We start from the raw sequence: 136,428 nt of genomic DNA on the forward strand, positions 1-136,428 counted from the left end.
GATAAAGGATTCTCTTGGACGACCTCTGAGTCTCGCACTCTCTGGTGCCGCAAATAGTCATGAAAATATTAGTGGAGAGACCCTGAGATTGGGAGTCAAAAGAGCCGAGTTCTAATCCGGGGTGTCGCTTGCATGCTCCCACAAACCTCTGGGCCTCAGTTTACTCATCTGTAGAATAGGCTAAGATAGCTGCTCTCACTAAAATGGCAAGGTCCATGAGAAACCAGGACTGCCTCTGATCTGGTTATATTTTTATTATTATTATTTTTTTTATGGCATGGTATAGTGGATAAAGCCCTGGCCCGGTAGTCGGAAGGTCACGGGGTCTAATCCCGCACCTGATACTTGTCTGGTATGTGGCCTTGGGAAGTCACAACTTCCTTGGGCCTCGGTTTCCTCATCTGTAAAATGGGGATTAAGACTGTGAGCCCCGTGTGGGAGAGGAATTGTGTCCAACCTGATGTGCTTGCACTTAGTTCAGTGTCTGGCACATAGTAAGCACTTAACCAATGCCATTATTATTATTATTGATGGATTGATTGATCTGGGGAGCCAGTCCTTTGCCTGAACTCACAGCTCCTCTCACGAGAGCCAGTGGGCCCAGCGTTTCAGGACTCTCTGTACAGTACAGTGCATCCTTTATCCTGTCCAACGCAAGCTCGCCGAGAAGAAAAAAAATCTTTTGTTCACATTTCCCAGAGTTAACACGGGCTGGGACCCCCAGGGACCTTATTTCTGAAACTTCTTTGTTATGGGTCAGAAAAGCCCTCTTTGGCCACAGATCTGGAATGAAAGTAGTTTTCTTGAGAAGCTCATTCTGATTTAGCTCAGGAAGAAGATATTGGATCTCCTTATTTATTCATATTAATGTCTGTCCCCCCCCTCAAGACTGTAAACTCATTATGGGCAGGGAACGGGTCTGCCGATTCTCTGTATTGTAATGCTATTACTACTACTACTAATGATGCTATTTGTTTAGCGCTTACTGTGTGCAAAGCACTGTTCTAAGCGCTGGGGGGCTCCAAGGTGATCAGGTGGTCCCACGTGGGGCTCACAGTCTTAATCCCCATTTGACAGATGAGGGAACTGAGGACCAGGGAAGTTAAGTGACTCGCCCAAAGTCACACAGCTGACAAGTGGTGGAGCTGGGGTTCGAACCCGTGACCTCTGACTCCCAAGCCCGGGCTCTTTCCACTGAGCCACGCTGCTTCTCTTATACCCTCTTATACCCTCCCAAGCATTTAGAAGAGTGCTCAATAAATACCACTGAATGATTGATTGATTGATTAATTGATCACAAGACTGTAAGAACATCATCACCTGCATTTAGGTCCTCATTCCACTCCCTCTCCCGTAACCCTGCTGCTTCTCCCCCCGTAATTTATTTTGATGTCTGTCTCCCCTCTGGACTGTAAGTTCCTTAAATAATAATGGTATCTGTTAAGTGCTTACTACGCGCCAAGCACTGTTCTGAGCGCTGGGGAGAGTACAAAGTAATCAGGTTGTCCCACGTGGGACTCACAGTCTTAATCCCCATTTTACAGAGGAGGTCACTGAGGCACAGAGAAGCGAAGCGACTTGTCCAAAGTCACACGGCTGCCAAGTAGGCGGAGCCGGGATTGGAACCCACGACCTGGGCCTCCCAAACCCGGGCTCTTTCCATGAAGCTAGACTGCCTCATAAAGACAGGGATCCAGGCTACTCGTCCTTCTCCAGATGTTTAGTACGGTGCTTTGCACCCAGTAAGTGCTCAATAAATACTGTTGATTGAACGATGTCAGTTTTGGAACCACCCCTGTCGCAGCGTGACTGCTTCAGTTCCTTATTTTCCAGCCAGACGGAAACATGGTGGTGGTGATGGTGGTGGAGGGCCCGTCTTTTTCTGCCTCACTTAGCAACTCTTCTCCTTTTAGAGAAGCGGCGTGGCTCAGTGGCAACAGCCCGGGCTGGGGAGTCAGAGGTCTTGGGTTCTAATCCCGGCTCCGCCACTGGCTTGCCGTGTGACCTTGGGGAAGCCACTTCACCTCTCTGGGTCTCAGTTCCCTCGTCTGGAAAATGGGGATTAAGACTGCGAGCGCCACGTGGGACAACCTTGAATCACCCCATGAGCTTAGAACAGTGTTTGGCACAGAGTAAGCGCTTAACAAATACCATCCTGAATATTATTATTATCGGCCGGAGAGACCCCCCCCCCCCACCCCGGATCCCCCTTCCTCCCCAGCCCCTGCGGGTCCGAGAGGTTTTGGGGGGTGAAGTCGGTCTGGGGAGCGGTCAGGGGGTGGGGACGCATCTGCTAACCTTGTATCCACCCCAGCGCTTGGAACGTAGTAAGCGCTTCCCAAATGCCACCCTTATTATTATTATGTATTCCGGCTGGGAAAGATGATGACGATGCTGAGCCCCTCCGGGGGCAGGGATCGTCTCTATCTGTGGCCGAATCGTACTTTCCGGGCGCTCGGTCCCGGGCTCTGCACCCCGTGAGCGCTCAGTAAATAGGGTCGAAGGGATGAGGGGACGTGCGAAGCGCTCGAGAGGAGAAGGAAGAGGCACCTAGGCCCGGGAGGTGTGTGGAGCCGGGAGAGGGAGGAGGAAGAGCAGGAAAAGGAGGAGGAGGAGGAGAAGGAGGAGGAGGAGGAGCCGGAGCGGCCTCCAGCCCCCTCCCCTGCTCCCGCCCTCCGCCCTCCAGCACCGCAGCATGTAGCCGCCCCGCGCCCCCTCTCCCGCCACCTCCGTGCGGCCCTCCGGCCTTCCCGGACCTCCCTCCCTCCCCCCCCCCCCCGGGCCCCAGGCCGGCCGGGCTCCCAGCCGACCGGGGGGACCCCGGCCGCCCCAGGATGGCCGAAGAGGGGGCGACCCTGCCCCGCGAGTTGCTAGGTGAGGTCCGCGGGGGTCGAGGGGGGAGGGGATGCAGGAGACCCCCGCCTTGGCGCCTGCGTCCGTTGCCCTGGCGCCCACAGGTCCCGGGAGGGGGCGGGGAGGGGGGTCTCTGACGTCAGCCCCCGGCTGGAAACCCCCCCCTTCCCCATCCCCCCCCTCCCGGACACCCCCTTCCCCCCAAGGAGGGGGTCCTCCCCGCCCTTGACATCCCCCGGCCAGGCGGGGGAGCCGGGATGGGGCTGATTTGGGGGGGGGGGGAAGGGGATGGTGGGGGGTCTCGGAAGGGGGGTTTCTTGTAACAGAGATCGTAACCCACCCCTCCATAGCTGGGGGAGGGTCTGTGCCTCCCCCGACCCCAGACAGCAGGCCAAAGCCTTTGCCTGTCAATCCTACCAATCAATCAGAGGAGGGCAATTGGGGAGCGCTCCCTGGGTGCGCAGCACTCCACGAAGCACTTGGGACAGTCCCCTGTAGGGAGTTGGTAGGCAGGATCTCTGCCCACGGGCCTCCAGGGGGGCCCCTCCAGGGGCATCCCCCAGTTGGGCATCGTTGGGGTAATCCCAGCACCCCCTCTTTGCCCCCCACTCCCTTTCAGACCACCCATTGGCACCGATGGGGGGGGAGGAAGCTGGCCCGGGTGGTGTGATTCGGGCAGGGAAGTTTTGTGGCAGGGAGAACTGGGGGGCACCGGGCCGTCTGGGGGGGGGGGGCATGGGGCACTTGGTTTGGCTCCCACCCTGGGGGTCCCAGTGAAAATGACGGTGGTAGTTATTCACTCCTACTCTGTGCTGAGCACTGGGGCGGATCATCAGATCGGACCCAACCCTGGCCCCACCTGGGATTCCCAGTCTGAGGGAGGGTTGGAAGAGAGAGTTCTCTGTCGGGGAGCGGGGTTGGTTTCCTTAATCTTGGGGCGTTCACTGGGGGAAAACCCCCTTTCCTTCTTTAGAAGCGTGGGAGACGGGAGAGGTGTAAACTCGCTGGTGGGCGGGGGAATGTGTCTTGCCGACTCTGTCGTATTTAGCACAGTGCTCTGCGCGTAGTTGGTGCCCAATAAGAAGCGCTGATTGATCGATTCCCTCTCTTGGAATAATGATGGTATTCGTTAAGCGCTTACTATGTGCCAAGACCGTTCTAAGCGCTGGGCTTCGTGGAAAAAGCACTAGCTTGGGAGTCAGAGGTCGTGGGTTCTAATCCCAGCTCTGCCACTCATCAGCTGTGTGACCCTGGGCGAGCCACTTCGCTTCTCCGTGCCTCAGTTACTTCCTCTGTAAAATGGGGATTGAGACTGTGAGCCCCACGTGAGACAACCCGATTACCTTGTATCTACCACTTAGAACAGTGCTTGGTACCATAATAATAATAATAATAATAATAACTATTATTATGGTTAATAATAGATACGATTGATTGTCTTGGGAACTTCTGTGTGGGGCTCTCTCCTTTTTTCATGGTGCTCGTAAAGTGTTTACTCTGTGCCGGGCACTGTACGTAGCCGTGGGATCCATATAAAGTTGTCGGGTTGGACTCAAGCCCTGTCCCTCATGGGGCTCAAAGTCTCAAATTCATTTTGTGGATGAGGTAACTGAGACACAGAGATGTAAAGTGACTTGCCCAAGGTCACACGCCGTCTCCCCCTCTAGACCGTCAACTCACTGTGGGCAGGAAATGTGTCAGTTATTGCACTGCTGTACCGTACTCTGTACTGCACTCTGTTATATATTGTTATAAACTGTATACTATACTCTCCCAAGTGCTTGGTGTAGTGCTCTGCACAGAGTAACAGCTCGATAAATACGATTGTCTGGCTGACGTCAGAGAAGTGGCCTCATCCTGCTTCCACTTCCCCATTCTCGATCGTGCCTGTGGTCGGAGGGGAAATGGGCGTTTCTAATAGACTGATTTTAGAGTGCCGTGTGGTGTCCACTCCTATTGTCCGCCTCCTCCTCTTCCTCTTTCTCTCCTCCTCCTGAACGTCATTAGTCTTTGCTGGCACCTGGCGGGGGCCAATAAAGAGAAACAGCATGGCCAAGTGGATAGAGCACGGGGCAGGGCGTCAGAAGGACCTGGGTTCTAATCCCAGCTCCGCCACTTGTCCGCCGTGTGACTTTTTGGGCGAGTCACTTGACTTCTCTGTGTCTCCGTTCCCTCATCTGTAAAATGGGATTAAGACCGTGAGCCCCATGTGGGGCAGGGACTGCGTCCAACCTGACTGCCTTCTACAGACCCCCGTGCCGAGCACGGTGCCCGGCACATAGTAAGCATTAGAAAACACCACGGTTAGTATTATTATTATTAAGGGCTGAGTACTGGCCTGAGCTTTTGGGATCATACGATAAAAGATGGTAGAGAGGAGACATAGCAGCATCTGGCGTTGGCCTGACTCTACCTCCTCCACCTCACTCCGCAGTGCTGTATGACTCCCTGAAACTGGAGTCTAGATCCCAGGCCCCCTCCCCTAACCAGATAAAGGTTCCCCCACACCCCAAAATCTGACCAGATGCTTTACGCCTTGTCCCTGGAAGGACAGGAGTTGATAAGGCCAGAACTACTCTAGATGGAAGTGCTTTGTTGGAAAATAAATCTGAAAGCGTGAGTCCCGGTGAGCGGGGGGGGGGGAAGGAGGGGCTAGGTGTGTTTCAATGGAAAGAAAACAGGGTGAGTGTCTGGACTGGAAAGCTGACACCCTGAAAGGGTAGAGGGGACGAGAAGAGAAACCCAAACAGATTCAGCCGGCCTGACAGGGGTCAGATATGGCAGTGGAACGGAGGGGCCATCTTGGTCGGTGCAAATTTTCCCTCTCACGACCGGAGGGAAAAAGAATTAAGTCTCTCCCTGCCATTCTCTTCCGCCTTCCCTGTTTATGATAGGGGGTGATGAGTCTGTTCTTTTATTTCAGAAAGCATAAAGGATGTCATTGGCCGGAAGATTAAAATTGCGGTGAAGAAGAAAGTGAAACTAGAAATCAAGGGAGACAAAGTGGAAAACAAAGTCCTGGTAAGGGATTATACTTTCAAGTGTAAATGTGATGCCCTGGAAAAGTTCCCCTCCTCCTGGGTGTAATATGACAAACGTTTTCTTCCTTTTGTAGACTGTAAACTCCTCCTCTAGACTGTAAGCTTCTTGAAGGCAGGGAATGTGTCTGCCATCTGTTCTATTGTCCTCTCCCAAGTGCTTAGTACGGTTTCTGCACACAGTAAGCGCTCAATAAATACCACTGATTGATTAATAGCTGCAGAGTAACTTAAAACTTGAGCAGCAGCGTGGCTTAGTGGCAAGAGCACGGGCTTGGGAGTCAGAGGTTGTGGGTTCTAATCCCGGCTCCGCCACTTCTCAGCTGTGTGACTTTAGGCAAGTCACTTCACTTCCCTGTGCCTCAGTTCCCTCATCTGTAAAATGGGGATTAAGACAGTGAGTCCCACACGGGACAACCTGATTACCTTCTATCTACCCCAGTGCTTAGAACAGTGCTTGGCACATAGTAAGCGCTTAGCCAATACCTTTATTATTATTAATAATTGTTAATAATAGTCAATAATGATAGTTAATAATAATAAAGTATTCAATGGTCTAATGACACAATGGTTCCATTTTCTGGACTGTAATTTGGATGCAAATTAAGGAGGCGGCACGGCCCGATGGAGAGAGGAGAGGCCTGGGAGTCAGAAGCCCCGGGTTCTAATCCAGACTCTGCCACCGGTCCACTGTGTGGCCTCGGACAAGTCACTTCACCTCTCTGGGCTCCCTTTCCTCCCCTGTAAAATGTGGGTAATGATACGGTGAAGATAAAAGGAGATCAAGCAGTCCATGAGTGGTATTTATCGCACCTACTGTGGGAGAGTTCACTGTGTCAGAGTTGATAGACACTTCCCCTGCCCTCAAGGAGTTTACAGTCTCCACTGTGGGACTTGTCACCAGGTTTTATGGTTGCCAGTCCTCACAGGAAAGGTGGCTGGAGCCCAATGTCAAGTCTGGGTTGCCGCCTATCTTGTGGGCCCCCGTGGTGATCGCCTTCCTGGGGAAAAAGACTGCTTCCTGGGAGAATTTATGTAGCTCCCTTGTGGAGTCGGAATTTCCTTCCTGGTAAGAGAGTCTGCCTTCAGAATCAGCCTCGCCCGGTGGAAAGAGCACAGGTCCCCACTGTCCTACTTACAGGGCGTCAGGAGATCTGGGCCTAATCCCAGCCTTCCCACCTGCTTGCTGCGTGACCTTGGGCAAGTCACTTAACTTCTCTGGACCTCAGCTTCCTCATCTGTAGATCAATCGGTGGCATTTATTGAGCGCTCCCTGTGTGCCGAACACTGAACTAAGCACTTGGGAGAGTAGACTTCAACAGAATTGGTAGGTACGATCCCCGCCCACAAGGAGATTACAGTTTAGAGGGGGGAAACAGACATTAATAGGAATCAATAAATTACAGATTTGAGAAACAGCCTGGCCCAGTGGAAAGAGCGCGGGCCGGGGAGTCAGAGGACCCGGATTCTAATGCCTGCTCTGCCAGCTGCCTGCTGTGTGACCCGTGGCAAGTCACTTAACCTCTCTGTGCCTCAGTTTCTGTATTTGCAAAATGGCATTCAAAGCCTGTTCTTCCTCCTACTTAACGAGAGCCCCATGTTGACAGGGACTATGTCTGACCTAATTAACTCTACCCCAGTGCTTAGAACAAGGCTTGAAACAGAGTAAGTGCTTAACAAGTACCATAATAATAAGTATTGTGGAGCTGAGGCTGGGGTGAATAGAAGGTATATGGGGGATAAGATATCGGTTCCCCTTCTCTTCTTTCCCCTGCTTCTCCTTAGAGATCTGGCTTCTAATCCCGGCTCCGCCACATGTCTGTTGTGTAACCCTGGGCAAGTCACTTCACTTCTCAGCGACTATTAAGTGGGGATTAAGACTGTGAGCCCCTTGTGAGACAGGGACTGTCCAACCGGATTTCCTTGTATCCACCCCAGTGGTTAGTACAGTGCCTGGCTCAGTAAGTAAGAGTAAAAAATACCACAGTTATTATTATTATTCCTCCCCCTTAGTCTGTGAATTGGTAGACTAACTATTTTATCTATCCAAGAGCTTAATACAGTGCTTGGCAAATAGTCAGCGCTTAGCCACTTTTTATTATTGTTATTGCTCTAATTTTAATTATGGCAGTGGAAAGATGAAAGGCCAGCGCCTGCAGAAGGGGTCAGAGGGAGTTGCGTGCACGGCCCGAGAGGAGGCTGTGACTTCGAAAGCCCCAGACCTGGGGTAGGACGATGGAGTCGTTGGAGCGGTAAAACGCCATTGACTTTTGGCTTACGACAAAACGCTCTCGTTATCTCCCCAGTCATCGGCGCGGGGACCGATTAGCTGCCGTTCGGCCGGACTGGGTTTCCGCGTCATGACAGCGGATTTCCCTGGTTGGGTGAGGCCTCCTGGAATTTCAGGCTCAGGCTTGGCCGGTGGGATCTTGGCTCGATTGCTTGAGCACTTAGTACAGAGCCGTGCACACGGCAGCGTTGTTGCTGGTTTAGGGTGGGTGTGTGTAATGGAAAGCCACAAGTTGGAACAGTGTTGGAAGTCGAGGTTGAGATTTGCACGACAAGCTCCCTGAGGCCCGGGTCTCGGTCTGTTTGAATTTATATGGCCCGTTAAGAGACCCTGATGGGGAGAGGATGCGTCTTGGGCTTCTGTCGTACTTTTCCAAGTGCTCACTGCAACTTGCAACCTGTGTCCTAAAACCAGCTCCACCCCTTGCAGGCTGTGTGACCTTGGGCAAGACACTTCCCTTCCCCGTGCCTGAGTTTCCTCATCTGGAAAGTGGGGATTCGATGCCTGTTCTCCCTCCTTCTTAGACTCTAAGCCTCATCAACCAGTGGTCTTTACTGAGTACGTACTGTGTGCCGAGCATTTTACTAAGCGTTTGGGAGAGTACAATACAGTCCCTGCCCATAACCGGCTTGCAGTCTAGAGGGGGAGATCGACATGAAAATAAATTATGCTATCTACAAAAGTGCTGTAGGGCTGATGGTGGGATCAATATCAAGCGCTTAAAAGGTACTGATCCAAGTGAAAAGGGGATGCAGAAGGGAGAGGGTGTAGGAGAAATGTTATGTGGCATATCGTGGGTCCTGTGCTCTACCCAAGTAAGCTGCTTCTCTATGCGTTCATTCATTCAGTCGTATTTATCGAGCAGTTACTTCACGCAGAGCACTGTACTAAGAGCTTGGGAAAGTACAATATCGCAATAAGCCGACACATTCCCCGCCTACAACGAGTTTACAGTCTAGAGGTGGAGACAGACATTAATAGAAATAAATAAAATTACAGATATGTGCATAAGTGCTATGGGGCTGGGCGGGGGGATGAATAAAGGGAGCAAGTCAGGGCATCGCAGAAGGAAGTAGAAGAGGAAAGGAGGGCTTAGGGAGGCCTCTTGGAGGAAAGGCCAGCAACCTTAGCCTATGCTGTAAAGTTGAAAAGAAATCCCTCTTTTGGGGATGAAGGTCATAAATTATTGTGGCTGTCGGCGATTTTAATAAAGGCAACCACCAGCCCTTTGGTGTCTCCTTATTAAGTGGTGGGGGAGGATCGCAGGGGAGGGCTTGAGGAGCATTTTGAACCTTGTGAGCCGTAGCTGTTCCCAACCATAGACACGTTAATGACCGGGAGGTAAGCACACCGGCAGGGCTTATTCACCGGCCACACTCCTTGATGTTCTTCTCCTCTCTGGGCCACAGGCATTCAACCCTCTTAGTCACCTGGCTGAGCTGCCCCGGGCTGCCTCTCATTTAGAAATTCCAGTCTGTCTCCTAATAATAAGAATAATTATAGTACTTGTTAACCACTTACTCTCTGCCAAACACTGTTCTAAACGCTGGGGTAGATACAAGTTGATCAGGTTGGACACAGTCCCTGTCCCACATGGAGCTCACACTCTTAATCCTCGTTTTACAGGTGAGGCCCAGAAAAGTGAAGTGACTTGCCCAAGGTCACCCAACAGACAAGTGGCAGAGCTGGACTTAGAACCCAGGTCCTTCTGACTCCCAGGCCGGTGCTCTGCCCACTAAGCCAAACTTCTCCTCCTGGTGTCTTGGGGATTTTGGGGTGGCACAGCTTTCTCCAGGCTGGGCAGTCCCGTCGGGGTTTGCCCGTGTGGGCACTGGGAGCGCCTTCCATCAATCAGTGGTATTTATTCATCCATTCAGTGGTATTTACTGGCAGAGCACTGTACTAAGCGCTTGGTAGAGTACAATGTAACAGTATAACAGACAGATTCCCTGCCCATGGGTGAGCTTACAGCCTAGAGGAGAAGACAGACATTAATATAAAAAGATAAATTAAGGGGATGTACAAAAGTGCTGTACGGCTGAGGGAGGGCTGAATAAAACGTGCAAATCCAAGCGCACGGGCAAATCCTGGGCAACTCCCAGCGTCCTAGGCGAGTCACCCCTTAGCCACAATGTCCATGGCACTTGCATTCTCACACACCTTCAGCTCTCTGGTCCGAGTATTGATTTAGCTCTTTCGTCGGGTTGGATTTGCACCTCCTTGTTCTTCCTGCTCTCACTGTTGTGACATTTTTACCTGTCCGCCGCCCCCCCCCCGTGAGGTTATGGAAGAACTTGAGGGTAAGGAACACATCCTTTCCCAAGCGCTCAGCTCAGGGTCCCGCGCTCAGTTGAACAGCATTGGTCGACGTACAAAGGATCGTCACATCCTTCGAGGAACTTCCATGTCGTTACTAGGGAAGGAGTGATCTGAATGAGCATGAGACTCTAGTCTTGACTCGACCTTCGGTTGAGATTCTTGTCCACTCCGCACCTCAGTTTCCCCATTTGTGGGGCGGCTAAGGCCTGCCCCTCCCAGCTCCCCGGACACGCTCGGACAACAGAGAACTCAAAAGCGTTTTCGAGTCTGTGGCGTGCTGCCATGAATGGAGCCCTGGAAGGAAGCCCGGGGGTTGTAGAGGAAGTCTAAAAGGCCTAAGTGGGGGGGGGGAAGAAAAAAGCGAGCGGCCTCGGACGTGGCGTGGTCTGAGGAAATGAGGAAGTGGATGGCTGATTCATAGGCCCAGATTGCACCTTCCCTACCTCCCTAGCAGCCCGCGAGGGGCCTGCTCTCCCTGGACAGAGAGAGAGGGCCTGGGGTCTGGGCCGTGAAGGCTGGGGCAAGAGAAAGCCACGTGGGGGGTCACGTGGGGCTTTCCCCAGAGGTGAGGGCCTAAGGGCCAGCAGGTTACCGCCATCTTCCTTGTAAGTATTTATTGGACACTAGATGTGTGCAGGCTCCAAACTGGGGGCTCGGGACCCGACCCTCGAAGTAACAAATGACATTGTCCTTGTCCTTGAGGGGCTTCCGATCGGGTGGCGGAGAGAAAGAGCGTTGTCAGTCAGCCATATTTATCGAGCGCTTCCGTGTGCGGGGCACTGTACTAAGCTCTGGGGAGAGTGCAATATAACAATAAACAGACATTCCCTGCCCACAACGAGTTTACAGTCCGCGGGGGGGGGGGCGGGGAACAGTCTAAAGAGGGCATTGACTGAGAGGAGGGCGAGTGTCCTACTGGGTTGGTGGCGGGGGGTAGGTGGTCCACCCAGGGTGGACAGCGAGCCTGATCTCAGCTGGGGCTGGAGTGGGGAGAATCGGACCGTCCCGCAGAGGTGATAATGCGGAAGGGCGGAAAGGAAGGAGACTCTCAAATTCTTAGACTTTGAACCTGACCGCTAGAAAAATGACACGTCATTAGGCAGGACCACGATTAGCTCTGCCATATAACCTGGGTGGTTGCTGATTTGAGCCTTAGCCACGGGAGATCTCCCCTGACCCCTGTCTCATTCATTCACTCATTCAATCGTATTTATTGAATGCTTACTGTGTGCAGAGCACCGCACTAAGCGCTTGGGAGAGTAAAATACAAGAAACAGACACATTCCCTGACCACAACGAACTTACAGTCTAGAGGCGGGGAGACAGGCGTTAATATAAATAAATGACAGATAGGCACATAAGTGCTGTGGGGCTGGGAGGGGGGATGAACACAGGGAGCAGTCAGGGAGAAGAGGAAAAGGGGAGCTTAATCAGGGAAGGCCTCTTGAAGGAGATGTGCCGCCCATAAAGCTTTGAAGGTGGGGAGAGTCAGTCAAATCCGTCGGATTTGAGGGAGGGTGTCCCAGGCCAGAGGCGGGACATGGACGAGGGGTGGGTGGCGAGATGGGCGAGGTGTTGGCGGCAAGATAGATGATGGAGGCAAAGTGAGAAGGATGGCGCAGGGAAAGGGACCCCCGATGCCACTGTAACTGGGGAAGTCTCGAGCTGGAGTGCCAGACAGCTGTCCAGGTGGGTGTTTACTGAGCAGAGCCCAGGAATTCCCGGAGAAGGAGTTATATCAAAGTTATCGCGAGTGAGAAGTAGGAGACCAGAAAGAAGGGGAGTCTGTGCTCAGTCACTTCTCTCAGACCGGGAGTCCGTTGTGGGATAAGAAATGTGCCCGATTCGATTATCTTAAATCTGCCCCAGCACTTAGCCCAGTGCTTGGCACAGAGTAAGCACTTAACGGATAGCACAATTATTGTTAAGTGACTGGTGTTTCCTGGCTTGCCAGACCGGCAGGGGCTGCCTGGTTCAGGGTTGGGACGGCATCTGCAGTAGGGTGGAATGGGGTTAGAATCAGCAGCAACCGGCACTGCTCAGAAGCAGCTTTCGGCGCCGATCCCAGCTTGATTTGTCTCAGGATGTGGCTGGCCTAGGAGCGTCCATGGTGGCCAGCTCAGTGACCCTAACTCCCTCTGGTTCCCCCAAACTGTTTGGGGGAAATGGTGTCATCGCAGTCCAGATCCTCCCAAATGGGCCTAGGAGTTGCCCACCATCTCAATCAATCGATCAACGGTATTCATTGAGTGCTTACCACGTGCAGAGCACTGTATTAAAGGGCTTGGGAGAGTTCAATACAATAGAGTTGGGAGACATGTTCCCTGCCCACGAGGAGCTTCCAGTCTAGAGGGCAGAGCCCAGCACCAGGTTTGGGAGTGGGGACAGATAGGCATGCTAGAAGACGTCTTCCTGCCCTTCAAGGAGCTTTCAGTCTACTGGGGAACGCGGAAGCAGCATGGCCTAGTGGATAGAGCATGGGCCTTGGAGTCAGAAGGACATGGGTACTAATCCTGGCTGTACCACTTGTCTGCTCCGTGACTTTGGGCAAATCACTTCACTTCTCTGTGCCTCGGTTACCTCATCTGTAAAACGGGAATTAAGACTGCGAGCCCCATGTGGGACGGTCGGTGTCCAACCCGATTAGCTTGTATCTACCCCAGCTCTCAGAACAGAGCTCGACACACGATAAGCACTCAACAAACTTATTATTATAAATAAGTGAATGTGATGTGACCCGGTGAAAAGAGCACAGGACTGGGAGTCAGAAGACCTGGGTTCTAATGCCACTTGCCTGCTGTGTGACCTCAGGCATGTCACTGTACATGAGAGTACAATATAATGGATAAATTCCCTGCCCACCACAAGCTTACAGTCTAGAGACCCCCCAAGTCGAGGGTTCAGAGTGGGCGGGGGCTGACCGCGGACCTGCCCATGCCTGCTCTCAAGTCATTCGACTTCTGTGCCTCAGTTCCTTCATCTGTAAAATGAGGATTAAGACTGTGAGCCCCATGTGGGACATGGACCTGATTAACTTGCATCTACCCCAGCACTTATTACAATGCCTACCACTTTACAAGCGATTAACAAATTCCATTAAAAAAAAAAAGAAGCAGAAAAGATGAGTGCAACTGTGATAAGGGATTGGGGGGTGAGAGGAAAGTACCCGCGTGCTCATATGGCCGATCGGGGAGGAACAGGAAAGGAGAGGAAAGATTAATCAGCAAAGGCCTAAACCCTGTTACAAGGCCGGGGCTCCTCTCTCCTGGGAAATAGCCAGCGCGCTGTACTGCCAGACAGAGGCTAGCCAAAACCCCCAACGCTGGAGGAAGAGAAATATTTCAGGGTCAGCCACGCCCCTGGAATCTGGAATTTTAATCCATAGCACATTGCTCCGGGCACAGTTTCACTGGGAGCTGGCCGCCGGATGCTAATTGTTATCAAGGACTTCTCCCATCTGACCGTGGGCCTTTACCCTTTGTCCTCCCAGGCCCAGGAAGTCTCCCTCTGTCATCCTGTCCTCCCCTTCCTGTTCCCCAAATCCCTTGCCTGAGAAGCCTTTGAAACAGTACCAGGCCTTAAGGAGATGGGCACTATCGAATCCTGTTGGCTACTTCCCACTATCACGTTCAGCTTAACTATCCCTCTTTCCACTGCATGACTCAGTGGAAAAGAGGAACCTCCCCCCCTCTTGGGGATTTCTAAGGATCCACCTTAATAACTGTGGTATTTATTAAGTGTTTACCCAGGCTGAGGACTGGGGTAGAACAAGCTAATCGAATTAGACACGGTTCCCGTGGCTTTCGGTCCAAGAGATAGAGAGAGGGGGTATCTTATCCCCAATAGGCAGAGGAAGCAGGAAAACAGCGTGGCCCAGTGGAAAGAACCCGGGCCCGGGAGCCAGAAGGACCTAAATTCTAATCCCGGTTCCTCCACTTGTCTGCCGTGTGGTTCTGGGCAAGCCACTTCACTTCTCTGCGCCTCAGTTACCTCATCTGTAAAATGGGGATCGAGACTGGGAGTTCCACATGGACGGTATTCAACCTGACCTGCTTGTATCTACCCAAGTGCTTAGTACAGTTCCTGGTACATATAGTAAGCACTTAAATTCCATTAAAAAAATTAAAAAACTGAGGTTCGGAAAAGTGAAATGACCAGTTCCAGGTGTCAGAGCTGGGACACAAACCCAAGTCTCCTGTCTGGCCTGTCCCGTGCACACTTTGAAAAGGAAAAGGGTATGGGAGTTTAGGGGATTTTAATCCCCTAAGGGTTTCCTCAACCGGAATTAGCCTCAATCTTCCACCCACTGAGGGTGAGATCATTTTTCTACAAAAATGTTCAGTCCATGTTTCCCCACTCCTCTAGAACCTTGAGTGGTTTCCCTTCCAACCTGCACATCAAGCAGAGACTTCCTACCATCAGCTTAAAAGCAGTGAATCCCCTTGCCCCCTCCGACCTCAGCTCGTGGCTCTCCTTCTACAACCAGCCCGCGCACTTCACTCCTCTGATGCCAACCTATTCACTGTGCCTCAATCTCGTCTATCTCGCCACCAACCTCTTGCCCACCTCCTGCCGCTGGCCTGGAGCCCACTCCCTCTTCATATCCGATAGACGATGACTCTCCCCACCTTCAAAGCCTTACTGAAGGCCCATCTCCTCCAAGAGGCCTTCCCTGACTAAGTCCTCTTTTCCTCTTCTCCCACCCCCTTCTGCGTCACCCTGATTTGCTCCCTTTATTCACCATCACCCCAGCCCCACGGCACTTCTGTACATATATCTGTAATTCGTTTCTATCAATGTCTGTCTCCCCCACTAAGACGGCAAACTCCATCTAGACGGAGAATGCCTACCAACTCCGTTATAGCGTACTCTCTCAAGTGCTTAGTAAAGTGCTCTGCCCACGGTAGATGCTCGATAAATATGATTGATTGATGATCGATTGAGAAGGGAGCAGAACTGGACCAAGTGAGGCAGTCTCACTTTTTGTTGGAAGATGGGTTGTGAGGCTCAGGCCCGGGTTGCGTTTTGGGGTTGTGGTACAGGCCCTGTTATTATGTTGGTATTTGTTAAGCGCTTACTCTGTGCAGAGCACTGTTCTCAGCGCTGGGGTAGATACAGGGTAATCAGGTCGTCCCACGTGAGGCTCACAGTCAATCCCCATTTTAGAGATGAGGGAACTGAGGCACAGAGAAGGGAAGTGTCTTGCCCACAGTCACACAGCTGACAAGTGGCGGAGTCGGGATTCGAACCCATGACCTCGGCCTCCCAAGCCCGGGCTCTTTGCACTGAGCCACGCTGCCCTGTTGTCGTGAGCGGCTGAACCGGGGAGGGCGAGAGCGGCAGGTGGATGGGGGGATGTGGGGAGGGGGTCTATTTATAATCTTATCTCCATCTCTCCCCCTCCCCCCAAGTCCGTTCTGTTCCCCCTGCCCCTGTGAAGGGTCACCCTGTGAGATGACTTGTCCTACTGCATAAACAGGAAGGGCTGGTTCGGCCACAAACCTGGCAGGCCTCCGGGAAGCTGCTTAGTAAAGGTTTCTTTCATAGCGATGTTTGTCTCTTTTAAGAGGAGGAAAAACGAAAGCCCCTCCCTCTCCTTCAAAGGGTCGGTTTGCCTTTAAGAGAGCTGGGCATGCCATCCGCTGGTCAGCGGGGAGGGGGAGGGTGTCTGTCTGGGACAAGGTCAGTCTATCACGAAGGGAGACGTTGTCCAGCCGAGCGGCTGGGTTCGGGTGTGACTGGATCATGACCGAGGTTTTTCCGTTTTCCCGGTTCTCGGAAGACTGCTCCGCTTTTGGATGGGAGGACTGGGGAGAAACCAGAGGTTTTGTTTGTTGTTTTTGAAAAGCCCTCGTGCTGCTGAACGTAAATTAGTCACAGACCAGAGAGGGAGAGTCCGCCCTCAATTTTGCAGGGAAACCCTGTCTCCGTTCCAGGCTCGTTAGCCGGTTGGGCAAAAGGCTCGCAGAGGAGGCTGACTCTCAATCGGTGCAATCTATTGAGCATCCACTGGGCACTAGGCACTGTACTAAGCCCTGGGGAGAGAATCCAACAGACCCAAGATGCACATCCTCTGCCCTCAAGGAGCTTGAAGTTTAATGGGGAAATCTCTCGGTGACACATCTGTTGGATTATCGGTAAATTTCGGTAATCTGCGGACCCTCCGCTTCCACCCTGTGATCAATTGTTAGCCGGCTGGTTTAAGAAATGATAGGGTCTGAGGAGATACTAAAATGATGGGACGACGGGGCCTTTTAGGGGTTAGGCTGAACGCAGAAAATCCTCTTAACTGTCTGCCCTGCAAGTTCGGATCAGAACGCCGAGTGGAAAGGTTCGTCATGAAAGTCTCGCCGGGTGTCGATAAAGGAGGGACTTGACGGTCTAAAGGAACGACAGATGGTACCGTGTGATGCACATATCATCTGATGCAGATGATACATGTCTCACCAACCTAAGGAATCAATCAGGAGTATTTACCGAGTGCCTACTGTATACAGAACGCTCTGCACCAAGTGCTTGGGAGAATACAAGAGTTGGTGGACACGATCTCTGCCCTCGAGGAGTTGAACTGAAACCCTGTCTTAAAATTATCTGTGCTCCCAGGCCTGAATTTTTTTCCTCCACTCGGTAGAGACTGGCAAAAGGTCCAGGACCCTTATACCCAGGAGTGAATTCCATAATTGGCCAAGTGGTGTCTCCTGAAATTTCTTTTCAACGTGCATTTTTACTCTGTGACTCTACAACTGTTAAGTGTTGTTCTCCTCCACCTTCTCTCCGCCTCCTCCCCCTCCTCCGCCGTGTCGGATGCCTAGTTTCGTGAGATGGTATGGAAAGAACGAGGGGCTGGGAGTCAGAAGACCTGGGTTCTAGTCCTGCTATCGAACTGTCAGTCATAATAGACTGACCTTGATCACTTTACCTTAATGGGCTGTCACTCACCCATCGGTAAAAAAGAGGAGGAAACTGAGGCACACAGAGAAGTGAAGCCACTTGTCCAAGTTAACACAGCAGGTGAGCTGGAGAGATGGAACTAGAAACCCAGATCTCCTGATTCCCAGCCCTAGTCTCTCTCTCTCTCCCCCCACTGGACCACACTACCATCTCCGAGAGACCGACCTGCTTCTAAGGCTAAGGCACTGGAAGTTGCCAAGTGTCAACTTATTGAAGTCAATTGCATTTCGCCGTTTGGAGAAGAGGAGCAGTCTAGGAAGTAAGTTTTTGATGTGAGAAGCCGGGTGGCCTAGTGGAAAGAGCACGATCTTCCGTCCTGGTGGTGGCCTCCATGACTGTGAAGGCACCTCAGAGGAAGGTGGCGTTGAGGCTTGGGCAGGGATAGACTGGGAAGCTGCTGGTCAGAAGCGACATGGAAGCCCGCCACATTTATTGGCAAGTATAGGCACCGCCACGGCTCTCCTCTCTCTCTGGGAGACTCCGGTCGCGGCCTAGTGGAAAGAGCACGGACCCGGGAGTCAGAAGAACGTGGTTTCTAATCCCAGTTCTGCCACTCGTCTGCTGTGTCACGTTGGGCAAATCACTGTTCTGTCCCTCAGTCGCCTCATCTGTAAAATGGGGAGTAAGACCGTGAGCCCCATGCGGGACAGGAACTGTGTCCAACCTGATTAACTTGTATCTACCCAGCACTTAGTACACTGCCTGGCACATAGTAAGCACTTAATGAGTACCATGAGGAAAAAAAATGCTGGTGGGCTCAGGTCTGTTGTCCCCCCAGTTTAAGATGGGAGTCCCTCCAAGGCAGCAATTTCCCCACGCCAGGTCTGCCCATGCCTGGTGACCTGCTTTGTCATCTGGTGACCTGTTTCCAGAACCTGGAAGCCCTAAATTGACTTAATCACAAACTGCCGGCCTCCAGGGGACAGCATGTTTTGGACCCACTGGACTCGGCCGGTGTCCAAGATGGTCCGGTGTGACAGCTGGCTTAGGGGATGGTGTCCCAGGTAGGGCTGTCCCCAACCCGGTGACCGTGGACCTGTCAGTGTGTGTGTGTGAAAGAGAGAGTGAGCGTCTGTGCACCACGATCCCACAGTGAAGGAAAGGGATGCTGAGGCAGCATTCAGGAGCTGGGAGCAGCAGTCCGGGGGTCCTCTCTTTCCGGGGTCCGAAGGCCGGAGCAGAGAGGGTGAAGCGGACAGGAACCGGCCATGGAGGAGGGGAGAGGGTCTGCCCAGCAGGGGAGGGTCAGGGAAGAGGGTTTTATGATTTGCCTGGAGTTTCCTCAGCCTGCTTGCAGAGCAGTTTCCTGAGGAAGGAGATTATGAAGCTCCCCGTGGCCGTCAGCCCCCTCCCTCCCCGGGCCCTCATTTCTCTGCTGGCCAGCAGCCGGGGACCAGGCTGGGAGGAGCAGCCTGGCCTAGAGGATAGAGCACGAGCCTGGGAGTCAGAAGGTTCTGTGTTGTAATCCCGGCTCCTTCACTTGCCAGCTTTGTGATCTTGGGCAAGTCACGTCACTTCTCTGGGCCTCAGTTCCCTCATCTGTAAAATGGGGATTGAGACTGTGAGTCCTGCATGAGACAATTAACGGGTCCAACTCGATTTGTCTGTATCCACCCCAGCACTTAGTACAGTGCCTGGCACGGAGTAAGAGCTTAACAGATGCCACAATTATTATTATTATCGTCTGCTGAGTGACCTTGGGCAAGTCGGTTCACTTCTCTGTGTGCCTCAGTTACCTCATCTGTAAAATGGGGAGTAAGACTGTGAGCCCCATGCGGGACAGGGACTGTGTCCGACCTGATTAACTTGTATTTACCCCAGCTCTAAGTTAAAGGGTACAGAGAAGGGAGTGATTTGCTCAAGGTTGCACAGCAGACGAGAGGCAGAGCCAGGATTGGGCAAGTCACTTCACTTCTGCGCCTCTGTGTGACTTTTGTGCAATCACACGAGCCTGGATGGACACTTCCTTGGTGTCGAAAGGAGCAGTTTAATGATGGTATTTGTTCAGCGCTCATTATGTTCCGGACACTATCCTAAGTACTAGGGGAGAAAGTCTGAGCAGATCGATTTATGCACCTCGATGTGCAGAGCTCCGGTCTAATCACTTGGGAGAACTCTTTCCCTGCCTTCACTGGGCTTACAATCAAAATAGAAAGAGAAATGTAAACCACTGAGTATTCAGTAGTTGCATTCTCTTGAGAATTTGAGAATGGATGAAAAATAACGAGCAGAAGTTTTTTTGGTTTTATTTTGTCTTTTAAATGGCATTTATTAAGCCCTTACTATGTGCCAGGCATTGATGCTAAGCACCGGGGTAGATACATGTTAGTCAGGTTGGACACGGTCCCTGTCCCACATGGGGCTGACAGTCTTAATCCCCATTTTACAGACGACAGCACTGAGGTACAGAGAAGCTAAGTGACTTGGCCAAGGTCACACAGCAGACAAGTGGCAGAGCGGGGATTAGAACCCAGGTCCTTCTGACTGCCAGGCCCGGCCTCTTTCCACTAGGCCATGCTGCTTCTCACCTGGATCTCAAGGTATTTTGGGCTTGAAGATGGTGCTAGCCTTAGGGAGATGTTATCAATGAGCCTGAGGGGCAGCTGATAAACTAGCGGGAAACTCTCTGTCCCTTCTGTGTTGTAAACGGATTCAGTGGATTCAGCGACTAACCCATGCAGCACCGTGGTAAAAATACCAACAGATTCACGGAGCTTTCCAAAGCAGGAAGTTGTTTTCTGGAAGGGTAAATAAGGAAGTCTCAGAGGTTGGGTGGGCACGCGGTGATGTTCCCCTCAAGTGTCATCTACACTGAACGGTTAGGTGAATTTTCAGAAAGAATGGCTGCTTTGTCCTGTAGTGAATCAAATATGGATATGGCCTGTCCTCCTTCACACACACACACACAGACACACACACACACGAGATGAAAAACACTCTTGATTTAGAGTGTGTGAACGGCAGATTGGGAGGAAAATTGCTGATTACCTTCTGCTAAGAAGCTGATGACTTGATTCAATAAATTCACCAGAAACAGGGTGCCCTATGATGAGGGAGAGGAACCCGTATTGACGTTCTAATTACGCAGAGCCAGGTAATGGGGCCGAGAACAAATCTTTACTAATTGTGACGTTAAGTTGCCGAATGGAGTCCTGCAAATTTCTTCTTCTGGTCAAACGTCGTCGTCTGGGGGCGGGGGTTGTCATCAGCCTCATTCTCCGTGTTATTTATGAAAATTTGAATTAGATGTAGAATTATGAAGCCGCTCTCGTCACCACCACCAGCAGAAATGATTGGGTGCTGGCTGGCTTCCTGCGGGAGAAGAAGAAGATGTACAAAAGCAGTGTGGCCTAGTGGAAAGAACACAGGCGTGGTTTCGGGATCTGAGTTTTAATCCCAGCTCTTCCACATTTTAAAATGGTATTTAAGTGCTTACTACGTGCCAGGCACTGTACCGAGCACTGGGGCAGATATACATTAATCAGGTCAGACAAAGCCCCGTCCCACCTTGAGCTCACAGTCTAAATGGAGAGAGTAGAATTTAATACCCAGTTTACAGGTGAGGAAACTGAGGCACAAAGAATTTAAATGACTTGCCCAAGGCCACACAGCCCCCAAGTGACAGAGCTGGGATTAGACCGTAGTCCAGACGAGGTATCAGATAGCACTTGACTGCTGTGTGTCATTACAACAGTGCTTGGCACATAGTGAAGTGTTTAACAAATACAATTATTATTATCAAAAATCGTGATTATTTTTGCTAGCCAGAGGCTCTACTTGTGCAATTCTTGATTTCAGCTTTCACATTTCTAAGCCACGACTACGCACAGGCATTTGCCTGGACTATGCTCTTTTTTTTTTTTTATGGTATTTATAAGCACTTACTTTGTGCCAGGCCACTGTACTAAGCACTGGGGTAGATACAAATTAATCAGTTTGGACACAGTCCATGTCCCACGTGGGGCTTACAGTCTTTATCTCCATTTTACAGATGAGATAACTAAGGCCTGGGCTCTCTAGTTGATTATACAGACATGGCATGTAGGTGGGAGGGATGTAAATCTATCCTTTGGGTAATATTCCTTTAAGGGAGGTTTGTTCCAGGAAATCAGGAAGTCCTACAGAAAAGGCAGAGCAAGGTTATTATGTTTTAAGCATTTGTTTCAAACACTATATTCTGTTCCTGGATTGTTGAGGGGCAGTATGTCAGGCTCTGTCCTGAGCGAGGCCCCTCTCCCCGCCAGGGTCAGCACGATGACCTGTCCATCCTAGGCCTCTGACAGTCACCCCAGCCTTCTTGGAGGAACTGGGTACTGGTTGCCCTCTTGGATACCCACCTGCGTGGTTAGAAATGGTCCATCTAACAACGCTGCCCTCTTCTTCCCCTCCAGTGACCCAGCATAGACCATCCAACACCCCTCACTCTCCCCTCTCCATCCTCCAATGACCCAGAATGGACCATCCAACACTCCTTTCCCTCCCCTTTACTTCCCTAACTGTCCCCCAGTGACCCAGCACAGACCAACCAACATCCCTGACTCTCCCCTCTCCATCCCTGACTCTCCCCTCTCCATCCCTGACTCTCCCCCATCAGTGACCCAGTAAAGACCATCCAACCACCCTTGACTCGCCCCCTACAAGTCCAGTATGAACTTTCTGACCATAAACTAAAGCAAACTCTTCTTGGACCTACTGGTAATTTTGTCCTGAAGAGTTTCCTGTGGCAACTGACTCTTCCGAGCATGTCTTCTTCCAAATCACTCTTGACACAATACAAAGCCACAACACTGCCAAATCTCGTTTCGGTTTGCACTCTCCATTAATATATATTCTCTCTATATGTCGAATTGATTTAGGACTACAATAGCCGCAGCAACAGATCCCAAACAAACAGACTACTTTATACAGCTCTACGGCTCTTCACGCTGCTTCTGTTCAATTGAGTCCCAGGAACCGCAAGCCCCTCACCCCTCACTCCTCACAAACAGGCACATGCACACACACTCTGGTTGGAAAGAAAGCATTGTGTGATGGGGGTGACTGTGGAGCTTCATTTAAGTGGATTGTTTATTATTTATGTTCGAGAGGTGGTGAGATCTTATCTCGGAGGGTATTTAAAGCCCCTTGTATTCCTGACCACAGCAGGGCCTTTCTTGTTTAGATTGGACATTGTTTGCCTTTCAAAAGCTTTGTCTTCTTGGAATGAGCTTAATGGTTATGCTATCTTTTGGTCTGACTCCACTCTGCCTCCATTCTAATGGAACTTCCTGGTACCTATAGGGATCCTTCTCGGTACAGGAGTCTTCCTGTAAGCCCACTGTGGGCAGGGATTGTCTCTCTTCATTGCCCAATTGTACTTTCCAAGCGCTCAGTACAAAGCTCTGCACACAGGCTGTCGGCTCCTTGAGGGAAGGAATCCTGTCTACTAACACCTTCGTACTCTCCCCAGTGCTTAGTACCGTGCTCTGCACACAGACGGTTGGCTCCTTGAGGGTAGGGATCGTGGGTACTAACACTCTTGAATTCTCCCAAGTGCTTAATATAAATGATCAACGCACAACGTCTATGCTAGGAGGCCTTCCCTGACTAAGCCCTCTTTTCCTTTTCTTCAAACTCCCTTCTGTATTGCCCTGACTTGCTCCCATTATTCATCCCCCTTCCCAACCCCACAGCACTCTCTGTACACATCTGTAATTTATTTCTCTTAATGTCTGTCCCCCCCCCCCAGACTGCAAGTTTGTTGTGGGCAAAGAATGTGTCTGTTATATTGTTATATTGTACTCTCCCAAGCACTTGGTACAGAGCTCTATTCACAGGAACTGCTCAGTAAATGCGACCGAGTGACTGACTGTCTGCTCCTCTCTTAAGTTCCGAGTGGAGTGCAGTGTTCTGCACAGAGTCTGTGCCCTGTGAATACCACTGGTTGGGTATTTCGGGCGGTGTATTCACTAAATATAATTGAATGAATGACTCCTCGAGATTGGCCAGGATGTGTCCCTGGGACCGCCCGAGACCAGTCGAGACTCTCCCTCAGGAGCGTCACACGATGGAGACCTGCAGCCTGAGCGGGCGGCCTTAGCAATCGGTTCTGGGGTCAGTGGTTTCACAGCTCATTCATTCATTCATATTTATCACTCGCTTACTGTGTGCAGGGCATTCAGTAAGCGCTTGGGAGAGGACAACACAACAATAAACAGACACATTCCCTGCCCAAAACGAGTTTACTGTCTAGGGGGGCAGGCAGACATCAGTACAGATAAATAAATGACAGATATGGACATAAATGCTGTGAGGGGGGGAAGAACAAAGGAAGCAAGTCAGGGTGATGAAGAAGGGAGTGGGAGAAGAGGAAACAGTGTGCCCTAGTCTGGGAAGGCCTCTTGGAGGAGATGGGCCTTCAATAAAGCTTTGAAGAGAGTAATTGTCTGTGGGATCTGAGGAGGGAGGGCGTTCTAGGCCAAAGGCAGGACTACCCTCCCCGGTTCCTGCCCAGCAAGACCCCGCTTGCACATGGAACTGAAGCATCACATGGCTTCTCGCTTGTCCCCGGAGCGGCTCTGAGCAGGTGCTTCCCTGAGGATCCAGGAGCGGAGGCAGCAGCCCACACACCTGGTGCTCTGAACATCAAATACAGCAGCACAACAGGAGTATTCATTCAGTCAGTCGTATTTAATGAGGGTTGACTATGTGCAGAGCCCTGTACTAAGCGCTCGGGAAAGTAGAGTATAACAATAAACAGGCAATTTCCCTGCCCACAATAAGCTTACAGTCTAAAGGGGGAAGCAGACATTAATAGAAATAAATAAATTACGGATACGGACATAAGTGCTGCGCGGGGAGGAATAAAGGGAGCAAGGCAGAGTGACGCAGAAGGGAGTGGGAGAAGAGGAAAGGGGGGCTTAGTCAGGGAAGGCCTCTTGGAGGAGGTGGCCCTCCAATAAGACTTTGAAGAAGGGCAACTAACCAGGTAAACTTGTGTCTACCCCAGCATAGAAAAGTGCTTGACAGACGGTGTGCGCTTAACAAATACCATTTAAAAAGTACAATTATTAGTATTATTATTATTATTCAGACTCACGCACGCCCCCACGGGTGAATTTCGCAGTCAGTGATGTCCTGTTCAGGCACGGACAACATTTCTGAACAGCGAGCCGAATGTTCAGAACAATTAGGAAGGCAGCCAGGCTGGGATAGGAAATGGAGAAAAGTCTGGGAAGGTTTAAGCTAAGTTTCCAGCCAGGGACTTTTTCCTTCCTCCCTTGGAGTGACCACGTGAGCTACGGCTGTGCTTTTGGCCGGTTTTCTCTCCGCGGGGCTCGAGGGACGGGACAGAGGGTCAGTGTTGAGCTTTTCTGCGTCAGCTCCAGGAAGTTTAAGGCATCAACAGGCCGGAGGAGAGCTGTCCTTGTGTCGGGAGGTGGATTTGGGGAGGCATTTTGGACTCGCTATCGCTTTGCTTTCCCTGCCACCGTTCTATCCCCATCAGTCAGTCAATCATATTATTGAGTGTTTACTGTGCGCAGAGCTGTACTAAGCGCTTAGGACAATACAATATAACAATAAACAGACACATTCCCCTGCTCACATTGAACCTACAGTCTTCTCCTCAGAAGAACCTGGGCTCTGGTCCCGGCTCTGCCACTTGTCCGCTCTGCGGCTTTGGTCAAGTCGCTTCTGAGCCTCAGTTTCCTCATCAATAAAATGGGGATTAAGACTGTGAGCCCCAGGTGGGTCAGGGACTGTGTCTAACCTGATCAGCTTGTATCGACCCCAGCACTTAGAACAGTGCTTGACACATATGAAGCGCTTAACAATTACCATCGTTATTCTTCTAGACTGTAAACTCCTTGTGGGCGGGGAAGTGAAGTGACTCACCCAAGGTCACAGAGGAGACCAATGGTGAAGCTCGATTTAGAATCCAGGTCCTTCTGACTGTCAGGCCCGTGCTCTATCCACTAGGCCGTGCTGCTTCTCATTTTGTATATAATGGTGATAAGATCCCTGCTCCCCCTCCCTCTTAGACCCGGAGCCCCCTGGGTGGAATGGGGATTGTGTCCGACTTGGAATGTGACGAGGGGCTTGGAACCTGGCCAATGGTTAACTGAGGCCATGATTATTGTTCACTGTGGGCGGTGGGTAGGCTTTCTCATGATGAAGGCCTCTCTTAGCTTCCCTGGTCAGGCTCGCCTCCCTGAGGGGAGATGGGAGTGGGGAGGGAGGCAGGGGTTCTCCTCAGCGTGGAGGAGGGTGATTTTTGTGGTTCGCTTGCGGGCTGCCATCCTTACCCGTGGGGAGAGAGTGAACCGGAAGCCTTCTGGAAGCTAGCAGGAATAATCTGTTGATTATGCCACCTGATGAGCTGCTGTTTCTTCTCCCTTGGGGCCAGGAGAGCTGGGGCAAGGTGGGGTGTGCGGGTCTGGTTTTACCTCGAGTGGAGTCTCTGGAGTGAGTCAGGGACCGAGGCCTTCAGGGCCAGCAACCTGAGGTCAAGGAGTCCCTGAGCCGACCGAGCATCTTTGCCCCCGGTGGCCTCCTCAGACCCTTCTCTCCTTGAGCAAGTGTAGGCCAGTCAGCAAATCCAGTAAATCTTCCCCAAAATTCAAACCTCTCCCTTCCAAAAATTCAAATTCAACCCACCTCCCATCTCGCTCTTAAAGGAGTAGGGCGACATCCTCCGTTATCAAGCACCCTAAAGATCGGGGCTCTTCAGTCTGGAGAGACACGACATGGGGGTTTAATAATAATAACGGTCATTGTGATATTTGTCAAGCGCTTACCGTGTAGGAAACACTCACCTAAGTGCTGGGGTAGATAAATACACGATAATCAGGTCAGACACAGTCCCTCATGGGGTTTATAGTCTAAATTAGAGATATAGAACAGGTAATTAATCCTGATTTTACAGATGTGGAAGCTTAGAGGAGTTGAGTGACTTACCCACGGTAACACAATAGTCAAGAGACAGAACAGAGATTAGAACCCGGGTCCTCAGACTTCCAGGCCCATGCACTTTTCACTAAACCACGCTGCTTTCCGTAAAGGAATGGGCAGAGTGTTCCCCAAATCCCACCGCATTGGGACGGTGAAACTTGGGAGCTTCAAATTCATTCATTCAGTTGTATTTATTGAGTGCTTACTGTGTGCAGAGCACCGTCCTGAGTACTTAGGAAAGTGTGATACAACAATAAACAGTCACATTCCCTGACCGCAAAACAGACCCAGTAAATGGTAAATATAGTCATAGCACTTACTAATTACTCACTGTGCATTAAACGCTGGGGTACGTACAACGTCTGTTTGTTGTTATATATAATAATTGTATATGTAAGGTGTGTCTGTTTATTGTTGTCTTGTACTCTCCCAAGCGCATAGCACATAGCAAACGCATAATAAATACGAATGACGGACTGCCAGACAAAGTTATGAGATGAAACACGGTCCCTATCCTATATGGGGCTCATAATCTATCATCCCTATTTACAGAGGAAACTGAGGCCCAGAGAGGTGAAATGACTTGTCCAAGGCCTCCCAGCCGTGGCAGAACTGAGATTTGAATTCATGTCTCCCGACTCCCAGTCCTGTGCTCTTTCCACCAGGCCGGGGTGCCTCTAGGAAGACCTGTAGAATTTGTTCCCACAGTCAATCAGTCCGTAGTATTTGTAGTCGAGGGAGTTTACAGTCCCTCTAAGCTTGTCGTGGGTAGGGAGAGTTCATTTATTTTTTTCATTCAGTCGTATTTATTGAGCACTTACCGTGCGCAGAGAATAAACAGGCACATTCCCTACCCACGTGAGATGTGATAGAACATATCTACCAACTCCATTGGATTGTACTCTCTCAAGTGGTCTCCACAGAGTAAGTGCTCAATAAATACCACTGATTGATTGATTGATTGATTGATTGATAGAGGGGTTGGTTAGGGAGGCTGCTCTCTGTCAGCTCGATCTCCCCCAACCCTGGGAGGGGCAGTGTCCGTCTCCTGGGCTGATTCCTGGGACTCTTCCCCCAGACTCATCCAGGACACCGAGAGGAGTAAGAGCCCATCCAGGCCCGTCAAAGTTGTGGCAGCCATTGTAGCCTTTTTAAAAATAACATTTCAACCCTGGAAAATCCACAAGGCCCAGCTTCTCCGTAAAGCGATGCGTGGGAGGTGGTTTTTAGCAAGGATATGACAGAGCCATCAAAAATGTAACCTTTTTCTTTTTTTGCAAATGAGGATTTCAAACCCTCTCCATTAAGAGCTGGGAGGAATGAAAGAGATTCATCACCTCTTAAAATACCTGTGGCTCCTGCGCCTTGGCTATAACATGCCTCTCAAGTCTGATGTCGAGGAGCAGTGTGGCCCGATAGATAGAGCACGGCTCGGGAGACGGAAGAATCTGGGTTCTAATCCCACCTTTGCCATTTGTCTGCTGTGTGGCCTCAGTTATCTTATCTGTAAAATAGGGATTAAGACTGTGACTTGGATTCTAATCCCGGCTCCACCACTCGTCCGCTGTGTGGCCTCAGTTATCTCATCTATAAAATGAAGATTAAGACTGTGAACCCTTTGTGGTACAACCTGACTAGTTTCATATCTACCCCAGTGCATAGTACAGTGCCCGCACGCTCCGCTCCTCTGCCGCCCACCTCCTCGCCGTCCCTCGGTCTCGCCTATCCCGCCGTCGACCCCCGGGTCACGTCCTCCCGCGGTCCCGGAACGCCCTCCCTCCTCACCTCCGCCAAACTGATTCTCTTTCCCTCTTCAAAACCTTACTTAAAAATCACCTCCTCCAAGAGGCCTTCCCAGACTGAGCTCCTCTTCCCCCTCTACTCCCTCTGCCATCCCCCCTTTACCTCTCCGCAGCTAAAGCCTCATTTTCCCCTTTTCCCTCTGCTCCTCCACCTCTCCCTTCCCATCCCCACAGCACTGTACCCGTCCGCTCAACTGTATATATTTTCATTACCCTATTTATTTTGTTAATGAATTGTACATCGCCTTGATTCTATTTAGTTGCCATTGTTTTTACGAGATGTTCTTCCCCTTGACGCTGTTTAGTGCCATTGTTCTTGTCTGTCCGTCTCCCCCGATTAGACCGTAAGCCCGTCAAACGGCAGGGACTGTCTCTATCTGTTGCCGACTTGTTCATCCCAAGCGCTTAGTACAGTGCTCTGCACATAGTAAGCGCTCAATAAATACTATTGAATGAATGAATGAATGAATGCCTGGAACATAGTAAAGCGCTTAACAAATACCAGGAAAAAAATACATCTGACCTGATTTAGTCTGTATCTTCCACAGTTTTTTATTACGGTGCCTGGCACATGGTAAACGTTTAACAAGTACCATTAAAAAAAAAAATTTCCTCAATCTTTCGAGTTCAGGTGAACAGATCGAGTTGGAATTCTTGGCCCCATTAGAGCGTGAATGACCATTTGGGGCCTGTCTGGTTGCTGAGAGACTGAATCATGAGATCTAGGTAATTGGGCTCCACAAAATAGCGTAGGAATGTTTATTCTTCTGCCAGATTGAGGCAGGGGCGAGGGGGGCTGGCCCATCCGTGGGTATAATTAGCCCATTATCACTGCTCCATTACCGCCTCTGCCTGCGCCGTGTTGATTTCCAGGTTGCCACCTAAACGTGTTTGCCCGTAGGCTGTTTCTGGGGGCAGTTCCCTCCGGGTTTGGCTTCACTGAGTTTTTAAAGGGTTTCTGCCATCCTCCCTTTCTACATCTATCTCTTTTCTGCTCACTCCAGAACAGCAGTGATGTCTGCGTTTGATCTTGGTCTACCGAGGAGGTAGTCTTTTCTTTTTTTTAAAAAAAAAGGTATCTGTGAAGCGCTTACTATGTGCCAGGCAGCATTCTAAGCGCCGAGATAGAAAGTCGATGTCTGTGCCCCACACGGGGCTCAGAGTCTTCATCCTCATTTTGCAGATGAGATAACTGAGGCATAGAGAAGTGAAGTGACTTGCCCAAGATCACCCAGCAGACAAGTGGTGGAGCTGGGAGTTGAAGCCAGGTCCTTCTGACTCCCAGGCCCATCACCTATACACTAGGCTACACCGCTTCTCTAACGGTAGCCCACAGTAGCCTGGCCACCCTCTTGGGATACTGCTCTGCCGGCCCCCCCGCACGTTCAGTCCTGCTCTTTCATTCACTCAGTCGTATTTATTGAATGTTTACTGTGTGCAGTACACTGTACTAAACGCCTGGGTGAGTACAATATAACAATAAACAGACACATTCCCTGCCCTAACCTTTGTGGGTTGCTACTCTGGCCCCCCACACTCAGTCTTCAACCCCCACATCTGTCCCCGTGCCATCCGGCTATGGCTATGCCAGGGACCACAGGCAAGGCCCCGCATCACCGGCGTGGACGTTCGCGTCCCGGTTTACCGGCTGCGGCCTGACATGTGACCTGGGGACCTCCTACCTGGCTGTCCGCCCGCCCTGCTCCTGGTGCTTGACTCGGTTCACGCTGGTTTACGGGGTGTCTTCCCCCCCACCCCCATCCTGCCGTTCGCTCAGATGCTGGGTGGTTTTCAGGCCTGGGCGTGTGAGTAGCCTTGGCAGAGGGCCGTCTCTATTTTTAGTGCCATTTTCAGAGCACTCTCTTTGCCTAACCCGCATGGCTGCCTCCTTGTCCGTCTGTTTCAAAGCTGGGGCGGCGGAGGGTGCGGAGTTGTGTGGGGATTATGGTGGATTTGTGCCTGGTCTTGTGGGCAGGGAATTGTTTCCGTTATGGTGTTATACTGTACTCTCCCAACATTTAGGTCAGTGCTCCGCACAGAGTAAGCGCTCAATAAATACTACCGACTGACGGACTTGGGGAAGGAGCCCGGGACTGGGTGTCACAAGGCTCAGGCTTTTTTCCTTTTTTTTTTTAAATGATATTTAAGCGCTTACTGTGTGATTTGCACTGTACTCAGTGCAGATACAAGTTAATCGGGTCGGATAAAGTCCCGGTCCCACAAAGGGCTCACGGTTTTAATCCCCAGTTTACAGATGAAAGAACCGAGGCCCAGAGAAATAAAGTGACTTGCCCAAGGCGAGTGACAGAACGGGGATTAAAAGTCCTTCTGACTCCCAGGCCCGTGTCCTATCCACTAGGCCACGCTGCTCCTCTCTAATCCCAGCTCGGCCCCGTATCTGCTGTGTGACCTTCAGCGAGTCTCTTGGACTCTCTGGGACTTAGTTCCCCATCCATCAAATGGGGATGAATTACCTTCCGTCCCTTCCCCCCTGGATTGGAAGCTGATCTGGGCAGGGCGGGGTATGATCCGATTGTCCTGTCATCTCCCCAGCGCCGAGCTGGGATAATAAATACCGTAATTACTCTTCACGGCTCCCTGGGGCGGCAGCCGGTGCTCTCGCTTCAAGAACGCTCTTCGGAGAAGTTCAGAGCGGTGGGTATTGGAGAGTCCGTGGACTGTAGGGACTATAAGCTACAGGCGTTGGCTTCTCTCATGCGATGCTGGGAATTGCAAGAACTTTGATCTTGGCTTATCAAAGTCACTGAGCAAAATGCCACTTTCTGGTGATAAATAGATAAGCTTTCTGATGAGTAGTGTGGCCTAGTAGATGGAGCACAGGCCTGGGAGTCAGAAGGACCCGGGTTCTTATCCTGGCTCCATCACTGGTCTGCAGTGTGATCTTGGGCAAGTCACTCACTTCTGTTCCTCATTACTTCTGTAAAATCAAGATAAAGACTGTGAGCCCCATGTGGGACGGGGACTGTGTCCAACCTGATTAGATTGGATCTACCCCAGGGCCTAGTACAGTGCCTGCACATAGTAAGCACCTAACAAATACCATAAAATAAATAAACCCACCTTAACTTTTTTTTTTTTTTTTTAATGGCTTTGGCTTTCCACCTTCAGTCCCAGGCACTATGCCGAGCACTGCTGGGTACAGAGCCCTGTCTAGCCATCCCACTAGAACACGGCTTTCCATTCCGGGATTTGTACGTCAAGAAACGATTGAGCGAGGGAGCGCTCTCCGCACAATCCCGACCCGCGTCGGTGGAACGCAGTCCACCCCTCGGCACCGGTGGTCGGGGTGGGAGGGAACGGTCAGGGACCCGTGAGGGACGTCGAGCGAACCCTGACCCTCCTCCGCTTCCCGTCCTCCGCCCCAGCATGACTGTGCTGGACCCTACAGGACCGTGTGTGTGTTTGTGTGTGTGGGTGTGAGGTTGTGTACCCACACGCCCTCTCATTTAGCCGCTGATGAGTTCAGGAGGGCAGGACCCCAGTCAGTGCCAAGCCCTCGGGCACAGCTCTTCACTCACCATCCGGGAATGGTGGACCCAGGGCCAGGGGCTGTGGGAAAGACCGGTGGCGGGAGGAGGAGGGAGTCCAGCTCTACGTAGGGGCCCAAGGGACCCAGCCCTCCCCAGCCCAGGATGGGATTCTAGATTGGAAGCTCGTCATGGGCAGGAAATATAATAATAATAATTACGGTATTTAAGTGCTTACTATAAGCCAGCCACTACTATACTCAGTGGTGGGGTGAATACAAGCAACTTAACAATAATAATAATAATGGTATTTGTCAAGCGCTTACTATGTGCCAAGCACTGGACACAGTCCCTGTCTCACATGGGACTCACCCTCTCAATCCCCATGTTACAGATAAGGTAACTGAGGCCCAGAGAGGTGACTTGCCCTAGGTCACGCAGCAGACAAGTGGCATAGCTGGGATTAGACCTCATGGCCTTCTGCCTCTATCCACTATGCCATGCTGCGCCTCAATATGTCTCAATATGTCTATTATTATATTGTACTCTCCCAAGTGCTTAGTACAGTGCTCTGCGCACTGTAAACGCTCAAAAAATACGATTGACTGACTGCATGCTGTGGTGTCTGGCGATGCCCGGGAGGGCAGGGGCAGGGGCAGGAAGCGGGCTCCACAGCCTCATTAGGACCAGAGGAGGGGGCGGCGCTAGGGACGACTTCTCGCTCCGCTCGCAGTGGGGCAGAGGCAGGTTCTGGCAGGCCTGGTTCCTGCCTGTGGCAGTCTTTTTCTGAGGAAGGAAGGAAGGAGTGCTGAGCTAGAAGGAGGGGGAACTAAGGGAGAGAGAGGCGGGAGGAGGTCCTGGAAAAGTGGGGTGATCTCTGTGGGCAAGGAGAGGGGAGCAGCTGGCGCAGCAGCCTGGTGGGCTTGGCCATATCGTGGGGCAGAGCGGGACCCCTCAAAAATAAGGAGACTGGTTCCTGTTTTCTGACCCCAGAACAGGGTTCAGGGGCTCGATTTTCACGTCTCCCCCACCTTCCCGAAAAGGACACAGGCTTCCTCCACCCCTGCCGTGCAGTCCTCTAGACTGGAAGCTCACTGTGGGCAGGGGATGTGTCTATCCAGTCTGTCGTATCGCACTCTCCCAAGCGCTTAGTACTGTCCTCTGCTCACATTAAGCGCTCAATAAATACCATTGATGATGCAGCCCCAAATCCTGCAGGAATCGAGCTAAAAATACCCCTTGCTGATCAGAGAGGGTCGACGACTTGCCTGGATCACAGCAGGCCGGTGGGGAAGCTGGGACTAGAACCCAGGTCTCCAAACTGCCAGGCTTGGGCTTTTGACTCTAGCCAGTCTTTTTAAAAGGAGAACCCAGTGTCAGTTCTCTATCACTTCTGACTTCACCTTGGCCAAGCGGGGATCACGTTTATAGCCAGATCATACGAGAACGGGATTTTCCAAAGTCACGGAGAAGACCATTTCGACTCTGTTGCTGGTAGTGTTTAAACCTCTGGTGAGGCCAACGAGATCCAGCTTCTTTCTCATAGTGCCTTTCTCCCCCTGCTGTCCCTAAACTAGAGGTGAAGTCCATTCCCAGTCCACTTCCTGATCCTGGTTATCACTCCATCAATGCTATTTTTTGAGCAGTTACTGTTTATAGAGTGCAGGGCTAGGAATTCACCTCCTCCAGAAGGCCCCAGCATGCACTTTCCACGCTTGGAAAGGAAAAATTCCCAGTGGAGGGAAATGAGGGGGAATTTGCAGAGTCGGTTATCGGCAGCGTCTAGGGAAATCCTCCGATGGCAACTCTGGTGAGAGGCTTTTCCGGCCGACTGTGTCCACCAGAACGGACAGTAGGGAGATGGGGTTTTAGGGTGGGTCACTAAGAAAATGTTCGCTGCAGAATCTGGCTGGGGGCTCTTTCGCGGGCTGATGGGCGATGAGCAGTGAAGACGGTCTTGTTCCATTCCAGCAAAACTGGCAGATAGGTGGCTACCCAAGCCCCTCAGGCACTGCACTGGCCTCTTCTTTACTCCCTGCCATATCAACTGCCACAACCTTCCGACGTATGTATATTACGCTGACTCGTCTTTCTCCTCTTTTTTGACTGAATTTTGACGGAAATTTACTACTTCCAAATGACCCCTCTGCCTCCTTTAGGATGAGTAACTTCTGGGCCCAGTTTCCTCATCTGGAAAAGGGTGGTGAAATAGCCGTTCTCCCTCCCACTTTAGACTGTGAGCTCCACGTGGGACGGGGCCTGGGTCTGATCTACGTATTGCGTTGTTTCGCTTGGCACAAAGTAAGCGCTTCACAAATGTTACAAGTGCCATCGCTATTATACTAGTGTGAGAGGAATCGGACACAGATGTGGCTTCTCTGACCTCATGTTGGTTTTTCTTCTCTTCCCATTCGCAGGTGCTCACATCATGCCGGGCCTTCCTCGTCGCCGCTCGAATCCCCACCAAGGTGAGCCAGCGGGAGGTGGGGGGCAGGGGCAGGTGGTCAACCTCACTCTGAAGGTGGTGGCGCCCTTGGTGGCTCTGGGTCCTGAGGGGAGGTACTGAAGTTGGGGGGCTTCCAAGGAAAACCCGGTCGGTAGTTTGGGGAAGGGAAGGATGGGCTGGGCAGCAGGGAACATGCCAACCTCTCACCTGTCTGCCCCAGCTCCTCGAGCTAGGGGAGGTCTGGCAAGGAAAAGGGCAGGGGGGTTTCCTGCAGGTGGCCAGACGTCAGCCTTGTGCCTCTGCTCTCCGATGCCTGCCCTTCGTCTCCATCCCCCACAGTCCACTAGACTGGAGCCCCTCGAGGGCAGGGAGTGTGTCTACCCACTCTATCGGACTCTCCCGTGACCTTAGCACAGTGCTCTGCACACGGGAGACTGTCAGCTCCTTGAGTGCAGAGATCATGTCTCCTAACTCGATTGGACTCTCCCACGCGCTCAGGACAGTACTTTGCCTCCAGGAGATTGTCAGTTCCTTGAGGACAGGGATCATGTCTATTAAATCTGTTGGACTGTCCCAAGTGCTCAGTACAGTGCTCTGCTCACTGGAGATTGTAAGCTCCTCGAAGGCAGGGTTCATATCTACTAAATGTCGTACTCTCCCAAGCTCTCAGTACAGTGCTCGGCCCCTGAGATTGTAACCTCCTTGAATGCAGGGATCGTGGCTGCTAACTCCACTGTACTCTCCCAAGCGCTTAGTACAGTGCTTTGCCACACATTAAGTGCTCAATAAATACCACTGATTGATATCCTCATTGGGTTTGGTCTCATCTTCCCTGGCTCCCCAAGTCCCAGGATGTAGTTCCGGGGGAGGTCTCGGCTCAACCCCAAGCCAGGTCGGCCGAGGAGGTCAGCGGTCCTCGACCCTCTTCTCCACGACTCACTCAGTCGTGAGTCCTGCTCTCCAGGAAGGGCCAAACATAGGTGAGGAGGGGGATTCTTTGACCGAAGCCCAACACGTGTGTCTTTATAAAGCTGTATTCCCCAAGCTTTCTGGTGAACAAACTTGATTTTCTGGATTTTCTTCCTCTGGTGAAAATGCTTTTCGGTTCTTTTCCTTTTGCAGCTGGAGCTGACCTTCAGCTACCTGGAAATCCAGGGGGTGACCTGCACAAAGCCCGGTCAGGTGAGTTAGTCTCCCGGAGATCACGATGGATCGGCTTCCCGCAGCCATCGGTAATCCCTGAAATGGCCCATTTCCTCCCGTTGGATTTTTTTCCTATTTAAAACCTGGCAAAGACAACCAAAGAAAGATGAGGGGAGGGAGAGCGATGCCAAAGTGGAATCTACCAAAACACCAGAGAATGGATTAGCTGTGCCGGTGAGCCAGCACTGGGGCTTGCCTCCGGCTCCGATTGTTATAATAATAATATCTGTGGTATTTAAGTGCTTATTCTGTTTGAGGCACTGTACTGAGCACTGGGGTGGATACAGGCAAATCGGGTTGAACAGTCTCTTTCCCACATGGGGCTCACAGCCTTAATCCCCATTTTACAGATGACATATCTGAGGCACAGAGAAGTGTAGTGACTTGCTCAAGGTCACCCAGCAGACAAGCGGCAGAGCTAGGATTAGAACTCGGGTCCTTCTGACTCCCAGGCCTGTACTCTATCCACTGGGCCTAGCTATTTCTCTGCTAGGCTAAGGTTTTGAGTCCCACGGTATTGTGGAGATTCTAACGTCTCTTCGGGAGAACGTGGACAGAGAGCTTTCCGCTGAGGAGTGAAATGTAGAATTTTCTAGTCCCCCTTTCTCCCACCCCTCTGCCAGTCTCCGGGTAGGTGGCCAGAGATGAAAGATCTGCCCAAAGGAGGCCCCGGCCTGTCACTTGCAGGCCCTGGGATTCCCATGTTTCTAACCCACCACGACCTCCCTCTGACTCACACCTGACTCATTTTCATACCTTCTGTCTCAGTTTCCTTTTTGTGAGGAAGTGAGTGTGGTGACCGCTTCCCCACCTCGAATTGCACTGTCCATTGCTGCATCCATCTGTGGCACTAATTGAATAAGAGCCAAAGCAATGCTGACCTGGGTTCATTCAACGGTATTTATCCAACGCTTACCGTGTGCAAAGCACTGCCGGGATCTCGGCCCATCCAGTCTCCTCCAGGGGCTCCCAGATGTCCGAGGAAACCCTGTAGTCGTTGTCTTCTTGGACACCCAGCTTCATGGTTAGGGAAGGATCAGCTAAGCCCCCTCCCTGTTCCCCAGTGACCCAGCACAGATCATCCAACACCCCTGACTCTTCCCTCTCCTTCCTTGACTTTCCCTCCAGTGACCCAGCCCAGATCACCCAACATCCCTGATTCTCCTCCAGTGACCCAGCATGGGCCATCCAACATCCCTGACTCTCCCCTCTCCACGTCTGACTCTTTCCCCTCACCACAGATGACCCAACACTTGTCCATTGTCAGAAATCTCAGTAAGGGAACTCAGTCTGCAGGGGGAAAGCAAAGAATTTGATTGTTTTCAGCATCCACTGCCCCACCCTTTGGGAGGTCTCGTGCCTGGCTGTGGGGTCAACCCTCTCTCCCTCCCCGCCCTGACTTGGAATCTCGTCAGACTAAAGGGTCTATGGGGGAGGCTAATCTTCCATCCGTCGGGCTTTCCCTCGACCTCGGTGCTTCCAGCCTGAAGGCCCCATGGAGATTGAGCTTCCCCAACCTGAAAATAAACACCGGGCTGGACCCAGACCCTCGAACCGTCGGGGGTGACGTGGGTCGGTGCCATCTTGGGCTCCTTCTGGGGCTTGACCCCCCCGTCCCCCTGGGCGAGAACTCTGATGTGGCTCCTGAGCGGCTTCTCCGACTGAGTTCACCTACCGTATCGCACGCAGCTGGCTGTGGAGACGGAAAAGGGCAACATCTCCATGAAGATGGCTTCCTGCGAGGACGTGAACGAAGCGGTGGGCTACATCGGCAGCTGCCTGAGGAAGATATTCCCCGGCCACTCTCCCCTGTAAGTACCTGGAGCTCTCCCCGTCCCTCCAGAATGCTCGGTGGCCCCTAACCCTCTGTCTTTTGTCTTGCAGCTTGTGCTGGGGGTGGTGGGGGCAAGGTGAGAGCCTCCAGCCAGTGGCCTTTTGTATTGTTCTGCCTGGAACTTTTGAGAACAAACTTCTCTGCCCTCTCGATTACTTTTCCCAACTCCTGCCCGGATAGCCGGGTTTCCTGGTTGGCATGACCCCCTGGGGGTGGGGGTGGAGGATGAATCTGGGGAAGGCCCTTGGAAATGAGCTCAGCGAAGGAACCGCCTCTCCAGGCAGCAAGGAAGCCTTCTCGGCTCTGTTTCAAGGGAGGAGCGAACCTCCATTTCCTCTTCTGATGAATCGCGGCTCTTCCTCTTTCCTAGACCGGGAGTCCCGTACGAGACGGACTGTGTCCAATCTGATTGTCTCGTATCTATCCCAACATTTAGCACAGCGCTCGGTACATAGTAAGCACTCTGGAGTAGGGTAGACGGAGCCACTTGAGATTTTTCAACATGGAGTTGCTGCCCAGTCTTTTTCCCCCTCATCACATCCCAAAGTACCAGAAGGCTGGCCCGGGGGGCAGGGGAAGTGAACACACAGAAGTCATTCCCACAGTACACTCTGCAGGGATAATAATTTGGGTATTTAACTGCTTACTATATGCCACTATGTATTATGTACTAACTGCTGAGGTTGATACAAAATGATCAGGTCGGATCCCTAGCCCTTTTGGGGTTCGTAATCTAAGGAGGAGGGAGCAGGGGTATTTAAACCCCATTTTACAAATGAAGAAACTGAGACGCAGAGAAATGAGGTGACTTGCCCAAAGTCAATCATGAGGATTAGAACCCAGGTCCTCTGACTCCCAGGCTCGTGCTCTTTCCATTAGGCCACACTGCTTCTCCATTACTTGCTCTTGTGCCCCCCTGAGAGGGTGAAACCGGTTTTCTGTGGGTGTGTGGTTGCCATAGGCTAAATCTATATCGTGTTCCTTTTTCTGCCCTCACCCAAACCTGGGTATTGTAGGAAAATCCTGAAAAAGGTTTCCATGGAGCCAGCTGACCGACTGGCCGGTCTCCAGAGCCTGTGGGATAGCCAGACCGTGGCCGAGCTGAGCCCCTGCGGTAAGGCTGCCCCCTCCCTCCGGGCGGAAGTGGCCCGGGGGTCTGCCGGGATCAGGAAGCTGGATTCTATTCATAGCCTCGTATCCTCGTAGCCCTTCCCCGGGAAGGCGCAATTAGGATCGTGGTCTAATTGGCCCGGACGAAGCCTCTCGGTGGGTGGAGGAAGATGTTATATTTGACCCTCTCTGGAGGACGGGCCGGGGTTTGGTTCTGCTGGCCGAGGGAAGAGTTTCTTCATTCAATTCTTTCGATCATATTTATTGAGCGCTTACTGTGTGCCAAGCACTGTACTAAGTGCTTGGGAGTGTACAGTGCAGCAATACGCAGACACATTCCCTGCTCACAGCAAACTTACAGACTAGAGGACTGCTCGGGCGGCCCGGCCTGGGTGGTCATCGGGGCTGGAACTTCTGAGGCGGGAGGACGAGTTGACGCTCCGACAGCAGCGACTCTGACTGTAATTTTTCCCGGTGTGTCGGCGTCCAGGAGGGTTCTCCCAGATGTACGCCTGTGTCTGCGACTGGCTCGGATTTCCCTACAGGGAAGAAGTGCAGTGGGTGAGTGTCCCCCGCCCGGCGGAGGGGGTGGAATGGCCTCCTCTCGTCCCCACCACCCCCCTCCCACCAGACCCTTTCCCGGTCAAGAGCATCTCCGTGGCCTGGCCACCGTCCTTCATGGCCTCGCTGTCCACCGCTGGCCTTTGGCTGGAGGGAAGAGAAATACCCCGTGTCTTCCCGATGCTGGGGGCTAATAATAATAATAATTGTGGTATTTGTAAAGCACTTACTATATGCCAGGCACTGTACTAAGCACTGGGGTAGACACAGGTTAGACATGGGGGCCGGGGGCTCACGGCCGAGTGCTGGCTTTGAGCGGGATGTGTGTCTTTCCCAGGATGTAGACACGATCTACCTGACACAGGACACCCGTGAGTTGAACCTTCAGGACTTTAGCCATCTTGACCTCAGGTGAGTGACCTCTACGCCGGCCCCAAGACCTCCATCTCTTCCTGGAAGGGGGCGGGTGGGGTGAGAGTGTTGGTCCGGAACAGGGATGCCCTCGGACTGTTCGACTCTCCCCCGTTTCTCCCCTCCAGGGACTTGATCCCCATAGTCGCGGCCCTGGAGTATAACCAGTGGTTCACCAAGCTGTCTTCCAAGGACCTGAAGCTGGTGAGTAGGAGGCCCCCGTCGGTCCCGCTCGGTCTCCGGGAACTGGCTCGTTCTTCTGGGCCCTGAGAGCGCTCCGGCCGCCACCCCAGGAAGGTGGAGCGGGTGCTCTGTGCATGGGAGACACGTGGTCTGAGCTTCCCTCAGCCTTGTCGGGGGGAGGGGGTCACGTGGTTTACTTCCGTGTACTCCCCAAGCCTCGAGTACAGTGCTCTGCACACGGGCGCTCGATCAAAACTGCCGCCGGAAGGCGGATTAACCTTTTCCAGGCATCTTTGGTAATTGCATGTTGGCGGGGTCTGTGGGAGGGGTGAATAATCTCGGGAGCCAAGGGGTCTGTTGTCAGAGAGTCGTATAATGGGCAGTTAGGTCCGCCTCGGAGTAATCTCGTCTCCATCAGAGCGGCCCGGCGTGGACCAGCTCCATCACTCTGCTCTCTCGGGAACAGGCAAGGCTCGGGGTGGGTGGCCGTTTTGCAAATCGCCTCAGTCAGCAGAATGTAAATCGTAACCACGAGGTCGATTGCGATGACCTTTTTTCCCCCCCTCTTCACTCATGTTTCTCTGGTATGGAAGAGCTCAGATCTGTGTTTGAGTGTGGCTGAGAGGGTGGACTACCGCCAGGGAGAGGAGTTGCCAGGAGAGCTATGAGAAGCAGCGTGGCTTAGTGAAAAGAGCACGGTCCTGGGAGTCGGAGGACCTGAATTTTAATCCTAACTCTGCCGGTTGCTTGCTGTGTGATCTTGGGCAAGTCACTTCACTTCTCTGTGCCTCAGTTCTCCTGTTCCTACTTTGACTCTGAGCCCCATGCGGGAGAGGGACTCTGTCCGACTTGATCAAGTCGTTCCTACCCCTCAGCGCTTAGACGAGTGTTTGACACATAATAAGTGCTTAACAAGTACATAGAAAAAGAAAAAAGAGCTACACTGGAGCACTGGTGACAGACTTATGGCCGCCCCAATGAATCCTTGCCCTCTTTTCGCCCCTGCACTCCCAGTAAAGAGTGACATCTAATGATATGAACAAAATTAATGATGGCATCTGTTAAGCACTTTCCATGGGCCAAGCACTGAACTTCGTGCTGGAATAGGTACAAGGTCATCCCATTGGAAACTTGTCCCACGTGAAGCTCACAGTCGCAGGAGGAAGGAAAACAAGTACTGCACCCCCATTTTATAGATGCAACGTTATCTAGTGACTAGAGCTCAGGCCTGGGAGTCAGAATATAATAATAATAATTATGGTATTTATTATATTCTTACTACAGGCCGAGCACTGTTCTAAGCTGTGGGGTAGATATAAGGTAATCAGGTTGTACCGCGTGGGGCTCACAGTCTTAATCCCCATTTTCCAGATGAGGTAACTGAAGTGAAGTGAAGTGGCTTGCCCAAAACCACACAGCAGACAGGTGGCGGAACCGGGATTAGAACCCATGTCCTCTGACTCCCGAGCCCGTGCTCTTTCCACTGAGCCACGGCTCTGCCCTGTATGCTGTGTGGCCTGGGTAAGTCACTTCCCTTCTCTGGCCTCAGTTACCTCATATGTAAAATGGGGATTAAAACTGCGAGCCCCTCGTGTGACAGGGACTGTGTCCAACCCGTTTGGCTTGTATCCACCCCAGCGCTTAGAACAGTGCTTGGAACATAGTGCTTAACAAATGTCACAATCATCTTCATCATCATTTTCATCAATAATCACCTGTTTCTCTTGCAGTCTACCGACGTGTGCGAACAGATCCTGAGAGTGGTGAGCAGGTCGAATCGCCTGGAAGAACTGGTGCTGGAAAATGCCGGGCTGCGAATGTAAGTGTTCCCGGGAACAGCCTCTGCAGGCCTTCCCAGTGTTCCCGAGGTGGCGCGGCATCCGTCGGGAAGTCGATTCGCCCTCCGCTCTGACCTTCCGACAGGGCAGAGTGCGGCACTGAGGACTTTCATGTCTTCCCCATGGGAGAGTTTTCCGTCCTTATTCGCCCTAAGATCGGAAACTTTATGGCTCGGTGAGCTTTTGTGATGATTCAGTCTTTCCTGAATCCTGCAAGTTCATCCAGCACCTTCGTGGCATCAACTCTGTGGTCCACCTAGCCCGGAACTCTGACTCCGGGAGGCTTGGAAGATCCTTGTTCTTGTTGCCTTCCTGGACACCCACCCTCACGGTTGGGGACGGACCATCCTACACCCCTAAAGTTCTTCTTAAATAACACCCCGGTGACCTTTGTCCATTTATCTAGCCAAAGACTTGCATTTTCATCAGTTTAGCCGGCCATTCCCACTTATCGATTCTGTTTCCGTCGACTTGTCCAAGCCCTACTTGGGATCTATTTCCATGATATTCGGGTAGTTTGACACTGTCAGGGTCAACATGGAGAAAGATTATTACTAAGGTCCCCGTTGGCCCTTTTTAATCAATCAATCAATCAGTGGTATTTATTAATAATGATGGTATTTAAGTGCTTACTATGTTCCAAGCACTGTATTTATTGAGCGCTTACTGTGTGCAGAGCACTTTTAAGTGCTTGGGAGAGTACAGTGTAAATTTAATCAACTAAAGTGTTTAATGCCAACCGGAACAAGACTAGCCATCCGGATTGGGCTGGCTCAGAAGCACGATCGCTTTCGCGCTGGTAACCAGAACGATCAGCTCTGCATCTGTCAGAATCTCACGATCCACAACGGACTTACAGTCCAGAGGGCAGGGAATATGTCTGTGACATTGTTATGGTGTCCTCTCCCAAGCATCTAATCCAGTGCTCTGCACCCAGTAAGCGCTCAATAAATGCGATTGATTGATTGATCGGAGAAAGAAACCGAATGGCCCATGAAGCTCTAATTTTCCGAACCGGGAAAACGAGGGCAAAACCTGGACTTTGTCTTCCACCCGAACCCGTGGTGAGCAGAGGCACTAGCTGGACTGTGGTGGGTGCTGTTTGAAGGCCTACAGAACCGGTAATTTCCCAGTTTGGATTTGCGGGGTTAAAGGTGTCTCCTTCTGGATGGCACTCACGCCCCTTTCTTAAGCCTCAGGTCTTAATAATATTACTAATAATAATAGTGGTATTTATTAAGTGCTTACTCTGTGCCAGGTACCATATTAAGAGCTGGGGTAGATGCAAGGTAATTGGGTGGGTCTTTCCAGCTCAGGCCCCTGAACCCTCCTGTGTCATGTCGGGGAAAGTTTCAGGAGGGAACGTTGGGTTGGATTTCCCCATTGGCTGGGAAGGGTGGAAGATCTCCTTTTTGATGTTATGAGAGACCAATGTGACTCCTGAAGGTATCTGCTGTGTGCACCCTTCGGTGTATATAGTCCCTCGGGCACTGTAAACATCGACTGTAAGCTCCTGGAGGGATTGGAACATGGCTCTCGCTTCTCTTGTACTCTCCCAAGCTCGTAGCACAGTTCTCTGCGTTCAGTCAGCCCTCTTTGCGCCTCGTCGATTGGCTGAGCATCGTTAATAATAATGTTGGTATTTGTTAAGCGCTTACTATGTGCCGAGCACTGTTCTAAGCGCTGGGGTAGACATAGGGGAATCAGGTTGTCCCACGTGGGGCTCACAGTCTTAATCCCCATTTTACAGATGAGGGAACTGAGGCACAGAGAAGTTAAGTGACTTGCCCACAGTCACACAGCCGACAAGTGGCAGAGCTGGGATTCGAACTCATGAGCCCTGACTCCAAAGCCCGTGCTCTTTCCACTGAGCCACGCTGCTTCTCTTCGTTGATCGCTGTTTTCACTGGCCCACAAGGCCCGGGCCAGCAGACGAAGTGAGACCTCAAAAGCCAAAGGTGATATGTCCTTTATCATTACTCTAATCATTCCTTGTTTTGCTTGCAGAGATTTTGCCCAGAAACTGGCCAGCGCGCTCTCCCACAATCCGAACTCGGGACTTCATACAATTAACCTTGCTAGCAACCCACTGGAGGACAGAGGTAGGGGAAAAAAAAAAACCCAAAACTTGCTTTTTCCTTGGTGCCTGAGCAATGAGGCTCAGTGCGGTCTCTTCCAGCTGGCCTGCTGAGCTGTGTTTAGCCCTGTTGGCACTGTATTAAACACTGCACACCGCATAGGGTAAGTAGCATGTGTTCATTCATTCGTATTTATTGAATACTTACTGTGTGCAGAGCACTGTACTGAGCGCTTGGGAGAGTAAGATAGAACAATAAACAGACACGTTCCCTGCCCACCACGAGCTTACAGTCTACAGGGGGAGACGGCATTAATATAAAGCTCACATCGGGAAAGGATTGTCTTGTCCCACTTCCCCCCTGCCCCTCGGGCCTCCCCTGTGGACCACCACCTGCTTGGTTGGTGTCTGGACAGTCATTTCACCACCACCCATCTCCCTCTGGCCACTTCCATCACGGGGTCGCCATCTAATATCACGGGCCAAGGTTTTTCGAGGCTGTTACTTTTCACCCTGTTCCCTGAGGTCACGCCTAATAACATTCCCTCGGCCAATATTCTTCCCCTAATGTAAATGTTTCCTAAAAATAAAATTTCCAAACAACCATTCTGGGCCCTCCTCAGAGGAAAAAAGGCTTTAGGAATTGATTTGGGGAAAAAAAAAAAAACAAAAAACCTGAGGCGAATCTTTGCAAAACCATCTGGCTTGGCACGGAAACTTGAGACCGGCAAATTTTAGCTCTAGACCAGAGGGTTCCTGAAGGGTTATTTTTGATTCCGGTTCTGATTCGGTCTCCTCTTACCCAACTGGGTCGGGCTTGGCTTTTTTCACCTGGGCAGCAGTCGTGCTTCTGGTCAAGCCTAGAGAAGAGCCTCCACGGGGTCGAAGTAGCGGAGGAATACCAACTGCAGAGAGCAGTGGCCGTGGGGACATTTCAGCCAAGGGTGGTGGGTTTGTGATGGAGAATTTAATACAGTATAATTCCATCGGTTAGATGGCGAAATGCAATGCTCCGTACATAAGAACGCTTAGTACAGTTCTTTGCGCACAGTAAGTACTCAGTAAATACCATGGATTAATTTGCGCATAGCCTGCCGCGTTGCTCGAGATTGCACTTGGGAATTCCTTTGTGCTAAAAGAGTGACAAATCGTAAACGTGGCTTGTGCAAAACCAGTCTCCCCAATTCTATGCCCAGCCTCCCTGCCCTATGGACAACGGGGAAATAGCAGGCTTCACGAGCACTTAGATACCCACAGACGTTTCTCTTTCACTCTGGGCTGGATTCCGCCGGAAAACCAAAGGAAGCCACTGTCCTAAGTTTAGATTTCTGGTCTCCAAGGTGTCTGCTGAGACTTCCAACCTCCCCATGACTCTGGGATGCGGAGGGTACCAGTTGTGTTTGGGAGAGCTAAACAGGTAATGTGGGTTACCTGTGGGTTTTAATTACCTCACCCTTCCTGGTCCCCTCCCAGAAGGATAATGTACAGTGGCCTGGAGAACAGATCCAGAGATGAGGATAATTAAAACCCACAGGCTCCACGCCCGCCACTGCCCAGGACAGCTTCGACTCGAGCTCCAACCAACTGATAGACAGATGACAGGTGATCGGAGGCTGTCCGGGGCCTGGGCCATCCCCCATCCCAGACAGTGAGCCTCCAAATAATCGAGAGTGGTGGATAATGCCGCTTCTCAATACAACAGGGTTCGTAGACGTGTTTCCTGCTCACAACGGGCTGATAGTCTAGTGTAAGCAGGCAAGATCTCTGGCCTCGAGGAACTTACGGGTTTTAACCGTCTCCGAATGTGGCCAGAGGAGAGCGGCTAAGTTCCTCATTGGGAATGATGTTTCTTAAGTTTTCTTTCTCCCGAGACTCCTACTTTAGTCTGTCTTCCAGTGAGCTGTCAGCTTTCTCCTTGATTGACACATGAAGTGTTAGGCACCAATGTGTATCGTAATACCATGGACATCTTTAGACACGATGATCTTGCCATCTCTCAGAATAAACTCGTAAATGAAAAAATGTCAAGAGGCATCTGAAGGAAATTTTGCAATTGAAGAGAGCTTCAAGCCTATCTATTTCTTCCATCTTCAGGCCCAAGAAATCTTTGTCCCTTTGAAGTATTCCCTTTTTTTTTTTCAAGTGCTTGTTCTTATTTTAGCTTGACGACTGGTAGAGAAATTATTTCATAAGTCAATTTGGTTCTTTTTTTTAAAAAAAAAAATGGAATTTAAGTGCTTCATAGGTGTCAAGCACTGTCTAAGCTCCGGGGGAGATACAAGGTAATCACATCAGACACAGTCCCTGTCCCAGTGGGGCTCACAATCCAAGTAGGAGGGAGAGCAGGTATTGACTCCCTGTTTTTACAGTTAAGGAAACTGAGGCACAGAGAAGTTAAGTGACTTGCCCCGGATCATGCAGCAGGCAAGTGGGGGAGCCAGGAGTAGAATGCTGGTCCTCTGATTCCCTGGCCTGGGTTCTTTCCACTAGGCCATGTTTTTTCAAAACTGGCCCCTCATTAGATTGAATTTCAGCATCCGGAACCCCCTCAGCATTAAGCCAGATGGTTTTCTTCTGCCTCGGAGTAGGAAATTTTACATTTTTTGGAGTGCAGAAACCCAGAAAATGTGAAGAGAACATTTCATCGAGGACATTTTACTTTTGATCCTCATCGATCCCGTGATGGGTTTAGCTGATTCCAGCGCTTTAACACGTGAGTCGGAAAATACATTTCGTCTGATTAGTCTGACGATTATGTCGGGGCCAGGAGGCCCCAGCGGCCTATCTTTTGATCCGACGACGCTGGCAAATGGCGACATCAAATGTGAGGTAAAGATGCCAACGGGAGCACGCCCCTCAGCGTGCGAGCTTTCAGAGCTCTTTCCCACGGCTTAGTCTGATGTCTGACATTGATTTCAGGAAGCTCATCATTCCTTTGTTAGGACTTTCCTCCCTGGGAGGCGAACGAGGGGACTCACTTCCTATTTCAGAAGCTTCCCCCGGAGTGACTTTATTCCGGGCCTCTCCGTTAACACAGTCATTAAGTTTCCAGAGGCGCTTGCGAATGCTGAAATTAGAGTCCGGGGAGATCTACCCACCTCCTGAAGCATAAAGGTTTGATGACCGTACGGTCAGAATAGGTGGTCAGAGGGATTTTGGAGTCAGCGAGCCACAGAGCCCAGGACCGCTGATTTTGTAGACGGTCTGAGTCTTCATGGCCAAAGCCAGAGCTGGTGAAATTAGAAAGAAGCTCCCTGTTTAAAAATACTGATGCGTTATATTTATAAGTTGAACCAGAAGTGGAAGTTCTAACCTCCGTTCTGGGAGGTTAGAATAATACTCTGCAGTTCGAAGATCCTGGGGTGTCTGTTAGGCACACACTAGACAGAAGGCAAGATTGTTCTCTCCGAAGCACTTTGTACAGTGCTTCGCACAAAGGTGCGTACCAAATACCTCTGACTAATTTGGTCTAAAGAATTTCCCTCAGACTTTAGTCCAAATCCAGAAAACATGAGGGCAGAGGGGTTTTTTTTTAATGTTATTTGTTAAGTGTTTACTGTGTCGAGCACTGTAATAAACCCCGGGGTGGATACGGGTTAATCAGGTTGGACACAGCCCCTGTCCCACATGGGGGCTCACAGACTAAATAGGAGGGAGTAGGATTCAATCTCCATTTTACAGTTGAGGAAACTGAGGCCCAGAGAAGTTAAGTGGCTTGCCCGAGGTCACATAGCCAGCAGTTGGTAGAGCCGGTTTTAGAATCCAGGTTCTCTGACTCCCAGGCCTGTGTTCTTTCCACTGGGCCACACAACGTCTTTTGGAACAAAAGAAATCCGTTTGGATTTGAGGTGCATTTCGAAGGACTAGAGGAAGCAGATTTTGTGAACTATTAATAGTTCACAACAAGGGACAACGTTTTCGTGTGCCTTGGGAAGCCAGCACTTGGATCACACATTGGCCTACTCAGTCGCTCACACATTTTTTTCATAGCTAAGCTTCACTGTCAGGAGAGTCTTCTTTGAATATATAAAATCTTTGTGTGGGTGTGTGTGTGGGGATGTGTGTGTGTATTACACTCAGTGAGTACTCAAATGCCGTCACACACATACACACGGGATGATAGTATTTACTGAGGACCCACTGAATGTGATAATAATGACCGTGGTATTTAAGTGCTTACTTTGTGCCAAGCACTGTACTTAGCTCTGGAGTGGATGCAAGATCATCAGGTCTCAAGGCTCACAGTCTAAGTAGGAGGGAGAACAGAAACTGAATCCCCATTTTGCAGGCGAGGGAACCGAGGCACAGAAACACGAAGCGATTTGTTTGAGGTCCCTCAGCAGGCAAGTGGCGGAGCTGAAATTCGAACTCAGGTCCTCTCACTTCTGGACTCGGGCCTTTTTTCACTAGGCCACTTGCCCAAGGTCCCTCAGCAGGCAAATGGCGGAGCCGGGATTAGAACTCAGGTCCTCTGACTCCTGAACTCGTGCTTTTTTCACTAGGCCACGCTGCTTCTACAGTGTAATGCACTGTGTTGAACGCTTGAGAGAGTTCGGCGGAAGCACAGGACTTGTTCCCTGACTTTGAAGAACTTCCACTCCAATGGGTTACTGGGATGTGATTGTGATCTACGCTGTGTTTGGGGGAAATTCTGGAAATGCTGAGGTCAGAGAGAAATGGGGAAGTGTTGGTGAAAGTGAACCAAGCATTTAATACAGTCTCTGCACATAGGTAGTGCTCAATAAGTACCACTGATGATGAGGAAGAGGAAATAAAATAGTAAAAGAGGGAGGAAACGGCCAGATGAAGGGAGAAGTGGATCTTACACAGAGTTGCAGTTCTGGGAAAGAGGAAACATTTAACTGCATCTGTCTTTTTCCCTTTTAGGTGTTTCCTATCTAAGTATCCATTTCGCCAAGCTCCCCAAGGGTCTGAAACACTTGAATTTATCGAAAACCTCATTGTCACCTAAAGGTACAGTAAACTTGAATTGGCTTGTTTTCTTCTATCTCCTCTGCCTCAAAATACCTTATTCAGGAAACGTGTGTTTGTGAACGTTACGTGGTGAGCCCCACGCGGGACAACCTGATTACCCCGTATCTACCCCAGCCGTTAGAACAGTGCTTAGCACACAGTAAGCGCTTAACAAATACCATAATTAGAGAAGCGGCATGGCTCAGTGGAAAGAGCCCGGGCTTGGGAGTCAGAGGTCATGGGTTCTAATCCCAGCTCCGCCGCTTGCCAGCTGTTTGACTTTGGGCAAGTCAGTTAACTTCTCTGTGCCTCATCTGTAAAATGGGGATTAAAAACTGTGAGCCCCACGTGGGACAACCAGATCACCTTGTATCGCCGCCCCCCCCCCCACGCTTTGAACAGTGCTTAGCACATAGTAACCCTTAACGAATACCATAATAATAATTATTAGTAGTATTACAAGCCCCCTGGATCTCGATCTGAATTTGGAGACGTATCCAGTTTGCTTTATCGAGCGACCAGTTCCTTTTCCCAACGAAGAGGCCTTCCCAGAGGTCTTTCCGAGAGACCGCAGCTTTTTCCCACTTTGGTTTTTCTCAAGGCTTAATGAACGTTAAAGGGCTTTTAACAGAATCGAAGGGAAAGTGGTTTCCTGCAGCAGCTTCCCCACCTGGAATTTCTCCTGTGGCTGCTTGAGCAAAAGTGGCACTCTGCCACATGGTGGGGCCCCTTGGCAGGAAATAAATGGATTATCGGTGAAGGGGCCGGGAATAATCAAATCAGCTGGCCGGAATAACTTTGGCCATTTCATCGCCTTCACTCAGAACGGCAAGCTATATTCCCCCCCATCTGAAAGTCGCGAAGCGACGGCTTCCTGAGTTGGTAAATTTCCAAGCCCATCGTCAGAGATTTTTTTCCCTATCGAGCCACCCCTGGTGAGAAAACCCTTGAGAATTCACTTCAGACTTAAAGGTGTGAAACTGCCCCTCCTCTCTCGGGGCTCTTCCCTTCCATCCCTGCCCACCCCCTCCCCTCCCTGCCCACCCCCTCCCCTGCCCTTCAGTGAGAGAGATTCTGTCAGATACCGAGAGATTCCAAATTGGGAATTTGGATTCCGGCCCTTACCTGTCACCCACACCCAAGCCAGATCGCTTTCTTCTTCCTTCCCGTCTCCTTCCCTCTCTCCCTCTTCTGAGCTCCCCCCCCCCGCACTCTTTTCCAAGAAGAGGACCGGGCTGTGTCCTGGCTGTATTCCCCATCCTGTCCCTTGTGTAAGTCCATGCATCCAGCTAGGCTCATCTGCTCCCCTAGACCTTGAGGTCATTCATTCCTTCACTTGTATTTATTGAATGCTTACTTTTTGCAAAACACCATGGTAAGCGCTTGGGAGAGAACAACAACAAACAGAATTCCCTGCCCACAGTGAGCTCACGGTCTAGAGGGGGAGACAGATATTAGTATTAAATAAACAAATTTCAGCTATATACGCATGTGCGGTGGGGATGGGAGGGAAGTTGAATGAAGGGAGCAAGTGAAGATGATGCAGAAGGGAGTGGGAGAAGAGGAGAAGAGGGAAGGCTTCTTGGAGGAGATGTGCCTTCAGTAAGGCTTTGAAGTGGGGGAGAACGATTATCTGTCTGATATGAGGAGGGAGGGCATTCCAGGCCGGAGGTGGGATGTGGGCGAGAGGTCGATGGCGAAAGAGACGAGATCAAAGTCCAGTCAGGGAGACAATCGGCTTGGTGGTCCCCCCAGTGTTAATTCCTAACCACACCTCCCCACACCATAAATACATACTGTGCTCCTAGATGGTGCCCCAAACCTTGTACCAAATGAATGATTGTGTGATTAGATAATGCCATAATTGGTGGCTTTGCAAGGTAAGACCAGGTGAGCAGAGCCTAAGGACAAAAGCTGTAAAATCAGAAATATGACACGAGACATAAATGTAACCCATTCTGGCAACGCTGGGGCTGTCTGGACCTTGGAACGCGGTATATTGAATGAGAGACTTCGAAGAGCTTTGGAGACCTATATGGGAGGTTGCATTGGGCAGAAGGTTAGGCTGGAGCGTTGACCAAGGAGTTAAATGAGCGAGTCCAGTCATTTAGTGTCAAGGAGGAAATACCTCAGGACATCACCATGGGCATGCATTCAAGGTCGTGATTCCACAGAGCGGATAATGCAAGCATTTCTGACTGATCACACATTAGCCAGAGCCAGAAGGCCCGAATATCCCTTGGGAAGCCATTAGATCGTGCGCAGTGGAACATGGATCCAGGCTCCAGACTAAACTAAAGGCCTCCAGAACTGCAGGGCTGTCCGACCTTCCCTACAGCTGGGAGACCTGAGAGACGTGGGCGGTTGCTATATCTGGGGCAGTTCCACTGGTGTCCCTTCCGGGCCACCCTCCACCGCAAGGGACGAGACGGGATGGTGGACAAAGTCAGTTCAGCTTGGGGGACACGGGGGAGAGCGGACGAGGCAGGGTAGGCAGAATAGCGCTGGATGGGGAGCTGAAATCGGTCGGTCGGAAAGAAGGTAGAGCACGGCCCTCCAGCTGGAAGCTGACACCGGAAGCAGCTTCACGGACAGGCCGGTGTGTGATCGGGGAAAGGAATGGCTCTCCCTCTGAGCGGAAGCCGGGAGAGAGGGGCGAAAATGAAAACAGCACCAGGCGCGGCAACAGTAGGCAAAGCAGGGCCCCAAGGGACAGTCTTTGCGCGTGCCCCGTTTAATAGTAATAATGATGGTGTTTGTTAAGCGCCTGCTGCGTGTCAAGCACTGTTCTCAGTACTGAGGTAGATACAAGCGTGTCGGGTCGGCCCAGCCTCACCCCTTCTCCCAGAATCTCCCGTCCGTGACATGGTCCAGGGCAGACCTCACACCAGCTCAACAAAAGCCATGAATTAAAGCTGACAGAGTATCGTTTCCAAAGAGGGGATCGGAGGCCAGGACTCGGGAATATCCGGCCGACGCCGGGACCCTCTCGCTGGTCTCAGGGACAGTAGCCGTGGGGCCGGGGGCCGGCACGATGACCAAAAGCATACGACGACCCAGACATCTCTGTGTTACAGGAGTGAATAATCTCTCCCAGTCCCTCGGTGCCAACCAGCTAATTGCCACCACCCTCACCCACCTGGACCTCTCCGGAAATGCCCTTCGGGGGGATGACTTCTCGGTAGGTTCTTCTCGTTGCGGCCTTGGCCCGGGCGGGGACTGGCTTGCGGCCCGGGGTTGGGGACGGGAGGAGAATCGAGGAGGTTCAGAGAGATTTGAATTGGTTGACCCGTCCAGAAGGAACCAGATCTTGAAGACCACGTCCCCCCCGCTTTGGGTGGAAGGTTCTCATCTAATAATTGTGGTATTTGTTAAGAGCTTACTATGTGTCAAGCACCGTACTAAGCACTACAAAGCTCAACAGGTCCTACCTAGTGTTCAGAGTCCACATAGGAGGGAGAACTGGTATTGAATCCCTGTTTTGCTGATGAGGGAACTGAGGCACAGAGAATAATGATAATTATGGTATTTATTAAGCGCTTACTATGAGCCAGGCACTGTACTAAGGAAGTGAAGTGACTCCTCCAAGGTGACATAGCAGGCAAATGGTGAAGTCAGGATTAGAACCCAGTTTCTCTGATTCCCATATCTGTGCTCTTTCCACTAGACCAGGCTGCTGAGCACGACTGCGGCTGTCGGGGGTCCTGGCTTTGAGTGCCGGTTCTGCCCCGGCCTCCTACTAGGTGACCTCAGGAAAGTTGCTGAATTTTCCCGGGTCTCCACTTCTCATAATTTTAAGGATAAAATGCAAGTCCCAGTGGAAAAGAACAGATGATAGGAAATTGTAAAAGCGCCAGGAAAATTATTTCATTATTACAAAGTGAATCGGCGTGGCCTAATAGAAAGAGCACAGACCTGGGAGTCAGAGGACCTGGGTTCCAGCCCTCTGTGACCCTGGACAAGTCACTTAACTTCTCTGCGCCTAAGCCTCTTCAGCTTTAAAATGAGTATTCAATACCTGTTCTCCCTCTTACGTAGGTTGTGAGCCCCATGTGAGACAGGGACGATGTCCAACCCAGTGACCTTGTGTGTACCCCAGGGCTTAGAACAGGGCTTGTCACATAGCACTTAACAAATACTATTCTCAAAAAATAATCAAACATTCTCTTTGTAATATTATTCTGATGATATCTGAAATTCACTGCACTCAAGCTAGCATCCCTGCACAAATGAATCTTCACAAACTTTACAGTCAGCAGCCGGGAAGGATACTGTCAAATGGGAAGTCGTTGCTAAGGTCAATTAATCAATCAGTGGAGTTTTGTTTTTTTCTGAGCACTTTATGCCAAGCACAGCACTTATGTACACATACGGCACTTACAGACGTATCTATAATTTATTCACATTAACGTCTGTCTCCCCCCTATCTAGACTGTACGCTCACCATGTGCAGGAAATGTGTCTACCAACTCTACTGGACTCTCCCAACTGCTTAGTACAGTGCTTGATACGTCACAGGAGCTTAATAAATTCCACCGATCGATTGATTTACCGCAGAGCACCGTACTTGTCACTTAGGAGAGTAAAATAGAGTTGGTAGACACAATACGTGCCCTTGAGGAGCTTACAATCCAACGGGAAAGGCAGAAATTAAAATGTTACAGATAGGGGAAATGGCACAGTACGAGGAGAGGTACAAAAGTGCAGAGGGGGTTGGGTGAGTTTTAAAGTGCTAAAAGCATGTAGGTGATGCTCAAGGGAGGGCGAATAAGGTGGGGAAATGAGGTTAGTCAAGGAAGGCTTCCTGAGGAGATCTGATTTTAGTAGGAGATGAACCTACCTTGGCCCCTGGATCCACTTCCACCAAGTAGAAACTCTCCTTGAAGCCCAGAGTCGCCAAGGAGCCCCCTTTGGACAGCAAATTTAAGGTGGATCCATAGGGCAGCTGGCCAACCCACAGTCCTCCTCCTCCTGGCATGAGCACTAGTGAAGAGTCATCAATTGTATTTACTGAGTGCTTACTTTGTGCAGAGCACTGTACTGAGCACTTGGGAGCATACAAAATATAAAAAGAATTCCCTGCCCGCAACGAGCTTTTGGGAATCACTGCATCGGGCTCCAGAGGAGCCCTCTGAACTCCCTCCCATCTCACTCTCTTTCTCTCTCTGTGTCTGACTCTGTCTCTCCGGTCCACCCCAGTACCTGTGCAATTTTTTGGCCCAGCCCAACGCCATCACTCACCTGGATTTATCCAGCACCGAGTGCGCCCTGGACACGGTAATGTTCCTTTACCACTTTGCCGGGGTAAAACTGTAATCGTGGTTGTCATTTGTTACATATGTCCGGTGCTTTCTTTCTTCTAAGCGCTGGGCCAGTTGCCCGGACGTCTATCCAGACTCGGAGGGAGGAAAAGATAGAGGGAGGGATGGTTGGAGAGAAGGAGAGATGGAGCGGGGGGGTGAGTATCCTTTGCTCAGCAATCTGTGGTTTCCCATTCCCAGGTGTGCAGTGCTCTCCTGCGCGGATGCCTCCGACACCTCGCCGTCCTCAACCTCTCCCGAACGGTCTTCTCTCACCGGTATATGCTCGACTTAGCCCCCAAGGGCTGGTTTCTTTAGAGAAACAGTGTGGCTTAGTGGCTAGAGCGAGGGCCTGGGAGTTAGAAGGAGCCGAGTTCTAATCCCAGTTTCCTCACTTGTCTGCCGGGCGACCCTGGCCCAGTCGCTTAACTTCTCCGGGCCTCGGTTCCCTCATCTGTAAAATGGGGATTAAGACTGTGAGCCTCGTGTGGGACGGGGACCGTGTCCAACTCGATTAGCTTGTATCTACCCCAGTGCTTAGAACAGTGCTAGGCGGGTAGTAAGTGCTTAATAAGCGTGATTATTATTATTCTGGTCACACGGCAGGGGCAGGAAGTAGAGGTTGGAACAGAAGGCTAGAGTAGGAGCCCTGTGGGTGATGGGATTGATGGCTGGGTGTTCCTGCTGGAGGTTCTTCGGGGGGTTTTTGTGGTGCTTGTTAAGCGCTCACTGTGTGCCTAGCACTGTACTAAGTGCTGGGGTAGGTACAAGCTAATCAGGTTGGACACAGTCTGTATCCCACATGGGGCTCACAATTTTTTAATCTCCATTTCACAGATGAGGTAACTAAGGCACAGATAAGTTAAGTGATTCGCCCAAAATGGGAAGAAACCCTCCCTATCTGGAGGGAAAGTTCTGGGGAGAAACAAAGCGGTCTACAAATCCAGCGGGTGTAGCTAGTACCGAGTCGGGGCCTAGGGCTGGACATGGGGTCACTCACGGATCGGTTGCGTGTCTCCGCTTCGGCCCCAGGAAAGGAAAGGAAGTCCCCCAGGCCTTCAAGCAGTTCTTCAGCAGCTCGCTCGCCTTGAGACACATCAACCTGGCCGGCACCCGACTGGCTCCGGACCCTCTGAAGTAAGTCCCGACCTATGCTCCCGTCTCTTCTCCGTCCCCACGGCCGTGGGTCCTCGCGGAGGCTGGCACGGGCCATCTGCCCTTGGGGTGAGCGGGAAGGCCGATTGTAGGGTGCCATGGTTTTCCGGAAGAGAAAGCAGGAGGGCGAAGCCGGTGGTTCCCGGCCATCTGCCTCTGCGGGGTGCCCGTGGGTGGACCTCTGGGGGACAGCATCCCACCTGCAGGGCCGCATCTCTGCACCCTGGTCCTGTCAGGCTTGGAAATCCACCCTCACCTACCAACAAACCTCGTGTCGATTGACTTTCTGGGGCAGTGGGTGTCTACGGTTTGACGTTCGGTCATTTAGGGGTCACTGGGCGGTCTCGGGTTGTATGGGCCTCCTCGCTTTCTGGCCACCTCTCCGGCTACCATCTTGCTGCCCCTCCACCCCTGTCTCCCCTGGCCTGGGTCCTCTGAAGGAGGAGTAACAGGGGGAACCCACCAGCAGCCGTCCATGTCGGCATTTGGTGAGAGACGCAGAGAAGCCCGTGAGTCACACTCGTCACCATTTTGCTCTTAACCGTGGGAAGCGGCATGTCCTAATGGATAGAGCACAGACCTGGGAGTCCGCAAGACCTGGGTTCAGATCCCAGCCCTGCCACCTGTCTGCTGTGTGATCTTGGGCAAGTCGCTTCACTTCACTGTGCCTCTGTTCCTTCATCTGTAAGTTGGGGACTGAGTCTTTGAGCCCCATGTGACACAGGGACTGTGTCCATCCTGATTAGGTTGTGCCTACCCCAGCGCTTAGTACAGTGCCTGGAACACAGTAAGCGCTCAACAAATGCCATAAAAAAATATACCTTCCCAGAGATAGATTCATTTCCCAGAATTCTTGAAAGGCATTGGAGCTCCGTTCTGCCGTGCTGCCTCCCAAATTCCAGGATGTTCCTTCCACTGGTGTCCCAACCCCCCTTGTCCCTGCGATGGGAATGCCTCATGGTGAGGTTAGTCAGGAATTCCCCTTTCTGCCCCCAGTGATGGGGAAGCAGGAAAATGCGGGCTGGGAGAACTGGGCTGTCCACCAGACTGGGATTGGGTGAGGGCAAAATGGAGTCACGGGCTACTGCTCCGGTCTGCTGAGACCCTGGCCACGACTCCCTCCGCTTCCCCCGCCCCTTCCTCACGCTGACAGCGGACAGCTTACTTCCTGAAAATCCCCGTAGAGAAAATGCCTTTGACGTGCCATCTCTAAATTGACGCTTCCTTAATAATCTTCCAGACCTCAAAGTGTCTACACCCGGTAGATGCAAGTGGGAATTTCCCTACAGTGAGCATCACTCAATTTCAGAGCACAGTTGGCCAGATGTGGGTCTGTTCGCACAGGAACAGGATCTTATAGGTCTCGACTCCTGGGAGAGAGAAAGAGAGCCGCCACAGCACAGCATTGGGGCTGCTGGAACAAGCGGTAAAACTGACCGTTCCGTTCTTTCTCTCCGAAGACGAGGCTTTGGACTGGCCCTGTGAGCAGGACTGGGTTTTGAGAACAGGCCGGACTTAGCTTTTGTCATGGCAAATTCAGCGCTGGCAGATTTTCCTTTTAACGGGCTTTTCTTTTTCCAGAGCGCTCTTACTGGGGCTGGCCTGCAATCATCATCTGAAGGAGGTGTCACTGGATCTCAGCAATTGCGAGGTGAGGACCGCCCCAGGTAGTCCCTGGGGATACAAGCTGGATCTCTTGGTGCTTTGAATTTTTCCTCCCCAGGCTGTGGAAGTTCTAGCCTCCCTGGGGATACAAGCTGGATCTCTTGGTGCTTTGAATTTTTCCTCCCCAGGCTGTGGAAGTTCTAGCCTCGCCAATGCCGACCAATGTTTCTGGTCCCCTTGGGGCCTGAACCCCATCCCCCAGGGCCCTGCAAGAGGGTCAGTGTTCGGTCTAGAGTTCCGGACTGCCTCATCCTCTCCAAGGCATCAGGAAGCATTATTTTTGAGGCCAAGAGGCGGTTTGGCCTGGGCAATTCCGTTTGAATAACAGTGAAGTGATTGTTGAACGCTGATCCATTCTGTAGTATTTTTCAACATCTCCTGGGTGTCAAGCCCTGTGCACTGTACTGAGTGCCTTCTGGGCGCTGGGCACCAAACAAGGCACTAAGTTCTTCGGGAAAAAAATCACGGTCCATGACGTCCAGAGCTGCCTCATCCTAACACAGTGACCTTTAGGGGATGGGGTAGCCCCCTAGTTGGCCTGAGATGGAAACAAAAGTTATTGGCGGTGGCTTTTCAGGCTCGCTGATACACAGAGTAGGTGTTACCACCCCAAGCATCCTGGGCTGGATGGGCCACGGGACTGACCAGTGGTGGCCTGGTCCACGATCTGTTGAGAGAGATGGACACACCTACAGGGTTAGGAAAGATGCACACATAAGTCGAGAGGAGAGAGGAGAGTCAGGAGCGTTGGATGGTCCGTGCTGGATCCCTGGAGGGAGAGTCGGGGATGGAGAGGGGAGAGTCAGAGGCGTTGGACGGTCCATGCTGAGCACCTGGAAGGAGAGTAGGGATGGAGAGGGGAGAATCAGGGGCGTTGGGTGGTCCATCCCTAACCGTGAGGAGTGACATCCAGGAAAGCAACCAGCATATGATTTCTCCGGGTGTCCTGTTGCCTCTGTCAGAGACGTTCCTCAGCTGACCAGACCGTGAGTGTCCAGTGCTGGTGAAGTGCCTGGTTCAATATGAACATTTTTCTATGAAGGATTAATCTTTGTCCCACTCTGTTTGCTCACACTAACTTTTCCTGGAGCCAATTCCAGGAGTGGAGAAGCTAATTCTCAATGTTGCTGTTTCCCATGGGCCATTGGTGGGGATTGTTATAGTGTATTCTCCCAAGCACTTAGCACGGTGATCTGCAATCATTCAGTAAATGTGATTGTTTGGTGATTAATTGGGAAATTCCATCTCCATTATCCTCCTTGCTCCATCCTGATCACTGAATTTCACTTTCTCTCCTTGGGCTTTCCGTAGCTCGGCCACTGTGTAAGTACCTTTTTCTTCTCGTGCCATCAGTCAATATCCCACCCGTTTTCATTTCTCTTTTGTCCACTTTGAGACCCAAACTTTGTTGCCATTTTTTACCCAGTTGTCAGATGACTACCGGCATCTATTCCTGATTGGCCCGGTTTGAAAATATCCTGCCTGGAACTCCTAGGGAAAGGACTCAGAAAATTGCAGTGGGAGAATCCAAATTCCCTGTGTCTCCCATCTGCTCCTCTGAAAATACAGACCTGTACCTTCGCCCTGGACTTCCTCGTTGCTATCTGTGTCCCGGCAGAAACACGGCTGGCAGAGCCCGGAGGGCTTAAGTGGCACAAACCACCGCCGCCAATATCAATCCCTCACTCAGTTTCCGGGTCCCAGAGCTTCCATGACTGGACTGAGGCTTATCTGTCGTTTACGAAGGCGGAAGCTGTCCCTTGCACACCTCGTAATTGAGCTTCCTCAGAGCCGAGGAGCTGGGACGGGGAAGCTCCGGTTTCTCTCGGTGGTAGCGTCAGACCCGGGGGGCTCCCGTTCAGACCCCTTCCTTTCCGGCCCCGGTGCAGTGAAGCAGTGTGACCCAGTGGATGGGGCACGGCCTGGGAGTCGGTAGGACCTGGATTTTAATCCCGGCTCCATTTGTCTGCCATGTGGCCTTGGGCAAGTCACTTAACTTCACATGTCTCAGTTACCTCATCTGGTAAATGGGGATTAAGAGTGTGAGTCCTGCGAGGGACATGGATAGTGTCCAACCTGATGATCTTATATCTACTCCGGGACATAAACGGTGCCTGGCACAGAGTAAGCACTTAACAAATTTCATTTTAAAAAATCAAAAAGGAAGGGTGGTTTGGGAGTGACACCAGGACTGTTTGCTGTGAGACTTTCTAATAGTTTTTTTTAACCCCCCGAGCTGCATGCTCAGAAAACCTTGCTTTCGCCATGGTGTCGCCTGACCCAGGCCTCCCGTGGCTGCTTGATTTGTCTGGCTGTGCCATGTTTGGGTTGGATTTTGCCTTCTAGCTGCGCTCAGGAGGGGCCCAGGTCCTGGAAGGCTGCATCGCCGAGATCCACAACATCACCAGCCTCGACATTTCCGACAACGGTGAGGACGCGGAAAAATATGAGGACTCGCAAAACCGCCCTCTGAGGGAACACGGGGAAGGCTGCTCGTGGGAAGACCATGGGACTGAGTATGGGGGGGACCCGGGTTCTAATCCTAAACGCTGCTGCTGTCTTGCTGGGTGACCCTGGGCAAGTCGCTTAACATCTCTGGCCCTCAGTTTGCTCATCTGTAGAATGGGGATGAAGAGCCCATCCTCCCTCCATCTTAGATAGGGAGCCCCATGTGAAATAAGGACTGTCTGATTGGATTAGCTTGTATTGATCCCCAAATTTAGTGCAATGTGTGGCACAGAATAAGGACTTAAACACTGTAATTAGAATTATTGGCGGTGTTCATAATACTGTCAACAAAAAGGATGCGAACCCAAGAAAGAATCCCTGGGAATCCCTGTCAGTCAGTCATTCAGTGGTATTTATGGAGCTCTTATTATGTGCCAAGCACGGTGTCTGGAAGAGAACAGTACAGTAGAGTCGATAGTCACATTCCCTACCCACAGTATATTCACAGTCAAGATGGGGATAACAGCTAAACTCTAGTTTACAATTAGGGCAGAATTGTTTTCTCCCGCCCTCTGATTTTTTGTGATACTCTATGGCTAGTTCAATCTGAAATCCCTGGAGAGCAATGCAGTCTAGAGGAAAGATCCCGAGCCTCGCAGTCAGAGGCCCTGGGTTCTAATCCCAGCTCCGCCACGTGTCTGCTGTGTGACCTCGGGCAAGTCCGTGTGGGCAGGGATTGTCTCTTTGTATTGCTGAACTGTACTTTCCAGGTGCTAAGTACAGTGCTCTGCGCACAGTAAGTGCTCAATAAATACAATTGAATGAAAGTCCCTTCTCTGGGCCTCAGTTGCCTCATCTGTAAAATAGGATTAAGACAGTAAGCCCCATGTGAGACATGAATCTGATTAGCAGAGTTTAGTACAGTGTCTGGTATATTGTAAGCGCTAAACAAATACCATTTAAAAAAGTTTTCCTCACCTAAAGATGGGAAGCCTTTTGACCTCTTTCCTGATTGTCAAAGTGAGCATGTCACTAAATCCCTTCCATCCTCCTTCTCACTCCTTCCTTCTCCTGCTGGCCCTGGGTCATCACTGACCCGGGTGGAGCCTTAGCTGATTCCCGGGAGAGAAAGCCGTTTTCCCTGGGAAATTAGGAATTCACAGAGTCCCAAAGGGATTGGGAGAATTAAGAGAGACTGGTTGCAGGGGCAGCCGGGTGAAAATTCTCCCGTCGGAAAATCATCCGGAAAACCAATCGGGCACCTGTGTTCAGAGGCCACGTTTATTCTGACTCTCCCCAGGCCTGGAAGGTGACCTGTCTCCGCTCATTGTTTGGCTAAGTAAAAACCGTTCCATCCAGCACCTGGCTTTAGGCAAGAACTTTAACAACATGAAATCCAAGTAAGTTTAGTTTTTTTTATTATATCCCCGAATAATTAAAGTTATTCCGGCAGACGGCCGGTTGGGTTGAATCCTCTGTCTTTAACGTCCTTCCAGAAATCTCACCCCCGTGTTGGACAGCTTGGTCCAGATGATCCAGGATGAAGAATCTGTGAGTATGACGTGAGGGCCAAACCACTAACTGACCCTGTTTCGGTCTCATCGGGTGCCCTTGGGCCTTCGAAAGATGAGGAGCGAAACGATCTCTGACCTAAGATGGCAGGGGCACGTGCCTTGCTACTGTTTAATTCTGCCAGGCATCTAGAACAGTGCCTAATCCTTAGGTGTTCAGTAAATGTCAGTGACTGGCTGACTGATAACACTAAAACTGTTGGTTCCGGGCAGAAGTGCAAGAAGAATGAATTTCAACACCCGGCATGGGCTTCATTTACCCAATTCCAAGGAATTAGAAATGGTATGGCCTAATGGTTAAAGTGCAAACTTGGGAGTCAGAAGGACCTGGCTTCTAATCCTGGCCCCTCCACTTGTCTGCTGTGGGACCTTGGGCAAGTCACTTCACTTCTCTGGGCCTCAGTGACCTCATCTGTCAAATGGGGATTAAGACTATGAGCCTCATGTGGGACATGCCTGTAATCCAACCTGATTAGCTTGTATCTATCCCGGCACTTAGAACAGTGCCTGGCATATAGTAAGTGCTTAACAAATACAATTTTTGTACCTGGTTCTCTGTGCGGAAGAATTCATTCATTTTATGAATTTCATCCAGCGCTGGCCTAGTGCAAAGAGCACGGGTCTGGAAGTCAGGGGACATGGGATCTAACCCCAACTCTGCCACTCGCCTGCTATGTGACCTTGGGCAAGTAACTTAACCTTTCTGATTCAGTTTCCTCATTAAAACCGGGATTAAATATCTATTCTCGCTCGCCCTTAGATTGTGAACCCCGTAAGGGGCTGCGTCTGATCTGATTGCATGGTGTGTGCTTAGCACAGTGCTCGGCACTTAATAAGCACTTAACAAACCCCAATTATTATTAGCCAAAATGCTTTTTGAAAGCACTTGCTCTGATAGAAGGGAGGAGAAATGAGTGTGCCTTTAGGGCCCTGCTAGGGGGGTGTTGGTTGCACAGGTTGTTCATTTTCTCGGAAAATGTCACGGGGGGCGGGAAATTAGGGAAAGGCCCTGGCTCAGTCCCTCCGCTTCCCCCCAAACGCCCCCAGCTCCTCTGTCAGAGGAAAGCACATCCAGGGCAGTGCTGGGGCACTCTTGATTTTCGTGCCGTAGATAAGTAGAGACTGACGGAAAAAAGCAATTAGCTTGGTGCTTTTCCTCCCGAATCAGTAACGAGCGAGACACTTGTAGTGATGAGTAGCTGGGTCTAGAAACGGCAGACCTGAGATCTTTTGGGGGCTTTTAAATGCTGTTAAATATGCATGAGGAACTATTTGCATTTTACATTTTTGAGGCTGTTCTCATGGAGGTATTGTTCTGCAAAGCGTTTTCTCCCTCCAGCAAGAAACTCCACGTTCATACAGGATAATCAGAGGCACAGCACAGATGAGAAGGGGTTTTCCCTCTCTCCCTACAGATGGCCCTCCCTCATCCCCTCTGTCACCCCCCATGCCTCCCCCGAGTTGTACCACCGTCCTATAGAAAACAGACTTGGTTTTCTATAATGGTATCTGTTAAAAGCGCTTACTAGGTGTCAAGCACTTTTCTAAGCTCTGGAGGTGGATAATCAGAGTGGATACAGTCCCTATCCCACATGGGGCTGACAGTCTTAAACCCCATTTTACAGATGAGGTAATTGAGGCCCAGAAAAGTGAAGTGCCTTCCCCAAGGTCACACGGCAGACAAGTGGCAGAGGCGGGATCAGAACCCAGGTCCCTCTGACTCCCAGGCTCGGGCTCTACCCGCTAGGCCATGCTGCTTCCCACCTCTGCTAGGACACACTAGCCAATTTTTCTACCGTTTGCCTCCCTCTTTAGACTTGAAGCTTCTTGAGAGTAGGAGTGGTGTTATTTACAACTCTGTCCTCTAATGACCAGCACAGTTCTTTGCGTGTAGTGGGTATCCATCCCAGTGCCCTGCATTACAGCCCAGTGCCTTTTATACAGCAAATGCTCAATAAATGCTGTTGACCCTGCCCCTGTCCGGCACTAGGAGTCCACCCGAAGTTTGCTTGGGGGACAGTTCGGTCCCGGGCTGCCCTCGGAGTCGAATGAGCTCATTCGGAGGCTTGGGTTGGTTTATCAGGTTGTATAACCATCCAGGTGCTCCCATCCTTGAAATCGTGCCCCTTCCCATTCCCCCGGGAGGGCTCGGGGGTAAACTGACCAACTGCCGGACACGGGGTCCGTCCCGGAGCCGGGCCTCCGGCAGCCTCGCCGACCTCAGGTGGGCACTCGAAGTACCCAGACGGGTAGTTGGGAAATAACCGACTCGGTGAGGTTGATGTCAGTTGGTCAGCCAGTCGTAGTTATTGAGGGCTTACTGTGTGCAGAGCACTGTACTAAGCGCTTGGGAGAGGACTGTATAACAATGTAACAGACATTCCTCACCCACAACGAGCTTGCGCCCGCTTCAGCCCCTACAGTCCTTGTCCCTCGCCGACTCCAAGCTCAAGACCGACGTCACCATCATCATCAACGCGCTGGGCAGCAACTCCTCCCTCACCAAAGTGGACATCAGTGGGAACGGCATGGGAGACATGGGAGCCAAGATGCTGGCCAAGGCCCTGCAGATCAACACCAAGCTCAGGTCAGTCAGCCAGTCGATCGTATTTATCGAGCGCTTACTGCGTGCAGGGCACCGTACTGAGCGCTTGGGAGAGTACGCTAGGACAATAGAATAGACACGTTCCCTGCCGGCAACGAGCTGACAGGCAAGAGGTCTGTGGTCCACGCTCCGCCAGGTGTCCACCCATCTGGAAGTCTCTCTGAAAATGTGACGGTCAGACCAGTCGACTTGTGGGGAGCAGGATGATGCCATGATTTCTCTGGCCAAGTGGCCAGGTGTCTGCTTCTTTGAATAAGGTGGACCCATCGAGATCATGAAAGCAGGCCACCATGAACAGTAAAGTCCCCAGTGGCTACCAACGCAACCTGGTCAGGGCGCTAGGGCAAAGCGGCTGAAGAGCCATTAGGTAGTGAACTAAATTGGTATACGAAATAGTTGAAAATTATTCCAAATTCATTTTATTATTGTCAGTAAAATGGTTTTACAGGGAAGCCAATCCCCTCTACTTACATTCATTCTTATGGCATAATTAGATTCGCTTAACAGAGTTTCCCAAATGATCCGATTTTTCCAGCATACGATGTCACCCTAAGTCAGGGATAGCCGGACTTGGGTTACGCGGAGAGAGACAACACCATCTCTTCGCCCTCTATTCGGAGCTAAATTGGGCCATGCCATTGTGTTGAATTGCTAGGAGTCATGGAAGAGAGAATATATATTTTGTCGTGGGATTCCAACTTGTTTCTCTTCCATGGCCCGTCGGGTGGATCGGCAAACAGGACGGTGATATGGGATAAGAACAACATCACGGCCCAGGGCTTCCAGGATATCGCTGTGGCTTTGGAAAAGTGAGTTTGCATTCGGAGCCTTCGGTGTTCCGAGTAATCGGGTCTTTGCTGGAAAATTGCACGCTGCGTCATTCACCTCAACCCACTGAGTCAGTCCGTCGTATAGATTGAGCACTTACTACGTGCAGAGCGCTGTACTAAGCCCTTGGGAGAGGTCAATATAACAATAAACAGACATTCCCTGCCCACAATGAGCTTGCAGTCTAGAGAGGAAGACAGACATTAATAGAAATAAGTAAATGACAGATATGGACATAAGAGCTGGGGGGCTGGGACGGGGGGATGAATAAAGGGAGCAAGTCAGGGTGAAGCCGAAGGGAGTGGGAGAAGAGGAAAGGAGAGCTTAGTCAGGGAAAGTCTTTTGGAGGAGGGCGTTCAATAAGGTTTTGAAGTGGGGGAGAGTAATTACCCGTTGGATAAGGCCAGATTGACTATTTATGTTGAACGTTTCCGGGGACATCCCAGAGCCTGCAGAATGCAATTAAACCAACAGTTTCTTGACTTTGTGGCCTGATTACCTCCAGTAGCTTAGCTCAGTCAGGAAACTCCCAGTACCATTTGTGAACACGGATGAAACCCTCGTCTAGGAAATCAGTAGGGCGGAATGGCTGAGGACAGAGTTCTTTCTGAAATGACTTTGGTTCCAGAAAAATGGAAATCCTGAAAGTTCTTGTTTTCCCTGAGCTACCGCCTCCCTCCTCCCTTCCCTCTCCCTTCCGCCCACCTTGCTTGTTTAAACGTGATAGGGTATCTTAACGTTCCCGTGCCCAGAAAGATGCCACTCCCGGGCAGGAAGGGTGAGAAGGAGTAGCATCTTTCCTGCATCAAGTGTTGGCCAGATAGAAATGCTCAACAGGTTTGAGAGGGGTTTGGATAAATGCACGATGGTACTGTGCCTGTCCCGACCTCTCCCACCACGACCCCCCGGGCACAGCTCTTGGAGGGATGGGAGATGGCGAGAGGATTTGGGGATCGGTGGGATTCCAAATCACCATCTTCTTCCTCCTGAAAGATGCATACAGCCACCTCCGCTGGCTTCCCCTTGTGAGGTGATTCCCCAGGGAACCAGCTCAGGTCTCTTTCAGGTGTAGGATGAAAGGGCGGCAGAGAAAAGGGTGAGGGGACTGGTTGGTGCTCTGAATACGGAGTCTGGGAGGAGACGGAAAAGGAGATGTGCTTGAAGTGCTGCCCGGAGATTGTTTTCTCCCAGCGCTTTTGCCCTGATGATGATGATTTTGGTGTTTGAGCGCTTATTCCATGTCCTAAGCGTCAACCAGAAGCAAGATAAATACTTCAGACACAGTCTCTGTCCTCTCCATGGGGCTTCCGGGCTAAGTAGGAGGAAGAACAGGCATTTAGTCCCCATTTTACAACTGAGGAAACTGAGACACAGAGAAATGCCTTGCACAAGATCCCTCGATCTTGCCTTCTCTCCTCCAGAAACTACACGCTGCGCTTCATGCCCATCCCTATGTACGACGCTTCCCAGGCGCTGAAGACGAACCCCGAGAAGACCGAGGAGGCCTTGCAGAAGGTACACGGCGTGTGCCATCTGCGTGCTCTGGGTGAAGGAGTGGCGAGGTTGGGCGGTTTAGAAATGTGGGAAAGTGAGCAAAGTTTCCCCTGTGGTTTAGGGAGAGGCAGCAGACTCGGGCTCTGGAGTTCAAGGCAATATTTTGGGAGTAGAAGGCAATCCGCTCTGGACTGGGGAGATCACAGATCCCAAGCCTGCAGTGGGGAATCAAAAGGATAATAATAACAAAAATAATGGCGCTATTTATTAAGCACTTAGTATGTACCAAGCACTGCACTAAGTGCTGGTGTAGGTACAAGCTAATCAAGTCCCACGAGGGGCTCACGTAGAAGGGAGATCGGGTGGTGAATCTCCATTTTCCAGATGAGGTAACTGAGGCCCAGAGAGGTCCAGTGATTTGCCCATGGTCACCCAGCAGGCCAGGGGCAAAAGTGGGACTTGGGCTCTCTCCACTGCACCATGCTGAGAGAAATTGGCATTCACCCTGGTGGGTGAGGAGATCCCTTGAGGAAGGAGCTCTCTGGGGAAGTTGTAGGGGGAGGAATTCCAGGCAGGAGCCTCAGGTAGCCACCAGGCCGGGGAGGGTTCACCAGAGTCCCCTCCACCCTGAACCGTATTGTTCCGCCACTCACCTTGCCGAGTATTGTCTTGCAAGGACCGCTACTGAGTATGCAGAGGACTGTACTAAGTACTTCGGAGAGTTGATAGACATGATCCTTGCCCTCAAGTTGCTTAGAGTTTATCAAAGGAGCGAGACACTGAAATAAATTACAGGTTTCGATCGGTTTCTTTCCTCCCAAATGGCTGTTTCCACCCACAGACTGCTCCTGTTATATGTCAGACAGGGTATATGCCAAGGACTGTACTAAGTGCTGAGCTATTAGCTTAAACTCTGACCTCTCAGAAGATTAAAAATTCACGAGAGCAAACAAGGGCAGGAGAGAGTGAGCTATTAAGAACCGGAGGCCCCGATGGTGCGGTGGAGACCCCGCAGACGAAAAAACGTTCGCGGCACCTTTCAGATGCCGGTCACGTGACCGCGGGACGCCCAGCCCTCCGAGTGATGCCACGACATTCGACTGTCATCCTTTTCCGTTTGTTCTCGGAGGGTGGGAGGGGTCACGGAGGGTCATCCGCGGTTCAGGAGTCGGGTTAGCGGGCGCCGGGCCGATCCCCGACGCGGTTGGTTTCTTTTCCAGATAGAAAACTATCTGCTCCGGAACCACGAGACCAAGAAGTACCTGCAGGAGCAGGCCTACCGCCTGCAGCAGGGCATCGTCACCAGCACCACCCAGCAGGTGAGGGGGGACTGGACTTCACGCCGCGTGCCCGCCGCGGGTACCCACGCTTAGCGGGAGAGGGGGACCAGAAGTCCCCAAACCCAGGGGGACGGCAACGATCTGACCAGAACTGGAGCCGGCCGGGTGTGCAGGAGAGGCGGGCAGGAGGGGGCAGAGAGCTTTATGAAAGCCGGCCCTTCTGCCTGCCTCCACCCTTTCGTTAATTCCTATTTATTGAGCGCTTACTGTGTGCAGAGCACTGTGCTAAGTGCTGGGGAGAGAACAATACAGTAATAAACCAACACATTCCCTGCCCGCAGTGAACTTGCAGTCTAGAGGGGGAGACAGACATGAATAGAAATAAATAAATTACAGATATGTACACCTTTGCCCCTAAAGGCCATGGTGACCAAAAGTGAAAATCACCTGGCTTATCTTCAGACCTCAACCAGGGGCAGGGCGGCAGGGGTCATCCAACCCAGTTACAGCTTTGGGCCGATCGCAAAGGGAAGCAGCGTGGCTCAGTGGAAAGAGCCTGGGCTTCGGAGTCAGAGGTCATGAGTTCGAGTCCCGGCTCTGCCACTTGTCAGCTGTGTGACTGTGGGCAAGTCACTTCACTTCTCTGTGCCTCAGGTAACTCCTCTGTCAAATGGGGATTAAGACAGGGAGCCCCAGGTGAAACAACCGGATGACCTTGTAACTAGCGCTTAGGACGGTGCCCGGCACATAGTAAGCGCTTAAAAAATAGCATCATTATCATTATTATCTTCCTGTAGATTTTCTTTTCCCTTACACCCTTAACATCCGGGGGCAGTTGGGCTAACCCTCACCTGTTTCGTTTCTTACCGCGATTTTCTTTTTACCCTCCAACAGATGATCGACCGGATATGTGTGAAAGTCCAAGACCATCTCAACTCCTTAAGAAACAGCGGCGGGGATACGGTCCAAGAGGACCTGAAGACAGCAGAGAGACTCATGCGTGATGCCAAAAACTCCAAGACGGTGAGCGTTCACTGCTATCCCGCTGGTGGGCAGCCCTGGGGCCCAAATCCGAGGTAACTGGAGACATCATGGTCCAATATCAAATTGAATTGTCCAGATAATGAACCATGTGGAGCTCTGCCACTTGCCTGCAGGGTGACCTCGGGAAAGTCACTTAAGTTCTCTGTGCCTCAGTGTCCTCCTCTGTAAAATGGGGATCCAATACCTCTTCTCCTATTTAGATTATGGGTCAGTCAATCAAACCTATTTACTGAGCTCTTTCTGTGTGCAGAGCACCGTACTAAGTGCTTGGGAGACTACAATATAACGATATAACAGACACATTCCCTACCCAAAACAAGCTTCCAGTCTAGAGGGAGTGCATATGGGACAGGACTGTGTTGGATCTGGTCGTCTTATATGTTCCCCCACACCTAGTATGGTGCTCGGCACGTAATAAACACTTAACAAATACCTCAGTTATTACTAAACCCGTAGAAACCCTTACACCTCCCGTTTAGCGTAATTCGGGTCTTCCCCCTCTCCACACCGCTTCCCGAGATCCTCCCTGATATAAGAGGTGGGTGTGGTGGATAGCGTGCAGCGCTCGAAGTCAGGAGACCTGGGCTCGAATCCCAGTTCTCCCTACTGGAGCTCTGCCGTTAGCGGAGAAGTCTTCAGACCAATGAACGACCGAGGGTATTTGCTGAGGTGGACTGGCCCAATGAAATCCTGAAAGACAGCCAGTCAGTTGGGCCGCCGGCGGGGCTCGCTTGTCAAAAACTTTCGTGGGCGTTTGGTGCTGCATCCCTGCCCTCCTCCTTGCTCGTGGTGCTCTGTCCCCCAGCGGGAACGTGACAAATTGGGACAAGAGAGCACTAGCAACGTTGCCCCAAACACTAGCTCTGAAACTCCTCCGAGCGGGTTGTCAGGAGGTCAGTCGATCGTATTCATTGAGAGCTTACTGTGTGCAGAACGCTGTACTAAGCACTTGGGAGAGTACAATAAAACAACAAAAAGGCACATTTCCCACCCACAACGAGTTTACAGTCTGGAGAGGGTGAGGTTGTCCGCCTCGGACCTCAAGTTGATCCAGAGGGAGATGTCACGACGCTGGGCGCTCTCTCTATCTGGCACTAGCACCTCCAACACGTGGCATGTGCTGGAAAGGCAGGTCAAAGGAGGCTGCCTCTAGTAGTTGGAGGCTCTGATTGTCTCTAATAATAGTGGTATTTCTTAAGCGCTTACTATGTCCAGGCCGTGTTCTGAGTGCTCGGGTGGATACGAGCAAATTGGGTTGGACACGGTCCCTGTCCCACACGGGGCTCGCAATCTTAATCCGTCACTGATTCAAATGTTTGTCTCTCTCTCTCTCCCCCCCTTCCAACACCGTCTCTCTCTCCGTCACTGGGGCACAGCTGTTGCCAACCCTCTACCACGCCGGCGGGGTATCCTGGGCCGGCTCCAACGGGTTGTTGTCCAGCCCCATCCAGGAGAAGCTGGAGTCCATGGCCGGCGAAGTCACCAGGGTCGTGGACGAGCAGCTAAAGGTCAGGCGGATCTGTCGCTTTGCATCCCGGAAAAGAACGTGGGTCCTCATCCTATGTAGCTGATGGGTAGCGCCCCCGGCGATCCTATCTCAGGGAGCAGCCTCCCGAACTCAAGCCCTCTGGGGGTCCTGAGGTTTCCTGTGGGGAGGTCTCTGAGAAAGCTCAAGGAGTCTCTTCAGGAGGCAGAGAAGAAGAAGAAGAAGAATATTATTTGTGGTACTAGTTAAGCACTTACTATGTGCCAAGCACTGTTCTAAACCCTGGGGTAGATTCGAGTTAATCGGGTCGGACACAGTCCCTGTCCCACATGGGGTTCCCACTGTTAATCCCCATTTTACGGATGAGGGAACTGAGGCTCAGAGAGGTGAAGTGACTTGCGCAAGGTCACACAGCAGACATGAGGCAGAGACGGGATTAGAACCCAGGTCCTTCTGACTCCCAGGCCAGTGCTCTACCCATTAAGCCACGCTGTTTCTCTAAAGCAGATTTAACTGTAGAAAAAGCCATTTTGTTCATTCCGTAATACTTGTTGGGCGCTTCCTGTGTATTCAGTGCAGTCCCAGCGTTAATGGCTCAATCCTCAACCAAGGGCTGGATTAATTCAGGGGCTATCGGGGCTCAGCCCGGTGACCTTCGCTTTAGGGGTGACCTAAATAGACCTTCCTAAAACGGGCTTTTTTAGCTCTTTGGCTCTTCAAGCAGACATTGGCCTTAAACTTGCCAGTAATGGTCAGTCCCACAGAGAAGCGCCTGCTTGTTCCCGAGTTCAGGCCAGGAGGGCTTGTTCTTTCCATGCCTTAAAATCTTTAACATAACTAGGTGCTACTCACCTGACCCCACCCCATATATGTTCGTTTCCATTCATCTCTGTGATTTCGTGGTTAGAGGACGCTCCCGAGTGGATAGTGAGTAGAGAGGGGGAAAGTGGGTTTTGGTGTTAAAGACCATCTGTGGATTGGGTGAAATGAAAAGACAGAAATCTAGCTCGATGTGATCAGGGAATGTGTCTTCCAACTCTGTTATAGTATACTCTTCCTAAGCGCTTAGTAAAATGCTCTGCACACAGGAAGTGATCGATAAATACGATGGATTGATTGATATCGCAATCTCAATTGGACCCAGGGGTGTTTTGACTATCATGAGAACGTTGGTCTGTCCGTTAGGATGTCTTTAGTTGAACGTTGGCTTTTCCACGGGGAGGCTGTGTGACCCACACCCCCTGTGTCCGACTCGGCCCCTGGTCGGAGAGGTTGAACCCTGGCCAAATACGGCACAGGGAGGCAGGCCAGAATCAATCGATCAATCGATGATATTTATTGAGCACTTATTGAGTGCAGAGCACTGTACTAAGCACTTGGGAGAGCACAATACAAGCAGTGCAGTGGGGAAGCAGCATGGCATAGTGGATAGAGCATGAGCCTGGGAGTCAGAAGGTCTAATCCCAGCTCCACCACTTCTCTGCTGTGTGACCTTGGGCATGTCACTTTTCTGTGCCTCGGTTACCTCATCGGTAAAATGGGGATTAAGACTGTAAGTCTCACGTGGGACGGGGACTGTGTCCAACCGATTTGCTTGTATCCATCCCCGTGCTTAATATAGTGCCTGGCATATAGAAAGCGCTTAACAAATGCCATTATAATATAATTATTATTAAAGTTGGTAGATAAGATTCCTGCCTTCAAGGAGTTTACAGTCTAGAGGGGGAGACAGACATTAAGATAAATTACAGATAATGGGTTGGGTGGGTTCTAGGGGCTTTGCTGGAATGGGCGATGCTGAATATCTGGGTGCACCCTGGGTCCCCCACTACACCCACCGACACCACCCCCCAACGCCCCTAACTTTGGTCTGGGCAACATCGCAGGAGCTGCTGGAGTCCATGGTCGACGCCGCGGAAACGCTCTGCCCCAACGTCCTGGAGAAAGCCCAGGTTCGCCGGGACCTGATCGGCGCCAGCACCGGGAAGATTTCCATCCCCCAGGCCTTCGTGAAGAGCGTCCTGCTGGAGCAGTCTGGCATCGACATCCTCAATAAGATAAGGTAAGATGCCGCCACGGGTGGGCCTCCCCCACGGACAGGCCTCCGCCATCCTGGTTCTGTAAACATGGCACCGGTGGGCGAGCGAGAAGGAGAGACCCTAGGGGGACTTACCTCTGGGCGGGCCAAGCATATTCGATATCGGTACTCGAAGCGCTCCTTGTAATAATAATAATGATAGAAAATATGGTGTTTGTTAAGCACTTACTATATACCAAGCAATGTTCTGAGTGCTGGGGTAGTTAGAAGGTAATCAAGTTGAACACAGTCCCTGTCCCACATAATAATAATAATAATTGTGGTATTAATTAAGCGCTTGCTCTGTGCCAGGCACTGTACTAAGCGGTGGGATGGATACAAGCAATTCGGGGTTGGATACAGACTCTGTCCCACATGAGGCTCACAGTCTTAATCCCCATTTTACAGATGAGGTACCTGAGGAGCAGAGAAGTGAAGTCACTTGCCTGATGTCACACATCAGACAAGGCTGGGGGGGTGGGGAGAGCGTCTGTGTGAGAATTTAATCACTCAGTGGGGTTTTTTTAGCAGTTACGGTGGACAGAGTAGTGTATTAAACACTTGGGGGAGTTCAATAGTAGACATAATCCCTGCCCCCAAAGAGTTTACAGTCTACTGTGTGAGAGCCCCGTACTGAACACTTGGGAGAGGATAATAGAGTGTGGAGATACAGTGCCTGCCCTCAAGGAGTTAACGGTCTAGCTGGGGAGATAGAGTCTAACTAAATAAATGATAAAATATTCTGCTTTCAGTTCCTGGCTTTTCTCCCCATCCTGGTGGCCTTTGGCCGCCGCCCATTAGACCCATGTTTTAAGGAGAGGGAACGGTGACCCCAGGGTCTTCCTGGAGCGGTCCGAGAAATGGCAAGGTGGAGCCAGAAAGGAAGGCGAATGGCAAGTGGGAGACAGAGGCGGGTAGGAGACATCGCAGGGCCCGGCTTTCAACCTTCTGCTCCTCGCCCGGCTTTCTCCCAACGCACAAGACCAAAGGCGGGAGAGAGAGCCAGGCTCCTTCCAAGAGAAATGTTGGAGCCAAGTCAGTAGAAAATGAGTAGGTTCGGCTGTGCACCCTGGAGAGCCCTTCCTTTTCGGGAGCCCAGTGTGTGAGTGGCACTGCCAAAAACCAGGGCAAGAGCCCTCCTCTTAGGCAATTGCCCCCTTGCCCACGCAGGGCCCCGTTTGCCAGTGGTGCGGAATCGTCAGATCCACCCTCAACGGTGCCCCTGTGCCCGTGTCCGGCATGAAGGCAGAGTACTTGGGAGAATACAGTAGGACAATATGACAGATACATCCCCTGCCCACAGCGAGCTTTCAATCTAGAGGAGGAGACAGACATTAATATAAATAAATAAATTACAGCTATCTACATAAGTGCTCTGGAGCTGGATAGATGAATAAAGGGAGCAAGTCGGGGTGATGCAAAGGGAGTGAAAGAAAAGGAAAAGAGGGCTTAGGGAAGGCCTCTTGAAAGTGATGTGACTTCAATAATGCTTTGAAGGAGGGGAGAGTAATTCTTTGTCAGATAGGAAGAGGGAGGGCATTTCAGGCCAGAGGCAAGATGTGGACGAGAGGCCTGAGGTGAGATAGGTGAGATTGAGGTAGAGTGAGAAGGTGAGAGGAGGAGCAAAGTGTGCGGGCTGGGTTGTAGTAGGAGAGTTATGAGCTGAGGTAGGAGGGTCTTGACTTCCAGGACTGCGGTTGCCGGTGGAGACTGGTCCATTTTCCAAGATGGCAGCGGGGTCTCCGGCAACCTTGACCCTGGACCTCGCTGGCCAAGCCATTGACCGTCCACCTCCCTCCTTCTTCTCTCCTTCCCCTAGTGAGGTGAAGCTTACCGTGGCCTCTTTCCTCTCTGACCGCATCGTGGATGAGATCTTGGATGCTCTTTCTAACTGCCATCATAAGCTGGTGAGTTGATTGCCTGCATTTTCCTGTATCAGATTTTGTTTCTGATACGGTCCCAGCCCAGTAAGGGCTCAATAACATCAGTGATGACAATGCAATGAAAGAAGGTGTTTTGTCCCTTAGAATGAATTTAGAAATTCATGCTGGGGAATGATTTTTTCCTGAGTTCCAGTTGAAAAATAGAACATCTTATGTACTTTAGGGTCAGGAAAATTCAGCAAGCTTCCACTAAATGGTGGTGGGATGTGAAATGCCTGGAATGTGGAGTGTTTTGGGGTGCCTCAGTGTCCACCCTATTTGTGTCACTATCCCTCAATGTCTTATTAAGTCTTTTCTGAAGCCAAGTCACTGCAGGAGGCTGTGGGGAGCAGGAGGACAAAAGGGGAGAATTTGCAGTGAGGAAAAGCTTGCCTTGACCACTGACCAAATGAGTGGCCCCCCCCAAAGCACCATCTAGTAGAATCCATCGCCATCCCTCCCAGAATCCTCCCTCTCACCCTGCTGTGGGAATTCCCTTTTCTCCGCATTTATCCATGTCTTCCCTGGCCCTTAGGCTGACCACTTGACCCGGCGAGGTAAACCCCTTCCTCACCAAGAGTCCTTGGAGATCGAATTGACCGAGGAAAAGCCAGCTAAACGCTCCATCATACCAATGGACAAGCTGACCGAGATCGAGCGGCTGGAGGACTTGGACACTTGTATGGTAAGAGGCTCCCCCTCCCGCCACTCCCACCCAGATGCTACTCCCCTTTAGATGCTCTTCTTTCCCATAAAAGAAAGAACAGACCCAGGGACTTGCCCAAGGACCCACAGCGGGCCGGTGGAATTAGAACCCAGGCCTCCTGACCCACTATCCACTGCCGCCCAATCAGGCTACATTCCCAAGGTTACGGGGATCGCCCGGGTAGTTTAAGAGAATTGTCGTCGAGCTGGGAATGGCTGGAAGGGGAGACAGCAGGGCCCACAGGCAGAGCGTGGGATTGGTGGGTTTTCCTAGTGGAATGGTCATTTTCGTCATGATTTTTTGCAAGGATAAATTGGACTTTGACGTTACATAACGATTAGGCCTGGAGCGCTGCAAGAGAGATCCGGTGGGGGCTGGGGTGGGAGGATTTAATCAACCTCATTGCTCTGGGGGAAGAAGCTTCTTCCCGGCCCCAGATTCAACAAGTAGTTGAATATTGATCCTTCTGAAAGGCATATTGATTAAGCGTACTGCGCGTTACTAGACAATTGCTGAGAGGCAGAAGCCTGACCGATTTTTTAAAATAGTGATGCCGTTTAGCCCAGGCTGAAGTGAGACGGCCTCTTTTTCATCGAACTGGAAATGACCGTGTGTCTCCGGGTGGCTTGTATCGATGAAGATGATTAATGGACTTCCCTGCACTCTCTTCAGGCCTCTTTCTAACCCTGAGCCTACTGACCTCATTCAAATGCTTAAAGGCAGTCTTTGAAACCGTATCGATTCGCTCTGATGCTCCAATCCCTGAGGGACCTGGGCTTGCTGTCCCATCGTCAGAGGGGGAAAACAGAGTTTATTCTCTTTCATTGATTTTCCATCTCCAAACACTTTAGGCTTAAAGCAGGTGGACAGGTAAATCGATCACCTCTGTGAACTTGAAAGGAGGGCGTTTGTCATGGTTTGGCCTTGTCTGTGTGGGCAGTTTCTTGTTTCAGAGGAGGACACAGAAGTTCGGGGTGCGAGTCACTTCTACAAGACTGTGGGAGTGGGGATGCAAAAGTATCCAGTTTTCTAACCTGAGAGCATTTCCTCCCCACCCCAATAATTGGCAACTCTCTCTGCAGGAGTAGCCCCAGAGATGTGGAAAGATTAAACTGTAAACTCTTCCTCTGGACAGTAAGCTCCTTGTGGGCAGGGATTGGGTCAGCTAACTTTAATGTACCGAGCCCTCCCAAGCGCTTAGTACAGTGCTCCGCACACGGTAGGCGTTCAGAAAGTACCGTTGATTGATTGAATTAGCACAGGGTGCCCGCCTCGCCTTCAGATTCACCGTTCCCATTTCACTTTACGTTCGCAACATCATCTAGAGCTTGCGTGACATCTGGCGAGCCGCGGAATCATGTTCTCACCGAGAGGTTGACTGAGTGAGTGGGCTACAGTCGCCTGTTTCTTCCGGCCGTTAAAACGCTCAGGGGTTGCAGACCCTCAAGATGGGCCAAAACCATTCCGGTTTGGGTGAAGCTGAGAAACTCAGGGATCTAGTGGAGGGTTTGGAGGAGAAGAGAGATGTGGGCTGAGTGATACCGCACATTTCATCTTCCTGAAGCACCTCGGGCCAGGGCTGGGTGGGATATGCCGTTGCTCCCCTGGCACACACAAAGACTGCCTCTTCTTTGCGTTGTCATGTTTGTCATTTGCTGCGCCCGGGGCTGGTTTTTGTTCTTGCCTTTAAGTCTCATGTTGCTCCCAGAACTTCTGCTCAAGTAGAGCTGCTCTTTGGAAGACTGCAGTGGGCCCGGCTAGTCTGTCTGCCTCCGGGCGCTCGCAGCGTCCAGCCGAGATGCCACGTTGTCCGAGCTGCTTCTGCTCAGCACTTGTCCTGCCCATCCCACTGCCGTTCACCACGCAGCAGCTGCTCTAGGGCTGGCCCGCCATTCTCCTCCCATTTCCATCCCGCTCCGCTGTGTTGGGTGCAGGGAGCCTGGCTTCGGTCCTAGGAGCCTGACTCGATTCTAGAACTTCATTTTCTGTGATCCTCCTGTCTTGCCATTTGCGGTTGAGGGTGATCTGCAGATGACACTGATGATGGAGCTGTTCCAGGAGTCGGGCGTGGGGGTGTCTGGACTTGGACCGGGGCTTCCGACCACAGCCACCTAGACCCCCAGGGTGGCTCCCCTGGCCTATTCCACAGTTTGAATTTTCAAATTCAGGTGCTGGGCCACCTAAGGAGTGGTTCCAAAGATCAATTGTGTGTGTGTGTGTGTGTGTATATATATATATATTTTGCTGTCTTGCTTTGTTATAAAGCTATCCCTGGGTCAAATTTAAAGGAAATATATATTCAGGACCTTAATGGTGAAAGAAAATACTTTCTTTTCTGGGTTGCACTCAAGGGTTTTTTCTCTCTCTCTCTCTTACACACACACACACCCCCATTATGGCAGCCAAGAAGATGTTTTCCAGTCATTTCTCCCCCAACCTCCTCCCCACCTCCCCAGTCGAAAAGATGTGAGGGCAAAGATCTTGGAAAATGCCTTCTGGGGGGAAACTGTTTCTTCTCTGTTTGACCCCCAGAAGGGAACGGGTAAGGAAAGGAAAAGGGAAACGGATTTGGTGGTTGAAGATGGTTTCCTCCTCGTGCCCTCTCACCCCAGGAATTAGTTTGTTGTTTCGTTTGTCCTCCCGGGAGCTCAGACGTGGGCAGCTGTGGCACCGCCGTTGCCCTGGCAATGCCCGAAGAGGTTTCTCCCCCGCTCTCCCACACGAGCTTGGGGTCTCCGCTCTGGCCTCACTGTCCATCGACTGGCATGATCTTCTCCTTGGGTGGTGCCCAGGCGAAAGTGACCGGAAGTCCTCGGTTGGAGGGCCGACCGGGGCCCGGGGACACCAGAGTCCCGCTCCGGAGTGACCGTGAGAGGGAAAACATCTCTGAGCAGGCTCGTACCTATAAGTGAGCCCTATCTTCTATCTAAGCACTAGTTTACTCAACCTTCCACTTGTCTGCTCTCTTCTTCCCTTCCTCCGTACATCAGTTTGGGCCCCTCTCCCATAATAGGTTATAAAGTCCTTGCAGTAAGCTCCTTGAAGGCAGGGATCAGTACAGTGCTTTGCACACAGTAGACCGTAAGTTCCTTGACAGCAGGGATCGTGTCTAAACTAATAAATCACATTGAGTGACCTTGGGCAAATCACTTAACTTCTCTGTGCCTCGGTTCCCTCATCTGTAAAATGGGGATCAAGACTGTGAGCACCATGTGGGACATCGTGTCTAGCCTGATGATCTTGTATCTACCTCAGTGCTCAGTACAGAGCATGGCATAGAGTAAGCACTTAACAAATACCATTTAAAAAAAACTGGCATCCTCTTCCAAGAGCTCAGTACAGTGCTCTGCACACAGTAAGCACTCAAGAAATACCACTGATTGTGGGCAGGGATCATATCTTTGTCCTCTATTTCTGTCCCAAGCACTCTCTAGTGCTGGACTCGGATTAAACTAATTGACACCTTTCTATCCTCCCTTTGGCCGGATATTTCATGAGGATTAGGGAGACAACAAGAGATCAGGAAGGATGGAGAAATAGGGCTAAAGAGACTTCTGCCTCTCTCTACCTGGAAGCCAAAGTCACACAGCTGACAAGTGGCGGAGGTGGGATTAGAACCCATGACCTCTGATTCCCAAGCCCGGGCTCTTTCCACTAAGTCACGCTGCTTTTCTGATAGTAGTGCCTTCTTGGGTTTGAACATCTGCTCCGCTGTGCCCGCTCTCTGCCTGTTTCCTCTTGCTCTGCCAGCTGCTTAAGGCCTTCACCCTTTATGTACCTGTTTTGTTTGTTTTTGTTTTTAACTTTCGTGAGCGGCTTATGCCTGTGCATCTTCTCTGCTCTGAAAACCGCCGCTGCTTGATCGGCCTCCCATTCATGTTCCTTTTTTCTTTCTTTTTGCTGCATGGAGACTCTCTGCTGTACAAGTGTAAGTATTTGGGGGGGTGGGTGGCGCTGCCGTGCCCGATCTCGCGGGTCACCCGCCGCCCGTCTGCACCTAGCGAATACAGCAGTCAGTAATTTAGGGGCCAGGTGGGATGGTACAAGGAGGTGGAGGTGGAAGCACCCACGGCTGCCATGGTGAGAGGCAAGCAGGGGGTGGGTGGGAGAGTCCAAACCGAGCAGCTCTGCTCTTTCTCAGCATTGGATGGCGATCAGGGACGGACCTAGGGGGACAACTGTCCCTTGGATATGCTGGTCCCCTCAGCTACAGTCCACAGGGTATAAAATCCTCGTCACAATCAGAGGTCACTTCTCCCTCCTCCCCTCCTGGGCTGAAGAGCTTGGAGGGCCCCCCCAGGGAACACGGGATGGAGGCCCAGGCGGCTGGTGTCGGCCCCTCCCACACACATGTTCCAGGCGTGTGAAAACTCGGTCGGACGGAGAAGCCTGCGTGTCTTCTGATCCGCGGGTGCCGTGTCTACCGCTCGAGTCCGCCCGCGTGGGGGGTGGCGGCCCCAGCCTGATCTCTGGGATCAGCGGGAGCGAGAGGGACGCTGCTCATTGCAGGGGGGCCGGAGGGAGTCCTGTGGTGCCATTTTCATCGGCAGGGGCCGGGGCTCTGACTTGGGTGTTCTTCTGCCTGGGGTGATAACTGCAAAATGGGCAGTTGGGGGAAAGTTTGTGCAATGAAATATTCTTAATGGGATTTTGGGCCAGGCAGATATTTAGGAAAAAGAACCAGGACTTATTTTCCTCCGATTTCCTATGACTGGGGGAAAGGTGAATAGTGAATACTAGGTCTTGGTTTGGGGGCTACTGAAGGTGTATAATCATATTTTATTATTACTATTAATAGTAATAGTGTTACTTACTAGGAGCTAAGCGTTAGGATTGGTACAAGTTAATCGGGTCAGTCCCTGATCAACATGGGGCTCACAAGGAATCCAGGTATTGAATCCCCATTTTACAAGTGAGGAAACTGAGGTCCTTACAAGTGAGGAAACTTAGAACCCACGTCGTCTGGCTCCCTGCTCTGTGTCCCATCCACCGGACCACTCTGCTTCCCACCCGAAAGTGGGTTTCCACCGAGTGTTTTGAGTAGCACGCTGTCAGGGAGTGAGGGATCGTTCTCCTGACAACCTGCATCTGCCTGGGTGATTGGAGCACAAGGGACCGGCAGAAAACCGGCCAGACACATGGCATGAAGGTGCCTAGGTATATTTTGTGCCTATGCCTTAATGCGGGTTGGTCAAGAACAGGACGCTCGTGCTTCCTGAAAACCAAGGGAATGGTTTCAGCATGTTCTTCTGGGTGATCTCTCCGGGGGTCCACACTGAGAAATTCATCTTGGCACTCGGTGTCAGGCATAGGAGGTCGAGGGGGCTGTCTCCCGGCTGCTCGTCCCCCCAGGGTGCGACCCCTACCCGAGTCCCTGCCATCTCCACCTCACTGGTTGATTTCATCGTGGAAATCTGAAGGGGGAGCCCCGTGAAGGTAGAGAGGACCAACTCATCCTCTCCCTTTCCACCCCTGGTCCTGAACCCCCGCTCTGTCTGGCCAGGGATGGCCTTGCCGTCAGTCAGTCGTATTTACTGAGTGCTTACTGTGTGCAGAGCACCGTACTAAGCGCTTGGGAGAACACAACACTAAATAGACACATTCCCTGCCCACGACGACCTTATAGTCTTCAGCGGATGGACACTGGAGAAGAGAACGTCCCATTTCACCTCCCGGGACATGATGCGCACAGGGAGGGCTGTGGTCGGAGAAAAAGGGTTAAGCGTCGATGGTAACAGTGATGCGAAAGGAAATGGGATCTCGAAATCCGTGACCTGAGATGAACCCCTACCTTCAGTCCCGCCTCTCTGATCGGGAGCGAACCAGACTGTAGCAGCTCTAAGTCCATTCTCGCTTAGCCCCAACGAGGGGCTGAATGTGTAGTCCCCACCCCGGTGCCCATCTGTTTATCACTCCAGCCGGCTGGGCCTCAGCCTGCCGCCAGCCATGGAATAGGGTGGCGGAGGAGGAGGAGGAGGTTCCCGTCCCGGTGAGCCGGCCGGTCGGACACGGTGATGGCGATGGCGTCTTCCGTTGAGACACGCCGGCTTCAGGCCGGAGATCTGAGGGGAGGAATAGATGATGGGGCTGATGGTTCGCTCAGCACCGCACGTAGCCACGTGTTCCCCTTGGGGAACGGAGCCCAGCAGGTCGACAGAGAGGCAGAAGTGCTGCCCATCCCCAAGGGCAGACGGTTTTGACACCGGGACGCTTTGACAGCCAAAGTGACCTCAGACCGGTGCTGGTGCTTTCTTTTTTTATGGTATCTGTTAAGCACTTACTCTGTGCCAGGCACTAAGCGCCGGGATAGATTCAAGCTAATCAGGTTGAACGCAGTCCTCGTCCCACACGGGACTCACAGTCTTAATCCCCGTTTTGCGGATGAGGTAACTGAGGCACAAGAGAAGTGAAGTGACCTGCCCAAGGTCACACGGCAGGCAGGCGGTGGAGCCGGGATTAGAAAACAGGGCCTTCTGACTCCCGGGCCCGTGCTCTATCCGCTGAGCCGTGTTGCTGGGTTGGAGAGCCAGGATCCGGCAGGGGTGGCCTCACTAGCCACCGAGGTCTTCCCTGCCCACTTTGGCCAGCTCTTGTTCGGGATTGCTGCTGGGCCGGTCCACTTTCCAGAATGCCCTAGGTAGCCTCCTTCTACCTGACCCTCTCCCCCACCACCCAGCAGGGTGAAGTGGGGATCAGGTTTGGCACAGCTGACCGAGAGCACGAGTTCTTTAAGCGTTAGTTGGTGGTGAATCCACACTAAATCCTTCCTCCTTTTCTTGCCAGATGACGCCCAAGTCGAAAAGGAAAAGCATCCACAGTCGAATGCTCCGTCCAGTGTCCAGGGCCTTCGGTGAGTGACCTGTCACTTCCCAGAGGGCTGAGCCTCAGGATGCCGTTTTCAGAGGGGGAAACTGAGGAAGAGTGGGATGGGACCGTCTCTCTACTACGTTGGGGCCGGTCATTGTCCCGAACTGATGTTCCCCGGACCTGTAAACGGACAGATCCCGCCGGTAGATCACTTTGACCCCGACAGAGCCATTGACCAGTCTACCCCTTGCTCTCCGCCCTCCCAGAAATGGAGTTTGACCTGGACAAGGCGCTGGAGGAAGTGCCGATTCACATAGAAGACCCTCCCTTCCCTTCCGTCAGGGCCGAGAAAAGGACTTCGGGGTTCATCTCCGAGCTGCCCTCGGAAGAGGGGAGGAAACTGGAACACTTCACCAAACTGCGGCCCAAGAGGAATAAGAAACAGCAGCCCAGCCAGGCCACGGTGAGGAGCGAGGAGGAGTGCCCGTGGGGGAGCCAGAGCGAAGGGGTGCTGTCCTGGACACCTCCCCCTGCGGGACGCTGGGATGGCCCACTGGGAAACCAGGCTGATGTCATTCCCGAAATGGGAGCGTCCAAGCAATTCTGGGGTCCGTGGAAATTTGGGTCACCGTTAAGACACTGGGACTCAATAATAATAATAATACTTTTTGTATTTTTTTAAGGTATTCGTTAAACGCTTACTACGTGCCGGGCACTGTACCAAGCACTGGGGTAGATGTAAGCTGCTCGGGTTGGACACAATCCATAGCCCAAACAGGGCTCACAGTCCTAATCCCCATTTTATCGCTGAGGTAACAGAGCCACGTAGGAGCGAAGTGACTTGATCGAAGTCACACAGCAGACAAGTGGCGGAGCGGGATTAGACCTCCGGTCCTCTGGCTCCCAGGCCCGTGCTCTTTCCACGTGGCCACCCTGCTTCCCAAGGATGTGTACGATGCTTTTGGATTTGCCAAGTGCTTTGGCATCGGTTGTCTCAATTTACCCTTAAAACCTCCCTGCAAGGCGAGGTAGGGATTATTTTTCCCCTTTTACAGATGAGGAGGAGGAAACTGAGGCCCAGAGAGGTTAAGTGACTTGTCCAAAGTCACACAGTAGGGCGGTGACAAAGCTGGGACTGGGACCCGGGTCCTCCGGACTCCCAGGCCCATGATCTCTCCGTTTGGCCGTGCTGCGCTACACCGAACGGGGAGATAGATACGAGATCGTCAGGTTAGATACGGTCCCTAGTCACGGGGCTCACGGTCTAAGTGGGAGGGAGAACGGGAATTGATGCCACATTTTACAGATGAGGAAGCTGAGGCACAGAGAAATTCACTGACTTGCCCAAGTGACAAAGCTGGGCTGAAGGGTCCGGGTTCTGTCCCCGAGCAGGCTGGAGCAAATAGAGCTGAGCGGGAGATGAATTGGGAGATGAATTGTGTTTTGTCAGGTGTCTGCTGCCGCTTCAGCCCCGCAGGACGGCGACCAGAACGGCCTCATGGGGAGAGTGGATGAAGGCGTGGATGAATTCTTCACCAAAAAAGTCACCAAGATGGATTCGAAGTATGTTTGGAACCGCACGGTGGGGAAAGGGAGGTGTTCCCCCTGGACTGTAAGCTCCTCGAGGGCGGGGATCATTTTTACAAAGGCTTAGTACGTCCCTTGCGCATAGTAAGCTCTTAACAAACGGCACGGTTATTATTATTATTATTTGGCTCGTGGGGAAAAAGGAATTGATCGGTGGTATTTGTTGAGTCCTTCCTTTGTGCAGAGCACTGTGCTAAGCAGCGGGGAGAGTACCATACAATAGAGTACGTAGACCCGGTCCCCGGTCTCAAGGAGCTTCCGGGCTAGAGGGGGAGGAACGTCTCGTCCGCAGGCGGTCGTCGAAGGGCCCCGAGTCCCACGAGCCTGGCGAAGGCGGAGACGACAAGAAGAAGCGGGATTCTCGGAAGAGCGGCTTCCTCAACCTCATCAAGTCACGCTCGAAGGCGGAGCGGCCTCAGTCGGCGGCGGTGGCGGACGAGCCCCCGTCCCCCAAGGCCATCGGCCGGGCCCCCGCCGGGGACGCGGCCGCCAGGAAGGAGTCCGACGGGGGCGTCGAGCGCCCTGACGAGGCGGAGACCCCGGACCCGCCCGAGGAGGCCGCGGCGACGGACGAGGCGGCCAAGGGGGACCACGGCGACGGCGGCAAGGGCAGCCCGCAGGCCGGGCGGCGCTACGGCGTGCAGGTCATGGGCAGCGGGCTGCTGGCCGAGATGAAAGCCAAGCAGGAGAAAAGGGCTGCGTTTGCCCAGAAGGTGAGAGAAGGGGCTAATCGGCGCCGGGGGTGGTTGGTTGAGGGTGGGCACCCAGAGGCGAGGGCACCGGGCCCAAACTCCCTTTCGCGTTCCTCATTGGCCCTCGCCGCAGCGGTAGGAAGAGCCAGGCATTAACCCTCCCGTTTTACGGATAAGGAAACTGAGGCCCAGAGAAGTCACATGACTTTCCTGTGCGGGGCAGTGGCAGAGTTGGGACTCAAATCCAGGTCCTCCGGCTCCCAGACCCGTGATCTTTTCACTGCCCCCTTCCAACCGACAGGTGCCAAGGCCCAAACAGAATATTTTCCCAGAAAATTAGCCCTTGCTCAGGTCAGTAAGGACCGGGGTCGAGGTGGAGGTTCAAGCACTGTGGGCTGTAGCTGGGAGTCGTAGCTCCTCCACAGAGAAACTTCATTCACTCATTCCCTGAATCGTATTTATTGACCGCTTACCGTGTACAGGGCACTGTCCTGAGCTCTTGGGAGAGTACAGTACAACAATAAACAGACGTATTCCCTGCCCTCAACGAGCTTACAGTCTAGAAGACTTGGCCAAGAACTAAAAGGCTGTACCCGCTGCCCTGGAAATCAGGAGGAGTGGTATTTTTTTGAGCACCTGCTGAATGCAGAGCACTGTACTAAACGCTTGGGATAATTAACAGAAACATAAGGCCAGCTTCTGGTCCCCACAGAGCTTTCACTCTAATGGAGGCGGTGGGGGACATAATGGAAATAGTGAGTTGAAGATGGAGATTAGGATGGGTGGAGCTGGAGTGTTGTGAGTTAATTGGGGATGGTTCCAATCCCTCTAAACTCTAAGGTCCTTGTGGTCAGGGAACACGCCTACCAACTCTGTTATACTGTACTCTCCCAAGAGCCTAGTCAGTGCTCTACACACGGTAGATGTTCAATAAATACCGTTAAAGGATTGAATGAAGGTTCTCTCAGCTCCTAGGTTGGGTAAGAGGTCAGACGATAATATAATAAGAAGAAGGATTGTGGTATTTGTTAAGCGAGCAGCTCGGTAAATACCCGGCTCTTACTTCACTTACCAGGAAGGCTGGAAGCCCCTCAGATCATTTCAATCAACTGCAAAGACTCCCTCCAGGCGTCGTGGATAGAGAGTTTAGAGAACAAACGTCCCTTTTTTCTCCTCTTCCCTTCTCTCTGCTCCTCTCCCCTCCCTTCCCATCTGTAAAATGGGGATAGGATCCCCACTTTCCCTTCTCCTTAGACTGGGAGCCCCATGTCGGATCGGGACTGCATCTGCTCTGATGGTCTTGTATCACCCCGCTGTGCTGAGCACTGTGCTCGGCTCAGGGTAAGCACCGACTAAATCACCATCAGTACAAAGCTCGCTTTGTCCGATCGAATCCCATCTGCCTCTGCTCTCCTCTTCAAAACCAGGCCGAACGGGGCCCCGGAGGTGGTTCCTTGGAAGTCCGGGGATGAATGATTTCAGTAAACGTTTGTGTGGTGTCCTGTTCGTTTTAGAGGCTCGGGAGCGACTCGGGCTCTGCAGACGGAGGCGTCTCACCGGCGAGCGGGGCAGAGCGGGCCGACGGGAGCCGGGCAGGTGCGATCGACATTTATTCATTCGTATTTATCGTATTTATTGAGGATTTACTGTGTGCGGAGCGCTTTACTAAGCACTTGGGAGGGTCCTGCGGTCATCCTGAGAAGCAGCGTGTTCTAGTGGGTAGAACATGGGCCTGTGAGTCAGAAGGACCTGGGTTCCAATCCCGGCTCTGGCACTTTTCTGTCACGTGGCCTTGAGCGAGTCACTGCACCTCTCTGTGCCGCAGTTACCTCGTCTGGAAGATGAGGATTGAGACTGTAAGCCCCATGTGGGACAAGGACCGTGTCCAACCTGATTTGCTTGTATCCATCCCTCTGCTTAGTACAGTGCCTGGAACAGAGTAAGTGTTTAACAAATGGCACGGTCCCCCTTTGCCTGGCAGGAAAAAAATTCCAAACCCTTACAGATCGGTGCACCGATCCCTTCCTCTCTGCCGGCCACAGGGCAGTGGAGGAGGAACCGGGTGAAAGAGAAAAACCGATCGCGCTCCCAGAATCGTCCTTGGACTCTCTAGGTGAAGTTAGAGGCCTCTGGCTCAACCCGACAGGACGTTGGCCCCCACAGGCAAGCCTCTTGAGTCCGAGCTGGCCACCCTGTCTGCCACAGCTGATTTGCCCCGTCTCCCACTCGAGGGCTGAGACTGAGTTCGAGGGCAGAGTGAGGGGCCGCGGAGCCGCTGCTGTCGGGACAGTTACCGGGCAATCGGGCCCCAGGCCTCGCCACCTTCCGCCAGCCGTCCGGCTCCCGAGGGGGACCTGTGGGGAAGGAGAATGACCGCAGGAGAGGCTGGAGAAGGCAGCGTCCTGTGGTGCGTGGCCGTGGCGGGGACAGCTGCGGAGCTTTCTTCTCAACACCCCCCATCCCTCCGTGCTCCAGCCCGACGGCTCCGTTCTCGTTTTAGGATCTAAGCCGGCCCCAGGCCCTCCCGAGAACCGCTTGGCCCCCACCAGGCTGGACTCCACCTCGGGATCGGCGGAGAAATGCGTCAAAGCGGACCCGAGAGCGGAAGCGGGGATGCGAGCTCGGAGTTCCAGCAGCATCCCGACCAGCCCCAAGCCCGCACTGCAGTCGCCGAAGCCCGGCCCTGGCAGCCGACCTGCTGTCCCGCAAAAGCCCAGGACGGCTTCCCGCCCCGGTGAGAGACTCCCTCGGAGGCCGGGGAGGAGAGCAGGCGGCCGGTTGGAAGAATCGAAGGGTTTTCTTTCTGCCGCTGGCCAAAGAATCCCATTCATTCATTCATTGAATTGTATTTATTGAGCGTTTACTGTGTGCAGAGCACCATACTAAGTATTTTGGGAGAGTACAGTGCAACAGACACATTCCCTGCCCACAACGAGCTCACAGTCTAGAGGGGGAGAGACATGAATATAAATAAACAAATGACAGATATGGACAAAAGTGCCGTGGGGCTGGGAGGGGGGATAAATAAAGGAAGCAAGTCAGCCACACAGAGGGGAGTAATAATGTTGGTATTTGTTAAGCGCTTACTATGTGCAGAGCATTGTTCTAAGCGCTGGGGTAGATACAGGGTAATCAGGTCGTCCCACATGAGGCTCGCAGTTAATCCCCATTTTACAGATGAGGTAATAGGAGAAGAGGAAAGGAGGGCTTAATCAGGGAAGTCCTCTTGGAGGAGATGGGCCTTCAGTAAGGCTTTGAAGTGGGGGAGAGTCATTGTCTGTCAGATTTGAGGAGGAAGGGCGTTCCGGGCCAGAGGCAGAACTTGGGCGAGGGGTCCCAGGTCCAGTGAGCCCGGAACCCACACGCCGCAGGGAGAGAGTCCAAGGGAGGTATGCCGAGGTAGGAACTGGGGCTGGGCCTAGGGACTCAGAAACTGGCAGGCTGGAAGTTTGATTTGGGTGCTTTCGTGTTCTCCTAGATAATGCTCCAGACTCTCCCTCGGGCCCCAGCTCCCCTAAAGTCGCTCTCCTGCCACCCGGGCTCAAGAAAGGTACTTCGGACAAGGAGCGAGATGGTCAGAGCAGCCCTCAGCCCACGCCCAGGACCTTCTCCCAGGAAGGTAAGTCTCTGGCCGTCCTCTGTCCCCGGGTGAATCTCGGGGGCTCCCCTCAGCGCTTCAGGGTGGGGCGGGAGGGGGAAGCTCCGACGCTGAGGGGTGGGCGGTGTCGCCGAGCCCTCAACGGGCTTATAGTCCAGCGGGAGAGGGCATCACGCTGACATAAATGCCATCCTTACCTGGCCTCCGGCCTCTCTTGGTTAGCAGCCGTGAACAAACCCGGCCCCGACAATATCGGTCAGTCGTATTTATTGAGCGTTTACCGTATTTGTTAAGCGCCTACTATGTGCCAGGCACCGTACTAAGCGCTGGGATGGTTACAAGCAGATGGGGTTGATTGGACCTCATCCCCGTCCCACATGGGGCTCACAGTCTTTATCCCTATTTGAAAGATGAGGTAACTAAGGCACAGAGGAGTGAAGTGATTTGCCCAAAGTCACACAGCAGACAAGTGGCAGAGGTGGGGTTAGAACCCAAGTCCTTCCGACTTCCAGCCCCGGGGTCTATCCACCAGGCCTTGCTGCTTCTCCAGCGTGTCATGCTGGCAGGATCCCAACTTGAGGCTTTCCAGACCTTGGGGCCCTGGGAGCTTCCGGGCTTTAGGAAGCATTTAGAGGAGTAAATTCCCCGTTGGGTTTTCCTTCTATAAATCCTTAAGCAGCTTTGCCTTTTAGAATACAATAGCTTAGCCTCTCCCAATCTCTCGTTTCCCTTGAATGGCAGTGGTCAGATTCCACAGAATTAGTCAAGGTTTTGAGCCAGAATTTAGAGTTAGAATCCCCCTCCTATCCCCCGGTAGAAAATCCTCCCCGTCTCAAACTCCATTTTTAGAGATGAGGTAACTGAGGCCCAGGGAAGTGAAGAAGTGATTAGAACCCAGGTCTTTCTGACTCCCGGCCCCGTGCTCTATCCATTAGGCCATGCTGCTTCTCTGTGCTCCTGGGCAGGGGTTGGTGGTGTGTGACCTTCTTCCCTGTTTCCTGCAGCCCCGAGGAGAAGTCCAGTTCAGCTTTCCACCGAGCACCCGGAACTGAAGTCGGCCTCCTTGGGCAGGGATGCCCAGCTGGGCAGCAAGTCCAGCGACTCCGGAGAAGAGGCCGACAAAGAATTTATTTTCGTTTAAACGAGTCCCCGGGAGTGGTTTCTCGTCTCCGGCCCCGGGACAACCGTCCTGGTCACTCCCTCCCCGGCCTTGCCCGGGGGCCGGCGGCGGGCGGCCCTGGGAGAGGCCAAACCCAGGAAGGTCCTCTCCCTCCCTCCGGGCCGGGCCGGGATGGGGTTGGGTTCCGCGGGGAGGGAGCCCGTCGAATGTAAATGAGTCTGATCTGCACGAGGCCGGAGAGAAATCTATTCTTGTTGAATGCAATTGCACACTGTAATTATATTAACAGAGCACACTAATGAATAATTTGTATAAATTATACATACTAGATGCTTGGGTATGGTTTTTACATGCTCCCCTAGGGAATTTTCTTTCTTCCTGTGACTGAGCTGTAGGTAGACCTCGGTCGGTTCCACACTGCCAGCAAGCACAACTCAGAACCGGCACCTCTCAACGTGTGTGCGGACACACGACTTGCACACGCAAGCACATATACACTCACACAGGCGCCGCCGTGTCCACGGCTCCAACCGCATCACGGCTGGACGGGACAGCTGAGCGCTTCTGAGACTATCGATTGGTTCATCTGGGGTCCTGTCGGCATATCAGCTTTTAATGCGGGATTCGGAGAGAGAACTATTTGGACACCTGTTTAAAAGGAAAAAAACAGGTTGAACATTCCTGCCCTCTTTCTGCCTCGTTCTGTCAGACACTCACTTCCATTACAGGTTGCGGGAATTTTATCCATATGTATATTTGTACCAATAAAATGATTTTACAAGGGGAACGTCTGCCTCCCTGGAGTTGATGGATCAGGGACAGGTGGGGCCCCTCGGGTTAGTCATTCATTCAGTCATATTTATTGAGCGCTTACTGAGTGCAAAGCACTGTACTAAGCGCTTGCGTACCAAGCGGTTAGGTCACAGGAAGTCATGGTGGCTGCTGAACTGGACATGGACAGATAGGACAACTCAGGGTTTTCAGCGCTGACCTTCTCGGTGGCCACGGGAAAGGGACCTCACGTAACCAATCATATTTATTTCTTATATTTCTTATATTTATTATGGTACTTGTTAAGCACTTCCTATGGGCCAAGCACTGTTCTAAGTGCTGGGGTACATACAAGTTAAGCAGATTGGACACAGTCCCTGTCCTATATGGGGCTCACACTTAATCCCCACTTTGCAGAAGCGGTAACTGAGGCCCAGAGAAGTGAAGTGACAACCCCAGGTCACACAGCAGACACGTGGCAGAGCCGGGATTAGATCCCGGGTCCTTCTGACTCCCAGGCCCATGTTCTATCCACTAAGCCAATGCTGCTTCTCGCAGAAGATTGTACCAAGCGCTTGGGAGAGTACAATATAATAGAGTTGGTAGATATGTTCCCTGCCCACAAGGAGCTTACAGTCTTGAGGACTCCGTCTCTCTCACCAGATCACAGCCCCTTGGGGAAGGGTCCCCGGCTGCAGCTTCCCGCGGGACAACGGGCCTGAGCAGATGCCCCACGAAGAGGGGAAATTGAGGAATTTGGCAAATCTACACCCCCGAGGTGGGACTTGAGCCCTCGGGGACAGCTCTTGCTAACGACCCCTTCTACCCGATGCAGGAAGCACACACGCAGGGTTCCCGAATAACCTCCTCCTCTGCCTCCCCTGGGGATGCTGAGAAAGCTCAGCTTTCCGACGGCTGCCTCCGCCTGGTGTGTCCGCGACCCGGAGGACAAGATGGCCAAGGCGGCACCTCCTTGTCAGAGAAATTCGTCCCCCGTTTCCCTTTCTCACTGTAAAATTATCTGAGCTCTGACGTGGGACCTAGAGCTGCTTTTGATACCCGGCTGGGAGCAGGAAGGAAGCGGACAGTCCGGGCGAGGGGCAGGGAGGGGGTGGACGGTCCCAGCTGGGGGTGGGCAGCTTGGACAGGGGACAGGGGCAGGTTTAGGGGAGGGAGGAGACGTGGTCCGGGTGGGGGACAGAAGTGGGTCATTTTTCCAACCCCACCAGGTCCTGGCCCCCGGAATGATGGAGTTTCTGGTTGGCGGTGGCCCCCAAGGAGGTATTTTCCATGCCTACGGGGCGACGGCCAGACACCCTCCCCCGTCCCCCACTCGCCCCCCCACCACCTCCCCAGCATCCTGAATCTCCCCTCCCTGTGAGGCTGCAAGCGAGAAAGACTGTTTGCCCGACGGCACCGGGAGGAGACCGAGCGGCTAATTGGATTTATTCTGCCGGGAAAGGGTAGAAGGAAGGATCGTCTGTTGAGGCAGATGCGGTTTGGTTTGATGAAGCCGGGGGTCTCCGACGGACGGTAGCTGGAGTGGGGGACTCAGGAGCTCGAATGTGCCTGGCACATTATAAGAACGTGGAAAATACTCTAAAAAAAAGAATATCAAGCAGCCCCTAGTGACCCAATTTAGACTCTGCTCCTTCCCTAGGCCAGACTGCAAGCTGAACCATCCCTCACTGGGCCAAAACGCCAAGCCCCTCATGCTTGGAGTCAAATTGAGGTTGGAGGTGACATTTCAGGCACGTCGAACTCAGCGGTGGCTGTGGAATGGATGCCTGCCACTCGCTGAGGTCTGAGGCATTCTGTTCCATGATGCCAGGCTGCATCCGTTCTCCCTGCCAACTAACTGGCAACGTGAGCCACTGGGCACAGGGGGAACGGAGTGAGGGAGTGTGGATGGTTCAGTGGAGTCCCTCCCCTCTGCTGCACAAACAGATCCAGTGCAGGGAGGTGGGACACCATTCATTCATTCAATAGTATTTATTGAGCGCTTACTATGTGCAGAGCAGTGTACTAAGCGCTTGGAAGGTACAATTAGGCAACGGATAGAGATCATTCCTGCCCAATGTCGGGCTTACAGCCTAATCAATCACCATCCCCAGGGCTTTCCACTAGGCCACACTGCATGCCTGCTGCAGCTCAGGAACAGGCTTAGGTTTCCTGGTCCCCAAAAAGCTAGTTTTTCACCATCCTCCCTGGAGGAGGAGGCCCCGAGGTCTGGAGTCCAATGAGCGAACCACCAGGGGAGTGGATCCGGAGAGAAATGGCAGGAAGGAGGAAAGGCTTTGCTTCCTGTCCAAGAAATGACTTCCCATGAGGGCTGAGCACGGTTGAAAGGGAATGGAGAGGCTCGGCTCGATATTGACACGTCGGCCCTTCTCTGGCCAAGGTAAACAGGAGAACAGGTGCCTGCCCAACACGCACCCCACCACCCCCAGACTCTGTTTGCTAGGGAAGGGGCCCTGATGCCTCACACACTCTGTTTACCTTCCCTAATGTATTTATTCTGAGGATTTCTCAAAGCTCTGTCCTCCACGGGTTGGCCTTGGGTGGCTCTGAAAGCTAATCTTCCCTCACCAGTGGATTCCCCATCTGGCTCCATCTGATTCCACCCTAGAAGACCAAGCAGAAACCGGGGCCTGGCGGGGAAGGAAGCGGGGAGCCAGCATCCTTTTACTGCCCCCGTCGCCACCAGTGACCACTGACTGAGTACCTCAGTGTACCCCCACCTGACCTAATCCCAGGGGAGGCAGATGAAGCCCTGGGGGATGTGGAAAAGGATGGGGCTGAAGGCGTGGGGGATACGCAGCGGGAGTGAGTGGCCCCCACTTTCTCCACCCCCAGAGAGCCCCCAGGCCAGAGCGTGAGGGGCCAGAAGGTCACGGTCAGGTTACAGTTGGGGTCCAGTGAGCGACCCTCCAGCCAGCTGCTGTTGGTCAGGGGCTCCCGGCTGCTCTCTGTGCTGGGTCCTGGATCCCGAGATCTCAGACAGCAAATACTCAGATGCTATATCCCAGGCAGCTGGGAACCTGTGTTGCCTAGCGGATAAAGCAAGCCCGGGAGTCAGAAGGACCTGGGTTCTAATCTCCGCTCTTCTACTTCCCTGCTGTGTGACCTTGGGAAAGTCACTTCACTGCTCTGGGCCTCAGTTACCTCATCTGTAAAATGGAGATTAAGTCTGTGAGCCCCATCTGGGACGTAGTCAGTGTCCGATTGAATTTGCTTGTATCCACCCCAGCGCTTAGTACAGTGCCCGGCAGCTAGTAAGAACTTAACAAATACCACAGTTATTAGTATTATTTTCCTTTAATTGTAAACTCCCAAGAACCCAGTACCAAGTTCTGCACGCAGTAAATGCTCAGTACAGTTCTCCGCAAGCAGTGCTCATTACAGTGTTCTGCTCACAGTTGGCGTCTCTTACGATGCTCTGCACAGTGCGGGCACCTAGCATTCGTTCATTCATTCAATAGTATTTATTGAGCGCTTACTAGGTGCAGAGCACTGTACTAAGTGCTTGGAATGTACAAATCGGCAACAGAGACAGTCCCTGCCCACTGACGGGCTTACAGTCTAATCGGGGGAGACAGACAGACAAAAACACTAGCAATAAATAGAATCATGGGACTCTGCCAACAGTTGGAATCCAGTACTGTGCCCTGCCCTCAGTAGGATCCTGAGAAATGCTAATGATGATGAGTTTGACAATGATGAGATCTCGCTGTGTGCAGGGAAAGTGTCTGTTAATTGTCATATTCTCCCAACCACTTAGTACAGTGCTCTGCACACAGTAAGCGCTCAATAAATATGACTGGATGAGTGAATGAGAGGCATCTTGGGGAAGTTATACTGAGCATAGGGAGGGCAGACATCCCAGTCTAGCTAGGACTGGGGCTGCACAAACGGAGCTCTCATTGGGCAGGGACTATATTAGATCTGCCTAACTATCTACACAACCCCTCTCCACCAGGTCAGCGAGGTCTCCCTCAGTGTTCTCCATAAGACCTAAACCCACATCCTTTCCTAGGAAAGGGTCACTGTCATCATCATTATTGTCACGTGCTCTGTGTTTGGCACATAGTAAACACTCAAATATCACAATTAATAGCAGTAGTAGTAAATACAAAAAGAGTTCAGTAGAGTGAATTGTTCCCAGTGGGAGCTCAAAAAATACCATTCTCTGTCCTTACTTTGATACCAACTGGGGTGAATTTTTATTTTATTTTTTGGTATTCGTTCAGCACTAACTATATGCTTGGTACTGTTCTAAGCGCTGGGGTAAATACAATAATAATACTGATAAAGATGATGGTATTTGTTAGGCGCTTCCTATGTGCCAACCACCGTTCTAAGTGCTGGGGTAGATACAAGGTAATCAGGTTGTCCCATGTGGGGCTCAGTCTTATTCCCCCTTTTACAGTTGAGATAACTGAGGCACGAGGAGTCAAGTGACTTGCCCAAGGTCACAGAGCAGACAAGCAGCGGAGCCGGGACTAGAACCCATGACCTCTGACTCCCAACCCCGGGTTCTTTCCGCTGAGCCACGTTGCTTCTCTTATGGACTTATTCACGTTGGGTCAATCGATCGGTAGGACTTGTTGAGCACTTACTGGGTGCAAAGCACTGTACTAAGCGTCAGGGAGAGTACCATATAACAGACTCGGTAGACGGGTTCCCTGCCCACGTTTTGCGGCTGTTGAAAACTATTGACCGGTGGCGGGGGGCACCGTCAGCACGGACGAGGTTCAGCAGTTGGGCTTTCGAGCTTGGAACCGTGGTTTACATCTGGGTAAATGCTGTCAGAGACAATATCTCTCTCTCTCCCCCCCTCTGCCCCCTGACTCTCTCTCTGCCAGCAGCAGCGGGGAGTTAAGAGGGACTGACCTGAAACCACAGGCCCGGAGCAGAGCGAAGAGAGCGGAAAGAGGGAGTTCCGGGTGGTGAGGGGGTGCTGGAAGGCAAAGCGGGGTGTTCGGGGGGGGGGGGCCAAGAAGCAGCAGGGGGGAGAGGGAGCTGGGAAGAGTCGAAAAATGAAGAGGTGCAGGTGGCCGGGTGGGGGAGAAGGAGAGAAAGGAAAATTCTTCATTCCTGCAAAGTCTTTGTCTTTCAGCTAGTCACCGTTCATTAACAATGTTTCCAATTAGGGGCTGCTGCCGGGAGAGTCTCAATTATCCCTGCTAATGGGGCAGGGGGTGTGGAGAGAAAGAAAAGGAAGAAGGTAATTAAAATCCACCCTCAGCCCAAGAAGGTCTCATCTCCTCCTTCCATTTCAACCCCCTCCGTCACGAAACCTTCACCGGAGTTGGAGGCGACAGAACATTGGCAGGGTTTCCTTCTGTTTCCCTTCCCCCTGCCCATCCTCTACCAGGGGGACAAACAGAGTCAATCCAATCCTCGGCCCCGTGCTGTCCTCCCTGCCCGCTCTGGGTGATCTCCCAGAAAAGATTAGAACGTTTAGTTCCGAGCTCAGCTCTTGCGGGCGGTTGGACTTTTCAAGCCTTTGTTCAACTAATTTCATCTCGTAGAGCTGGACGACTTCCTGGCTCCACCTCGTTTTCCCCCTTGCTCCCACTTCTGCTGTCCGACCTGCCCCTTGGCGTGGAAGCTCCTTGTCAGCAGAGAGCGGCGGATGCACTCTCCCTGGCGCTCGGTCCCGGGTCCCGCGCTCAGTAGACGTTCGGTAAATATATCGACGGATTGGAATCGGCGTGGCTTAGTGGAGAGAGTATGGTCCTGGGAGTCAGAAGGACCTGGGTTCTAATTCTGGCTCCACCACATATCTGCAGTGTGACCTTGGGCACTTCACTTCTCTGGGCCTCAATTACCTCTCGGGGATTAAGAGTTAAAGCCCCATGTGGGACAGAGACTGTGTCCAACCGGCTTAATATGTATCTACCCCAACGCTTAAAACAGTGCTTGGTATATAGCAAGAGCTTAACAAGTACTATTATTATTATTTTTACTATTAAGGAGGTGGGGATGGGGACTCTTAGCATCTAGTGAGAGTTCCCTCAGGTCAGGGGTTAGAGCTAAGAGGCTGAGGTTTTCTGGCTGCCTGGGATGGTCCAACAGGGTAGTTTTCCTAGTTTTCCTAGTTTTCCCAGAGTGGGCTGATTGGTCACTCTACTCCACCAGAAAGCAACAGCCTCCATGGCCTTTCAGCCTCTGGATCTTCTGCTGAGAAGCAGCGGGGCTTCGTGGAACGAGCCTGGGCTTGGGAGTCACAGGATGTGGATTCTAATCCCGGCTCTGCCACTTGTTTGCTGTGTGACCTTGTATCTATCCCAGCTCTTAGAACTGTGCTTGGGACATACTAAATGCTTAACAAATACCATGATTATTATTATTATTATTATTATTCTGCTCCCCTTGGTCATCCTCCCTGGGCTTCAACTCTGCAATCACCCAAGCCCCCAGCCTCTGTCCCTGTCCCACCCAAAGGGAAAGACATTAGTTCCCATTGGATTCCTCCACTTAATAATAATTTTGGTACTTGTTAAGTGCCTACTATGTGCCAAGAACTATTCTAAGCACTGGAGTAGATACAGTGTAATCAGGTCGTCCCACGTGGGGCTCACAGTCTTAATCCCCTTTTTACGGACGAAGTAACTGAGGCACAGGGAAGTGAAGGGACTTGCCCTAGGTCAAACAGCAGACAAGTGGTGCAGCCAGGATTAGAACCCATGTCCTCTGACTCCCACTTGGAGTAAGCTCCTTGAGGACAGGGAATGTGTCTACTAATTCGACTATATTACACTCTCCCAAGTGCTCAGTAGAGTGCTCTGCACAAAGTAAGCACTCAATAATACCACTGATTGATTGATTGATGGAATTCCTAGGTTGATCTGCCTCGACACCCTCTTCCCACCAAGTTCAACCCCACCTATTCTGTCTGTTCAGCCCTTCCTGGAGAATTTCTGTTTCTCCTGAAATAATAATGGCAATAAAAATAATAATAATCTAAGCCCTGGGGTCAATATAGCACAACCAGATCACAGTCCTTCTCCCCGTCTAAGAGGGAAGGAAAAAGAGGATTTGATCTTGATTTGAAAGATGGAGAAACTGAGGCCCAGAGCTGTTAAGCAAGAACCTAGGTCTCCTGAGCCCCAACCCTGTACACTTCCCACTAGGTCATGCTGCTTCTAAAATCACTGTCATGGATGAGAGATGTGTCAAAAGAGAGGATCGTGCTGCTTGCAACTGATTTCAGTAGGAGGTCGATGGTCAGAAGGGGTGGGTAGCCAGCTGGTGTCATAAGCTGTTTTCTCTCTGGGACCACCTCTCTCTCTCCCCCCCCCCCCCCATTCTCCCTCTCCCCTCTCTCTCCTGCTGTCCCCCTCTCCTCTCCCTCCCAATCTCTCCTGCTCTCCCCTCTTTCTCCCCCAGGGTTCTGTGACACAGTGTCTCTGCCTTCCTTTCTATATCCGCCCCACCTCCTTCTCCCTCCCCTTCCCTTCTCCTCCTGTATTTCTCCCACAGTCTTCTCCTTCTCCACACTCCCATGTCCCAGTCCCCTTCTCCTTCCCCTCCCTCCTTTCTACCCCTCCTCTTCTCCCCCTTCCTCTCCTCCTTCCTCCTCCATCTCCCTCCTCTTTGCTCCCCCTTTTCCCCCCTTCCGTCCCTCCCCCCGGTCTCTGGAAGCTCAGAGATTGGCCTCGGCCTGCCCTGCTGACCCAAGGGAGGCGCTGGACCGGTCATCAGCTCTCCCTCCTCCCTGGAAATCCCCTCTCGGGCGCCTGGGTCCCTTCCCTTTCCCTCCGACGGTCCCCTTTGACGAGAGCGAGAAGTGGAAAGCTTTTATTCCCAAGTTCCGCCACGCGCCCCGGGGTCCCCGGCGTCCCCGGCGTCCAGTGGGCTATCTTTTGGCCGCCTCGGAAGGTTCAGGGACCATGGACAGCACCGGCCCCCGGCCGCAGCTGGACGCCGCCGCCTTCCTCCACATCTGGAAGCGCTTCGACGCCGACGGTCAGTGTCCGGGTCGGGGCCGGAGACGAAACGGTCAGCGTGGGAGGGAGGAGGACTTGGGGAGGGGATGGAAAGGGTCGGCCAGTCCATCCTATCTGTGGAGACTCTACTGTGCGCAGAGCGCTGTGCTAAGCGCTTGGGAGAGCACATCGACGATACATTCCCTGCCCACATGGAGCTTGGGAGAGGGAAATGGAGCGGGGCCATCGGGAGGGAAGAGAAAGGATGGGGAAAGGGAAAAGGCCGGCGATGAATAGTCTTGATTGACTGATTGATCGAGGGGGCAGAGGAGGAAGGAGCGGGGACCGGTTCTCCCTCAATAAAAAGCTCAGAATCGGTTGCGCGCGCTGCCGGGCCAGGGCGGTCGATGGACGGAGTCGCTTTTTGGCATTCGGGAAGGCGGAAGTACTGCGTGGCAAGATAACTGCGGTGTTCGTTAAGGGCTCACTCCGGGCCACGCACTGTACTAGGTCCTGGGCCAGGTACAGGATGATAAGATTGGACACGATCCCTGACTCACGTGAGGTTCACAGTCTAAGAGGGCAGGAGAATGGGTATTGAATACCCATTTTGTAGATGAGGAAACTGAGGCCCCAATTACTTAGGTGGCTTGTCCAAAGTCACAGAGCGGGCAATTGACAGAACCAGGACTAGAACCCAGATCCTCCGACTCCTGACGCTCTGATCCTTCTACCGATCCCGGCTCCGCCACTTGTCTTCTGTGTGACTCCGGGCGAGTCACTCGACTTCTCCGTGCCTCAACTGTCTCATCTGTAAAATGGGGATTAAGACTGCGAGCACCACGTGGAGCAACCCGATGACCTTATATCTACCCCAGCGCTTAGAACAGTGCTTGGCACATAGTAAGCGCTTAACAGATACGGTCATTATCATTATCGTTACTAGACCATGCCGCTTCTCACGATTTGGAATCACCAGCTGTACTTGCTGGCCCTGTATTAAATCCCTCAGTCCATCGAAAGGCAAATTATCTCCAGGGACTGAGCTGGCCGGTGGGGATTGGGGGCGGGAGACTGGAGAAAGGAGGAAGAGTTTTCTGCTGGACCTCAGTCTCCCAAAACAGTGCTGGGCACATAGTAGGCGCTTAACAAATACCATCTTCATTATTATTATTATTATTATTATTAACTGAATGATAAATCCAAACCTGACCTCAGCTGGGTAACAGAGAGGACTCCAAACCGCCTTGTCTCGTCTTGGAAGGAAATGATCCGAGTCCACGCTGCCGGGTCCAAAGAAATTAACCTCCCTGCTCTGTGTCTCTTGTGTTTAGACAATGGTTACATAGAAGGCAAAGAGCTCGATGCTTTCTTCCACCACCTGCTGAAGAAGCTGTGCCCTACTGTAAGTACCTCCTGCCAGTCACTGCCCGGGCACCGCCAGACGGGATCTGCCCGGCCCCGCCGTCTCCGGCTGTTTGTGTTGATTCATCCTGCCCGTCGTGCTTCCTTCCTTCCTTCCTTTCTCCCTCGGTGACATGTTATCCGGGATTTTTGATTTCTCCTAGCAACGAAGTGGAGCTTAAGCAGGTTTCATATCAGGTGCAGTAGGGCCAGGAAATATCGCGGTTGTTGGCTCTGAGCCCAACATCTGTTGGCCGCTTGAAGGTCAGAACTGTGACCGGTCAGCCCTGGTTTCGCCGGGCAACCTGATTTAACGCTGCAGATGGACAAGCAGCCTGGCTGAGTGGAAACAGCCTGGGTTTGGGAGTCGGGGGTCAGGGGTTCGAATCCCTGCTCTGCCACTTGGCAGCCGTGTGACTCTGGGCAAGTCACCTCACTTCTCTGGGCCTCAGTTACCTCATCTGTAACATGGGGATTAAGACTGTGAGCCTCATGTGGGACAACCTGATTACCCTGTATCTCCTCCAGCGCTTAGAACAGTGCTCTGCACATAGTAAGCGCTTAACAAATACCAACATCATTATTATTATTATTATTATACTTCTGAAGGTTTAGTGGGAAGGCTAGCCCTGCCTGGGACCAGAGATTCTTCGGGATGCCGGAAATTTGCCTTCTGAAGCGGCACCATTGATAGGCAAACTCAAATGGGTTTTCGTCTGCGTGGAGGAGGTCCGTTTAGGTTTCTACTGCCTCCTCCAAGAGGTCTTCCCTGCCTAAACCCTTCTTGCCTCTTCTCCTTCTCCCTTCTGCGTCACCCTGACTTGCTTCCTTTGTTCTTCCCCCAACCTGACCCCACGGCACTCATGTCATTTATTTATTTATGTTAATGTCTGTCTCCCCATCTAGACTGTGCGTTCCTTGTGGGCAGAGAATGTGCTTTTTGTTATATTGTACTCTCCCAAGCACTTAGTACAGTGCTCTGCACACAGTAAGCGCTCAATAAACACGACCGACTGACTGACCCTTCCAGCGTGGCCCACCTTACGTGAGCTGTTTCACTTCTCCGGGCTTCGGTTACCTCCTCTAAAAAAGGGGGTAAGGCTGCAAACCCCATGTGGGACTGGGTCCAAATTAATTACCTTGTGTCTACCCCAGCGCTTAGAATAATGCCTGGCACACAGTAAGCGCTTGCTTAACAAATACCATTAAAAAACAAGCAAACTGAGATGAATTTTGCCAATATTTAAAGCAATTCCTTGCTGGGAGGACTCTTCGAGAGGCACAGTAGGTCGTTCAGACCACTGGGGGGATGCCCGGGCCATGCATCGTGTAAAGTCCGGCCGACTGACCGGTGGTCCGAAGTCCTGATGTCCACCTAGGGGTCTGCCCCACTCAAGGGACTTAGTTCTCTCCCAGGGCCTGACGCTTCACTCTGGTAGAGTGTTGGCCCTTTTCCCTCCCTCCTTCATTTTGCTCCATAAATCCCCAACACAACAACTGTCATCCAGCCACCCTGTCCTAGGGAAGGAGTGCGGCCCAGTTCAGAGGTCAGGAGGCTGCGAGACGGTAAACAGGGGGTCTAATCCCAATTTGGCCAACTGCCTGTCGCGTGACCCTAGATAAGTCATTTCACCCCTCTGGGCCGTTGTCAGGTTGGACACCGTCCCCGTCCCCGTTCGCAGGTTCAGTCCTTCGTTTTACGCATGAGGTACTGAAGCACAGAGAAGTGAAGTGAAGGTCACACAGCAGACATATGGAAGAAGCAGTATTAGAATCCAGATCCTTCTGACTCCCAGGCCCGAGCACTATCCCCTAGGCCATCCTGCCTCCTCTCTTGTGAAATGGGATCAGATACATGCTCTCCCTCCCTCTTAGGCTGTAAGCCCCAGGTGGAAAAGGACTCTGTCCAATCTGATTCCAACACCCAGTCGAGAGGATCTGGGTTCGAATGTTCGCTCCGCCACTAGTCTGCTGTGTGACCTGGGGTACGTCACTTCACTTCTCTGTGCCTCCTTTACCTCGTCTGGAAAATGGGGTTAAAGATCGTGAGCCCCGTGTGGGATAGGGATTGCGTCCAACCCAAATACCTTGTATCCATCCTTGCATTCGGTACGGTGCCTGGCACATAGTAAGCGCTTAACAAATACCATGATCATCATTATTATCATTATGTGCTGATTCAAAGCAGCTGGGGTCACTATTACCACAGAAGCCAGAATTTCCCCGGGCTGGAAGGAACTCAGACGTTTTAAGGGGCCCTGACCTTTTTGGCAGGAGGTCAGAGAACCACAGAACAATCAGTTCTGCACATTCCTGAGAGGGAGTGGAATGAGTCACTGGAAAGGCAGCTGCTCAATGAAAACGCCCCTTTTATTATTTTCTTTTTGTTTTGGTTTTTTTTTTTCCTTTCGCTTGGTTTGAAGCGCAAACAGAAAACTTCGCCACTCGGCACTTTTCACTCTGATGGTTTTCTAGCCCGGGGAGCTGACGCGGTTCTGCTCCTTGGCCCCCCGCCATTCCGCGCGGAAGGGGGTCACCGTTCAGAGCCCCAGAGCCCCAGCACCCCCAGAGGGTGACCCTTCGCCCGACTCCCACAGCCTGGGAGTCAGCTGAAGCACCCCTCTGCGTCGGTCAGTTGAGAACGTACTGTGTGCAGAGCGCTGTACTGAGCACTGGGGAGAGGGCACTATAGCAGACCCATTCCCTGCCCGCAGTGAGCTTAGTTCTGTGGGGCTGGGAGGGGGGGATGAATAAAGGGAGCAGGTCAGGGTGACGCAGAAGGGAGTGGGAGAAAAGGCAAAGGGGGCTCAGTCGGGGAAGGCCTCTTGGAGGAGGTGGGCTTCAATGAGGCTTCGAAGGGTGTGAGGGAAGTAACTGTCTGTCAGATGTGACGCGGGCCAGAGGTTGGCGAGGAGATAGACGAGATCTCACCCTTTCTAAGGTGAGAATGCTGCCGCGGTGACCTTCCCCCTCTCTGCTCCCCCTCCTCCTCCTCCTCCTCCACCATCCTCCTTGGGCCCAGAGCATGTCAAAAGGGACAGCGACGAGGGGAGTGTCCGCCGGCCATGGCAGCCCGTTGGCTGTCCATCCCAGCGCTTAAGGCCCAGTGTGGAATCAGAGTCTGTCGTCCCTTTTAAGGCCCGAGAGAAATGGTCACCTAAAGAATGGCCCTGTGCTGCTTAGCCACACGTTTTTCGGTCATCCAACCTCTCTTAAAGGCCCCGGCCAACGTCCTGGGAGTTTGGCAAACTATAAGCTCATTGGAGGCAGGGAAGGTGTCTGTTCATTTATTGTATTATGCCTCCCAAGTGCCCGGTACAGTGCTCTGCGCCCGGTAAGCGGTCAATAATTAGGATTGAATGGATGAACGAATGATTGCTTACAGGAGTGGCTCCAGTGGCTCCTCCCCAGCCTCATTAATAATGGTAGTATTTGTTAAGCGCTTACTATGTGCAAAGCACTGTTCGAAGCGCTGGGGGGATACAAGGCGATCAGGTTGTCCCACGTGGGGCTCACAGTTTTAATCCCCATTTTACAGATGAGGTCACTGAGGCACAGAGAAGTGAAGTGACTTGCCCAAAGTCACACAGCTGACAAGCGGGGGAGCTGGGATAGCTGCCCAGGCTCAAGGGGAACCAGGCAGAGGGGTCGGGGCCAGGTCCGGTCCGGGCCCGGGAGCGAGGCTGCTGATCTGTCCGCCTCCTGCACGTTTCGTACGTCAGAGAGGGGCTGCAACAGGGAGTTGCCCTGTTCCTTCCCTTTCTCCTCCTTCTCCTCCTCCTCCTCCTCCTCCTCCTCCTCCTCCACCGATTAGCTTCTCTGGAGTGTAATTACTATTTGTTCGTTCCTCTCGCTGTCTTGTCAGCTGCCTTGTCCCCTTCCCTCAGGAGGGCACTGGCTTATTGTGTGCGTGATTGCGAACACTCACGTATGTGCGTGCGGAGGCAGTGCAGCCCAGTGGAAAGAGCACGGGACGGGAGATGGAAGATTCCGGTTTGGCCCCATCTCCACCACGGGGCCTCGGTTTCCTCATCTGTCACTGGGGTTTATGATGTCCCCCTCTCTGCCTGCATCACAGGGCTGTTGGGAAGATGGACTGAATTCACTTTGGGGGAAAGTTTTTGGGAAAGTGAAAGTGTTGGCTCTCTAGACAGACTGTTTAGATAAAACTAATAATAAAAAATCGTGGTATTGTCTAAACACTGACTCTGTACACAGCACTGGGGTAGATACAGGATAAACAAATCCAGGCACAGTCCCTGTCCCACACACATCTCCCAGTCTAATAATAAGCATGGTATTTGTTAAGGGCTTACTTTGTGCCAAACACGGTAATAATCTCTGAGGTGGCTATAATCAATCTAAGTAGGAAGGAGATCAGCTATCGAATCTCAAATTCCCAGAAAGAGACCTGCTGTCTCTGGGGTGCCTCTATCCATCCACCCAGTCACCCATCCATCCATCCATCCATCTGTCCATCTGTCCACTCACCCCTCCTCAAATCTTCTTTCGGGCTTCTGGACAGTGGAAACCAGCAAGGCCTACTGGGAAGAACACAGGTCTGGGAGTCAGGAGGCATAAATTCTGATCCCAGCTCTTCCACTGGCCTGCTGTGTGCCCTTGGACAAGTCACTTAACCTCTCTGGGCCCTCTGGGCCTGTTTCCTCACCTATAAAATGGGAATAAGATCCCTACTCTTCTTCCCTCTGACTTGGACTTTAAGCCCTGTGAGGGACAGGGACGGTGTCTGATCTGAATATCTTGTACCTTCCCCAGTGCTTAGCACATAGTGAGCACTTAATGTATGTCATAATTATGATTATTAAACCCATATCACTCTTGCTATTGTAGGATGAGGAAGCAGGAGAAAAGCTTCAGAAGATAAAAGACCAGTTCATGGCCACCTACGATGTGTCTGCTGATGGACGTTTGCAAATTCAAGAAGTACCTTGAATATTATTATTATTATTATTATCTGCCTCACTCATCCTTTGATGGGTTCTATGAATGAAGGGAAGCACCCGGAGTTCAGTTATGGGAGAGGGGAATACCACCCCTTTCCCTGAATCCCTCACATTTCCAAGTATATACTTCCTTCCTGGGAGAAAAAAATAGTTTTCCCAGGACATTTTAAACAACCAGGTTGGAAAGTTGTAGGTCCTCACATGCCCAGAGGCAGGGGGATGGCCCAGATGACCTCATGAGGTCCCAGGACCCTGTGATTCTAAGGAATTGTGTCCTGGGGGGGGGGTCAACCCCTTTTCCGCTCCTTGTATCGAGTCCGAATAAATGGGAAAAAAAGCTGAAGGTGAGGGTTGGATTTTTCATGTTTTATCGAATTTTATCCCAATTTCTAGGCCCTGTTTCAGGCTCTTGGGTTCATCCCAAAAGACTCTGGAGTAGGCGTCTGTCCCTGAAGATCCCCAGAGGTCTATTCCCTTGCCCTTTTCCATCTCTCTTCTGCCAGCTTCCCTCTCCCCGGCCCGGCCCGGACAGGAACCGCGCCAACAGGAGCAGCTCCCGCCGGAAGGGAAATGGGCCAAGAACTTCTCCCCAGTTGGAAGCTCTCACTGCCTCCCGTTCTCCGCCTCCACGCCGAGGCTCCACCTGTGTGAATCCCACCTGCAGCGGCCCTTGCCACTCTCCCCCTCCCCACCCTGACCTTCCACCCCCACCCCACAACTTCTCCACCCCCACCATTTTCAGAGATACGCATTCTTGAAACAGCCAAATTCAGTGTAACTTAAACCTTATTTTGCCCGTTAAAAAGATAAAACCCAACAGTTACCCCCAAATAATGAGGGAGTAACACCCGCCCTCCCCCCCCCGCAAAATCCATCCACTCCCTGACTCTAGGGCTCAGGAGTCAAACGGGCCTTGGGTGTCTGTGTTCCCTCCAGCTTGCCAACATGGTCCTGCCGGAAGATGAGAACTTTCTCCTGCTCTTTCGCCGGGAAACACCCTTGGACAACAGCGTGGAGTTCATGCAGGTGGGGGTCTTCCCCGTCCCGTCCCGGCCCCGGCCCCCAAACCCCCATCATCTCGGTACTTTCCGCTCCCGACCTCAGGAGGAAGTGCCGTCTGATGGTTTGCACCTGAGATGTTCCCCTCGCGGGAGATCCGGGTTCCAGTCCCTGCTCTGCCCCGGCCTACCGTGTGGCCTCGGGCCAGCCACTTAACCTCTCCGAGTCTGTTTCCTTAACTTTAAAATGGGGGATGGAGAAAGAGAGGGGTTGGAATGCAGGGATCTCCAGGGGTTCGGGCTTAACGTGTTTTATCCCAGTGATTCCTGGGTGTCAAAGGGCAGGGATCAACCATCTGAGTTCTCTCGCCCGGGTCTAACTGCCCACCAGGGCAGTGGGGAGGACTCGTGGCAAGACAGGAATGGTGGGAGAAAGAGGTGCCACGGGCTAGAGGCACCACGGGGCAGAGGAGTGCCACGGGTGGGCATGATAGGGCACGGGCCTGAGAGTCAGAAGATCACGGGTTCTAATCCCGGCTCCACCACTTATCTGCTTTGTGGCCTTGGACAAGTCACTTCACTCTTCTGCGCCTCAGTTACCTCATCTGGAAAATGTGGATTAAGACTGTGAGCTCTGTGCGGGGCAGGGACTGTGTCCAACCCGATTTGCTTTGGTGGCCCAGCGCTTAGTACAGTGCCTGGCACACGGTAAGCATTTAACAAATACCATTATTATCATTACCGTGTTTCAGATTTGGCGTAAATACGACGCCGACAGCAGTGGATTCATCTCGGCCACTGAGCTCCGGGTGAGTTTTGGAGGAGTGGTCCCTGCCCCCCTCGTGCTGCTGACGGGGTCCGAGCGGGGGGAAAGAAACGTGCCTCTTCTAGGTCCGTACTTCCCCAAAGCTTAGTACAGTGTATCACATGCAGTCGTTGCTCAGTAAATGCCATTACTGGTTCTAGTTCTGCAGAGTGACCTCAGAAAGTCATTTCACCTCTCTGGGCCTCCGCTTCCTCATGCGTAAACTGGGAATGATGATGATAATAACAGTAATAATGGTTATTATGTTATTTGTTAAGTGCTTACTGTGTGTCAGTGTACTGTGCTGGGGGTAGATATAAGTTAATCAGGTTGGACACTGTCTCCGTCTCACGTGGGGCTCGCAGTCTCAGTAGAAGGGGGAACAGGGATTGACTCCCCATTTTGCAGATGAGGAAACAGGGGCACAGAGAAGTTAAGTGACTTGGCCCAAGGTCACCCAGCAAGCAGAACAGAGTCCTGGGCACCTACTGGTCCAGAGCACTGTCCTGGGTCCGGAGAACTGCAGTACGATACTATCTGGTGCAGAGCACTGTCTTAAGGACTTGGGAGAGTTCAATAGAGAGAAAATCAAGAAATCCATAGTATTTATCGAGCACTTACTAAGTGCAGAGCACTGTACTAAGCATGGGGGGCGGGGGAATACGATACAATAGAGTTGGCAGACATGTTCCCTGCCCACGTCGAGCCTACAGGCTAGTGGATAAAAGATAATTCCTAGTCTAGAGGAGCTTCCAGACAAAATGGGGAAGGAGACATGGGATAAATTACTGGTGGGAGGAAAAGAGGAGCGGAGAGATGGTCTTGCAAGTGCTTACTCCTCACCTCGCTCCTTAGCGGCCACGTTCAAAGACCTCACCGGGTGTGGAGATTTAGGTCATGAGACGTGCAGCCGGGTCTCTTTATCCCAGAGTGCTCCCCTTGGCCTCCCGGTCTCTCTCTCTCTCTCTCCTTGGCCTCATCCTCGAGCCTCCTTCTCAGCTGGAGTCCCGTCTGGCACATCTAGATTTCCTCTCGGAAGCCTCAGCTATCTCATCTGTAAAATGGGGATTAAGACTCTGAGCCCCTCGTGGGACAACCTGATTGCCTTGTATCCACCCCAGCGCTTAAAACAGTGCTTGGCACCTAGTGAGACCTTACCAAATACCATCATTATTATTTCTGGCCGCCTTGGTCTCCTGGGACGGTCGAGCCATCGTCGGCGTGGTCCTTGGGAGGGGCGGGGACGCTGATCAGGCGCTGCGCTGGGCCCAACTCCGGGCTTCCGGGCCCAGGGGGACTGACGGTCTTCGTTGGGGTGGCAGGACTTCCTGCGCGATCTCCTCCTGAAGCACAAGAAGGCCATTTCAGCGGCCAAGCTGGAGAACTACACGGACACGATGGTAAGCGTCGCCCTGGACCCCCAGTTGGGCACCGGAGGGAGGGTTGATCCCCGGGAGACGTGGGCAGACCCTCCCCGGCTGGGCCCGCCTCACCCAGTTCTAGCATTTCCCCTCCGAAGGCCAAGCGATCGACCCAGCCTCTCTGCCCCCTGCCTTCTCTCTGCCCTTGAAGTCCTGAGGAAGGGGATTCGGTGAGCCCCCGGCCCGCGGCTCTCCCCGGGGCCGGCCCATGCCAGGAAAAAGCGGGAAGGGAGGGGGCAGACTATCCTCTCTGGTCGAGAGGACCCGACGCTGGTCTGGAATGAGAGCGAGGGGACGGGACTTTTAACCGGGTGAGAAGAGAGAACGAGACTTAATCAGGCCACCCGGATCCCCAGAGCTTAGCTGCGTGGCTTAGCGGCAGGAGCCCGGGCTTGGGAATCAGAGGACGTGGGTTCTAATCCATCTTCCGCCACTCGTCTGCTGTGCGACCCTGGGCGATTCGCTTCTCTGGGCCTCAGTGACCTCATTAAAATGGGGATTGAGCCGTGGGACAAACTGCTTACCTTGTATCTACCCCAGAGCTTAGAACAGTGATTGGCACGCAGTGAGCGCTTAACAAATACCAACATTATTATAACGTTATAACACCGTCATTATTATTATCGCAAAGGACACGGGAAATGATGGGGCCGAACAAGGTCACCCCTCAGCGGAAGAGAAAATTCTCCTCCAAGCATCCAAGGGACAGGCATGGGGGTCCCCTGCGGTCCCGGGGAGATGGACCGAACGCCCTCGGGGGTCTCTCGGGGTCGGAGGAGGCTGTTGGCCGGGACCCCCAGGTGGCTCATGAGTAAACAGGGATGGGAAAGACTCCCCGTGGAGCTCGATCAGGAAGCTACAAAGAGGCTATTGTGCCACTCGATGGAAAGGTAAACACAAAGGAGGAAGAGCAGTCATTATTGCGCGTGGGCGTCCAAAAAGAGGGGGTATCCATTGGCGTGCTGGAATACCCCGAGGGGATCCAAGTTCTCCACAGCCAGGAGCGGGTGGAGAGAAAAGTCCAGCTAGCCAAGGAGCCTTCGCTGTGGAGCGGGGCCCCCAAATCAGTGGTATTTATTGAGCTCTTACCGCCTACAGAGCACTGTACTAAGCACTAGGAGAGTTCAATAGAGCAAGTAGACCCGATACCTGCTTCAGGTCAGTCAGTCGGCCGTATTTACTGCGCGTTTACTGAGTGCAGAGCACTGTACTAAGTGCTCGGGAGAGTACAACGCCACAATAAACAGCACAGTAGCCTAGTGCATAGAGGCCTGGCCTGGGCGTCCGAAGGATCTGGGTTCTAATTCTGATTCTGCCACTTGTCCGCTGTGTGACTTCACTACACTTTTCTATGCCTCAATTTCTTCATCTGGAAAATGGGGATTAAGGATGTGAGCCCCCCGTGGGACAGGGACTGGGTCCAACCCCATTTCCTTGTATCCACCCCAGGGCTTAGTACAGTGCCTGGAACATAGTAAGTGTTTCACAAATAGCACAGTTATTGAAGCAGTGTGGTTTAGTGGCAAGAGCATGGGCTTGGGAGTCAGAGGACGTGGGATCTAATCCCAGCTCCGCCACTTGTCTGCTGTGTGACCTCGGGCAAGTCACTTCACTTCTCTGTGCCTCAGTTTTCTCCTCTGTAAAAGGGGGCTTAAGATGGTGAGCCCCACGTGGGACAACCTGATGACCTTGTATCTACCCCAGCGCTTGGAACGGTGTTTGGCATATAGTAAGCATTTAAAAATACTGTCATCATTTTAATTTTTGTATATTCCCTGCCCACAACTCCATGAAACATAGTACCAGTCTGCTTCCTCCTCGCCGCACAGGGTTTCACAATTTAAGGGTAAGGGACTCTAAGCTTCTTGAGGTCAGGGGTCAGGGAGGTCAGGGACCAACTACCTTATATTATACATACTCAAGTATCTCGTACAGTGCTCCGCACAAAGTGGAAGCTCAATTAATACGATTGATGAATGGACAACAGGTATTTAATCACCGTTTTACAGATGAGGAACCTCAGGCAAATAGAAGTGAAATGACTTGCTCAAGGCCACTTAAGCAGGCTAGCGTCGGGCCGGGATTAGAACCTAGGTCTCCTGACTCCGAGGCCCACGCCCTTAGCACTGGTCCACACTGCTTTTCAAATTCATTGCGATGGGAAGCTCCTTGCCAAAGACCTCGCCTGAGGACAGGCGTGTGAAGGCCAAGATGAAGAGGGAGGGTCTGAACAAACTTGAAATCCCCTTCCTCGAGTGGCTCCCACGATGGAGGCGGAAGGAGGAGAGCTGAACTGCGGAGGGAGGAAATGTGCGTTCCCCTTCATCCCAAGAGCTGAGAGTGTGTGCCAGGTTCTGTTCCCATTTCACAGAGGAAGAAACCGAGGCAGGGAAGGTAACCGTGAAAGGCGTCAAGGTTGGACTCGAAACTAACCCAAGACGTAGATGTCAGAGAGGACTTTCCAAACCTTCTCTCCGCCCAGAGCTCCCGTGGTGAATTTTGAGTTTGTGTCTGCCTTCTCCGTTTCACAGCTGGGCTGGTGATGGGAACTCGCTCTGCTTTCTCTTTTTCACTCCCAACGGGGGTCCGTGGTGCTTATTTACACCGCTTTTTGCTCTCAGATTGGAACGGACTGCTCCCTCCCAAAGGGCCTGAAGCCTCTCTTGCTTACTCTCCCGGACCCCGGGCTATTGGCCTGGAGCAACCGTGCGCAGCAGCCGGACCCCGATGATACCACAGGGTCAGCCCTCGGAAGGCAGCCCCTCACTCGTTCCCCAGAGGCCTGGGTGCTGCAGGGGGCAGGGGATGTCGGGGAGACCGGTCTTGGAAAGGCAATCATCCTTCGTCATCCGCCTGGCCCCATTCCTCCACCTCCCAGAAAAGTCCCTCTCATATTTGGGCCCCAACAGAGCTTCCGGAAGGGAGGGCGGGGAACAACACTGGGTTCAGGCCCAGTGCCGAGGAGGAAGCCGCAACAGGGTCATCGGCCCTGGGCAGCAGGCAGCCAAATCCCAGAGGTGAAGGGAAGGTCTCCCTCGTCGACGGGGCCGAGCATCCATTTTATGCTATGGGCTCGGCCCCGGCCGGGCCGGACACGGGGATCTGGAATCTGAGGGTGGCTGGATCGGGGGGAGGCCTCAACGTCGGTCACAGCACTGCTCCGCTTCTTTCCCCCTTCTTCTCCTCTTCAGATGAAGATTTTTGACAAGAACAAAGATGGCCGGCTGGATCTCAATGACTTGGCCAGGTCGGTAGCCCAAAACCATTCAGGGGGCCCGGGAGTCCAGCCCTCTCCCTGCCCCTTTCCCACCGGCCCCCACTGCCTCATGGCTAGAACCTCCCACCCCCCGCAACCCCCGTCAATCCCAGAGCGATAGCATCTTCATCCCCGAGGTACTGGGGTCCCTCCGCTCCAGCTTCAGGGACTCCTCAACGGTGTCGCCACGGCAGGTGGTGGAGAGGATTCTGGGGAGATGGATGGAAGTAGCACCTCATGACCTGGACCTCTTCCAAAGGGACTTGCTAGAGCGGAGCTCCAGCCCTCATTAGCAGCCACCCTCATTAGCAGCCATTAATACTGTTACTATATTTGATTTTTTTTCTTTGGCTTAGAACGCAAACCATCCTCGTTTATGGAGATATCTGAAGGGCAACCCTCGTCTTAGACGACTAATTCTTTCCATTTTTCATCCTTTTGGTTGAGCCTCGAGTGCCTGGGTCCGGAGAAGGGGGATCCCCCTCCCTCACTCCTTCTGAGGAGTGGACCCTGCCCTCCAGGACAACCGTGAATTTGCCGGGGGAGGCAAACTAATGAGATTGCCGTTTGGGTTTCTCCCATCTAGGATTCTGGCTCTTCAGGAAAACTTCCTGCTCCAGTTTCAGATGGATGTAAGTCACCAAGTTTCTCTCCTTGGATCCCCGCTTATCTGCCTGGTTGCTGGACCTGCCGGGGTTGGGAAGGGATGGGTTGGTGGGGGAGACAGGAAAAGAGAGCCTGGTTTGGGATTCTGCTTTTTATATAAAGCCTTCTCCAGGGAAACCCCCAGTGCTCTTTCCAGCTCTCTCCAACGTACCGGGCTGCTGACGGTTCGGGGTTTTCATGGTCAAGTCCATCAAGCAGGAGTGTTTATCCACATGACACAGCAGCAAAGTATGGCCACAATGTGGTAATAACAATAATTATTATTATTATTATGGTACTTGTTAAGCACTTAGCATGTGCCAAGGACTGTTCTAAGCATTAGGGAAGATACAAGGTAATCAGACTGGACACAGTCCCCGTCCCACAGAGGGCTCACACTCTATAATCCCCATTTTACAGATGAAGTAACTGAGGCACAGAAAAATAAAGTGACTTAACCAAGGTCAAACAGCAGACATGGTGGGGTGGAGCTGGGTTTAGAACCCAGGTCCTTCTGACTTGCGGGCCCATGGAGGAGCAATGTGGCTTAATGGAAAGAGCACGGGCTTGGGAGTCAGAGGTCGTGGGTTCTAATCCTGCCTCGGCCACTGATCAGCTGTGTGACTTTGGGCAGGTCTCATAAGTTCTCTGTGCCTCAGTTACCTCATCTGTAAAATGGGAATGAAGACTGTGAGCCCCACGTGGGAAGACCTGATTACCTTGTATCTATCCCAGAGCTTAGAACAGTCCTTGACACATAGTAAGCGTTTAACAGATACCACCATTGTTAGTATTATTATTAGTCCCTTTCCCACATGGGGCTCAGAGTCTTAATCCCCATTTTACAGATGAGGTAACTGAGGCACAGAGAAGTGATTTGCCCAAGGTGACGAGGCAGATGAGTTGCAGAGCTGGGATCAGAATTCAGTTCCTCCTGACATCCAGGCCCGTGCTCTATCCACTGGGACACACTGCTTCTCTGGAGTTCTTTCTCGATAGCATTTACTAGGGCCTACCGTGTGCCGTGTACCCCTCTGTAGTATTTACCGAGCGCCTGCTGCATATAGAGCCCCGAGTTATGTCTGTTGCCCTGCTACCTTTTTTCTTCCACCTGCAGGCCTGTACCACAGAAGAGCGCAAGAGGGACTTTGAGAAAATCTTTGCCCACTATGACGTCGTAAGCCTTCTGCCATTTGGGTTTCGGTTCCAGTCCTTGACCTCCGTCTGGCCGCTGGCACAGCTTCGTCCGGGAGTCGAGGGGCAGTGAGCCGTCCGTTTTCAATAATCAATCGTATCTACTGTGCCCTTTACTGTGGGCATCCATGGGAGATAGGGGCCTAGTCCACGCTCTGTGCCAAGACGGGGGGTAGAAACAGAGGAATCAAGTTGGGTACGATCCCGGCCCTTCACGGGACTCCTATCTAAATGGTAAGGAGGGCAGATATCATCCAAATGCTCAGTATAGTGCTCTGCAGGCAATAAGCACTCAATAAATACGATTGAATGAATGAATCAATCAATGAATCCCCATTGTACGGATTTGAAAACCGAAGCCCGGTGACATAAAGCGACTTGTTTAAGGTCACCCAGAGGGCCGCTGGAAGAGTGGGGATTAGAACCAAGGTCTTGTGACCCACATGCCCGTGCTCTTTCCGCTAGACCGCACTGCCCCCCCCCCCCCACTTAGTTTTACTTATTTAAAGAAAGTTAGGCATAAGGGGGGGAGAAAAGAATAAGGATCAGCTGGCCACGGTCCAGAAGCATTTATCTTCAACCGTCCAAAGTGGCGCCTGAGGAGATGGCTCCTGGTCACGACGGCACAGCCGTTATGCCATGTTACTCTGCTCTCATCGCTCACGTCCTCCCGCCGACGTGGCCCTTCGGCTCCAGAGACAAACAGGTCACAGCAACAGTGGAGGGGAGGGGGACTAGGATGGGGCAAGTCGAGACGGAGGGGTCAGAAGCCACCCGGAAACCAAGATCGCCACGGGCCATTTGGGGTGACTTCTTCACGGTGGGGTCACTGCTGTGAGACACCGGGCGGAGACTAGAGATTTCCAGTTCCGCTGTGGCAACGTGATTCGCGGGTTGTGCGGAGGGCGGCCAGGCCAGGAGGTGGTGAGCTTTGGCCCGGAGGTGAACGGGTGCGGCAGGATGACTGAGGCCGAGGAAGACCCCGGGGAGGGTCCCTAGAGGGGGTGAAAGGGAGGGGACTGCTCGGTGTCGGAGAGATTCAGAGGGTGTGTGGGCATCGGAAAAGGCAGGAGCCACGGTGGTCCCTCCTCCGGGAGATGCGGAGAGTGGCCATTCCCAATCCCGTTGGGCGAGTAGGGAGGACGAGTGGATGGCAGAGTCAGGAACCTCTGAGCCGGTTCAGGTGAGCTGAGGTTCCCCACCTCCAGGCCCCTAATGCCCCTTTGCTCTCATCCTTCGGTTCTGTAAACCAAACCAGAGCAAAAATGGGCCCCCCGCCCTCAACTTGCCTAGCAACACCACCTTGATGCCAGACCCGAGTGTGAGATAACCTTTCGAGGGGCTGCGGATGAAAATAAAGTCCGTCCAGCCATCCCGGGGCTAGGCTCACAGGGCCCGGCCTCACGGCCCACGAGACAGCGCTGACAGCCAGGCTCCCTGGCCCGCTTCCCGCCGCCCGCTTTATCCCTGGAATTGGGGGGCGCCGGAAGCGGCGGTGCGGGCGAGGGGCCCTGGGTCTGTCAGCTGGACTAGGAGGGGGTCCCCGTCGGCCTCCTGCATCCCGAGGCCATTGTGTCTTTCAGAGCCAGACCGGGGCACTGGAGGGACCGGAAGTGGATGGCTTTGTCAAGGACATGATGGAGCTTGTCAAGGTAGGGATGCAAGCATTAAATCCCCATTTTGCAGATGGGAACAGAGAAGTTTAGTGACTCGGTCAAGGACCCAAAGCAGACAAGTCAAGAGACCCAGACTCCCTGGGTTATGCTCTTTCCATTAGGCCACATTCCCTCCTTCCCAAAGTAGCTCCCGTCAGCCCTAGGCTGAGAGCTGCTTTGGTGTGAGACCTCTCAGCCTCCTTGTTCTTGGGCCTCATTGAGGTTTCTGAGTCTCAGGGGGACTCGTCTTGTTCGGCGAGAAAACTCCCCTCTCCCCTCTCTTCCTGCCACCGTCGACGTGGAAGCCATCCAAAGGGTTGGCCTACCCTCCCTCTTCAGTCCGGCCTCTCTGACATCCAAACCATCCACTCCTCCTTCCTGTTTCTGAGCCTCCGGGCTGAAGACGTTGCCCTGGTAACCAAGCCCCCAAAAAGGTCCCCGTCTGGGGAGAGTCCAGCCTCCCCAAAGCAAACCCTTTAATTTGCTAATTCAACTTTCGGCAAAGTTCTTCTTCCCCTTTTGTTTTCCAAACGGCAATCTCCCCAGAAATCTCCCTGGAAATCCCCCCCCAGGGGAATCTGTTCCCAGCCAGACGGAATCCTTAACCCCCAAGTGTCCAATCCCCTGCTCCTTGTGCTCGGCGGCTTCTTTTTGGCTCAGGCAGAAGAGGCAGAGCCTCCTGAAAATCCTTCTGGGAAATTCCGGGGAGCAGAATTTCCCCTCCTAGAAGGATACGCAGGAAGTAGTCTACACCCTCCTCACCCTGGATCTGTTCCAGCCTTTCTCCCAAGGGTCCAGTTTCTTAGGGGGCTTCTTCAATCAATCAACCAATGGAATTTATTAAGTGCCCAGCGAGACCAAGACGCTCTACTAAGCACTCGTGGGGACCAGTGTAAAACAGAAGCGAAATACGTTCCCCTGCCCTCGGAGAGTACGCAATATAGTGGCAGAGACAATTATTGTTATTATCGTTATCATTCTACTTGTTAAATGCTTACTATGTGTCAAACCCCGTACTGAGTGCTGGGGTAGATACAAGTTAATCAGGTCCCAGACCGTTTCTGTCCCACATGGGGCCTTCAGCCTAAGAACAAGTATTGAATCCCCATTTTGCAGATGAGGAAACTGAAGGCCAGAGATGTAACTTGCCCAGGATCCCCCAGCAGGCAAGTGACGGAGCCGGGATCAGAACCCGGGTCCTCTGACTCCCAGACCCATGCTCCTTCCACTGGTCCACGCTACCTCTCTTCCCCTCCTCCGCCTGGCCCCGCATCCTGCCGTAGTTCAGAGGTTTGAGGACACCGTGGATCTGACTGGTTTCCCTCATCGTGTCTCTTCTGTCGCCCTCAGCCCAGCATCAGTGGCGTAGACCTGGATAAGTTTCGGGAGATTCTGCTGCGCCACTGCGATGTCAACAAAGATGGGAAGATCCAAAAGACGGAACTGGCTCTCTGCCTGGGGTTAAAAGTCGCCCCTTAGGCGTCAGCCCGGGGTTGGCGTGGGTGCCGGTGTCGGTGAGGGTGACGGAAGGGGTTTGGGTTTGAGTGTGGCTGTGGATGATGGTGTTGGAGGTGACGCGGGTGAGAGAATGGGTGTCGGTCCAGGCGCCGGTGTGGAAGCCGGTGCGGGTGCCCGTGTTTGTGATGCTGTCGGCGGTATCGGCGTCGGTGATGGGGCCGGTGTCGGCGTGGGCATCAGGAGGGAATCAGTGTTGGCGACGGCTTCTGTGTGGGTGTCAGTGTGGGTGATGGTTTCGGGGTTGGCGATGGTGTGGGAGGGGGTAGGAATGTCGGTGCTGATATCGGCACGGGGGCCCGTGGGGGCACACCGGCGTGGGTGCCCGTTCGGACCAGAGAGCTTTATCATTCCCGTGTGCTCCTGCTCGTAGAAACGTGTCCGCTAAGCCTAGCTATCGTGTGAGCTTCCGGGTGAATGCGCTCGGGCAAAGGAGGGGTACGGGCAGGAGCCGGGTCTGCCCGATCTCCTGCTTCCTCAGAACCCCTCGCCCCGGCTCCCGCCACCACCTCCCCGCCCTCCCCTCACCCCGGGGAGGCCAGTACGGCGCCTTGGAGGGTGGCAGTTTCATAGCTGGTCTTGGGGGAGAGATCCTAGCCCGGTCGTACTTGTGATGTCGCCTTTTGCTGTCTCCAGTGGGGGTCCTGACCCCCGGGTGTCCCCACCAGGTGGTCCCAGTGCCCGGGTGTTTCTGCCAGATGCCCCTATCCGGTGTCCCCATTGGGTGTATTTGGGCAATCTGTCCTATTTAGTGCGTGCCCTTGCATGTGTGCGAGTAGGAAAGTACGGTGCCAAGTGGATGCTTGTCGGTGTCAAAATAAACCCTCGAATTGGAAGAGAGAGAGGTGTGGTTCCTGGGGTTGGGTCCCAGAGGGGGGTGAGGCGATGGCAGGAGGCGGCGGGGGGGGGAAGGCCGCAGGCCCCGGGAAGGGCGGGGTAACGTTGGTCGATGGGGAATCTTGGCCACTGGTCCCTCGGGCCACAGAGTTCATCTCCACACTAGGGGGTCTGTCCCGGCCTGGGGCGGCCGGGCCCTGGGGCATCCCCTCCACCCGGGTGGCACCCGCCTGGCAGAGCACACGGGGAGCCCAGCCGGGGTCCTGGCTCTTGGAGGGCAGGAAAGAGACAGAGAAAGGAATGATGAGAAAGGAAAGACGCAGGGAAGAGGAAGTTAAAGAGGGAAAAGGGGAGAGGCGGGTTTAGGACTTCGTCTAACCTGGCAGGATCTGATTGCTCCAAGCATCCTTTCCCATCTAGTTTAAACACAGTAGGGTGGGGGGGTTGGAGCTCCTTTCCGCCTCTGTCCCTCCCTCCCAGGCCTCATCTAGCTTACGGATTCATTTCAAGCGGATGGGACAGTGAAGTCACAGCCCAAAAAGTAGGTGAGAAAGCCCAGCCTGCCCGCCCCAAGGCTGAGGTGGGGCTCCCTGGGGTGACCGGCTCTCCGTGAGCGTTGATATTGCCGTTGCTATTGTGTTTGCTAAGTGCTGACTCTGTGACAAGCACTGTGCAGGGGTAGATACAAAATCATCCTATGGGATACCCGGTGGATCCCTCACGGGCAGGGATGGCTCCTACCAACTCTGTTGTACCTTCCCAAGTGCTTCATACAGTGCTCTGCGCCCACCGAGTGCTCAGTAAGTACCCTGGCTTGCTTGCTCGACCGATAGGGAACGGGGATCTCATCCCGACTGGAAAGAGCTGAGGCTACAACCTGGCTCTTCCGACTCCCGGTCCGGCTCTTCCGGGACCGAGACCTCCAGCTGACCCCGGCCGAAGGCTTCTGTCCGACGGCCCGGGTGCCTTCTAAGAATCCTCCGGTCCGAAAACGGGAAAGGCTGGAGAGTCTCTCTTGGATCAGAATGGACAGGTACCATTTTGCTCTCCGGGATTGGGAATACAGTTCACCGGAGCGGTGATCCGTAAGCTGCGGGTGGTGTAATTTAGAGAACGTGTGGAGGGGGGCGGGCGGGGGTGCAAGCGGGTGCACCTCCGGACCCTCCATCCCCATGAGTGCACTTGGGTGTTGCGGGGGGAGTGTGCATGTGTGTTCCCGCACCGTGAGACCCGCATATTTCCACAGACACAGCTGGGTTGTTAGGAATCGAGGGCAATTACTCCACCCCGCTCACGAAATGATAGTAATCGACGGGCTCAAGTTAATGTCGCCGATGATGCCGGCTGTAATTGGGGATCAGCTAAGATCGGGTGTTTTTTGGTGGCAGCTGGATTACTCAGCACCGCCTGCCACCAGATCAGGCGAAGTGCGAACCGTCAGGGCTGGTTTCATCCAGAAGAGCTGTCAGAGAGAGGGATCCTCTGACCGGCACCCCCCGAAGTCCACTCCCGGGGTGACTGGGGGCTTGGCGCGAGCCAACGGCAGCTCCAGATGACCTTCCGCAGGTGTTTGATTTCTCCCCCCGGCCTTCTGAATTGAAACGGGGCTGGGAGGGTCCCGCTCCTGCCACCTCCCTCGTCTGCTCTCTTCCCACGAGGCCCCGGAGCCCTGCCCCAGGCCCAAGACCGTCTAGGTTCAGTTGAGATTTTCCTCCAGGGAGCAGTTCAATGAGGGCAGATTCTGAGACTCGGCCCGGCCCGGCCCGACGGTCCACCCGGCCCAGGACTCGGTCTCTGACAGGGGCACCGGGGAGCTTGGAGGAACTGGATGCTGGTTGCCCTCCTGGACAACCGTCCTCATGGGACTGTCCCCCCCGATGACCCAGCGTGGACCAACCGACGTCCCTGACTCTCACTCTCCCCCAGTGACTCAGCTCAGACCACCCCACACCCCTGACTCCCCCACCTCCATCCCTTTCCAACCGGGAAATTGACTCGGCTGCCCCCTTGCACCTCGACCGCCGGCTCCGGAGACCCGGGCCCTTCATCGTCTGCCGCGTCACGGCCAGTTATCACCACCCCCAAATCTGGGAGCCCCTCGAGGTCGGGCCGTTAATCCTACTTCCGTCTGACCCCAACCACCTTGTACATCACCCTGGACTCAGCGGGTGTCCAGCACAGTGCCCTTAACACAATGGGTGTCCAGTTCGGTGCCCTCACGGTGGGCATCCGGGACAATTTCCCTCCTACCATGAGCACCCGATGCCTCACCCTGCACACAGCAAGCCGTGACCAGCACTAAGCGGGTGCCCAAGACAGTGCCCTGAGTACTGTGGGCATCCAATAAAGAGAAGCGGTATGACCCGGTGGCTTGAACACGGGCCTGGGAGTCAGAAAGTCATGGCTTCTCTTCCCGGCTCTGTCACTTGTCTGCTGTGCGACACTGGGCAAGGCACTTCACTTCCCTGTGCCTCAGTTACCCCATCTGTAAAATAGGGATTGAGACCGTGACTCCGCATGGGGCAGGGACTGTGTCCGACCCGATTTACTTGTCCCCGGCCCAGTGCTTAGAACCGGCACGTGGTAAGCTCTTAACGGATACCGTAATTATTATTATTATTGTTATTTTTATCGTGCCCTGCACAGAGCAGATATTCAGCCAATGCTGGCTTTTTGACATTCTCTCCTTCTTCCTCTGAAAGGAGCCGATGTCTTTTTCCAGCAACTGCATCTGCGGTTCCTTAGCAACGCTTCCTCCCAGCTTCAGTGGATGAGATTTGGCCGCCCCGCCCACCCCTCTCCTCCCTCCACCACCCCGCCCAGTTCTGCCTCTAATAAGTGACCTTATCTCTTTTTGGAGTCTCCTCCTGAGACAAGCTCCACTGCTTCTCTGGGGTCAGAGCCAGCCCTACAGGCCTGGTCTTGGGCCCAGTTAACGAGCAGAACCCCTGGCCGTCGCCAAGGAGATGGCATTTATTTGGGTCCACGGGTTCCGCGTCCACCCCATCCGTCCGAACGGATGCCGGGAAGCCCCGCTCCGGCCAGAGACGGCCGCCCCCTCCGCCTCCATCCGACCTTTCTCGGCCCGGCCGGACCGGGTAATCGCGTCTGGACTCTCCCGGAGGCTTGTGGGGTATTTGATTATTATTTCCTGGAAGCAATTAGCCTCGGAAACAATTACCTGTCCGCCTTGGCCACGCTGAGCTCCTCATCCGGCAGCGGAAGGGAGACTGGCGAAACCCCTCACTCTTCCAGGTCCCTCCCCCTCCCCGGCCCCGTCCGGCCAGATTCCCACTGATCCATCCATTTCCCTCGATCCCACTCGGTCCCCAAAAGAGAGTTATCCCGCCTCGCTGAGCGAGGAGCTGTTTCCGAAGGAAATATTCTTTTTCCTTCAAAGCATCCGGGCTCGGGGTGTGGGCAGCTGCAGTCAGGGTGGTGTGCCTGGAGTGGGGAAGGACCACTTCAGACAAGACCCCAACCCACCCGGACTATCAGCTTCTGGACTCTCCTCCAGCCCTCTCCCTCTTCTCTGTCTGCTCTCTCCTCCCACCGCTCCCCAGCTTGCACTCTTTGCTCCTCTCAAACTCACCTTCTCACTTTGCCTCACTCTTGACCCTCCCTTCTCCCCCCCCGAACCTGCCAACCCTCCCACCTCAGCTCAACAAACCAAAGTCCTTCTCTCCTTCAAGACCTCCCAAATAAGCGTCACCTCCAGGAGGCCTTCCCTGAGTGACTCCCACACACACCTCCTTGGTCAGGTCACTGCTCAGCCACTTCCTCCAGGAGGCCTCCCCTGACTGATCCCACTTCCCTGGTGCTGTCACCCCTCGGCCGCCGCCTCTAGACCGGAACCGTGGGCAGGGATCGTCTCTATCTGTTGCCGGATTGTCCATTCCAAGCGCTTAGCAGAGTGCTCCGCACACAGTAAGCGCTCACTAAATACCATTGAATGAATGAATGAATGAATGAATGAATGAATGAACCGCGGCTTAATCGATGGAGCCCAGGCCTGGGAGTCAGAAGGAGCTGGGTTCTAATCCCAGCTCCGCCAGTGTGTCTCCTGGGTGTCCTCAGGCAAGTCACTTGATTCCTCTGGGCCTCAGTTACCTTATCTGTCAAATGGGGATGAAGACTGTGAGCCCCACGTGGGACGACCTGGTTCCCTTGTATCCACCCCAGTGCTTGGCACATAGTAAGCACTTAACAAATGCTATAGTAATTTTATTATTATCTGTAAAAAAGGGGTTAAGAATGTAGGCCCCGTGTGGGGCGGGGACCGTGTCCAACCCGATTAACTTGTATCTACCCCAGCGCTTAGAACAGCGCTTGGCACATACTAAGCGCTTAACATGTACCATTATTATTATTATAGCTCTTGAGAGAGGACAGCTGAGGAAGGACGTGAATCGGGATCTGATCTGCGCAGCTATTTCTAGAAATTCATTTTCTTCAGAGTCCCTGTGGAGCTGGAGACGTGATGACAACGGGGGCATCTGTCAAACGCTTACTGTGTGCCGAGCACCGTTCTAAGCGCCGGGGTGGATACCAGGTAATCAGGTCGGCCCACGTGGGGCTCACAGTCCTTCATCCCCATTTTACAGATGAGGGTACCGAGGCACAGAGAAGTCAAGTGACTTGCCCAAAGTCGCACAGCTCTGGGGATTAGAACCCACGACCTCCGACTCCCAAACCCTTCCTCTTTCCCCTATGCCACGCTGCTTCTAGGGTCTCGCGGCGACGCCCTGTGCCGACCGCTCGGCACAGTGCCCTGCACCCAGTAAGCGCTCAGTAAATGGCGCTGAAGGATCGATTACCCGGAGGGAGGGTGGTGACTGACTCCCCAGACTTTGATGGGACTCCTGCCGCCCTGGAATTTCCCCGTTTTCCCACCCTTGGAATTTCCGCCCGGCCTCTCTGCCTCCCCTGCTCCCTCAATTATCTTTCTCTCTTCCCCCAACCGTGTCCCCGCCCAGATGCCTCCGGCCCCCTCTCTCCTCGTCTCTCTCCGTCTTTCTCTCTCCCTTTATGTCTCTCTGCCTTCATCTCCCTCCCCTTTTCCCCCATCTGCACCCCTCTCCCTCCCTCCCCCAGCTCGCACTCGCAGAAAAATTAGCAATGGTTGGATTGTGCCGCCCCCTACGGGCAGGACCGAGCTTTGCAGCTTCCCATCCGTCCATCCCCCTGCCTCCGAGCCCTGACCCTGCGGGACCAGGCCCCTTTCCGGACGACTGACCCCGGGGGGGGGGCGGGTCAGCGGACCCGGCCACATTCACCCATTCCTTCATTCAAACCTATTTACTGAGCGCTTCCTGGGCGCAGAGCACTGGGCTAAACCCTTGGGAAAGTGCAATACAACAAGACATCGGGATATTCCCAGCCCACGACGAGCTCATCACGGGAAGCAGGACGGTGTCGGGGATAGAGCCCGGGCCTGGCGGTCAGAGGGCGTGGGTTCTAATCCTGACTCTGCCCCTTGTCTGCTGGGTGGCCTTAGGCGAGTCCCTTCACTTCTCTGGGCCTCGGTGACCCCCTCTGTAAAATGGGGCAGCGTGGCGTAGCGGAAAGAGCCCGGACCTGGGACTCAGAGGGCGGGAGTTCTAATCCCGGCTCCGCCGCCTGTCAGCTGTGTGACTTTGGGTGAGTCACTTCACTTCTCTGGGCCTCAGTCGCCTCCTCTGTAAAACGGGGATTAAGACCGTGAGCCCTCTGCGAGACAGGGATTGTATCCAACAGGTTTGCTCGTGTACCCCAGTGCTTAGTAGCGAAGCAGCAGCGTGGCTCAGTGGAAAGAGCACGGGCTTTGGAGTCAGGGCTCATGAGTTCGAATCCCAGCTCTGCCACTTGTCGGCTGTGTGACTGTGGGCGAGTCACTTCACTTCTCTGTGCCTCAGTCCCCTCATCTGTAAAATGGGGATTAAGACCGTGAGCCCCACGTGGGACAACCTGATTCCCCTATGTCTACCCCAGTGCTTAGAACAGTGCTCGGCACATAGTAAGCGCTTAACAAATACCAACATTATTATTATTATTCATTCATTCATTCAATAGTATTTATTGAGCGCTTACTATGTGCAGAGCACTGTACTAAGCGCTTGGGATGAACAAGTCGGCAACAGATAGAGACAATTATTATTATTATTATTAGTAGTACGGCGTCTGGCACATAGTAAGCCCTTAATAATAATAATAATGATAATAATAATGTTGGTATTCGTTGAGCGCTTACTATGACTCCCCGGCCGGGGGTCTTGCCACCGAGCCACGCTGCTTCTCAAATGTCCCATTTATTATTATTCTTTCGACGCCACATCCTCCCTGCCACCCCAGTTTAGTGGAACCGTGGAGCTCCCGATGCAGAATGCGGGGAGGGAGGGGGGCCCAGATTCCCCTGAGGGGTTTGTCCGACTGTCTGTCTGTCTGCCTGTCTGTCTGCCGGTGGTGTTGCCCTGTTGGCGCTCCGGGGGTTGGGGAGAAGCTGGCAGCACTGTTCAGCTCTGCCCCATTGGCCCCTGTTATCCGCAGCCCCCTGCTCCGCTCGGGTGACTTCCCAGACCCCCTGGCTCCATGGACTCCTTGCATCCAGCTCCTTAGGGCCAGAGAATGTGCCTATTAAGCAGTGAGGCTCAGTGGTTAGAGCCCCCCCGCCCCCCGGGCCTGGGTGTCAGATGGCCCTGGGTTCTAATCCCGGCTCCACCGCTCGTCTGCTGCGTGACCTCGGGCGAGACGCTTCACTCCTGGGGGCCTCCGTTCCCTCATCTGGAGAACGGGAACCCCCCCCCCCCCGTGGGACGAGGACCGCGTCCGACCTGCGTGCTTATGTCCACCTCAGCGCTCGGTGCGGTGTCTAGCACACGGTAAGTGCTTAACAGGTACCGCAGTTATTATTATTACTACTAATAGTAACCTCCATTATGAGGCTGAGGTCACTGAGGCCGAGAGAAGTTAGGTGACTCGCCCAAGGTCACGTAGCAGACAGGTGGGGGAGTCAGGATTAGAACCCAGGACCTTCTGACTCCCTGGCCGGTGTCCTCTCATTCATTCCATTGTATTTATTGAGCGCTTACCGCATACAAAGCACCGTGCTAAGCGCTTGGGAGAGGACAGTGGAACAACTCCAGGCTGCTTCTCCAAGTAGGAGGGAGACCGGGGATCTGATCCCCCATTTTACTGAGGAGAAAACCGAGGCCCAGAGGGGTGGAATGACTTGCCCGAGGTCACACGGCAGGCAAGTGGCGGAGCCGGGATCAGAATCCCGGTCTCCTCACCTACACCCGGAGCTAATAATAATGTCGGTATCTGTTAAGCGCTTACTATGTGCAGAGCGCTGGTCTAAGCGCTGGGGGAGATACGGGGTCATCGGGTCGTCCCACGTGGGGTCACAGTCTTCATCCCCATTTGAGGGAACTGGGGCCCAGAGAAGTGAAGTGACCTGCCCACGGTCACCCAGCTGAGAAGCGGCAGAGCCGGGATTCGAACCCGTGACCTCTGACCCCCCCCAAGCCCGGGCGTTTTCCACCGAGCCACGGAGCTCTCCGAGGTTGGGGCCGGGGGCGGGGGGGGGGATCCTGGGTGGCTTAGGGTCTTCGGGGAGCGGGAGGAGGGTGGGGCGGAGGAGGGTTTGAGGCTCTCCAGACCCCGGGACAAACCTCCCCCGGCGAAGCCTTTGACAGATGGTGATGGTCGGTGTCTGTTTGCCAAAGTGACCTCCCCAGAGGCCCGGAGATTCCCGCCCGCTGCCGTCTGCTGGGGCCTGGCGGTGCCTGGCCCCGATCGCCGATAGCGCGGGGTCGGGCTGGGGGGCCGGGGGGCACGGGACCCCTGAGGTCATCCCCCGGGGGAGGGCGACCCCGGGGGGGGGGGGGGGGAAGACGACGCGCTCCGCTCACCCGGGGGAGGAGACCGAAATGACCCAACGCGGATTCTTCGAGGGGAAAGTGAGGCGGGTCGGTCGGCTCCGGACGCGTTAAATCAGATCCTCAGCCGGGCTCGCTGGAAAGAGCCCGGGCCTGGGAGTCTGAGGGCGCGGGTTCGAATCCCGGCTCCGCCACCCGGCGGCAGCTGTGTGACTTGGGGCGAGTCGCTTCACCTGGCGGTGCCTCGGCGGCCTCATCTGTAAAATAGGGATGAAGACCGTGAGCCTCGCGTGGGACGACCCGATGACCCCGCGTCTCCCCCGGCGCTCAGAACGGTGCTCGGCGCAGCGTGAGCGCTTGACGGATATCAGCGTTATCGTTATTACGAGCTAATCGGGTTGGACACGGTCCACGTCCCACGTGGAGCTCACACCCTTAATCCCCATTTTGTAGAAGAGGTAACCGAGGCACAGATCATTTAAGGGTTGGGGGGGGGGGGGCGGCGGAGGGGGTTGTGCTTTATGGCATTTGTAAAGCGCTTACCGTGTGCCCGGCACTGTACTACGTCCGAGGGAGATGCGGCTAATCAGGCTGGACACGGTCCGTGTCCTACGTGGGGCTCCCAGTCTCTCCTCCCCATTTAACAGGGAATCCCCGGGTCCGGGCTCTTTCCCCTGGGCCACGTCGCTTCTCTCCTCTTCTTTCCATTTCTCCGGTTTTTCGGCGTCCGGTACGGTTGTCTGCACCTCATTCGTTCATTCGGAGTTATTTATTGAGCGCTTACCGGGCGCAGAGCAGGGTACTAAGCGCTTGGGAGAGGACATCCCAACAATAAGCGGTCACATTCCCCTCCCACAACAATCTGAGTTCTCCCTCCTCTCTTGGGCCGCGAGGTCAGCCGAGGTCTTACGCGAGCCGAGGCTCCTCGGGCGTCTCAATGACAGGAAGGCTTTGCTTTCTAGAGTTTCCGTATTGGACGGAGAGAGGTGGCGTTCGGGGACTGCGGGGAGGGGGGAGGCCAGCGGCCTCCGAGGGCTCCCGTTCTCCCTCCTGGAAGGGGCCGGACTCCGCAGGGAGAGTTGGGGAAGTTATTCAGGAAGGAATCGAGGTCGCTGAAGGAAATCCCGTCCGGCGGCGAGACGAGACGACGACGATTGTCAACGATAATAGCAGTAATAATAATGGTCTTCGTTCGGTTCGGTCAGGAGCCTTTATTGAGCGCTTACTGTGCGCACGACGCTCTGCTAAGTGCTTGGGAGAGTACAATATAACGATCAGCGCGGGACAACCTGACGACCCCGTATCTACCCCGGCGCTTAGAACAGAGCTCTGCACAGAGTAAGCGCTTAACCTTAACCAACCTAATAATAATGATAAGCAGACCATAATAATTATAATGATGGTATTCATCAGGCATTCACTATGTAGCCGCTTGTCAGCTGTGTGACTCGGGGCAAGTCATTTCACTTCTCTGTGCCTCGGTTACCTCCTCTGTAAAATGGGGATTAACTACGAGCCTCACGTGGGACGACCTGATGACTCCGTATCCACCCCCAGCGCTTAGAACGTAGTGAGCGCCTAACATATACCAACATTATGACTATTATTATGTGCCAGGCACTGTCCTAAGCGCCGGGGTGGGTAATAATAACGACGACGGCATTCGTTAAGCGCCGGGCCCCGTTCCGAGCACCGGGTACAAGCAAATGGAGCTGGACGCGGTCCCTGTCGCCCGTGGGGCTGGCGGTCTCAATCCCCATTTTACAGATGAGGTCACTGAGGCCCAGAGAAGCGACGTGACTCGCCCAAGGTCACACGGCAGACGAGTGGGGGAGCCGGGATGAGGACTCAGGACCTTCCGACTGCCGGGCTCGGGCTCTCTCCCCTAGGCCATGCTGCTTCTTTCCTAAGGGCTTTCTATGCGCCAAGCACTGTACTAAGCACTGTACTAAGGTCAGGCGCCGTCCCCATCCCAGTCTAAGGGGGAGGACGGGGATTTCGTGCCCATTTTCCAGATGGGGCAACTGAGGGGTGGGGAAGGGCCTGGAAAGAAACTCTATCTTGGGTCGCCCTGGTGACAGACCAACTGGGGAATCCACAATAAGGGGGCTTAATGGAGACCAGACTGAGCCCCAGGAGGAAAATGAGGCTGGTCCATCATTTACGACTAATTACTCCTCTCTAGCTCTCACTTTCGTGTTAATTTGTTTAAAGGAAGTCCCCGGGGCAGGGCCTGGTTAGGAAAAGCGTGATTTTTAGACAATCCCAGAATGTCCGGGCTATTAAATTATGTGGGCAGAGTATCATACTGGACACTATAATAACAATAATAATAAAGGTACTTGTTAAGGAGTTACTAAGTGCCAAGCACCGTTCTAAACGCTGGGGTAGATACAAGTTAGGTTGGGCACAGTCCCTGTCGCACATGGGGCTCATCCAGTGCCTAGAACAGTGCTCCGCACATAGTGAGCGCTCAACAGATACCATAATAATAATTATCAGTATTATTATCATTATTATTAAAGGAGAGGGGCCAAGTACAGTTCTCTGCACACAGTGGGCACCCAGTACAGCCCCCCGCCCAGAGTAGGCACCCAGTAAGGCCTTCCGAACAGGAGGCAGCCAGTATGTTGCTCTGCACACAGTAGCCACCCAATACGGCGCTTAGAACGGTGCTTTGCACCTAGTAAGCGTTTAACAGATGCCACCGTTCTTATTATTACGGAATTCTGTACAACAGGCAGCCAGTATAGTGTTCTGCGCCCAGTAGGTTCCCAGTACAGAACTCTGGTCCCATCTGGAAAATGGGGTGGAAGACTGTGAGCCCCACGGGGGGCAACCCGATGACCCTGTCTCTACCCCAGCGCTTGGCACATAGTCAGCGCTTAACAGATACCAGCATTATTATTATTATTAGCGGCCCCCTCCCCCTCCCCCCCCATCAATGCTGGGGACATTTACATTGCCAGGAAGGGGTTACTGTAATAACTCCTCTTCCCCATCGTCCCCTTTCGGCTAATCATGCGAGAAATCCCGCGATCATGCGTGAATATTCCCACACCAAGGTCCGCCGGCCGCTGCCCTGAGGCGGCCTAGCTAATAATAATAATAATGTTGGTATTTGTTAAGCGCTTACCACGCGGAGAGCACTGTTCTAAGCGCTGGGGGAGATACAGGGGAATGAGGTCGCCCCACGTGAGGCTCCCAGTCTTCAGCCCCAATTTCCAGATGAGGGAACTGAGGCCCAGAGAAGTGAAGCGACTTGCCCACGGTCACAGAGCTGACAAGGGGCGGAGCCGGCATTCGAACCCATGACCTCCGACGCCCAAGCCCCGGCTCTTTCCACTGAGCCACGCTCTAGCTGGGTGAGGGAAGATCATATCCCAGATCCCACCCGTCATCCCAGCCTGAAGCCCCTCTTCTCCTCTGACACCCCGGCTCCAGGCTCTGGAGGCTGGCTGATAATTGTGGTATTTGTTGGGCACATAATAATAACAATCATAACAGCGTTCACTCATTCAATCGTACTGATCGAGCGCTTACTGTGAGCAGAGCGCTGGACTAAGCGCTCGGGAGGGACAGTTCGGCGACAGAGACGATCCCTGCCCGACGACGGGCGCACGGTCTGAACGGGGGAGACGGACAACGAAACGAAACAAGTCGTCCGGCGTCAACATCATCGCGAGAGAGACAATCCTAGATAGGTAGACGTCATTAAAATAAATAGAGTAATAAATAATATATAGAAATAGGCACAAGTGCTGAGGGGAAGGGGGAAGAGGGGAGGGGGAGCGGAGGGAAAGGGAGGGCCGAGTCCGGGAAGGCCTCCTGGAGGAGGGCTTTAAGCACTTCTATAAACCAGGCACCGTTCTAAGCGCCGGGGGAGATACGAGGTAATAATAATAATAATAATAATAATGTTGGTATTTGTTAAGCGCTTACTATGTGCAGAGCACTGTTCTGAGCGCTGGGGTAAACACAGGGGCATCAGGTTGTCCCACGTGGGGCTCACAGTCTTCATCCCCATTTGACAGATGAGGGGACTGAGGCACAGAGAAGTGAAGTGACTCGCCCACAGTCACACAGCCGACAAGTGGCAGAGCCGGGATTCGAACTCACGAGCCCTGACTCCAAAGCCCGTGCTCTTTCCACCGCGCCACGCTGCTTCCCCAGCGTGGAAGCTTCCCCGGGTCATCAGGTTGTCCCGCCTGGGGCTCACAGGCTTCATCCCCATTTTCCACACGAGGGAACCGAGGCACAGAGAAGTGAAGCGGCTCTCTCGAGGTCACACAAGGCAGACGGGTGGCGGAGCGGGGATTAGAACCCACGTCCTCTGACTCCCAAACCGGGGCTCTGGCCACTAAGCCGGGCTGCTCTCCTGAGAGCTGTGGGCCTGGGAAGGGGAGGGGAATAAAGAGAGCAAGTCAGGGCGAGTGTGGCCCCAGGCGCTCTGAGTGGGGCTGGGCCTCCACCGGACCGGGGCGGGGGGAGAGACTTCAGGAGGCCCGAGCCCGGCGATCCGGCCGGTTCGGTCACCCCACGGGGTCAAGGACACTTCTTCTGCCCCCGAATGCGTCTCCCTGGGGTGCAAATCCCATCCTGGAAGTACCCCTGCTTCCCCAGAGCCCTCGGCGCCCGATGTGTGCGTGCAGCCAGCTCCCAACCGGGCCCGGGGAGCATTTGCAGGCCGGTTCCCACCTGTGCCCGGCATGCCCACGCGGGCCGCCTCCCACCCGCGCCCGGCGGGAGCGTGCGGGCCGCCTCCCACCCGGGGCCGGCGTGTAGGCGCGGGCCCGCTCCCACCGGGGCCCGGCGGGCGCCCGCGGGCCGCCCCGCGTCTGCTTTCGGTGCCGACCGCTCCATCCCGCCGGCCCAGCTCCTCCCCGCGGGCACCAGCTGGGTTCGATTCACCGTGATGCCCGCGCGCCTCATTCCTCGCCCATAAAGAGCGTCTGTGCTGGGCGGTTATCCTGCCAGGACGGAGCGGGGCCGTCGTCCCGCCGCTTCGCCCTCGGTTCCCCGGGCCCGTCCCGTGCTGATTGCCGTTCCGGTCGCCCCACTGGACTGTTAGTTCCTTGAGGGCAGGGATAGTGTCTACTACTAATACTAACAATAATGTTGGTATCTGTCAAGCGCTTACTAGGTGCAGAGCACTGTTCTAAGCGCTGGGGTAGACACAGGGGAATCAGGCTGTCCCGCGTGGGGCTCAACGTCTTAATCTAAAACTACCGTTCCCCCAAGAGTGCCCAGTACAGCGCTCTGCGCAGAGTGGACTCCAAGCTCTTAAAAGGCAGCGATCGTGTCTACTTCCTCTACTCTACTCTCCCAAGCATTCACTACAGTGCGGTGTAGGCGTCCGGTACGTTCCCTTAACCGATGGGTTGACTGTCTGGTGGCCCGGCACGGTGCTCTGCACCCAGTAAGCGCTCAGCAAATATGACCGAATGGATCGCTACAGGCTGCCACGCGTCACCGCCGCTGAACGGGAACGGGATGGATCTTTTTCACTATCCCCCGGTGCCAGGCGGCGGCGGGAGGAGGGGAGATTTCTTAGGAAAAGAAAACAACACACGCTGGCTTTTGCTGGGTGATAAAGAGGAGTTCAGCCAGACCAGGCCCCGGAATTTTCTGAGCAGTGCAATCCCTCGGTGTCTGGAGAATTTCCCCGAACCCCGTTACGCGTCCTCCGGGGGATTTAGCCACCCTTTATCTGAGACTCGATCATCGTTAAATGCGGTACACGCACCGCCCTGGGCCCCGGCTGGGCACAGAGCACTGCAGTTGGTCCCGCGTGCCGATCATTATTAACCATAATAAGAATTACGGCATCCGTTAAGCACTTACTACGCGCCAGGCACCGTTTTAAGCGCTGGGGTAGAGACGGGGTAATCGGGTTGTCCCGCGTGGGGCTCACGCTTTTAACCCCCATTTTACAGATGAGGTAACTGAGGCTCAGAGGAATTAAGTGACTGCCCAAGCAGACGAATGCCGGGGCTGGGATTAGAACCCGGGTCCTCCGACTCCCAAGCCCGGGCTCTCTCCACTAAGCCACGCTGCTTCTCCTGTAGATCGTAGAGCACGGGAGTGAGGGCCTGCTGTACCAGGCTCCTGCGGTGTTCTGGGCTGTACTGGACACCCTCTGGGTGCAGAGCGCTGGACTGGGCTCCTGTTGCGTGCGGGGCACTGTACTGGGCATCGGCTGTGTGCGGAGAACTGCTCTGGTCTCCCACAGTGTGCAGAGCGCCCTGCCGGACCCGCGCCGTAGGCAGAACACCGTAGTAGACGTATCCTAACTGTAAAAGCGCTGTTCCGGACGCCCGCTGACCGCGGAGCGCTGCACCGCATGCCGGCTACGTGCTGAACGCCGTTGGCTCCATCCTGCCTTACCGTTCCCGGTAGGGAATCGGGGACGCGGCACCCCAGTTTTGGAAGGAAAGGCCCGTGTACCGGCCCGCAGCACCGAACGCGGGGCAGGTACCCCAGAAGAAGCCTTCTCGTTCATTCAGTCGTGTTCGTTGAGCGCTTACCGTGTGCAGAGGACTGTGCCGGGCGCTTGGGAGACACATTCCCTGCCCACAGCCAGCTTACGTCAATATGGGAAAATAAATGAGGGAGATGGACAGGAGCGGTGTTGGGGCCGGGAGGGGGGGAAGAACAGAGGGAGAGAGTCAGGGAGTGGGAGAAGAGGAAAGGAGGGGCTTAGTCTGGGAAGGCCTCTTGGAGGAGATGTGTCTTCAGTAACGCTTCGAAGGGGGGGGGGGGGGGGGGGCGCCGAGTCCCAGAACGGTCGGTTGCGCTGCGTGCTTGGCAACGAGGCAGAAGACAGAAAGAACGCAGTCCCTGCCCCCGAGGAGCTTATTTCCTGATGGGTCAGACCCCTCAACATAACGAACGCAGAGTCGGAGTCATCATCACCAACACAGGCGATCTGGTCCACCCGGGACGGACGTAACGCATCGGAGGAGAGAGGAGGGCTTAAGGTGGACCGTATTCGTCCGCTCAGCTGTACGTATTTTCATTACCCTATTTATCTTGTTAACGAGATGTCCGTCGCCTCGAGTCTATTCAGTCGCCATCGGTTTTTACGAGACGTCATTCCCCTCGACTCTATCGATCGCCATCGTTCTCGTCCGTCCGCCTCCCCCGATCGGACCGTGAGCCCGTCAGACGGCGGGGACCGTCTCTATCTGTTGCCGACTCGTTCGTTCCAAGCGCTTAGTGCAGTGCTCTGCACACGGTAGGCGCTCAGTGAATACTGGTGAATGAATCACGGAAGTCCTCCCGAGGGAGATGCCCTTTGGAAGGCGGGCAAGAGGCTGTTTCTCCTCGATATCCCAGCCTCCACGTCCGTGTTCACTTTTCAGATCTAGATTTGGTCGGAAGAATTATTTTCTAAGAGGTCAGAATTTAAGAACGGAGTCTTTTTCCAGAGCTCGAACTTTAACGATCAGGACTTCCCGCGGATCTTCATTTTAGGGTGTAGATGTCTTCTTTCGAGCTCCGCTAAATACGAGTGGCCCAGACCGACGTTTCTCCCGGATCCAGAGGTGACCCAGGGAGGGGCAGAAATGAACCTGACAGTCGGCTCTCCCCGCCCCCCGCCCCGCAGCCAACCGGGGCGGCGACCGGAGGCGACCGCGGGAGAAATTCCCAGATTTTGGCCGGAGTCGGAGACGGCCCACCGGGATCCGGTGTACGGGACGCGTTTTCGGCGGGAGTCAAAGGTTCACAGTGGAGGAGGGGGCGGTGAGCGGGAGAATGTGATGAGAGCAGAAAAGGAGGAAGGCTCTGTTTATTTTTCATCAGCGAAGGTGAAGGAGTGTTAGGACCCGCAGCTGATCCAAGCCCTGGCTTGACCAGCTCCGGGACTTTCTGGAAGCGGAGGGAGAAGGGGGCTCTCTTTTCCACAAAGACCTGAAATTCCCGCTCCGCTTGACCGAAGGCGCCCCGAGATAAAAGCCGACCGAACGGTTTGTCTGCATCCCCGGGTGCCACCCGTCAGAGAGACACATATAAATGACAATAATAATAATATTGGTATTTGTTAAAGCCTCACTACGTGCCGGGCACCGAGGTAGGAACAGGCCAATTGGGTTGGACACAACCCCTGTCCCACCTGGGGTTAATCCCCATTTTACAGATGCGGTAACCGAGACCCAGAGAAGTGAAGTGGCTTCCCAAGGCCACGGAGCAGACGAGTCGGGGAGTCAGAATTAGAACCCAGATCCTTCCGACTTCGGGTCCGTCCGTAATCCCGGCTCAGGAATACGACCACTGGGTCGTATTCGCGGAGCGCTTATGATGTACGGATTGTATTGTCCAAGGGCTTAAGCACAGTCCTCTGCACAGAGTAAGTAAGCGCTCAATAAATACGATTGAAGGAATGTACGGGACACTGTACTAAGCGCTAGGGAGAGTCCACGATAACAGAGTTGGTAGGTTCGTGCCCTGCCAACGACGAGCTCGCCGTCTAGAGGGGGAGACGGACGTTAATATCAAAAAATAAATTACGGGTATGTACGGAAGCGCCCATCAGGGGTACCTAGCCCCAGAGCTTGGTGCGGGATGTGGAGCACAGTAAGTACCTACTTTAATGGTATTTACTAAGCGCTTACTACGTTTCAGACTCCGTCTTAACGGTATTTACTAAGCGTCTACTATGTTTCGGACTCCGTTCTAAGGCCTGGGGCAGATGCAAGCTGACCAGATTCCACTCGGGGCTCCCAGTCTTCATCCCCATTTGACAGATGAGGGAACTGAGGCACAGAGATGTGAGGCGACTCGCCCGAGGTCACAGAGCCGTGGCCTAGTGAAAACGGCAGAGGCCCGGGAATCAGAGGACCCGGGTTCTAATCGCGGCTCCACCGCCCGGCTGCCGCGCGACCTAGGGCGGATGGCCCATCTTCCCTGAGCCTCCGTTTCCTCATCCGCGAAACGGGGGTTCGAGCCCCGTTCTCCGTGCCCGCTTAGACTGTGGGGCCCGGGTGACCCGCCCGAGGTCTTAGCACAGGGCTTAGCCCAGTGCCTGGCACGTAGTAAGCGCTTGGCATAAACTCCAGCGGTTAATGTGATTGTCGTCAGTCGCCGTGAACAAACATTTACTGACCATCCAGAGCGCAATTCACACACCCCGGACCTCCCTCTCCCTGCCCCCCCAGGACCCGGGGGGCCGTCGGGCGCCCTGCACATAGCCAGCGCTCGATAAATACTACCGAACGAATCCGGCCGGAGACACTTTAAGATTCCAGTCCGGCGAAAAGGACGCAGAGCGGAGGAGGGGGGTCGGGAGACCCGGGGACCCGGGTTCCAGTCCCGGCCCTGCCGGCTCCCCGGCCGCTCCGTGACCTCGGGCCGGTCACTTTGCCTCGGTTTCCGCGTCCGTACAGTGGGTGGAATAACGCCGGCCTCCCGGGGACGTCGCGAGGGGGAAATGAGGCGGGTAAGGGAGGAAAAGAAGCACTTCAGGTCGACGGAAGTCCAATACGGATTCCAGGCGAATATCCAGATCTTCCCTCTCCCCCGCCCCTGGGCCCCGAGCCTTCCGCAGGCTCCGTCTCTTCGGGCCCAAGGAGTTTCCCGGACGTCGTGATCTCCCGGGCAGGTCCCGGCCTGTCGACCTGAGAAAAACAGGCGGATCGGGGCCGCCGACGTATTCCCGTCCCGCCTGTGAGCTCCCGCTCGCTGTCTCTCCCCATCTCTGTCTGTCCCTGTCTGTGTACGTCTCTCTGTCTCTCCGTCCCCCCGTGATTTCCCCGCCGGTCTCCGTCTCTCCCCTCGTCTGCCCCTCTGTCTCTCCCCGTCTCTCTGGTCCTTGTCTCCGTCTCTTCCCCCCATCTCTCCGTCTCCCTCCCCCAACCACCAACCCCCCCCCCGCCCCGGCCATCTCTCTCCTGACTCAGTTTCCCTGCCTCCCTCCACCTCCCCTCCGCCTCTTTTTCCCGGGTGCTTTGCCCTGCCCGGAAGGCGCCCCGGGAAAGGCCAAGTTATTCGTGCCGGGACACGTCTCCCCGCGTTCGCCGGCGCTCTCTGCTCTCCCAACCGGGAGCGGGAGCCATCAGAGCTCCGGCCGGAGCCGAAACTTGGGTCCGGACCGGGAGCCGCTCAGCAGCCCGACGGTCCCCCCCGGTCCCCAGGTCAAGGGCCGGGCTGGAGCCGAGTGTACCGCCTGCCGATAAACGCTGGGACGGCCCCGGGCCGTCCGTGTCCCTCTGGCGCGTCTGTGTGTGTGTACGGCGAGGGGGGCGGGAGGTGCGAGGCCCAGGGCGAGGGACCGGGAACGGGATTCTCCCCCTAGATTCGGGAGCAGGGATAATTAATAATAATAATAATAATAATTATAGTACGCACTAAGCACTCGCTCTGTGCCAAGCACTGCGACAGAGACGAGATGATGGGATCGGACAGAGTCCCTGTCCCACACAGGCCCCGTAGTCCGAGAGGGAGGGAGAGGGGGGATCTTTCACCCCATTCTGCAGAGGCGGCAACTCCAGCCCGGAGAGGCGAAGTGACTCGGCCAAGGTCACGCAGCTCACCGGCGGCAGGGAAGCGGGACCAGCAGGCGGGCGTCTTGCCTTCGTCTGGCCCCGCCGCCCCCCCGGCCGGTCCCTCCCGAGTCACTTGGCTCCTCTGTGCCTCAGTGACCTCGTCTGTGAAAGGGGGGTTAGCCTCCCGCGGGACAACCCGCTGACCCCAACGCTTAGAACGGTGCTCGGCACGTAGCCGGCGCTTAACGGATACAAACACCGGACGTCTCAGGCGTCTCTGCCGGCCCAGCGGGCGCGGGGGCAGCGCCGCGCCCCGCTAAACGCTCCGTCCCGGCTCCCTCTCCCCGCTGGCCCTCGCCCCGGCGATAAAGGCGGACGGCGGCCAAGCCGACGGAAACGGAGCCGCAGGGCGACGTTTCCTCCTCCTGACTCCCAGCCGCGGCTCCACGGCAAGAGCCGGGGCCTGGGGGTCACGGGTCGCGGGTTCTAATCCCGACCCCGCCGCTCGGCTGCGTGACTTTGGGCGAGACGCTTCGCTCCTCCTCGTGACCTCGTCCGTGAAATGGGGGGGGGGATGAGGACCGGGAGCCCCGCGTCTCTGCCCCGGCGCTTAGAACAGCGTTTCTCTATCTGTTGCCCGTTTGTCCGTTCCGAGCGCTTAGTCCAGTGCTCTGCACGTAGGAAGCGCTCAATAAATACTACCGAATGAATGAAATACCATCATTAGGATGATGATGATGATGATGATGATGATGATGAATAATCCCAGCTGCGTCCGGCTCCGCTGGTTCAGGCGGACCCGGGCCGAAGAAGCAGCTTGGCTTAACGGCAAGAGCCCGGCCTTGGGGGTCCGAGGTCGTGGGTTCCAATCCCGCCTCCGCCACCTGTGTGCCGTGTCACCTCGGGCAAGCCGCTTCGCTTCTCCCTGCCTCACCCGCCTCATCTGTAAAATGGGGATTAAGACTGGGACAACCCGACGACCCGCGTTTAGGACAGTGCTTGTCACATGGTAAGCGCTTAATGAACACCATCATTCCGATGATGACGATGATGATGATGATGACGATGAATAATTCCAGGTGTGACCGGCTCCGCCGGCTCAGACAGATCCGGCCCGAGGAAGCGGCGTGGCGTAATGGCGAGAGCCGGGGCTTGGGAGTCGGAGGTCGTGGGTTCTAATCCTGCCTCCGCCGCTTAGCTGCGACCCGATTTCCTTGTCGTCACCCCAGCGCTTAGGACAGTGCTTGGTACGTAGTAAGCGCTTAACTGATGACGATGATGAGGGGATGGTGGAGGGGCGGGGACTGGGAAAGGGGCGGGGGTCGGGTGAGAGGGCGTGTCCCAAGAGGGGCGGGGCCTCACGGGAAGGGGCGGGGCCTCACGGGAAGGGGCGGGGCCTCGGAAAGGGCCGGGGCCTCCTATTGGAGGGGAGCTCCCTGGGGGCGTGGCCAGAGGGCGGTGCGGGAGCTCCTATTGGAGGGGAGCCTCCTGGGGGCGTGGCCTCGGAAAGGGGCGGAGCATGCGCGGGCCTCTTACTGGAGGGGAGCCTCTTGGGGGCGTGTCCTCGGAAAGGGGCGGAGCCCGAGGGCGGCGCGGGGCTCCTATTGGAGGGGAGCCTCCGGGGGGCGTGTCCTCGGGAAGGGGCGGGGCCCGCGATAGGATCGGGGCGTCCTATTGGAGGGGAGCCTCCGGGGGCGTGGCCAGCGGGCGGTGCGGGAGCTCCTATTGGAGGGGAGCCTCCTGGGGGCGTGGCCTCGGAAAGGGGCGGAGCATGCGCGGGCCTCTTACTGGAGGGGAGCCTCTTGGGGGCGTGTCCTCGGAAAGGGGCGGAGCCCGAGGGCGGCGCGGGGCTCCTATTGGAGGGGAGCCTCCGGGGGGCGTGTCCTCGGGAAGGGGCGGGGCCCGCGATAGGATCGGGGCGTCCTATTGGAGGGGAGCCTCCGGGGGCGTGGCCAGCGGGCGGTGCGGGAGCTCCTATTGGAGGGGAGCCTCCTGGGGGCGTGGCCTCGGAAAGGGGCGGAGCATGCGCGGGCCTCTTACTGGAGGGGAGCCTCTTGGGGGCGTGTCCTCGGAAAGGGGCGGAGCCCGAGGGCGGCGCGGGGCTCCTATTGGAGGGGAGCCTCCGGGGGGCGTGTCCTCGGGAAGGGGCGGGGCCCGCGATAGGATCGGGGCGTCCTATTGGAGGGGAGCCTCCGGGGGCGTGGCCAGCGGGCGGTGCGGGAGCTCCTATTGGAGGGGAGCCTCCTGGGGGCGTGGCCTCGGAAAGGGGCGGAGCATGCGCGGGCCTCTTACTGGAGGGGAGCCTCTTGGGGGCGTGTCCTCGGAAAGGGGCGGAGCCCGAGGGCGGCGCGGGGCTCCTATTGGAGGGGAGCCTCCGGGGGGCGTGTCCTCGGGAAGGGGCGGGGCCCGCGATAGGATCGGGGCGTCCTATTGGAGGGGAGCCTCCGGGAGCGTGGCCAGCGGGCGGTGCGGGAGCTCCTATTGGAGGGGAGCTTCCTGGGGGCGTGGCCAGAGGGCGGTGCGGGAGCTCCTATTGGAGGGGAGCCTCCGGGGGCGTGGCCTCGGAAAGGGGCGGAGCATGCGCGGGCCTCTTACTGGAGGGGAGCCTCTTGGGGGCGTGTCCTCGGAAAGGGGCGGAGCCCGAGGGCGGCGCGGGGCTCCTATTGGAGGGGAGCCTCCGGGGGGCGTGTCCTCGGGAAGGGGCGGGGCCCGCGATAGGATCGGGGCGTCCTATTGGAGGGGAGCCTCCGGGGGCGTGGCCAGCGGGCGGTGCGGGAGCTCCTATTGGAGGGGAGCTTCCTGGGGGCGTGGCCAGAGGGCGGTGCGGGAGCTCCTATTGGAGGGGAGCCTCCTGGGGGCGTGGCCTCGGAAAGGGGCGGAGCATGCGCGGGCCTCTTACTGGAGGGGAGCCTCTTGGGGGCGTGTCCTCGGAAAGGGGCGGAGCCCGAGGGCGGCGCGGGGCTCCTATTGGAGGGGAGCCTCCGGGGGGCGTGTC

The 136,428-nt window shown here is 53.5% G+C and overlaps 2 protein-coding genes and 1 long non-coding RNA gene across 5 annotated transcripts; 2 read left to right on the plus strand and 1 right to left on the minus strand.

The window, feature by feature from the left end:
* The first annotated feature begins 2,765 nt into the window (after positions 1-2,765).
* On the plus strand, positions 2,766-88,481 carry CARMIL1 (capping protein regulator and myosin 1 linker 1). 2 transcript variants are annotated; one of them, XM_029052898.1, is made up of 38 exons: positions 2,766-2,874; positions 5,777-5,874; positions 34,090-34,140; positions 35,241-35,300; positions 37,011-37,132; positions 38,172-38,269; positions 38,756-38,826; positions 39,164-39,237; positions 39,366-39,441; positions 41,151-41,239; positions 43,266-43,360; positions 48,223-48,309; positions 51,387-51,490; positions 53,509-53,586; positions 53,811-53,887; positions 54,642-54,746; positions 56,346-56,415; positions 57,741-57,752; positions 58,776-58,857; positions 60,178-60,277; positions 60,374-60,428; positions 62,863-63,035; positions 63,794-63,862; positions 65,303-65,396; positions 66,596-66,694; positions 67,550-67,678; positions 69,076-69,207; positions 71,072-71,247; positions 73,082-73,169; positions 73,720-73,869; positions 80,674-80,740; positions 80,964-81,160; positions 82,148-82,260; positions 82,577-82,997; positions 84,491-84,572; positions 85,477-85,710; positions 86,455-86,595; positions 87,579-88,481. In XM_029052898.1, exons 1-38 carry the CDS (start codon positions 2,835-2,837, stop codon positions 87,713-87,715), a joined length of 4,146 nt encoding a protein of 1,381 aa, XP_028908731.1. In that variant the 5' UTR covers positions 2,766-2,834; the 3' UTR covers positions 87,716-88,481. The 2 variants fall into 2 exon arrangements, with proteins under 2 accessions (XP_028908731.1, XP_028908730.1); XM_029052897.1 differs by lacking the exon at positions 57,741-57,752 and having other exon boundaries at positions 2,767-2,874.
* LOC114807371 lies at positions 20,549-29,995 on the minus strand. Its single transcript, XR_003755455.2, has 2 exons — positions 29,867-29,995; positions 20,549-20,763 (listed from the first exon to the last, which is right to left on the minus strand). It is a non-coding gene; the product is annotated as an uncharacterized LOC114807371 (long non-coding RNA).
* Positions 88,482-96,042: 7,561 nt separating the features above from the next.
* Positions 96,043-115,096, plus strand: SCGN (secretagogin, EF-hand calcium binding protein). 2 transcript variants are annotated; one of them, XM_001517029.4, is made up of 11 exons: positions 96,043-96,439; positions 97,734-97,804; positions 102,655-102,747; positions 103,704-103,793; positions 104,518-104,574; positions 105,893-105,970; positions 109,183-109,238; positions 109,834-109,879; positions 111,010-111,069; positions 112,670-112,738; positions 114,092-115,096. In XM_001517029.4, exons 1-11 carry the CDS (start codon positions 96,364-96,366, stop codon positions 114,218-114,220), a joined length of 825 nt encoding a protein of 274 aa, XP_001517079.2. In that variant the 5' UTR covers positions 96,043-96,363; the 3' UTR covers positions 114,221-115,096. The 2 variants fall into 2 exon arrangements, with proteins under 2 accessions (XP_001517079.2, XP_039766515.1); XM_039910581.1 differs by lacking the exon at positions 104,518-104,574.
* The last annotated feature ends 21,332 nt before the right edge of the window (positions 115,097-136,428 follow it).

The sequence above is a fragment of the Ornithorhynchus anatinus genome, chromosome X2 (assembly GCF_004115215.2).
Source record: "Ornithorhynchus anatinus isolate Pmale09 chromosome X2, mOrnAna1.pri.v4, whole genome shotgun sequence".
In the NCBI taxonomy this organism is placed as follows: Eukaryota; Metazoa; Chordata; class Mammalia; order Monotremata; family Ornithorhynchidae; genus Ornithorhynchus; species Ornithorhynchus anatinus.

Bases quoted from the DNA above. Each gene is read 5' to 3' on its own strand.
- CARMIL1 (XM_029052898.1), top strand. From the start codon at position 2,835: ATGGCCGAAGAGGGGGCGACCCTGCCCCGCGAGTTGCTAG. The intron at 34,141-35,240 runs GTGAGCCAGCGG...TTCCTTTTGCAG, and splicing joins CCGCTCGAATCCCCACCAAG to CTGGAGCTGACCTTCAGCTA. The intron at 81,161-82,147 runs GTGAGGAGCGAG...GTGTTTTGTCAG, and splicing joins AGCAGCCCAGCCAGGCCACG to GTGTCTGCTGCCGCTTCAGC.
- SCGN (XM_001517029.4), top strand. From the start codon at position 96,364: ATGGACAGCACCGGCCCCCGGCCGCAGCTGGACGCCGCCGCCTTCCTC. The intron at 109,239-109,833 runs GTCGGTAGCCCA...TCTCCCATCTAG, and splicing joins GATCTCAATGACTTGGCCAG to GATTCTGGCTCTTCAGGAAA. The intron at 111,070-112,669 runs GTAAGCCTTCTG...TGTGTCTTTCAG, and splicing joins TCTTTGCCCACTATGACGTC to AGCCAGACCGGGGCACTGGA.